At 59.8% G+C, this 126189-nt stretch overlaps 2 protein-coding genes and 2 long non-coding RNA genes across 11 annotated transcripts; 3 read left to right on the top strand and 1 right to left on the bottom strand.

The window, feature by feature from the left end:
* The first annotated feature begins 6667 nt into the window (after positions 1-6667).
* AATK (apoptosis associated tyrosine kinase) lies at positions 6668-46392 on the top strand. Of its 4 annotated transcripts, none has more exons than XM_043462880.1 (14): positions 6668-6874; positions 29743-29876; positions 32847-32994; positions 35456-35535; positions 36147-36265; positions 36462-36549; positions 37527-37660; positions 38939-39023; positions 39098-39219; positions 40566-40715; positions 41176-43843; positions 43935-44082; positions 44301-44486; positions 45309-46392. In XM_043462880.1, exons 1-14 carry the CDS (start codon positions 6820-6822, stop codon positions 45347-45349), a joined length of 4158 nt encoding a protein of 1385 aa, XP_043318815.1. In that variant the 5' UTR covers positions 6668-6819; the 3' UTR covers positions 45350-46392. The 4 variants fall into 4 exon arrangements, with proteins under 4 accessions (XP_043318815.1, XP_043318828.1, XP_043318837.1 ...); XM_043462893.1 differs by lacking the exon at positions 6668-6874 and adding an exon at positions 12278-12486; XM_043462902.1 differs by lacking the exon at positions 6668-6874 and having other exon boundaries at positions 29761-29850.
* A 703-nt stretch (positions 46393-47095) lies between these two features.
* Positions 47096-110858, bottom strand: BAIAP2 (BAR/IMD domain containing adaptor protein 2). 5 transcript variants are annotated; one of them, XM_043462933.1, is made up of 15 exons: positions 110690-110858; positions 96216-96291; positions 94648-94734; positions 73103-73164; positions 72547-72618; positions 71834-71971; positions 62986-63138; positions 60073-60297; positions 59734-59935; positions 58881-59082; positions 58307-58375; positions 57798-57960; positions 55966-56000; positions 53445-53492; positions 47734-47870 (listed from the first exon to the last, which is right to left on the bottom strand). In XM_043462933.1, the coding sequence occupies exons 1-14, from the start codon at positions 110741-110743 to the stop codon at positions 53465-53467; spliced, it is 1566 nt and encodes a 521-aa protein (XP_043318868.1). In that variant the 5' UTR covers positions 110744-110858; the 3' UTR covers positions 47734-47870; positions 53445-53464. The 5 variants fall into 5 exon arrangements, with proteins under 5 accessions (XP_043318850.1, XP_043318880.1, XP_043318868.1 ...); XM_043462915.1 differs by lacking the exon at positions 53445-53492 and having other exon boundaries at positions 47096-47870; XM_043462945.1 differs by lacking the exons at positions 53445-53492; positions 110690-110858 and adding an exon at positions 100957-101371 and having other exon boundaries at positions 47096-47870.
* A 217-nt stretch (positions 110859-111075) lies between these two features.
* Positions 111076-115501, top strand: LOC122438272. The gene is made up of 2 exons (XR_006268508.1): positions 111076-111501; positions 112143-115501. It is a non-coding gene; the product is annotated as an uncharacterized LOC122438272 (long non-coding RNA).
* A 399-nt stretch (positions 115502-115900) lies between these two features.
* On the top strand, positions 115901-120987 carry LOC122438278. Its single transcript, XR_006268509.1, has 3 exons — positions 115901-116877; positions 119421-119527; positions 119627-120987. It is a non-coding gene; the product is annotated as an uncharacterized LOC122438278 (long non-coding RNA).
* Positions 120988-126189: the final 5202 nt, after the last annotated feature.

Genomic DNA, 126189 nt, shown 5'->3' with positions numbered 1-126189 from the left:
GCAACACAGATGAGCCTCGACAGCCCCACACTGAATGAAAAAAGCCAGTCACAAAAGGTCACTTAGTCTGTGATGCCAGTTGTACAAAATGTCCAGGAGAGGTAAATCCATACAGACAGAGGGCAGACTGATGGTTGTGGCGGGGGTGGGGGCCTTGCTGGGAAATGGGGAGTCACTGTCTAATGGGTACGGGGTTTATTTTGGAATAGTGAAAATGTTCTGGAACTAGAGAGGGGTGGTGGCAGTATCATGAATGCACAAAACGCCATGGAATTGTTCACGTTAAAATGGCTTCTCTTATACTGTCGGAGCACTCCCTCCAGGGCATCTTCTGGAAGCCCCTGTCCGTGCCCACCCCTGCCCAGGCCACAAGATGAGGGGTGGGGAGTGGGTGGGCGGGCTCCTGGAAAGCACCCAGTCGGAGCTGACAGATGGCCAGTCGCCCAGGCAGCCCCTCCCGTTTCATTTCTGTCGGGCCGCACCCCCCGCCCCCTCCTGAAGCCCTGGCCCTAGCTTACTGGCCTCACTCTGGGCTGAGCTGGGTCTGAGGGGGCACAGGGTCCCGTTCACAGCTCTGGGGACACCGCTGTCCCCTGTGCCCAGGCTCGGCAGGAACTGCCCCTTTGGGAGGCTCTGGTCACTCAGGCCTTTGTGGGGCTGGCACTGCCCACCCGCCATCACCGGGCCTGCCTGGAACAACTTGGCAGGAGGGGGATGGCCTGCTCTGGGCCCCTCCTCCTGAACCTGGAAACCCCTGTGGAAACCTGCAGAGCGGTCCTGCCCCGTGACGTGTTAGACACATAGAGGAATTAGCTCTTCTCTTCCAGGGAGCCGTTTTTATGTGAGCACAAAGCTCTTTCAAGGCACAGCCTCCTCAGGGCCTGGTGTCTCCCCACTGGCTGGCTGGGAACACCAGGCAGCATCTCCCCCTTCCGGGGGGCGGGGCAGGGTACCCTTGGCAGCTGCACTTGCCTTCTGAGGGCTCTTTGGCACATGCTGGAACCCCTCTTACCCCCACTTCGCAGAGCACAGCTGCGGTAGGCGGGCTTGTGGGAGAGAGGTTCTCCCGAGGCTGGGGCCGATCTCTGGGCAAGTGTGGGTGGGGGCCGGCCTCTACCCTTGGCAGCTGCACCCCTTCCCGTGTACACAGAGGTGGGGATGGGGACCTGGGATTACCACAAGGACATCTGCTCCCCGCCCCCACCCCAGGCAGGAGTCACATCCCTGTGCAGCAGGAAGGGGTGGCCCAAGGGAGCCGCCTAGTGGGGTGAAGTCCTGGCAGGTAGGGGTGCCCCTGGGGCCCCGTCCTTCAGTGCCCAGCATGTGGATTTGGGGGCTGAATGTGAAGCAGCCTTTCATGCAGAGATGCTGGTGCGGGTTATTGTCATAGGAAGGACTCAAGAGGTGCTGGTCGTCCCCACAGCCGTGCCCCCATGTCCCTTACCACAAAAGGTATGTCCGTGTCCTAACCCCAGGACCTTGAATGGGAACTTGTTTGGAAACAGGGTCTTTGCCAACATGACCCTTAAGACGAGGTCACACTAGGTGAGGAGGGGCCGTGATCCAGTGACTGGGTCCTTATAAGAAGAGAGACACAGACGAGAGGGGAGGGCCAGGTGGCGATGGAGGGACAGAGGCAGAGGTTGCGACGATGTGGCCCCGGGTCAAGAGGAACCTGCAGCCACAAGGAGCTAGAAGAGGCAGGAAGGGCCCGTCCCTGGATCTTTGGAGGGAGCCCAGTCCTGCTTACACCTCGGTTTTAGACTTCTGGCTTCCAGACTGAGAGAGTATCCATTTTGGTTGTTTGAAGCCCCACCCCAGCAGCCCCTTCTTTCCCAGGGACCCTCTCATGCTCCCCTGCTTCTGGCCTGTCTCCCACCGCTGTTGGCCCCCACCCCAGCCCACTCTCTACTCTGATCCCCTTCCCAAGCCTCAGGTGAGGACCTGAGTAGGATGTAGGCCTGGGGCCCAGAGGGACACAAAGGCAGCTGCGTCCCCCAGGCTGGCAGGTGCCCAACAGGGCTGTGGTTTTTTTTTTTTTTTTTTTCCTTTTTTATGGCTATGCTGGGTCTTTGTTGCTACACGGGCTTTTCTCTAGTTGTGGCGAGTGGGGGCTACTCTCTAGCTGCAGTGCACAGGCTTCTCACGGCAGTGGTTTCTCTTGTTGCAGAGCATGGGCTCTAGGTGCAAGGGCTGCAGTAGCTGTGGCTCCCGGGCTCTGGAGCACAGGCTCAGTAGTTTTGTGGTATGCACAGGCTTAGTTGGTCTGCAGCATGTGGGATCTTCCTGGATCAGGGATCGAACCCGTGTCTCCTGCATTGGCAGGCGGATTCTTTACCACTGAGCCACCAGGGAAGCCTGGATTTTATTTTTTAAGATCTATTTATTTTATTCTTTGGCTGTGGTGGGTCTTTGTTGCTGCACGCTGGTTTTTGCTAGTTGCCACGAGTGGGGGCTGCTCTTCATTGCATCACGCAGGGCTCTCATTGTGGCGGCTTCTCTTGTTGCAGAGCAATGGGCTTTAAGCATTCGGGCTTCAGTAGTTGCAGCCCGTGGGCTCTAGAGCGTAGGCTCAGTAATCGTGGCGTATACAGGCTTATTGCTCGGCAGCATGTGGGATCCTCTCAGACCAGGGAGCAAAATGGTGTCCCCTGCATTGCAGGGCAGATTCTTAACTACTGGGCTGCCAGGGAAGCCCCCGGCCTGTGGATTTAAGGGGTGCCAGGCCAACAGGTGAGCAGTCCTGAGCTTCCCTGGCCTCAGGCTCCAGATGGCTCAGTAGTTTCTACTCCTGCCTTGATTCAAATGTGGGATATGTTGCTCATCATGGATTTTTCTCAATAATTTTGATTATCTAAGATATTGCATAATACGCAGTATGTGGGATCTTCCTGGACCAGGGATGGAACCCATGTCTCCTGTCTCCAAGATACTGCAAAGATAACAGTTACCTCGATGGCCAAGTTTAACAGCTTTATTGAGATATAATTCACATGCTGTGAAGTTGACCATTTTAGAGCCTACATATCAGTGTTTTTTAATCCCAGGTTGTGCAACCATCACCTCTATAAAATCCAAGAACATTTCCAACACCCCCAAAGAGGCTCTATACTCCCATTTTCCCCTCCTCTGGCCCTCTGACAAGCATCAGTCTTCTTTCTATCTCCATAGATTTGAATAGGCTAGGTCTTTCCTATAAGTGGAATCCTATGGTATTTGCCCTTCTGCTGTTTTCTCTGAGCACTGTTTCTGAGGTTTACCCATGCTGTAGTGCATGTCAGTGCTCCATTCCTTTATTTTAAGTTTTTATTTATTTATTTATTTTTGGCCGGGCTGCGTCTTTGTTGCTGTGTGGGCTTTTTCTTTCGTTGCAGTGAGCGGGGGCTACCCTCTAGTTGAAGTGTGCAGGCTTCTCACTGTGGTGGCTTCTGCTGTTGCAGAACTCAGGCTCCAGGTGCATGGGCTTCAGCAGTGGCGGCTCCCAGGCTCTGGATCGCAGGTTCAGCAGCTGTGTTGCACGGGCTTAGCTGCACCGCAGTATGTGGGATCTCTCCGGATCAGGGATGGAACCCACGTCTTCTGCATTGTCAGGTGGATTTTTCTTTTTACCACTGGGCTACCAGGGAAGCCCCCACTTCACTCCTTTTCACTGATTGCAATCCTCCCCTGTATGGACCCACCAGGCTTTGTGTATCCATCTGTTGCTGGACTTGTTAAAAGTTTTCGGTGCCTCCCTCACTCACCTGATGCCCTAGTCTGGCGCCTGTGCAGTTCCTGACACGGGAGGCCTCTCCCTCTGTCCCAGGGCCTCTTGGACCTTCTCTGGGTCCAGACCCCCTGAGGAGCAGGCAGCTCTTTCTAGGGAAGGTGCCCCCCGCAACTATACCCGGCTTGTCCTTGACCCCATGTTGTCTTCCTTGAGGCTCCTGCCCAAGGCCTTGGTCTCCACGGGCCCGGATGCCCCGTGTCCATGAGAGAGAAGTGGGGAAGTGGCAGCCCCACTAGCCTGGCCTTGAGGGTGGAGGCGCCTGAGGCAGTGGTCACTCGGTGTGGGGCGCCTGGCCCTCACCACTGTCGGGCCTGGCCCTTGCCTGGGTGGCAGAGGGGTCTGGGGCCCCTCGCTTCCCTAGGGGGGCGGCCACATCTTCAGAGATCTCTCTCAAGGGAGTCCTGAGGCAGGCTGGCCACTGGGCACCCTGTGAGCCCTCACCCCTGCGCCCCCTGCCCCCAGCACTGGACGAGCCAGGCTCTCAGTGTGGGGGCTTTGCCCCTGGGGCTCGAGTTTCTACCTCCTCTGTCTTTTCTCAGAGACGTGTGTGTGTGTGTGTGTGTGTGTGTGTGTGTGAGAGTGCGCGCATGCGTACGCTTGTGCTGGGGACAGGCCCTCAGGTCCTGAGGCTGAGGGCAGAGCTCCATGCACCGAGCCTCTCACCTCTGCCCTGCCCAGTGCCCAGCACCCCGTCCTGTCCATTAGAACTTGTCATGCCAACGGAGGGTCAGGCTCATGGCTGGCCTGGAGACCTTGGACTCAGGGGACCCAGGAAGAGCACAGATAAACCTTCCCCCCTAAATTCCAGCCCCAGCTTTCTGGCCCCCTCACTGGTTGCCAGTGAGTGCTGGTGGCCAGCCACACACCAGAGTCACTGGTCAGAGGACTGGATTAATGGTAGGGGGATTTAGGGCACCCCTGGTTCAACAGTCACCAGGTCGTGGAAACAGCAGGCAGGGCTCCTGGTTCGGGCAGGGGAAGGTGTCCCTCGGGTCAGATGGAGTGACAGTGCTGGACCTGCAGCCCTGGTGGACTTGTCCTGCCCTACCTGGACCCCGGAGGACATCTGCAACCCTAATGCCCCTGGGGTCTGGCCTTCTGTGTGCCCGTGTGTGCACACACGTGTGTGTTCACAGGTCAGCCTGTCACAGAGGTCTGCACAGAGGGTCTTCTGACCCTGGTCACTGAGGGTGGCCGTGAGAGTCTGAATAGGGTCAACTTAGGGCCACTGGGCATTTCCCCAGCTTGTCCCCAGAGAGTCCCCGGCGGCATTGAGGTCCAGGTGTCTGGGGTGCCCTCCTGGTGGGCAGAGGCAAGGCCCGTGCTATGCCAGTGGGCAGTGTTGGGCTTTCCTCCCGGGTGGGGAGGGGAGACCCCCACTGGAGATCCAGCCCCCTCAACACTGCACACTCCCGGATCACAGCCCTCAGCCGTCCCTGCCCCTCCCACTGGCCACCCCCCAGAAGGAGCTCCTTCTGCCTCAGCTGCGGCCTGTGGGGCAAAGCTGCTTAGAGCAGTGGCCCCACCATCAGGGCCAGTAAGAAGGTTCTGGATGCCTCACGCTCCTCCGCAGGCCTGAGGGTCCTGGGACCACCCATGGCAGGGGACCCCACAAGTCTGAGAGGAAAGGAGATCCCTTCCTTTGCCCATGCGGGAACTGTCTACACAAGCCCCCTTAGGGTAAGAAGAATGTGTCCTGGCACCCTCTCCTGAGGGCTGGCCCTCACCATCCTTTCTGTCCCTGCCCAACCCTGTGCCATTGATCCTTGCTCTCCCCAAAGCCTTCCGGGCCCCCACACCCCGCTGTCCTCCAGCTGGGTCAACCAAGCGGCTTTGCTCATCTGGCCAGAGAATGAATGGATGGATGTAGAGGGAGTGACCCAAGTTACATAAAACTCAAATCCCAGCTACACTGGAATTCTCTCCGCTCCCAGGGGCTGGGGAGGGGCCGATCCCCAGCCCCCTGGGCGCTCAGCCCGCCGGCCCTCCCGCAGCCGCCGCAGCCGCGCAAGATGGCGCGGCAGGGCGCGCGGCCGGCGGGGAGGGGACGGTTCCTCGGTGCCCGGCGCCGCCGCGCCCGCCCTAAACGCCCGGCGCTGTTCCCTCCCGGGCGGGGGCGGCCGCTCCTTCTCCACGGTTGTCGCAGAGTGGCACAGGCGCGGGCGGTTTGTGCAAAAATAGCACCCCCACCCCCCACCCCCCACCCCGGCGGCGCGGGCGCCGCCCAGAGGGCGCGGGGCAGGACCGGAGCTGCCTCGGAAACCGGCGTGTGCAGGCCGCGTGCCAGCCCCCGACCCTCGCGTGCCGGGGCCCGCGCCTCCCGGCCACCCCGCGCGCGCTTTCGTATTGCTCCTGCGTGCCACCGTGCCCACCCCTCCGCGCGCAGCCGTGCCCCCGCCTTCCCGCTCCTCCTCCCCACGCCTCTCTGCCCACCCCCGCGCCTCCAGGTGGCCCCCGCCCCCCGGCACCTTTCGCCTCCACGGACCCCTCCCCCATTATCCGTGCCCCCGAGCCTTTGGGTCTCCCATCCCGCGTCACTGAGCCCCCCTCGGGCTTCAGTATACCTATCCCCGCGTTTCTGTGCACCTTCCGCCTCCCAGCGCCCCCCAGCCTCCGTGCCCCCCATCCTCCGTGCCACCCCCGCGTCTCCGGATCTCCCATTCTGCATCTGTGTCCCCCCACCCGTGCCTTCATCCCCCCCATATTTCCATGCCCCCTCAGCCTTCGGGTCCCCCGGCGCGCGTCTCCTTGCCCCCCCCCCGCCCCAGCCTGGTAGGGAACCCCCCCGCCGACCCCGCGCGCGCGCTCCCGCCGGTGTTTTCGGACTGCACCGGCCGGGGGAGGCGCCTCGTCTGTCGCCGCCGCCCGCACCCGCACCCGCACCCCGCCGGCCCCGCGGCTGCGGCTGTGGGTGCTGAGCGGGCGCGGCGGCCAAGACGCGCTCGCACCTGCGGCGGCCGCTCGAGTGATGGCGCGGTGCGGGCCTCGGGCGTCCTGAGCTGATCGCAGCGCCAGTCGGGGGATGCCAAGCCGAGCTGCTGGCCCTGGCCATGTCGTCGTCCTTCTTCAACCCCAGCTTCGCCTTCAGCTCGCACTTCGACCCTGGTGAGTCCCCTGGCCGCGCCCCTTGCCAGCCCTCTGCCCGTTGCGGCTGCCCCTAACCTGCCTAACTGCGGACATTGATGCTTCCTGAGCCGCTGGTTTCCTATTTTGCATGGAAATTAACCCTTTCCTCTCTCTGAGCGGAGCTGCAGACGGAACTGCTTTCCCGCAGGACCCCCTGGAGGCCCGGAGGTGGGCAGGCCTAGGGGTTGGCACCTGCTTGAGGCCTCCAGCAGCCAGGGTGGGCAGTGGGGGCACTGCTCGTCCCTGTGGAAGCTTCGATCTCGGGTATCTGGGGCAGGAGGGCCCATGTTGGGCCAGGTGTCCAGGGGAGGAGGTAGCCAGGACTAAGGGCTCCAGGGAGGGGTGGGAGTGTTGCCCCCCGCCAGGCCCATGGACCCCCTTGCCGGGACTAGCGTGGCAGGCTCCTCCCCAGGCTGGGAGTGCGTTCTGGAGAGCCCTGCCAGGCCACCTAGCCGCCTGCATGGGGAGGTGGGAGCTGTAGCCGACCCACGGGACAGAGTCCATTGAGCACAGGCTCAGAAGAGATGGGCCTCAGTGGGTGCCCAGCCCTTCGTGACAGAGGGATGAGGCCGAGGTGGCGCTGTCAAAGCTGGCTGCAGGGGACATTGGGCCAGGCCTCTTTCCCCCCTTCCCCCAGGCTGGCGGCCCTGGCAGCCTGTTTACCCATGGTTGCCTGACCTCCTGGCAGCAGTGGGCCGCCGTGGTGGGCAGAGGGGCTGGGGGCAGCTGAAGCCTGTTTCCGTCGCCAGAAGGTGGTAGACTTTCTTCCCTCTGCCTTCATAGGCCCCGCCACCCGCCCCTCCTTGGCCCTAGTGGGAGATAAGCCCCTGCCCTGGAGCCGTGGCCTAAGGGCCCAGAGTCCCACCCACTTGTCACTGGGGCTCTGGCACAGGCTAATCCAGCCAAAACAAAGGCGGGTGAGCACGTGATGGGCTCTCCTGGGTCTCCCTCCCTGGAGTAGGGCCCAGTTCGTGCAGTGATGCACAGGGTCCCTGGGTCCGGCCCCATCTGAAGGCATTTGGTCCTGGGGGAGGGGAGCAGACAGCAGGTTTCTCTACTGGACTGAGGATGTGGGTGTCCCTGGCTCAGAAATGACTTCCCAAGGCAACTCCCAGATCTTGGAGAACATGGAGTCACAGTGGATGGCCCCGAACCTGGCAGTGACAGCCCTGGCTGGACTCTGAGGGTGGGGGTTGGAGGTGGGGGTGGAGGTGGCCCTGCTGAGCAGTCAGTCCCAGGCTCAGACAGCCTTTTGGGACAGGTATCCAGGTGGCTCCGGGCCAGTGTTCCAGGCAGCGTGGCTCCTGGGCAGCGAGGGTCCAACCTTGGAACTGTAGGCATGGTGGGGGTGTGTGTGCCAGGACTGACCTGGGGATGGAGGACACCCTCCCTGATGCCCTGCCTCTTGCACTCTTTGTAGGGCTCAGACCTCCCCTGTGTGGGTTCAGTACACTCTCCCCCACCAAACACACACTCGGGTGTATCCCAGCAAGAGACCCTTCCCCCATCTTAGAGAAACAACTAAGCTTGCTCCTCTTGCAAATGTTTCTGTTAACAGCTGTGATCAGTGTAATTATAATGTGTCAGTTTAAGGACTTAGCAGGGGAAAAAGTTGTCAGGAGGCAAGGGTCTGCTCTTTTCAGGTGGAATGAAGGGGAGAGCCCTGCCCCACTGTGGGAGGGGCCCCCCTGGATAGTAAAGGTGGGTTGCCTGCTGGGGTGCAGAACTCCTGGGCTCCATGCTGGCCCCCTTGTGGGCATTGGGAAGGAGGAGAGGTGGAGTCCTCTGCCCTCCCGCTAAATGCCTAGCATTCAGAGCCCAGCTCCCACCCGTTGGGGTGCCCCCTGCCCACCCTTGCCTTCTAGAGTCTCAGTTTTCTCATCTGTAAAAGGGGATAGCAGCGCCTACACCAGGCTCGGTTAGGGGTTAAGCACCCTATGAAAACCTGACCCTCAATGAACACTGGCTGCTCTTTTAGAGGGGCTGGTGTATGGAGACAAGGCCACAGTGGTATGTGGCTTTCCTCTGTCCCCAAAGTGGGGAGAGATGGTTTTTTTGAGGTTGACTCCTGTCTAAATGGGGACCCTGCTTGGGATCCACCAAACTCAGAGGGCAGGGGATAGTCGTGTTTGTGGCCGTCTCGGAGTTTGTTTCTGTGGTTGCTCAGCACTCTGGGGTGGACAGAGGGACCCGGCCTGGGCTGAGGGTCCTCAGACTGTCACCAGGCCAGGTTTGTTGCCTACTGCCAGTTCTGTGTCCATCATGGATTCTATGGTGGTTCTCCATAGAGGTGGTGACGACAGTGGCAGTTATATAGAGTGAAGGGGGCTGAGTTTGAGGCTCTGGCTCTAGGCGCGTGCTTGAGTGCAGTATGCATGCTGGGGGACCTTACTTGAACTCAGCTCCTGCCTGGGCCACCATCACCCAGCAGATATGGGCAGGGCAGGCCCCTTGAGGGGGCCAGGCCTGAGCATGTTCTCCTGGGGCCACAGCCTGGCACAGGCGGGCATCTGGAAGGGCTGCCTCTTCTGGGGTTCAGCTCTTCCCACGATGTGGGTGACTTTGGGGGATTTCTGGGCAGTCACAGACCTCTGACCTCAGTGCTGTGTGGCCTTGGGCCAGTCACTCAACCTCTCTGAGAGTCAGCTCCACACAGGTGAAACCTCACTCTGGGGAGACTGGGTGGGTGGGACATGGAAGCCAAGAACTGAGGTGTGAGGAGGGTGTCGCTGGGGAGCCAGGAACACCTGGGCGGAGCTAGTGGGGAAGGCTTGGCCTTGAGGGGGCGGGGCTTGCCTCTCCTGCGCTCTCTGAGGCAGAGGGCCATCCTTGTTTCTCACCTTCTCAAGCCTTGGGCGGACTGGGTGCAGCCCAGGCCCTCAGCAGGTGCCTGGCAGGCCTCAGTCAGAGCTCTGCAGCCCAGGGCCTGGAGCTGTCTCAAGATCCCTGGGGCAGGTAGTGGACCAACCCCTCCCTGATCCCATGGCCTTCTCTGTGCCTCTGGTTCTTAATCTGGAACGTTAATCTGGTTCATTAATCTGGAGGTGGGCATTACTGTGGTGCCCACCGAGTGCTGGGTGCAGGCCAGTCCCCAGACAGTGCCAGTCAAGGCTGACCTTGGGGCAGGGGTCACTGTGGACCATTTGAGGGGACTTGGAGTTTGAGGAAAGTCATGGAAGCCAAGGCAGCCCCCAGCCTCTTGGTCACGTCCTGCTGCCTGCCCACGTTCTCGCCCTGAGCCTGGCTCTGCCGGGAGCGCGCTCCACCGGCGTTAACGCATGTGCAGCGCCAGCTCAGGGCTGGGCAGGCTCGGGCCTTTGGATGAAGGCATTGCTGGGGGACAGGTCACAGGGAGGGCATTCCGGCCAGGTGTGGTTTGACCTGCATGGGGACGGGTGCACTCAGGGACTTGAGGGCTGAGAAGGACCCCAGGAATGAGTTCTTGCGGCGCTGGAGGTCCTGCTCCATGGCTGATGGACATGTGCTCATGGTAGTTCTCGAAATTGGTGGCCCACCGTTCACTGCCTGCTGCCCATGGGGCCTGGCTGAAGGCAGATGCTCCCAGGCTTGGCCTGGTGGCGGGAGGGCATCGAGAGCCAGTCCTCTGATGTGTGTCACTGCCCCTTCCCACGCCCGGGAAAGACTGGCTCCAGGGTGGAAGCTGCAGCTATTGAGCTGAGTCTAGGGGCGGGGCCAACTCAGGGCAGGAGGGAGGTCACAGTATCCCCAGGGCAATTTCTTTGTATTCTGGAACATTCTCCAGGAAGCCAGACTATGCCTTTCTCTCAGAGGGGCTGTTTCTCCCCCACGAATCCCTGTGCAGCTTTATACACGCAGGTGCTCAGGCTCACACACGTGAACACACACGAATGCTCACAGATGCCTTCACGTGTGTATAATGATGCACAGAGTCTAGGTGGGGCTGTGGTCCCCTGGGGGCGGGCAGTCAAGGGCATGGCTTGGTGGGGGGGGACCTGATCCACCCTCACCCTTGGCCCTCAGCCTTACATCAGAGATGGACTGAGCCACCGGGTCCTGGTGTCCTGAGGCTTGGGGGGCCTGGAGCCGTCCCTCCTGGTGGCTGAGCCTGAAGGACTGCCCTGCTGTCACCCGGCCGTCTTTGTCCAGGGTGGGCCGAGCCTTGGCCCCTCCACCTGCTGTCAGTGTCCTTGAGCATGTCCGCTGGTTCTCTATCCTCCTAATGCCCTTCCCTAGGTGAGGGCGCCTGGGTGGAATGCGTGTGTATGTGCCAAGTCGCTTCAGTTGTGTTCGACTCTGCGACTCTGGACCCTGCCAGGCTCCTCTGTCCATGGGATTCTCCAGGCAAGAATACTGGAGTGGGTTGCCATGCCCTCTTCCAGGAGATCTTCGTGACCCAGGGACTCGAACCCATATCTCTTATGTCTCATGCACTGGCAGGCAGGTTCTTTACTGCTAGTGCCACCTGGGAAGCCCCTGGGTGGAATAGTATTCCCCCAAATTCATGCCCACCTGGAGTCTCAGGATGGGACTTTGTTTGTAAATAGGGCATTTGGTGCTGTCGTAAGTTCAGATGAAGCCATCCTGGCTTGTGCTCAGTTGTGTCCCACGCTTTGTGACCCTATGGACTGTAGCCCACCAGACTCCCCTGTCCATGGGATTCTCCAGGCAAGAATACTTGAGGGGGTTGCCATGCCCTCCTCCAGGGGATCTTGCCAACCCAGGTCTCCCGCATTGCAGGTGGATTCTTTACCGTCTGAGCCACCAGGGAAGACCCTCATTCTGGCTTAGGGAAACCTATATCTATGGCTGGGGTCCTTCCAAGAGAGCTGGGGGAGACTCAGGAGAGACGAGGACATCCTGTGCCCTGTGATGACGGAGGCAAAATGGGCTGATGCAGCCACGAGCCAAGGAAGGCCTGAAGCTGGGAGAGGTGGGAAGGGTCATGCCCTGGAGCCTCCAGAAGGAGCGTGGCCCTCACGTGGGATGTCCAGCCTCTGAGCATCAGACAGTCCTGTACGCTGAGGCCCCAGTCCATGGCACATTTTGACAGCAGCCCCAGGGCACTCCTGCAGGGCAGCTCTGAGCCGCACGGGGCCAGGGCCCGGGCCGAGCCATGCCAGCCTCCGTCTCCTCTGTGTAAACTGGGCCAGCCCTGCCCACCTGGAGGCGCCTTTGGAGGCAAGCGAGGGAACACGTGTGTAGGCGCCTCTGAACATGCGCGTTCACTGGACCGCGGTGATGGGAGGGCGGCCTCGGCCTGGACCAGCGCGCCCTCCTCTGGGCACCTCGGGGCCTCGCTCTCCAGCCTCTGGTTGCCTCTCACAGAGGAACCAGCCCCAGCAGGACAGGCGGCCGTGGCCTCCCCGCCCCCGGCAGAGGAAGCCGGCAGAGGAAATGAGGGCAGCGGACGCCGGGCCGGAGCCAGCTCCCAGGCGGCCTGTCTGGCGCGTTGCGGTAGACAGTGTCCACGCCAGGTCCCTGCCTTCCTCCACCAGGGTCAGGCTGGGGGGCCGGGGCCAGATGCCCCGGGCTCGGGGAAGGTCTACGAAGAGCGACTCTGGGGTTAGACCAGCAGTCGGAGCCACACGGGAGCGGCCACCCAGAGCTGGGTATGTGGGGGTTTCTGGAGGCCTGTGGGCTCCCTCACAGCCAGCCCAGGGCTGGAGGGCAGTGAGCAGACGGGGGCTTGTATTCGAGAGACCCCCCAGTCCCTGCTCCAGCTCTGCCAGAGGAAGCGGTGGGACAGGGATGGACAGGGCCAGGGCAGGGGGCGGTGCTGGGCAGCCTGGGGGGCACTTGTTGCGGGGTGTGTAAGGAGAGGTGGCAGGGTGCTGGCCAGCATCTGAAGGCTGGGGCAGAGTCACCTCTCAGGGTGGGATGTGGCCGGGCCTGGCCTTGCTCACTCCTGGTGAGGGTGCACTGGTGCCTTCTCGTCCTGCTGGGAGGGGGTTGGGCACGTGGGCCTGCTGGCCATGGGTGGCCAGGGATACAGCCTGCCTGTTCCTGGGAGCCAGGGCAGGGGCAGGGGACCTGAGCCCCAGACCTGGGCTCTGCGGAGGTCACAGCATGCTGAGGCTGGCGTGGGAGATGGGCAGCAGGATGATGTTTCGGATGCAGTCAGGCACCATGGGGGGTCTTTGTATGGATGGGGGTCATTGTGGAGAGGGTCCCGCAGGACTCATGTTCTGCTCCTGCCGTTGTAAAACTCTGAGTGATTTCACACTGGGCCCTCAGATTCTGACGGGTTTGGTTTCCCAGGTGGTGGCGCTAGTGGTAAAGAACTCACCTGCCAATGCAGCAGACATAAAGATGTGTGTTCGATCCCTGGGTCGGGAAGATGCCCTGGAGGAGGGCATGGCAACCCATTCCAGTATTTTTACCTGGAGAATCCCATGGACAGAGGAGCCTGGCAGACTAAAGTCCATGGGGTCACAGAGAGTCGGACATGACTGGTCGACTTAGCACGCATGCACGCTGCAGATTGTGCAGCTGGTCCTCCTACTTGGGGCCAACCTGTCCAGTCTTAGGCTTCAGTTGGGAGGGCCCTGGGCAGGCAGTCACTCATAGGGGGCCGTGGTACCTGTGTCACAGGCTGGTTCCCTTCGGTGGGGAGCTGCTGTGATCCCGGGCCGGTGGTTTGGCTCTGCTAGCTGTGAGGCCCATCCGGATGTCCCAGGACCTCCCTGGGAAGAAGAACTCCCACTTTGAGGGGATGCCACACACACAGGGTGTACATACGAATGAATTTCACTGGTCCTGCTGGTCCTCACCCCCAGGGTCGCTCCATACTGGCAGTGAAACAGCCCTGCCATCGACAGCCCAGCTCTCGGCCCAGCCATTGACGGACACAACCTTCTGCCCAGCTCTGGGCACCCTAGCGCCATCTCTCTGTCTGTCCAGACTTTATTGAGATATGATTCCTGTACCGTATGATTCATCCACTTCCAGTGTGCTTTTCACTGTACACATAGACATGTGTGGCCATGACCACGGTTCAGAACACTTCTGTCCCCCCGTCTGCTCCCCATCTCTGGGGGTCGCCCATCTGGATGTTTCCTACCTGTGGGCGTGCAGCTCAGGGCCGTCTGTCTGTCTCTCCACATGCGTCTGGTCCTATGGTGGGAATGAGGGGAGTGGGCCTGGGTCTGGGGGTAGCTTTCGTGGAAGCCGAAGGTGGGGTCACCCCACGCAGACCCCTGCCCAGCAGTCAGCCTCGCCGCCCTGTCCCCTGAGCTGTTCCAGGAGCACCGCGGGGCAGCCTGACTCACCTCTTCCCCCAGCCTGACTCACACTCGAGGAGACGCCTCGAGTGCCCTTCTGGGGGCTTGTTGGCCGTTTGGAGTCATCGTCTGGGATTGCCCGTGGGAGCCAGGCCTGCCCGGCTGTGGGTGGCATTTGTATGTTCTGGAGTCAAGCTCTTGGTCAGAGATGGGCGTTGGGGTGGCATTTCCACGTCTTCACCATCTTGCTGGTCTGGGGCCCTAGTAGCTGCAGGGTGTGTAGGCGCTGCTGGCATGAGTCTTTCCCAATCCCGTGCTCAGTAGCATCAGACTGATGGCTTGACAGGGGCTGTGGTGGGAGAATTTGCACCCCAGGAGCCCGCAAAGGCTCCACGTTGGAAGTCCCCTTTTGTCTCTTTTTTCCAGAAAGCCGGTTGTTAAGCATTACGAGAAAATCAGGGGTGTAGGCCAGTTTTTTTTTTTTTAATATTTATTTATTTGGCCGGGTCTTAGTTGCAGCGTGTGCAATCTTTCATTGTGGCATGCTAACTCTGAGTTGTGGCATGTGGGATCTGACGGGAGATCGAACCTGGGCCCCCTGCATTGGGAGCACAGAGTTTTAGCCACTGGACCACCAGGGAAGTCCCTAGGCTAGCTTGTTAATCCCAGGAAGCTGCCTGGAATCGTTTTGACTTGAGGCAGGCATCCCCAAGAGGCAGTTTCTGGCCCCTGGAGATGAATGACTCAGAGGGATGGTCCTGCTTCCTCTTGGGGCCACTCAGCCAGGAGGGAGTCCCTGGGTAGGGCCTGCTTGGGCGGGCAGGGCCAGGGCCTGAACAGTCCTGCTCACGGCTGAGGGCACACCTGGCCTGGGCCCTGCCCCTGCCCTCCTGCTTCCCCAGCTCGCCTCACACTACTTTCTGCCCCACAGTGGGGTCCAGGCAGAAACTTGGAGGCCAGGATGGCAGGAAGTTCTGGGCTTGGGCTGCCCACCCCTCCCTGAGCAGCTGGTGGTGGAGTGGGAGCCAGCGCATTAGATTCTGTTTTCTTTTTCCTTCTTGTGACGGGTGGTCCTGCAAGTCCTCTCTGAGACTCACTGTGGCTGCGGTGTGTTCCTGCGATGCCTCCTGGGTCTGATGATGCACCAGGTCTGAGCCTCGCTGCCTCCAGCCTCTTGCCCAGCTGCTCCCCAACGCTCCCCTGCCCAGGCTTGTGAGAGGGACTCCTTCATCTGACTCAGGACCCTCAAGGTGACCCCATGCCCCGCAGGTGTCAGGGTAGGGTCCCCAGGTGAGCAGGATGGGCAGGCATCCCAGGGGGTTGTCCTTAGGCCCCTGCAGGGTTGCGGAGGGACCAGTGGGGAAACAGTTTGTGCAGGGGGGACAGTGTTGGTGGCAGTGCCCCTGGGACAGAGAGACAGGGACGTAGGGGGCAGTATGTGGGTGGGAGTAGGTGAGCACATGTGTAAACGTGTGAGTGCATATGCGCCTACATATGCGTGAGTGTGAGGACATGGGGGCGTGTGTGTGAGTGTGTCCCCTCCCTGGTTCTCTGGGGAGGAGGCCCAGGCCCTTGGCTCTCCTCTGCCGCTGGTGGGTGAGACCCCTTGGGCTCTCTCTTAGGCTCTGGGTGATGTTGTAGCTCCTGACCCCGCTAGATGGCAGGAGCAGGGCTGATGCCTACCATACTGACTGTCCAGCCACCTAAGCTAAGGGTCTGTGGTCCAGGGCTGGGAAAAGAGCCCTCCTGTGTGGGCAGCTACCGTGACCCATGTGACCCGTGGCTGTCGCGGGGTGGTGCCTCCCAGCTGCTTGTTCGCATGTCCGTGGATTTTGCTGGGTCTGGATCCCTCAATTCAGGTTGATTCTTAAGCCAGCAGAGTGGCTACAGCCACTTAGCCGCCGGACATCTGACTTCCCTTCCCTGGAGGAAGCAGTGCTCCCCACCTTCCAGCCCTCCGTCAGTGCTTGGAGTGCAAGACCATCTGGATTACCTGCTCACCCACCCCTTCCCCTCTGTCCTTGCAGCAGAGGCGTCCACACCTGTCTCTGTACGTTAGGTCATCCAGACTAGGCGGTGACGGGTTCTGGAAGTTTCTGGGGTGGGGGCAGGGGGCACAGCCTCCCCACCCAGGTGCCCCTTGGGCCCCTCTCACCTGCTGGGGATGGAGTCGGGGCAGCTGTGGAGGTGGGGGGGCTGCACCCCTGCTCAGAGCTGTATCCTGAGATGGGGTGGGTGAGCCTGGAGGGGTGTCTGTCAGCTGGGACTGGGGGCTGTCCATGACTGCCCCCGATGCAGTGCCAGCTCTTGGGGTGTGGGCCTCCTGCAGACGCACCTTCATCTGGGGAGGCCCTGGGGGAGGCAGGGATGCTGGGGCCCAACGGCCAGTGCGTCTGAGCTGTCGGGTCTCTGAGTTCAGTCACCAGTGTCCTTTCGTTTCTCCACCTGCCCCCAGACATCTGGGGGAGGGAGGAGCAAGGACATAGATGGGCTGGGCCTGGGAACTGCCTCGGAGGCTCCACACAAGCGCAGTGACCTGCTTCCCTTCCTCTTCTGGGCAGAGGGCCGCCGCGTCCCCATCTGAGGATTCTGTTCCTCTAGGGAGGAACTTCCATGTCTGGGCCCTTGGCCAAACCTTTGCCAAGAAACTGCCCCATGGGCCCACTGGCGCTGGATCCGCCTTCCGGATGGCTTGTGGGGTATGGACGCCCCTCCTGCTGGCCCCTGTCCCGGGAAGCCCTAGACTCTTGTTACTTGCCTCAGCTGGGGTCGGGAGGTGGGGGTACCAGGGCCAGTTGATTGGCTCCTGGCGGTCTGGGCAGGCCGAGCTCCTCCCCTCCCTCTGTCTGCTTGCCGCAGCCTCGTAACTCAGAGACGCCTGCCTGGTTGCACAGCTCCTTCCTGTACAAGATCCTGTTTGCATCACCGGGCTTGGGGGGCAGGGGCACCGGTGTCAGCATGTCCTCAGATGCCCAGCCTGGGCCCCCAGGCCTGCTGGTGACGCTGAGTGTGAGCCCCCATCGGCTGCACCTGCCCCAGGTGGGGAGGCTGGGGCGCTGGAAATACCGGGGTGCGTGGCCGTCTCGCCAAAGCCAGACTTACTGTCTGGGCTTGGTGGAAGGAGCTCTGGGGGGAGCAGTGAGTCATCTAGGGGCACATTGGGGGTGCCCACTCTTGGGGGCCATCAGGGTTGGCACACCCCTGACTTGGTCTCTACAGGTGTCAGACTGCTAATTAACTTTTTTTTTTTAATTGAGGTGAAATTCACGTGACATTCATATGTGCGCATTCTAAGTTGCTTTGTCCATGTCCGACTCTTTGTGATGCTATGGACTGTAACCCACCAGGCTCCCCTGTCCATGGGATTCTCCAGGCAAGAATACTGGAATGGGTTGCCATTTCCTTCTCCAGGGAGTCTTTCTGACCCAAGGATCGAACCCGTGTCTCTTAAGTCTCCTACACTGGCAGGTGGGTTCGTAACTAGCGCCACCTGGGAAGCCCTAAATTCATATGATGTGAAATGAACCACTTTGTAGGGTACGGTTCAGTGTTAGTACATTCACGGGGCTGTGCAGCTTCCGGCTGTATTTCCAGAGCCTTCCACCACCCCCAAAAAGAAGCCCTGTGCCACTCTAGTGCCCCCAGCCCCTGTCCACTGGACTTGCTTGTTCTGGACGCGCGGTGCCATGGAGGAGCTGTAGAAATCACCCACGGCTCCTCCACCAGCCGTGCCGGGGCCTCTCTTTTCTCACATCCTCACCAACACTGGTTATTTTCCGCTTTAAAGATCATGGCCGTCCTAGTGGCTCAGATGGCTCACTTATTCTTCCAGCAGAGGCACTGGGCTAACTGGAAATGCTTCCTGAGTGTGTGTGTCTCAGGCTCCGGAGGATGTTGAGATAGCGCCAGGCCGAGGGTACAGCGAGGGTGAAGGAGCCGCAGGGGGATGGCCACCAAAGGGCAGCCGGGCAGGTAGAGGGCTCGGGGAGGACTTACGGGTGGTGCTTTTGGAAGATGGCTTCAGTCCTGGGTGAAGAATCGCCTGGAAGCCACAGAGCCCCGAGGAGTTTGGGCAGGGTTGGGCCGTGGGTTGGAACTCAGTGGCCTCAGCGGGGCTGGACTTGGGCAGTGGACAAGAGGGATCCAGAGGCAGCTGGGGTATCCCACTTGGGGAAGGGACGGGAGGGACCCGGGGAGCGGGTTTGCCTTGAGGTTGACGTGGATTCTATGCTGTGTTTGGTTTGAGATGCTCCAGGACACCCAAGGGAAGGGCCGGGGCCAGGTGGCCATTGGGGTCTGGGACCCCAGAGGAAACTGGGGACCAGGGTATGAGGTGGGGTTGGAGTTGGCCTTGATGGGGTCAGGGAAGGGGTGTAGGCCCAGCCTGGGCCCACCTGGGGAGGAGCAGGAGGGGGTCCAGCTAAGAGCAGTGAAGGGAGTGGCTGAGAAGGTAGAGGGTGTGGGGGCCATCCCAGGACCCAGAACACAGTCCAACCTGCTGTCCTCCTGCACTCTGGACTCGAGATGTGGCCACAAACAGAGACCTTTGAGTGAGTCCACTGACCTCAGGATGGCTGGAATCTCTGATCCTTTTCTTGGCTGATCAAGGGCACCTCCACCTTCCACCTCTGGGTCCCTGGGGAAACCTTGCTTGCCTCCAACCAGGGAGGCTCCCCCGAATGGGGGTTGAGTGTGGGAGTGGGGGGCAGAAAGGGACCTGTGGAGACCCAGGACCCTGGGACATCAGGACAAGGTCTGGGCTCTAGTCTGTGTATGGTGAGTCCGTGGGGGTCTTTAAAGGCGGGAGTGATGGGGATAGGTGTGGGTGATAATTAAACAAAATTATACACATCTGATTCTAGACGTAGTACATGCTTATTGTTGAAAATATGAAAACTGCAGACGAGAAGGTATTAACCACCCAGAATTCTATCACCCAAGACAACAATCACTGTTCACATTTTGAGTTATTTTCTTCCTTTTTTTTTTACATGGTTGTGATTGTTTATAAACAATTCTATGTCCTGCCTCTTGTTTCCAGCTTTACTGAAGTATAATAGAAACGGACTAAACTGCACATGTTTAAAGTGTGGGATTTGATGGATTTTGGTGCAGAGATATGTCAAAACTCATGAAATATATTTATTTGGGAGACCCCATGAAACCTTGACCCCATAGTCAAATAACAAGCATTTGCTTTGAGCCCAACTGTTTCCTTGTGTATCCTCCCCTTTAAAAAAAAATATATATATATTTATTTATTTAGGCTGCGTTGGGTCTTAGTTACGTCATGTGAGATCTTCTATTGCAGTTCCAGGGCTTAGTTGCTCCCCGGGCATGTGGGATCTTTGTTCCCTGACCAGGGATCAAACCCACCTCCCCTGCATTGCAAGGCAGATTCTTAACCCTGGACCACCAGGGAAGTTCCCTTCCTTTTTAAAAATTAGCACAAAGTCGTTATTTCCTTGTTTATTTAAAACATTTCCTTAAATTCACTCTCTATGGGTTCTTTTGCAGATGTACCATTGTGTTTTTATTGAATCCTTCTTTTATTGTGACTATTTAGGCTGTTTTTACTCTTATAAACACCACTGCAAGGAACATCTCTGTGAGACGTGATTCCTGCCTGCGTCATTAACGTGCTCCTTCCTTTGTTTTTATTCTGGATTTGTGTGCTATCTGGGCTGCTCTCTCATTTGAATTCCCAGACTGGGAATTACTTGGCCCGGGAGTTGGCAGGTCTCCCAGGGCCTTCTAGCATGTCTCCAAGTTGCTTTCTAAAGGCTGATCTGACTTATATCCACCAGGGCGTCTGGGTAGCTAGCTGATCCTGGTGTGCGGGCTTTGGCCAGACACCAACTTCTAAGAACTCCTGTGGTCGGGAAGCTGATATCCGGTGTGATTTTCTTTCTTTCATTGTGGATGAGGCTGCACGTTTTCTTGTGGACTAGACAAACTGTATTTCCTTGCTTGTGGCCGACTGTGTATAGTTTGCTTGTGTATGTTTTGAGGTCATAAAGTATTTTTATATTTTGTTGATTGTGTTCCCCCCCAAAGTAGTAACATCAGTCTTTGACAAATTTTCCGTCAACCATTCTTCCTGGTTTGTTGCTTGCCTTTAATTTGGAGCGCTATGGGCTTCCCTGCTAGGATAGAATCCGCCAGCAATGCAGGAGACCCTGGTTCAATTCCTGGGTTGGGAAGATCTGCTAGAGAAGGGATAGGCTACCTCCCCCCCACCCCAGTATTCTTGGGCTTCCCTTGCGGTTCAGCTGATAAAGAATCCACCTGCAATGCAGGAGACATGGGTTTGATCCCTGGGTTGGGAAGATCCCCTGCAGAAGGGAAAGGCTACCCACTGTATTCTGGCCTGGAGAATTCCATGGGCTGTATAGTCCATGGGATCGCAAGGAGTCAGACATGACTGAGCCACTTTCACTTATGGAACATACATTTTTATGTGGCCAAACCCATTGATCTTTCATGATGCCTTCCATTGCTTTTAGCTTAAAAGTCCCTCTCCATGAAGAAGGCTGATATTTACTTACTTTTTCTCAGATGCTATAATTTGACTCACTGATGTCGATCTAAAGTTATTCTGGAGTGTGGTCTGAGATGAGACAGCTAATTTCCCTGGCCCACTCTCAAGTCACGGGGCCAGGTGTTCTGTGCGGGTGAGGGTGGGAATCTCCCACCCAGGCCAGGCCTGGCTCTGGGCTGTGATTCTGTTCCTTACCTGTTGGCCCATCTCTGCTGCAGAACCATGTGATTTTAATGATTGTAGCTTTTAGGCATGTTAAAACCTAGAAAAGCAAGATCCCTCTCTCTGCACATTTTCTAGCTTCTCCCCCCATGTTTAGAGCTTCGTCTGTTACAAGGCCATGGATCTCGTTGATGTGTGCCTGGGAAGGGATGAGGGAGGTGGGGTGACCCAGGCCATGTGACAGTCCTCTCATGGACTCCACTCACCTGACTTTACCCCTACTCATTGGCAGTGCAAGTGACTTCTTTTTTTTTTTAAACTCCTATTTTTTAAAAAAATTTGTTTTTTAAAAGTTTGACTGTGCCACACAGCTTTGGAATCTTTGTTCCCTGGCCAAGGATTGGAACCCAGTTCCCCCCAGCAACAAACTGCCAAGTCCCCACCCCTGGACTGCCAGGGAATTCCCACAAGTTACTCCTTTTACCAGAAGCCTGGCCTGGCCCCTGATTCTGTCCGGAGCAGCACCCATATCTCACAGATGCTCTGTTCCCATCTTCCTGCCAGCCCCCCAGAACCCTCCCTGGAGACAGACTTAAGGCCAGGACCCGAGAACGCCAGCACTGAGGGTTGTTCACCAGAGGGGTACTGATGGCCATCTGCTCTGGGGAGCATCCCTCCTGTAGCATTTGCAGGGTCAGGCCCCCCAAAACAGAAGCCCCTTGATGAAGGGCCCTGAGACGTCCAGTGTGGGCCATGGGAGGATCTGCTTTCTGCTAGGTATCCCCCTAAGGGACTCCCAGTTTCTGGCCCTGCAGCCCCCACCCTAGGTTAAACCAGCCTCCGTCCTTCCTCCCCTTCCACGTGCATCCACTGAGGGCCAAGGGTGGGTGTGACTCGCGCCCAGTCCTGGACCCCAGACCCTACTCCTGCCCCTTACTTGCCTGCCCTCCCAGCAGGATTGGGCTGGTCCTGGAGAGGGCCTGTCGCATGGCAGGTGTTACTGTCATGTACTTGGGGGACAGGGCAGGGGCAGTATCCCAGAGGCAACACCTGCCAGGTTTTATGGGGGGCTGTGGGATGTCCAGGAGGCAAAGAGGGCCTGGGGACACAGGACCCTAGTCCTGGGGGGTCTCCGGGCCTACCTGTCTCCCCTGGGTTCCCTACCCCAGTTGTGGGCCCTTGAGTTGATCTGGAGGGCAGGAGCGGGGAATCCTCAAACGAATGTGTTGAACTTGAAAACAGCAGGAAAAGCAGAAAGGGAGATGGGGAGGGAAGGGAGAGGTGGAGGCCCGTTGGTGGACCCAGGGTCCCTGCTCTGGGAGATGTGCCTGGCTGCAGCTGCACTGGGGGACTGTCACCCTGAAACAGGCTGTAGTCAGACCCCTATGTGTGCCTGGCTGAGTGGTGGTGGGGCAGGGCCAGAGAGAAGGGTAGTTCTGGGGGGGAAGCTGGGTGGTGGGAGTGAGATCAGACCTAGGAGGCCTTGGTGGGGTCCTCCCTGAGAACCCGTTTGCTCATCATAAACTGGAAAGTGGCCCTTCCTGGCAGGGAAGGCATCCCTGGGAGACTGTTGGGACACCCAGTAAGCGTGAGTCCCTATTCCTAAATGTGGCCGTGCAATTTTACAGAACATGGTACTTCCTTGGAAATGGCTGGGCGGTGCCCGGTAGTGCTCAGACCCCCAGCTGCCGGCGAGGAGGGCAGGGTCCCATCTGAGCCGCAGAGACCGATGGAGGCCATGGGCCTGCTGGGTCTGCAGGGAGTTTGGTGTCTGGCCCTTTTGCAGTAGATGGAATTATTATTTTTAGAAAGGATAATGAAACAGGGTTCACGGCCATCAATCATCCAACCAGGAGGGCAAGGCTGAGGCAGGATCTCAGACCAAGGGGTGGCCAGGGACATGGGGCAGTTCAGGTCTGCTTGCTGCTCTGGCTCAGATGCTGGGTGTGTTTGTGGGTGTTGTGGGGGGCTGGTGGGTGTCAGAGGTGAGCTGGTGAGCATTTGCCAACCCCCCAGGGTGTGAATGCTCCCTGCCTACTATCCTAGGCAGGAAGATGGGACAGGCGCCTCGTGGCTCCACATGCACCACCTTTGTTGTGATTGTTAACGGGCATTTGTATTGCAGGATGACGGCTTTTACAACCTGTATTTCACGTGAGGGAGCTGGACTCTCACTCCCTTCCCACATGAATTTATCTGATTAAATAGAGCCTAAGCACAACAAAAAAGGAGTTGCTCTTGCTACTAGAAACATGGCCCCTGCTGGTGGGGAGGTGGGCTGGCAGCTGCACTCAGGGAGCCCTTCCCCGAGAGACCCCCGCCCCCTGTGAGGTTTCCTTCCAGAATCCCCGCCCAGCACCTGCCTCTTCCAGCCCTACAGGCTGCCGTGGCCCCTCCAGGGGTTTGGGCCCAGGGTTTGCCCTGTGCTCTCAGCCACCCACAAGCACTGCTTCTCCCTGTGATGTCACCGCCCTGTTCCCAGTCTCCTGGCCCCCTGCTCCCAGTTCCGCCCACAGAGTGGGCAGGGGTCCCGGCTAGGGGCCCTAGGCTCCTGTCTGTAGCTTCCTCACCCTGGCTTCTTTGTTTGGTGCAGACCGGCAGGCTGTGTGCCTGCCCAGTGACCTTAGCTGCAAGTGCCCTGGAGGGGAAAGGGACTGCTTCATGCGAGTGAGCCCTGCAGCGGTGGAAGGGTGCGTGCAGACACCCACGGTTGCTTGGCAGGAACCTAGTGCGTGGGGCTGACTCGCCACCCAGCCCCCTCCCGGTGAAGGGCTTCTCTGGCCACCTGTCCCTGCTTAAAGCAGCTCAGATTGAGGCCACCTGCCCCTGCCCAGGGTGGCTCAGATGAAGGAAGCTTGCAGAGCAGCTCTGGTGTCATGGGCCACTGGGGATTGAGGAGGAGGCTCCAGGGACTGAGTGGGGCATGTGGGGAGTGAGTGGACCCGGGAGACCCTGGAAGGCAGGGTCCAGGGTTCAGGAGGCAGGCATGAGCCAGAGCAGTGAGAGCCTCACCCGGGTCCATGGGGGCCACACCCCGTGAGTGTCCTGTCCCTGCCTTGGTGGCGCCAAGGCTTGGATACAGCCAGGAGGAGGTCTGCATAGCCCCAGGGCAGACCTGGACAGTGAAATGGACCCTAACAGAGAACTTTCCAGCACTCAGCCCTCCTGCTGTCCTGCCAGCCTTGCCATGTGTGTGCTGAGCGAGCCCTCCCCCATCCCAGCTGGACGGAGATTGGGGAAGTGGGGCCTGAAGGGACTCTGGGATCCGGGTGCCCGTGGGGGCTACGTTCCCTGCCTGGAGGTGGGCAGGTGCACGGTAGGGGGCTCACTGAATGGGGTATGACCAAGGCCTCAGGCTGCAGGGCCACCCCCGACCACTCCCAGGTGATCTCAGTGGTTTGAACTTCACCTGGGTCTGCAGGTTTGTTTTTTAATTTAATTTAAAAAATGTTTGGCCGCACTGGGTCTTCGTTGCTGTTTGCGGGCTTTCTCTAGTTGCGATGAGTGGAGGCTACGCTTCATTGCAGTGCCCGGGCTTCTTATTGCACTGGCTTCTCTTGTTTCAGAGCACGGGCTCTAGGCACGCGGACTTCAGTAGCTGCGACACGTGGACTCGAGTGTGGGCTCGGTAGTGCTGGCGCACGGGCTCATTTGCTCTGTGGCGTGAGGGATCAAATCCACATCCCCAGCACTGGCAGGCCGATTCTCAACCATTGGGTCCCCAGGAAGGTCCCATCTGCGGGTTATTTTTATAATCTTGGTGGGCCCTCTGGGCAGGAGTGTGCCCTCTGCTCAGCCAGCATTGTGCCTTTCAGCCCATCCTTCCACCCCTTGCCCAGGGCTGGACTGAAGAGGCAGAGGGCAGGGGGCACTCTACTGCACGCTCAGGGTGGGGTGGCTCCATTTCCAGACGAGGAAGCTGAGGCTCAGGGCCCCACAGCTGGTGAGGGGCAGCCCAGGGAAACCCTGTTGCGCCGACCGCTGTCCTGCCTGTCCCTCCCAGCCTGGTTCGGAGCTGCCCCAGCCCAGCCTAGGGAGGGTGAGCAAGCGGCCTCTTCGCACCACAACCCGGAGCCCCCTGATACTGGTACAAGGTCATGAGGGTGTGCAGGCATGCCAGGTGACCATCTGTGGTGGGGAGGACCATAGGGCCGGGTCCCACAGTGCCGAGTGCCCCAGAAGGTAAGGGAGGCTTCTTAGGGGGCTGGTTTTCCCCTGCCTAGCAGGCCCCCTGTCACCCCTGGCCCCGGCCGCCCCTTTCCTGGAGCTGCACTGGGTACCCCAGCCTGTGGCCCCTGACCTTGAGCTGCCTGGGAGCTGCTGCCCCCACCAGCGCCCTCTGAGGTGGTGCCTGTTCACACACGGCCACTGTGTCTGTGGGGCTGGACCACAGCTGTGGGCGCCAGGAGGCTCTGGCCTTCCCTTCTGCTTTGGGAGTAGGGTTTAGGGTCAGGGATGGGACCGCTGGTGACGGTGCTGCAGACGTGGGTCCTGTGATGGTGAACAGAAACACCCATAGAGGCCTGGGGAAACCCCGAATGGGGCCCAGGCACAGCCAGCCAGCGGGGCAGCATCTTAGGGAACTCCTGTCACAAGGGATGTTAGCTGCGGCCGTGTGCCAGGATGCTGGTGGGTCCCAGATACAGCAGCCCCAAGCTTGGACCCTTGAGTGGCATGCACCCTGCTATGTCAGCCAATCCCCCCCACCACCAAGCAGGGCTTTTGTTTCCCACATCCAGGGGTCTATCATGGCCACCTGGAGGGAGCCTGGCGCCTGACAGCCTTGCAGCCCCCAGCCCCAGTCCTGGAGCCCCTCATGGTCGCAGAAGGGAGCTGGCGGGGTGACGTGTGTGCTGGGCTTCACACCCACGTCCAGGGCCTGGCATTCCAATCCTTGCTCACCTGCCCCGCATCTTCAGGAAGGCTCTCCCCGCTGAACCCTTGGACATAAAACGGCCAGAGAGTGCCACCTGGTGGGCAGCAAGGACCCCACCAGTTGGTGCTTCCCTGCCAAGGGTCCCGTGTGCCCCTGGCCACGGCTCAGATGGGCTCTGCGGGAACCAGGACCAAGCCGGCCTGCCCTCCCGCTGCCCGTGGAGTCGTCCCCCAGGCCAAGGCAGGGCGGCAGGCATCTGGCCTTGGGGTCTGGTTGGAAGTGAGCCTTCTGTGCTGGGCTCGAGTGGGGTTAATAGTCATACTAGGGTGAGAGGCCACAGTAGGGCAAAGGGCTCAGGGTCTGGGAGCAAAGCTGTGGCTGGACACTCGCTGCTGCAGAGCTGGACAACCTGAGGTTTGTTTAAATGGGTTTTTACTTCTTGAAACAAACAACAAAGCCATTTGCCACCTTTGTCTTCCTGGGCCCCTGCGGTGTCGTGCTGGTGATGACATGATCATTCTGCTGTGTGAGGGGCCTGGCCGTGGGGGGATGGTCGCGGGGTCATGCTGGAAGTCTCCCTCAGGGGACGGAGCAAGGAAGAATGCGTGTGCAGGTGCACAAGCACAGACACACATCCATACCCACCCGTGCGCCGTAGGTGTGCCGGGTGCTCATGACCCCGGACACCGCCACCCGCAGCGGCACCTCGGGCCCTTCTTGCTCCCCGTCCTGTACTGGCTGCAGGGTGTTGCTCATTTGCTCCGCAGAACTGAATCCCCTCCTACAGCTGCTCTGCCCCCTCCCCATGGCCCCACTGCGCCAGCTTCAGACCTGACGGACTGCGGTGCCCTTTGTGGTCCTGGCCCCCTTCCCTTTCCACTGTCAGTCAGCACAGCTTTTGGTATTTCTAGTCCTGGGTGTCCCCCTGGCCTTTGACACAGTGTCCCTGGCAGTCACCCCTCTCGCTGAGGTTGTCACAAGAATGAAATGAGGTGCTGACCCCTCTTGCCCTCTGGGAAGAGGTGGAGCATAAGTAAGACCCCACACGGGTCTCCCTGGCTGTTAGTGGGTGCCCATCCTGAGGGTACCTGTGAGGCCTTCCCTGTAGGCGTCTTTAGCGGATGGTGGAGGGGCAGTGAGCTGGAGTCAGGAGTGGGCCCACCCAGGCCCTCAAGGACCATTTCTGTCGGCGTTTGGATGGGTCCATAATTTCTTCAAGCCTCAGTTTTCTTACCTCTAAAGTGGGCATGATGATACTTCCTGAGCAGACTTACTGAGGGGACTGGAAGAAAGGGTGTGTGTGTGTGTGTGCATATGTGTGCACACATAGTACACATGCTGTACTGTAGTGTGTTCATGCTGTAGTGAACAACAGACCTTCATCTGTTTCACGAGTTCATGGCCAGCAGGGCCTGGGCTGTAGGCACCTGCCTGTGGGCACAGAGAAGGGCTCTGGAAGCCAGAGCCGGAGGTGCTGAGGGCGTTGGCAGCTCTGTCATGGGGGTGGCCGGGGCGCAGGACTTGAGTGAGTGAAGCCTCCGTGTGGGCAGGGGTTGAGTGGCTCCCCCGTGTGGCCTTGGAGTCTGGGGGGTGACCCTGGAGGGGACAGGTCTGCCTGCTGCCCAGGGGCTGTTGGAACCCTCCTTCTCCCCCCAGGATCATCCCCTCACCACGGAGGGCAGGGCATGGGCTCCCTGGGGACCAAGAGCAGTCTCCTAGCTTCCACGGGCCTCATGACCTCATGTGCAAAGTGGCTCTGAGGGTCACACTCCTGTCACCTGCTGCAGTCTCGGGGGCAGGGTTTTGACTGTTCCAGCGTTGGTGGGGCTCCAGAAACTGGCTTGTTTTATAGATTTGAAAATTCCAGTCCACAGCCTCTCAGAGCCACTCCTGGCTCTGCCCGTCTGTTTGGTCTCCCCATCCCCGCAGGTCCACTTTCAGGGACGTGGGCATTGGGTGGTGGGGAGGCCCACCTGCCACCCTCCTTCTGCTGCTGAGTCTGGAATATCATGCTGAATAACCCCTACCCTCAGCCCAGTTCTGTGACCAGGGCCTGCAGAGGGATTGGGGGGACCCACAGGAGGGCTGCACCCCAGGACTAGCACCATCAAGGAGACTGAGGCTGGAGGCTAAGGCTGGCCACCTAAGGTTGCCGGGTGCCTGCTGCCTCCTTCCAGGCCCCGGGACCAGCCAGGCTAGGGAGGCGCAGGGGTGCGTGTGCTGGTGGAGGTGGCGGGAGGGGAGCCTGCTTAGTGCCCATGGGTCACCATGGCAACGGCACATCCTTGGGGGCTTTTGCGGTTTCCTGCGGCAGCCAGTGCTGCTTGGTACCCTGCAAGTACAGGCTATTTGGGTGGGAAAGCCCAGTCCGGGGATGGGGGGCCTTACACAGTGGGTGGGGGTTGTGTTTGCATGTGTGCCCATGCACGTATGCACGTAAGCATGCATGCACACCTGAAACCTGGCCTGTGGAGGCCCCTGTGAAGGTATCATGCTCACATGACTGGGGGACACAGCCCACATTCCGAGGTCTTTTCCAGGGGCAGGCTGAGCTGGTTTCCCTTGCCGTGGTGACCCTTCCTACCTGGTCCCCCCAGCCCTGCCTCTCTTCCCTGTGTGTGGATATCCAGAATGAGCTCGGAGGCTTGAGCAGGGGTCCAGGCCGCACTTGCCATTGTTCCAGCCTCTTGGGCTCACACTGCCTCCAGGAAGCCCTCCCAGATATCCCATTAGCTGGCAGCGCAGAAGGCCCAGGAACAGAGGCACATCAGTCAGAGGTCAGCTGTGACACCTCGGGCAGTCTCCTCACCCTCACTGAGCCTCTGTTTCTTCCTGTTCAGTGGAGACAGGCATGGCAGCCACCTCGGTACCCATTAGGACCCGGTGGGGTGCTGCTGAGACCTGCTGTGACCTGAGGGACCAGTGATGGCAGGTGTGCTGGGTGGGGTGATGTGGCCCTGAGGGATCAGCTATAACGAACTGAGAGGTTGGGGTGCTTAGTGGGCAGAGGAGCTGGGGGCAGGCAGGAAACCTCAGGGGCTGAATGGTACATGGGCAGACAGAGACACTCTTTGGGGAAGGGGCGTGTTGGAGTTGGAGTGGAGGGACAGGGGGGCAGCCCAGGGGTCGGGCTGCCAGCCCAGAGTTTAGGGGACACCTGGCTGGCCCCCCCACAACGTCCTGACCACGACGTCCTGTGGGCACCAGATGATCTGGGCTTCCCCAGAGCTCTGGTTCAGTGGGGGCGTGAGGGCAGCTTGGAACCCCCAGCTTGGGGGCCATGCTTGTGTGTTGGGGGATCATGTCGTGCTGTCCTGGGCACCGTAGTTTCCCCCGTCTGGTGAGGGTGGGCCATGAGGGACTCACATGGACCAGGTGTTGCAGAAGACGGGATTTCACTGCCCTCTGGACAACACTAGGGGGCCCTCGGTGGGCAGTCAGTAAGAAGGTGACTTGGAAACTTTAGGCTACATGGAAGAACTCTATTGTCTGTCATTCTTGGGGAAAGTGACGTCCCCGTCCTCGGAGATCAGACAGGTCTTGGGTCTCCGGGCCCGGAGCCTGGCATGTGGCCAGCAGCCAGGTCTTCAATCTCTCCCACTTAGTGGAGCCTGGGTCCCCCTCCTACATCCCCAAGGTCTCACGGCCTCTACCAGTGCCACCCCAGAGCTAAGGCAATGTGACAGCCCCGGGGGCCCGCTCCAGAGGGGCTGGTGTGGGAGGGGGTTCCTGCAGCCCTGAGAGCCTGAGCTCCCTGGGGGTTGTCCATGAACCCCCAGAAATGGGAGTTCTGCCAGCCCTGTGTCCCCTGGCGAGGCCAGTGTGGTGCCCAGGGGCCGGCCGCAGATGGCATGCTTGGGCTGCTGTGGCTGCCCCCAGGGTCCACCTGCCCTGGGCCTGGCGGCTGTGCTCCGAGTGCCAGGTCTTGGAGCAACAGTGAGGGTGCTGAGGCTCAGACCACAGCAAGTTGGGGGGAGTGCAGAGCCAGGGATGGGGTCCAGCTGGCCCCTGCGTGCACCTGGGACAGGGACGCAGCGCTGCTTGTCACCGCTCTCTCCCTCGGCAGACGGCGCCCCGCTCAGCGAGTTCTCCTGGTCGTCCTCCCTGTCCGTGGTGGCCGTGTCCTTCTCCGGGCTCTTCACCGTCATCGCCCTCATGCTGGCCTGCCTGTGCTGTAAGAAGGGCGGCATCGGGTTCAAGGTGAGGGCTGGGGGTGGGGGGCCGAGGACGGGATCCCCAGGGCCGGCCCTCTGGCATCCACTCGGCACTGGCCTGCCTTCCCTCCTGGGGCCGCCTGGGGATCATGGAGACCCAGGCCTGGGACCCCATAAGCCCCTCTTCTGGGGGTGGCTGACAGAGGTGTAGGGGCTGTCAGGGACCCCTCCCACTGCCTCCCCCAGTTTGAGTCCCCTCCATGGGGGCAGGGGCTCATTACCATCACCTCCCAGCTCAGGGCCAGGTCTCTGTGAGCTCTGCCTCCAGGGACAGTGAGGAGGGGCCTTGGTGGGGGGCAGGGGCTCTGTGCTCAGCAATTCCTTGAACCTCTGCTCATTCAAATCAGCAAAGGAAGACCAGAGTTGCCCAGACACACTTGCTGTCCTGCCAAGCAGCTCTCTGGCTGGGGTCACCTTACCCTGGGGTTTTCTGCCCCGTGAGGAAAGGACTGTGTACTGTGTAGGAATCATGGAGCAGGGACAGCAGGAGTCATCATTGCTGTTTCTGGAACATCGGCTGGACGCTGGACTGCTTTCCCTCAGGCCACCCTAGTGGGGCTAAGATCCTGGGCTGGGTCCCAGGGCCGAGGTGCCCCTCCTAAGGAGGATAGCCGAGGGGCATCCCCTGGGGTGCTGTTCCCCAATCCTACAAGTACCCTCAGCTGCCCCCATGTTCAGCTTCTGGTCCTCTGAGCATGCAGGACCAGGAGAAAAAGCTGGGAACTGTGGAGCACATCTAGGGCCCCTGCCCCCAGCCCCGTGGGCCGAGTTCTGCAGACTTTGCTGCCTGTGGTCATTCTCCCGCCCCCTCAGCTGCCCCACCCTGGGCTGGAGGTCAGATTCCTGGGCTGGCAAGGTCGGGGGGGAGGGCTGTCCTGTGGCCCGGCATAGCACCACCCCCCACCACCGTTCCCATTCTAAGTGACCACACTGCAGCCATGCCACCCTCCTTTTAGAAGACAGCGCCCTCCCCACATATGTCTCATCACTTGGGGGCCAGGAGAGCTGAGTCCTCCCAGTGCTTGCCTTTTTCCAAGGTGTCTCTGCCACACTTCATGGCCGGGTCATCCTCCCAGAGCCCTCTGAGGAGTGGGCCGGGGAAGCGCAGGGCCTGGGCAGCAAGGCCACGGCCCCAGGAACCTTGGGTCCACACCCAAGCCCCTGCACTGTCTCCCTGACCTGCAGGCACAGTGGGCTGGGCCAGGCGATGCTGGCATTTTCCTGGAGGATCCTGGCGCCAGGCGAGGCGGTGGCGGCGGGGAGGGCTGGGCTGGGGGCGGGGGCCCGGGTCGGGTTGTATAAGTCAGCCCCTCCTCAGGGTGCTGAGAGAACAAGGCCCCAAACAAGGGCCAGCGCAGCCCCCTCCTACCCGTGCCCTCCTCACCTCCTGGGGACATGGTGCCCAGAACATTCCAGCACCAGCGCGCCTCCGTGGGAGGGCCAGCCTGTGCAGCGGGCCCCTGCCTGGGCTCCCCCACCTGGAGCTGCACTGGGGGAAGGGGCTGGGCCACGATGCTCACACTGTCCTACCTGATCGCCCGCTGCGCTGGCTCCATCTGGCGGGCCTCCAGGTGGCAGCGTCAGGTAACCAGCTGGGGCTGCGGCCAGGCCCCTGGGGGTGGGGGTGGGCATCTGTGCCCTCTTCAGAGTCACGTCTGGGATTACAGGGCGAGGAGAGTGGTTCTGACGGCCCCAGAGTGGTCGCCTGGGGAGGGGGAATCCCTTGTAGACCCGCCCTGAGAGGCTCCATCGTCTCAGGGTGCAGTCCAGGACAGGCCCGAAGGGACACCCCAGAGGGCTCCTAGCCTCCTCCTTGCAGCTGAGGAAATCGAGGCCCAGAGAAAGCAGGGTCCTTGGGTCTCAGCACTGGGGGAGGAACCCAGGCCTCCTGGGTCCCAGGCCGGCTGCCTGTCCACAGGGGCAGCCCCACTGCAGCTCCGTGGAAGTCCTGTGACCCTCGGCTTCTGTTTCCCACCTGGCGGTGGTCAGTCCGGGTCAGACAGGCCTGTGGTGCTGGAACTGGGGTTCCGCTTATGGCCTGGGGCTCCTGGGGAACTTGGCCATGGCTCAGGAATGTGAGGGGGGCTTCCTCAGACAGAGGCAGGTGGGAGGTTGTAAAGTTCAACATAGCAGCCAGTCCCAGGAGAGACCCAGCCTGGCGCCCAGGGCCAGGCTCTTAAGGAGCCTGGGGAGAGGATGGATGCTGGCCCGCCTGGGTCAGGTCCCAGGGCCCTGCAGGCAGGCAACCGTGGCAGGTGGCAGCGCCTGCCGGGGGGCGGAACTGGTTGGGGAGGTGGGCTGTCAGGAATGCTTCTTGTCCCGGAGGGGTGGGGGCACTTAGTTGCTTGTTCACTGGGGCAGGGTTGTGGGGTGTGATGGAGACCCCGTCCTGGATCTCCAGCCGTGACCCTGAAGCGACTGACCATGGGTGCCCCGCCCAGGGCAAAGGCTGCAGGGAAGTGGGGTGCTGAGACGAGTGGGGGGCTGACCCTGGATGGGCTGGGGCAGCTGGCCTCCAGACGCACCCCACCCTACTCCCTGCCACCAAGGGGCCGGTGCTGCCCGCCTCGACCTGAGCCTGGTAGGCCTGGTGTGGACGGGCTGAGGCCGGGGGAGGCACGGCTGCCCTGGGGCTCATGGGCCCCTCCCTTGAGGCTCTGCCTGTCGGGGACAAACCCCCACCTACCTCCCAACCAACACAGAACAAACCCTGCCCTCCTGGGGCAGCTGGTGTCCCTGGGGGAGGGGGCGGCAGGGAGTGGGGTCTGTTCTCTGCTCCGAGGAGAGGAGGTGGGTGGAGGAGGCAGCTGGCAGGGGTGCTGGTGGGAGCTGGGCCCTGGGAAGAAAGGGGCCTTTCAGAGCTGGCCTGCACCCCTTGTTCCCTCCCCGCCCTGCCCCCGACCCTCCCCGTTCTGGGGAGCCCTGGAGCTCACCGCGTGTGCACTGCTTGGCCCAGGAGTTTGAGAATGCCGAGGGGGAAGAGTACGCAGCCGACTTCTCGGCACAGGGCTCCCCGGCCGCAGCGGCTCAGAACGGGCCTGACGTGTACGTCCTGCCGCTCACCGAGGTCTCCCTGCCCATGGCCAAGCAGCCCGGGCGCTCAGGTGAGTGACGCCCCGCCGCCCCGTGGGCCCAGGTGGGAGGTTCGGGGGAGGCACGGGCTTGGTGTGTATCCCCTTCTGCTGGGACCTGGGGCGCTGTGAGCAGGCTTGGGCCAGCTGGGGCTGCTGGGCGAAGGGGCAGGGGTTGCTCCGTCTGGTCCTGGGAGGGGCACTGGTGTGCTGGGAGGAGGGGCTTCTCTGTGGTCCCTAGGACGAGGGCTCTGGGGGCAGGGCCCACCCCTTGCGGGGAGGGGCTCTTCGGGGAGGAGCCTTTTGCTCAGGACCCTGGGAGGGGGCAGGAGAGGCCTGGGTGGGCGTGTGCAGGTGCAGGCGGGGCCTCTCTGTTGGCTTCCTTGCCGTTTCTCCCACTCGCCCCATCCCGTGGTCCCCCACCAGGATGGCCACCAACATGGCAGATGCAGGGCCCAAACCACAGAGGTTAAAGGTCCGTAGCCAAGCTGGGCTTTGCACCTGCCTTTGCCTGGAGGAGGAAATGGCAACCCACTCCAGTCCTCTTGCCTGGAAAATCCCATGGACCGAGGATCCTGGTAGGCCACAGTCCATGGGGTCGCAAAGAGTCAGACATGACTGAGCGACTTCACTTTACTTCACTTGCCTGATCCAGTGCTCTGAGAACTCCCAGTTGTGTCTGGAGGCTGGTGGGGTGTCTCCAGCCCCAGGAACCCTTTCCAAGAGCTTCACGGCCAGGCCTGGGCCTGCCCCCAGCTCCTCCAGGTGCACTGAGTGGGGTGTCAGGTGCGGGGGGGGGGCTCTGTTGGCACCAGGGCCTGTGATACTCGGCCTGTCCCACTGGCTTGTGTTCTGGGCCCTACTGGGTCGTGCCCACAGTGCTGCCCACCCTGGAGCCCAGCCTTCATCCTGGGCTGGGGGCTTCCAAGATACAGGGCTGGGCCCTGCCCCCAGGCCCCATGACTATCGCTCCCCACTCCCAACAGTGTCTCCTGGAGGAGAACTCACCAGGTAGGCAGGAATTTCAGGGCCCACAGGAGCACCCTATAAAATCTTGAAGGAGGGGTAGCTGCTATAGGAGGCCCTCCAACCTTCCTGGGTGACCATGGGAGTCTCCGCCTGTGCTGACACCGGGAGCCGGTATGGAGCAAGGGGTCCCCTCAGGGGACACTGCACCCCTGGCCGGAGCCTGACAACTGCCCCTGGCAGTATGTGTGCCTGGGACCCTGAGGAATCTTTGAGACCCAGCTTCTTCCATCCCTTAGGGGACTGTCTCTGGGGATGAGGGGGACAGAGACCCAGGGGAGGGCAGTGATCACATTTTCCATTTTACAGCTCTGCTCTGCTCTCTGTTGGGTACCCTGCTTCTGGGGAGGGAGAGAGATTTGGGTGAAGCTGGGAGAGCAGCCCCCCTGAAGGTTAAGGATTTAAAACCTGGGCAGCAAGGGCCACCCCTCTACACTGCAGGGGAAAATGGCCCAGCCAGGCCCAGTCTTCAGGCTCCCCAGCCTGGCTCCGTGGGCACTGCCCCTTGGGTGCAGGCCCCAAGACCCCTGGCCCAGCCTGCCTTGCCCCCTGCAGCTGCCAGGAGAGAGAGATTTTCCACTGGCTGGCACTTGGCATGCTCTCCTCCATCACTGCCCCAGGGTCCACTGTCAGGGCTGCTGAGCCTGCCTGGGGAGACCCCAGGCTGGAGATGGAGGGGCAGCAGGCTGGGGCCCAGGTGGAGGAGCCCTGGGACTCAGGGCCCAGTGGGACCCCTTGCCCCCAATTCTGCTCAGCATTGAGGTCAGCACTGCCTGGGGTCTGCAGTCCCCGGGAACAGCCCCTCACCCTCGGAGTCTACTGGCTGGCCAGCTCAGCCTGCCTCCTGGGCCCTCTGGGCAGCTAGCGTGGGAGCAGAATTCGGGGAATCCCTTGGGGCACAGGCGGCGTGTGGGTGGGCTCAGCAGCTCTGGCCCTTCCTCTGGGGCCTTCACTGACCCTTCTTCCCTGCTGACCTCACCCGGCCCAGCCCGCAGGAGAATGGGCCCAGTGTGTTCCGTACAGGGCTGTGCCAAGCAGCCCCCAACAAAAGAGCCTTTGGGGTGCCTGGCGCTGGAATGCCAGCCTGTGGCAGGGGTGAGGGGACGGGCCACTCCACTGCCCTCCTCCCCAAGGCCTCCGCCCCAGCCACACTGCCTGCCTGGCCTTGCCTATGCGCTGGTCCCGGCTCCAGGGCCCGCTGTCTGCAGTCTGGCTTGTCCCTGTAGCCAGGGGCACAGCCTTCCCAGACCCACTTAGAAACATGCCCAGGTGTAGCTTTCAGGTCCACAACTCCCCTGGGCAGCAGGCACCCTGCTCCTGATGGCAGCCCCCATCAGGAGGGGGCAGGGGGCTCTGGGCAGCTTCCCAGAACAGGCCAGGCAGGCAGCCCCTTTGGAGGAAAGGCGAGAGAAGGTGGGGTGGTGATGGAGGCCGAGCTGGCATCCCTGAGCCTCCTGCCCTATTACAGTACAGCTGCTCAAGTCCACAGACCTGGGCCGGCACAGCCTTCTGTACCTGGAGGAGATCGGCCACGGCTGGTTTGGGAAGGTGAGTTGCTGTCCCTGGGGTCAGTGGGGGCAGAGGCTGGCAGCATGGTCCCTTTTGCCTGGCAGGTGGAGCAGGCGGGCTGCCTCCCCAGTCCTGGGGTCTTCTCTTAAGGTGCACCCACTGAGACCTCCCTGGGGGCCTCCGGGTCTGGCACCCCTTCTCCGCAAATCCTGGTATCACGCTGGGAGGTACCTGTGACTGGGCAGGGACAGGGAGCAGCGTCTGGGTCCTGGCTTCGCCCTGAGCACCAGGCAGGGGGTGGGGGACGGTGGGTCCATCTTCCTCACGGCAGACCCCCAGAACTCTGAGAACAGCTAGGGACCTTGGGGGAGGCAGACACCAAAGACAGAGTGTTACAGCCAGGAGGGTTTGCCTAGGAGGGATCCAGAAACCATTTTGCAGATGAGTAAATTGAGGCCTAGAGGAGCCCATGGACAGAGGAGCCTCGAGGGCTACAGTCCATGGGGTTGCCGAGTCGGACATGACTGAGGCAACTTAGCGCACACTCAACTGGAGGCGCAGAATGAGCCAAGCTTTGGCAGGAGGAGCAAGGCTGGGGGCGGAGCCTGGGGAGGGTGGTGTCTGCCCACCTGGCGATGTCTGCCCCGCAGGTGTTCCTGGGGGAGGTGAACTCGGGCATCAGCAGCACCCAGGTGGTGGTGAAGGAGCTGAAGGCGAGCGCCAGCGTGCAAGAGCAGATGCAGTTCCTGGAGGAGGCACAGCCCTACAGGTGGGTGGCCCAGGGGACTGGCTCTGCTGGAGGGGCTGGGGTGGGGCACTGCCCGGGAGGCGGGGGTGCGGGCCCTGCAGACAAAGGCAAGCTCTGTGCTGTTCCGCTCTCCTCGGCCCTGCAGCGCCAGCCCCCCGCCCCCTCGCCCCCTCCCTGCCCTGAGTGCGAGTCAGGGGTGGCCTGTTGGCTCCCGCAGGGCCCTGCAGCACAGCAACCTTCTCCAGTGCCTGGCCCAGTGTGCTGAGGTGACGCCCTACCTGCTGGTGATGGAGTTCTGCCCGATGGTGAGTCGCCCGCTCCCCCTAGTCCCTGCCCTGCACTTCTGGAACATGGGACTGGCATCCTGCAGAGGGGCCTTGGCGGAGCCGGGGACCCCTCAGCCCCACCCTGCGGGCCTCAGATCCCCCCAAAGTGGGGTCCAGGTGGCCCTGCACCACTGCCTTCCAGAAGTGACCTGGGGGAGGAGGGAGGTGACCCCACCGCCATAGAGACAGCGGCTGTCCAGGCTGGGCATCCACAGTGCCCGGGGTGGGGGTGGGGGCAGCTGCGTCCCCATCTGCCTGTGCTGCTCAGAGTCACAGCGGTTTTCCCGAGGGTCACCCCGGCCTGCTTGGGGGGCTCAAAGCCCTCATGTCTGGTCCACAGCCTCGCTCATACTTTAGTCTCCAGCAGCGACTACCTGCTAATGGCCTTGCGGGGCCCCTCACAGACAGACAGATGGACAGATGCACACACATGTGCGCACACACACACATGCACAGCTGAGCCGCCTGCCCCCAGGGAGGTGCCCTTCCTCAGATGTGAGTCCCCCCCTGCTGTCTAGTTTCTGGACTCCCAGGGCTTCCCCAGAACTGTCGGGGGCCCCTGGAGCTGGGCGGTGTCAGCCGGTCAGGGAGTTCCCGTGGACCCTCTGGTCACTGGCTCTCGGCTCTGTCGAGGCTCGGCGTCACGGCCTGTGTGGCCTGTCTGCCGCCCACCATCCGAGGGGTGGCGAGCACCTGGCCCCAGGGGTCTGCAGGTGGGATGTGGCCCTGCTAGCCCTCAGGCCGGGGGTCAGCTTGGGGAAAGTGTCTGCTGCCCGTAGGATCATCCTGCTGATGGCTGGCCTCTGGGGGGCGGACACAGGGGCTTCACTGGGCAGCAGTAGCCCCGCAGAGTTAGCAGGATGCCTGGTCTCCCACGGGCCCTGCTGGGGAGGGAGGGCCTGGGGGGCGGGCAGCTGCTTCCCGCTGGCTGGTGATGGTGCTGCCCTTCTCGACAGGGGGATCTCAAGGGCTACCTGCGGAGCTGTCGGGTGGCCGAGTCCATGGCGCCCGACCCCCTGACCCTGCAGCGCATGGCCTGCGAGGTGGCCTGTGGCGTCCTGCACCTACATCGCAACAACTATGTGCACAGGTGAGGGCGGGGCCGGCCCGTGGGCTCTCAGCCTGCTCTGGGGGCTGCGGGAGGGGGGCCCTCAGTGAATTGGTTAGTCTTTGTTCAGCCTCTCGGGACCACCATGCAAAGGGATTTTATCAAATAAAAAGCACCAGGCAGAGGGGAGCTGGACACCTGCTTCTGCAGGAGGGTTAATCGAGGGGACACGCACTGTCTGGCTAGCCTGGGCAGGTACGTGGTAGGGCTGAGACCCGTCCTTTGTCCCCACCGTGGTCAGCGCTGCCCAGTGGCCCCATGCTGGCCCCCGCTCTCCTCTGTCTCCCTCAGGCCCGGGGGGAGGGGTGGCTCTGTCCTGTTTCCTGCCCTGGCCCCCAAAGTCGGAAAGATGGGCCAGGGTCTGGCCTAGGGGGCCGTGCCTGAAGAAGTGGCGATGGACGTGGCCCTGCCAGCCCTGGACAGCACACGGGCCGTCCTCCCCAACAATATCCTGGTGCTGAGTGATGACACACCAACTCCAGCATCAGTGATTTTGTTGAAGAGGGCAGCTGCCAGCCTCCTGACTGCCTGCCGAGCCCAGGCCAGCCCAGCCCAGCCCACCCCACCCCAAGCACTCATCTGTGGCCCCCAGCACAGCTGCACTTTGGCTGAGGTGTGCTGAGCCCACGTTTGCCCCGGTGTCTCGGGCTCCAGACTCCCATGGGGCCATCAGGCAGGCAGGGGAGAAGCCAGTAGCCAAGGCTGTCCTTGGGTGGGAGATAAAGGTGGGTGTGAGCGGTCCCGCTGGGCGGGCACTCCACAGCACCCCCTGCCTGGGCCCCTGTGTGGACAGGGCCAGGGCAGGACCCGTGGCTCTCCATTTCTCCACTGACGCTTGCCTCTAGGGAGCGGAGGGTGGCAGTGTAGTGGGCCGGAGCAGACTGCTGTGTCCCCGGGCTGGCGCGCCCCCAAGGGACAGGTCAGCAGACTGGTGTCTGAGGAGAAGCAGGGGAGTGGATCGGCTTCCAGTGAGGGAGGCCCCACCCAAGGAGAGCCCTTGGGTACCTTGCAGCCGGCCCTGGGCCTCATTTTCCTTGTCTGCATTCTAATGTGTGTTGCCCCGTCCACTCAGACCCTCGAAGTGTCCAGGCTGGGGCTCTGGGCAGGGGGAGGGTGGGTGGGCAGGCTCTTGGATGCCCCTTTTCCCTCACCCACCAAACTGAGCCGAGGACACCCTTGGCAACAAGCGGCCCAGTCCCCTTGCTGTCTCAGGCGCCCCAACCTGGCACTGCCGGCTGACCCCACCCTCCCACCCCCCAGTGACCTTGCTCTGAGGAACTGTCTGCTCACGGCTGACCTGACGGTCAAGATCGGTGACTACGGCCTGTCTCACGGCAAATACAGGGTGAGTGGGGGGTGCCGGACCAGGGCAGGGCTGCCCGCGCGGGCCCGGGATGACCCTGTCCCACGTGCCAACAGGAGGACTACTTCGTGACGGCTGACCAGCTGTGGGTGCCACTGCGCTGGATCGCGCCTGAGCTGGTGGACGAGGTGCACTGCAACCTGCTGGTGGTAGACCAGACCAAGGCCAGCAACGTGTGGTGAGTGTGAGCCTGGCGGTCCCCGTGAGGACGCCACAACGCTCTGCCTGTCTGCAACCGCAGCCCTCACGGCGGCCCCGCCCGGTGCCGAGTGAATGTCCCGTGAGGACCCGGGGCACTGAGGGGCTGAGTCCCACCTGCCCACCCGCAGGCTCCCTCGCATTGGAGGGGATGCAGACTGGCCACTCAAGGCAAGGCCACGTGTGGGAGGCTGTGCTTGTCTGTCCAGCCCTGTTGCCCTGTAGGAGGTGGCCCCAGGTGAGGTCGTGGGGGTTCTGGAGCCACGACCAAGGCTCATGGCAGTGGGGCGGGCAGAGCTCCAGGGCCTGTGGAGGAAGCCCTGCCCCCGTTCCCCTCCCAGGATCTACTGGGCCAATGCCTGGAGATGGTAGGGTCAGAGTAGCAAGTTGAGACATGGGGCATCGTGGTAGCACCTGTTCCCATGAGAGGGGTGGGTAGGGGCTGGGGGTCTCCTGTGACCACAGCCTGGAGGCACAGGCTGGGCAGGTGTTTGGACCCAGTACTGCAGCCTCTAGAGGCTTGGCCATGGTGGTCCCCCGTTCCTGGCCTTGACCCATCTCTGCTTCCCCTCCTGTGCCCTTCCAGCCTGAGGCCTGTCCGGCCTCCCTCTGCTCCTGATGAACCCTCAGGGCCTGGATCCAGGGTTCAGTCCTTCTTCCTCCAGGGGTCTCCCCTGAGCCATTAATTCTGCCACCAACACGGACACTCCATTTCCCGGCTCGACTCTCCACGTGGCTGACTCTCCCCTGCCTGCTCGCTCACCCACACTTACTGGTGTCCCCAGATGACTCTGGCCAAGGCCACTGTGACTTCTCTGTTGCCAAACCTGGTCTGTCCCTCGTGCCCCCAGCCTCCCAGGATGGCCTGGAGTCCCCAGGAGCTGGCGGAAGCCACCACCCACTGGAAGGATCCCAGTTGCCTTCTCCCAGCCCTCAGTGCGCTGACTGCCCGGCCAGTTCCCTTGGCCCACTCATGCTGGCTGGGGTGTCCCTAGGCCCCCCAACTCCCTTCCTCCAGCCTCCGCAGGAGTCTGGTGGGACTGGGAGCTTCTCCAGGGCAGCTCCTGCCCCTGGCAGTGTCTGAGTTTCAGCCCGGCACGGGAATGAATGAATGAACAAACGGACTTGGCTGGTGGGAGGCCAGTCTGGCTTTTATTTGTCCAGGCACCCTGGGCATGGGCTCGGACCTGCCCAGGTGGCACGTCCTGCCCATTTACTGAAGGAAGGCGCTGTCTTCTGGCCACGGGTGTGATGATGGGAGCTGCCCTTGGCACCCAAGGCTTCGAGGACACTTGGACAGCCCTCTGATAGCCGTCATCCTCACAGGTCCCTAGGCGTGACCATCTGGGAACTCTTCGAACTGGGAGCGCAGCCCTACCCCCACCACTCGGACCGGCAGGTGCTGGCCTATGCTGTCCGAGAACAGCAGCTCAAGCTGCCCAAGCCTCAGCTGCAGCTGACCCTCTCCGACCGCTGGTGAGGCCCCCAGGGCCAGGCAGGGGTGAGGTGGCCCTGGCGGGAAGGCCAAGGCAGAGAGGAGTGCTCTGGGTCCCTGGAGCCTAACCGGCTCTTCCTGACCACCTGGGTTTCCAGTTCACCCTGGCTGCCCCCTGGCTAACAGTGACCTCTGGACCACCTTCCGTGCCCTCGGTGGAATGTCTTCTTTACCCAAAACACAAATTTGCCTGCAGGCCTGGCAGGGATGAATGGGCTCAGGGAACCGTGCCCTGACCCATGCCATCGCCCACATCACTGAGCCCATTTTAGGAGACTCCCTTAACTACCCCCAGGGGCTCTTGAGTGTGAGCAGGAGGGGAACCCAGACTGGCTGGGGGCAGACTGGCTCACTCCTTGGGGGCTGCGGTCCTGGCTGGGCAGTACCACCTGTGTGTGGCGGGGAGGCAGGGGCTGAGCCCCAGGGCATCCCTTCCCGCAGGTACGAGGTGATGCAGTTCTGCTGGCTGCAGCCTGAGCAGCGGCCGACGGCCGAGGAAGTGCACCTGCTACTGTCCTACCTGTGCGCCAAGGGCGCCACCGAGGCGGAGGAGGAATTCGAGCGGCGCTGGCGCTCACTGCGGCCCGGTGGGGGCAGCGCGGGTGCCGGGCTAGGGGTGGCAGGCCTGGCCCTGGGGGGCACGGGTGAGCTGCTCGCCACCTCCTCCTTCCCGCTGCTGGAGCAGTTCGCTGGCGACGGCTTCCACGCGGAGGGCGACGACGTGCTGACAGTGACTGAGACCAGCCACGGCCTCAACTTCGAGTACAAGTGGGAAGCGGGCCGCGGCGCCGAGGCCTTCCCGCCACCAGAGGGCGCCCTGAGCCCGGGCCGAGAAGCGCGCCTGCAGGAGCTGTGTGTCCCGGATGGCGCGCCCCCGGGCGTGGTGCCGGTGCTCAGCGCTCACAGCCCCTCGGTGGGCAGTGAGTACTTCATCCGCCTGGAAGACCCCGCGCCTGCCGCGGACCATGACCCCGACTGCACTGGCTGTGCCCCCAGCACGCTTGCCGCTGCCCTGCGCCCCGATGGTAGTGACCACGATGAAGACTCCGACGGGAGCACGGCCGCCTCGCTGGTCATGGAGCCGCTGCTCGGCCACGCGCCGCCCGCGGATGGCCCCTGGGGCCACTGCGACTACTACCCATGCAAGAGCCACGCCCGTGACCTTTCCTGCGCCTCCCGCTCACCCTCACCAGAGACACCGATGCTGGCGGAGCCTGGAGCCGAGGATATCGACTGGGGCGTGGGGGCCTTCTGTCCCCCATTCTTTGAGGACCCACTGGGCATATCCCCCTCGCGGAGCTCTGGGGACCGACTATCCCCAGGTGGGGAGGAGCTGGGGGAGGCTGAGGCGTCCAGAGCTGCCCAGTACAGACACTGGAGCTCCAACGTGTCTGCCAACAACAACAGCGGCAGTCGAGAGCCGGAATCCTGGCTCCCAGGCCTCTCAGGCTACACGGACTGCTGCCCTGGTGTGAAGCAGACCTTGTGGGCCGTCCCTGAGCTGGGCCATCCTCTGACCCCAGAGGTTCCCAGAGAGTCTCTTCTTGGGCCGAAGGGGGCCTCCTTGGGTCAGGAGCTGGGCCACTGCCTTGGCCTCCCCCATCTGTATCCTGCTGAGGGCCTGACACCTGCCCCCTGCCTGATCACCTCCCCCTGGACAGAGGCAGCCATAAGCGGGGGTGACAGCCCCCAGGCAGAGCCCAGGCTTGCAGAGGAGGCCGAGGGGACTGCTGGACTCCAACTGCCCCTTCCCTCCATCCCATCCCCATCCCAAGAGGGAGCCCCACTTCCTGCCGAGGAGGCCAGCACCCCGCCCACCCTGCCTGCCTCACCTACGCCCACTGGCAGCCAGGCACCTGCCACTGAGCCAGCCCAGACCCTTGACAGCGACAGCGGTAGCAGCTCCCCTGAGCTGGAGGCTCCAGGGAGTGAAGATGAGGACACGACCGAGGCCACTTCTGGTGTCTTCACTGACTTGTCCAGTGATGGCCCACAGGCTGAGAAACTAGACGTGACACCAGCTTTCCGCTCCCTGCAGAAGCAGGTGGGGACCCCTGACTCCTTGGACTCCCTGGACATCCCGTCCTCGGCCAGTGATGGTGGCTGTGAGGTCTTCAGCCCATCAGCTGTCAGCACCCCTGGCGGGCAGCTCCGAGCCCTGGACAGTGGCTATGACACAGAGAACTACGAGTCCCCAGAGTTCATACTCAAGGAGGCGCATGAGCCCTGTGAGCCCGAGGCCTTTGGGGAGCTGGCCTCAGAGGGTGAGAGCCCGGGGCCCGAGACTCGGCTCTCTGCCTCCCTAGGTGGCCTCAGCGAGAAGAATCCCTACCGCGACTCTGCCTACTTCTCAGACCTGGACACGGAGCCAGAGCCCCCCGTGGGCCCCAAGGAGAAGCATGGAGGTGTCCCAGTCCCCAGGCCGGAGCCTGATCTGGAGAGCCCGAAGAGCCCCAGGCTGCAGTCTGCACAGCCCTCCCCTGAGCTGGGGGTCCCCGGGGAGGCACAGGGCGCTGGCCCCAGGGAGGTGCCACCACTGCCACTCTCACTGTCACTGCCTGAGGACTCTTCCCCAGAGCCAAGCGCCTGCCCCACAGGCCCCAGGCAGGAGCCTCCCTGGCCCCAAGACCCAGTCCAGGTGTCGCCCATGCCCAACCCCGTGAGTTCTAAGATTTTCTTGCTGACTCCAGTCCGGCCAAGCTCAGAAAGCCACCGCCCAGAGCTCCAGGAGACCCTGGGACTGCTGTCAGGGTCGAACCTGCAGGAACAGACGGGGGGCCCAGGTGCCTCCAGAACCCCGCTCTGCCTGACCCTGCCCGGACTCCCCGCGGCCCCGGAGGGGCGGCCGGAGGAGGAAGAGGAGGACAGCGAGGACAGCGATGAGTCGGACGAAGAGCTCCGCTGCTACAGCATCCAGGAGCCAAGCGAGGAGAGCGAGGAGGAGGTGCCGCCCGTGCCAGTGGTGGTGGCGGAGAGCCAGAGCGCGCGCAACCTGCGCAGCCTGCTTAAGATGCCGAGCCTGCTGTCCGAGGCCTTCTGCGAGGACCTGGAGCGCAAGAAGAAAGCTGTGTCCTTCTTCGACGACGTCACTGTCTACCTCTTTGACCAGGTGGGCAGCCGCCCTGGGCTTGGCGTGGGGAGAGGGGGTCTGCGGTGGGACTGGAAGCCTTGGGCGACAAGTGCCACTTTGATTCCCCCAGGAAAGCCCCACCCGAGAGCTCGGGGAGCCCTTCCCTGGTGCCAAGGAGTCACCCCCCACGTTCCCACCGGGCAGCCCAGGCTCCCCCAGTGCCTCCTGCCGGACACGGCGGGCTGACCCCTCCCCCGAAGGCCCTGCGACTGAACAGGGTGAGCTAGGGGCGGGGCGAGGCAGAGGGGCGGGCCCTGGTGGAGGCGGGGCGAGGCAGAGGGGCGGGCCCTGGTGGAGGCGTGGCGAGGCGGAGGGGCGGGCCCTGGTGGAGGCGGGGCGAAGCGGAGGGGCGGGCACTGGTGGAGGCGGGGCGTGACATTACACTCTGGGCGGGGTCTCCCCATCCCATCCACAACTGACTACAGGTTTCTCGCAGACGGAGAGTTCGAGTGGAATGATGGTCTCATGCTGACGCCGGCCCAGGAGCCGGCCTCGCGCATCCCCGCCGAGACTCCCAAGTCCGTCGCACCCAGCCCCTTCTCGCGCTTCACCGTCTCACCAGCGCCTGCGTCCCGCTTCTCCATCACGCATGTCTCCGACTCGGACTCCGGGTCCGTGGGAGGTAAGGCACCCGTTGGGCACCGAGGCCCTGTGCTCATTATTTCTTGTTTTCTGGACAAGCTCAGTTTTCAGATGGGGGAACGGAGGCTCGGAGAGGTCAAGTCACGTCCGGCCTGTTTGTTGTGGCCACCTTGGCGTGTGTCCTCTCTTCCCTGGGGAGATGTAGTGCCCCAGACGGAGCTGACTGGGCCCTCCTAGGACTAGGCTAGGTGCCTGCCCCCTCCCAGCACATCTCAGATCTGATGGCCCTTGCCCAGGGGAGGTGGTGGTGGTGGTGGTGGTTCAGGCCCTACTTAGGGGCCTTAGCTCACCCCTCCTTCCAAGCTCCTGTCAGCCTCAGACCAAGTGGGCTCATCCCTGCCCAGTTGCCCTCACCTCCCACCCCCATTCTGCTGGGCTTCCCAGAAAGCTCAGCTCCACTAGGATGCCCCTAGTTGTCTTGTCCCCCAGGCAGACCCAGCCCTTCCCCCAGCTGCCCTTGACCGGTGGCTGCAGCTACTAGGGAAGGACCTGCCCGCCTGTCACACAGTATGTCCTTAATGGATGTCTGAACAAGCCCAGCTCACCAGGAGGCGGGTGTGTGACCCTGGCCAGCCCAGTATTGTTTGGGTCTGTTAGGAGAATTTCAGAGGGCTGATGCTGAGTTTTGTTGGGCCAGGTGCTTGGTGATGCAGTAGGAAGGCTAAATTAGCTCCCACCTAGACAAGCAGGCTGGCAGGCCTGTTGCAGCCTCAGCTGTTCAGTGGCCCCTAAGCCAGGGATCGAGGCCAGGTGGGAGTCCCTGAATCCCCAGTGTTCCCTCAAACACGCATGTGTTTGCCAGGTCCTGCAGCAGGTGCTGGGGGCAGCTGTAAAGAGGCTTGAGCCCCAGGCGGCCCCTGCCCCCCTTGGAGCCTCTGCTGGTCCTGTCCCTGGCAGCAGCAAGGATGGACTGAGTGGTGGGGACTTTGATCCTGGCCGTGGTCAGCAGCAGCAGCTTCCAGCGCTTTGGTGCCCCCCCTTGCCGCACCCTGCAGGAGCAGGGTGGGATGAGGCCCCTCTCTGGCCCTGGACGGCGGCGCATCTGTGCACGGCAGCCTGTGCTGCCCTGGGGGCAAGATCTGTCCTGGACACTTGGGTTTGCTGCTAGCCCCTAGGGATGCCCTACAACCCCCCCCCCCACCCCCCGCAGCTGCCCCCTCCGCCCTGGCCCCTGCTGTCAGACTGCTTGGCCCTGCCCATGGTTCCTATGGTGCACTGCAGGCCGCTGTGTCCCCACTGCAGGCGAGAGGGCAGGCACAGGCCCGCTGGGACGGCCTCTGCCTGCTTCACCCCTTCTGCCGGTTCAGGGTTTGCTCAGTGCAAGAAGAGGTCACCTGGCTCACGTGTCCCTGCTCCAAGTCGGTGGCTGTTTCCCCTCCACTGAATCAGCTAGACCGTAAGCTCTCCCTTCCTACAGGGCCTGGGCCGGCTCCTGTCGGTCCCACTGGAGCCCTGCGAAGGGGCCGAGCTGGGCAGCCCGAAAGATGGGGGGCTTTCAGGTCGCAGTCTTGCCGCTGCAGCCCCGTCTGGAGGTGCCCATGGCTCCCCTCTGCAAGGTAGTGCCCAGCCCTGCCCAGCTGCCAAAGCAATGTGGGTGCACCCCATGGTCAGCATCAGGGGGTTGCCGCTGCAGGAGTGGGGGCAGTGGGAAGGGGTGGGGCAGCACACGGAGTATTTTTGTAACTGCTGTTGTCAGAGCGAACTGAAATGGGACGCTTTTAAGTTATTGTTGCCAAAGAGACGTAAAGTTTATTGTTGCTTTTGGGGTGTGGGCGGGGACTTGTTTTGGGGTTTTTGTTTATTAGTTTGAGGCTTAGGATGCTGGTACAATGATCTTGTTCCTTTTTTGTCTGTTTTTTAAGAGAAATCAAAGCTAAGGAAAAAGCCTTCATGCTAAGCGTGTGGTTCTTTTGGAGTCTGCAGATGAAGCCCTGGGCAGAACGAGGCCTGGGCGGGGTGGGGGTGGGGGTTGGGGGGGGGGTCCCTCTAGTCCCTTGTGACCACTGGGTGGGTGCAGGAGGCAGGCCACCCTCTTCACTCTGGTGTCCTGGGCACACCTTGGTGAGGGAGACAGTGACCTTGGGCCCCCAGTGTGCCTGGGTGGGGGTGTCTTCCCAGAGCAGGGCAGAGGGACTGATGCCTGCAGCCCTCACATCCAGCCTGGTAAGCTGGCCCTGCCTAGGTAAGGCTGAGCAGGGGGACCCCTCTGGGCAGCTCTTCCCCCTTTCCCTCAGCACAGGGTGGCGGGAGGAGGGGGTTAGGAGCAAGGAGCAAGGTGGGGTGTGAGGAGTTGGGGCACCTGTGCACCCCCACCTCGACCATCTGTCTTAGGACCTCGTGTCGCTCCACCTGGCCCGCCTCCAGCTTCCGCCAGGTGAGAGACCTCCGGAGCCCCCCCACCCCATCCCGGCTTTGTGTTCTGGGGTGGGGGCAGGCTGAAGGTGGTGCAGGGCTCCTGAGCACCTCCTTGGAGGGTCTGGGAGGTGAGCGAGCACTGCTTGGGACATCGCCTGAGGTAAGGACTGCTATCAGCAATGTGGTTAGCTTGGCTGTATTTCAGCCTCAAATGTCAAATACCACGGACCCAGAAAAGTTTCTAAAATCTTGTATTTCAGCTGAAATAGGGAAGCAGCCAGGGCATCAAGGGGGGAAGCCCACCCAGACGTCCTGGGCCAGGACCGCCTCAATGGCACACAGCTCGGGGACCCAGGACACAGCATTGACCCCCTCCTTGGGGCCAGGGAGGAGAGGCAGGCCCCTGCAGCCATTTCTGGGTAGGAGTTCGGGTATGGGCAGGGAGAAGCCCCCCAAACTGCCAGTGGGCACAGGGAGACTCAGCAGAGCCCCAGGCAAGAGTCTGCCAGGAGGTTATGTGTTCTTAATAAATCCGTCTTCTGAGAAAAGGGACAGACCCGCCGCTCCCCGCGCCCGTGTCCTGCCTGCAGGCACGCACAGGTGAGTGGCCTCGTGACTGACCGGACAGGGGCTCCCCTTCAGCGACAAGCCGACGGGATGGCCTTCCATGCACCCTGGAGGCTCCCCGGCCTACACAACAGACATGCCTGGCCCGAAAAGTTGGCCCCAGGGCCAGCCCCCCTCATTCTCCTCAAGCACGGCCCAGGTGCCACCTCCTGACCCTGTGGCAAGAGCCGGGGTCCAGCCCAGACAAGACTGAGGTGGGGGCAGAAGGGTTTGGAAGGAGGGAATTCTCTAACAGGGAACAAGCCTATTGTAACAAAACAGGTTACAGGGCAGGGCAGGGGTCCCCTCAGGCGGTGGGCGCAGACGCGGCGGTCAGCTGAGGAGTGGGGCAGACCTGTCGTTGGTCACTGTCGGCTTTAGCTGGACGCTGGCGAAGGGGTTCCTGGGGAGAGGAGAGAAGAGCTGTTTCAGTGGTTTTCAGGAGAGGCGCTGAGTGCTGCCCCATGGCTGTGGACAGCACCCAACCCCACCCCCGGTCAGCCTCCCAGCTCAGAGCTGGGGGTGGTGGAGGCCAGTGGCAAGAGCCAGGAACTGGCCCCGCCTGCAAGGCCAGCTGAGCCCCAGTGCACCACCCTCTGCTCCCAAAACCTGTCCTGCCTCGAACCGCAGACCCTTCCAGGGCAGGGTGGGTCGGCGTAGGGAGCCCTCTGCTCCCTCCACATGTGCCCCAGTCCTTTCTTTGTGGCCTGAGGCAGCCCCCCATGAGCTGCATCTGAGCTCAGTGTGCAGAACCCCCTGCAAGGCCCAGTGTCCCCACCGCCACCTGCCTGAGCAGCACCTGAGCCCGTCTGCAAGGACATGGCCATCGACACACAGACAGCTCAGCAGAGCGCACAAGCCAGGCCCATGCAGCCCGGGGGCCCGGAGTGGCCGGCCCCACACCCACACGACAGACAGAAGGCGCAGGCACAGTCGTGGCGAAGGGGCTGGCAGGGGTGGACGCCCACAGCCCCTGCAGAGGGGCCGACGGTCTCCTCAGAGAGGAGCCGTGTCCACCCCTGGGTGCTGAGATGGCGGCGGACGGACAGACAGATGTGCCAGACAAGGGGCTGAGACAGAACGAGGGGAGCACACGGTGGGGCCGGCATCTGGCCTCAAGCTCACAGAGGCCGCTCCTCCTCGCATTCCCAGTGGGCTCAGAGGACCCCCCGGGGCGGGACGACACAGGACAGCAGGCAGTGCCGGGGTGACAGCACAGATGGCACGGAGGACACAGAGGGCTCAGCACGAACGGAGCCGTTACCTGGGGCGGCAGTGGCCTCCGGCGTGGCCGGGCGTCCGTGGGAGCTGGGCAGGCACTCCATCTAGGTGCCCAGGAAGGGAGCACGAGGAGGGGCACCCTCGTGTTCGCCTGAGGACCTGGCACTTTCTGAAACACTGAGGCACGTTGGACTCAGCTGTTTAAGGGACAACTAGGGAGAAGAGGCCGACACAGCACAGCGTGGCTTCCGCGTCTCCAAGACGCTGCCCGACAGTTGGCAGCACCCACGTCGGTCTCGGTTCCACCCCTGCCTTGGCCCATCTGCACCCAGCTGGTGGGGCCGTGGGCTCCCTCCCTCAGGGCCTCGCTGGTCTCCTTGGTTCTGGTCTGTGCAGATAGGCTTCGGGCAGGGACTGCCTGGCAGTTCTGCTGTGACCAGGGTCATGGCCCCTGGGACAGGGTGCAAGGCAGCCATGGGGGCTGCTGCCCTGATGGGACTCTGGTCCTGGAAGAGGACTCTATGTCCTTGGCTGTCCCCAGCCAGGGTCAGGGCAGGCGGTCCCGGGGAGCCTAGAAGTGGGGCAGGTTTGTCCATCCAGAGCTGGGGACCCAGCAGAAGTGGGGACCCAGAGAAGGGAGGATGGCACATGTGCTGATCAGAGTGGGGGGCAGAAGGGTGCACTGGCCAAGTGTGTCCCGACACACCTACAGTCTCATCAGAAAGGGTCGGTGACCAGCCTTATATAAGTCAACGAAGTTAGAATGCACCCTCACACACTATACAAAAACAAAACTCAAAATGGTTTAAAGACTTAAATATAAGACATGACACCATAAAACTCCGAGAAGAAAACATAGGCAAAATATTCTGATATAAACCATACCAATGTTTTCTTAGTCTCCCAAGGCAACAGAAGCAATAGCAAAAACAAATCAATGGGACCTAATCAAACTTACCAACTTTTGCACAAAGGAAACCGTAAACAGACAACCTACGGGCTGGGAGAAAACATCTGCAAATGATGTGACTGACAAGGGCTTAACTTCCAAAATATACGAGCAGCTCATGTACCTCAACAACAAAAAAACAACCCAATCAATAAAATGGACAGAAGACCTAAGTAGATGTTTGTCCAAAGAAGACACACAGATGGCCAAGAGACATGAGCAAAGATGCTCAACATCACTAATTATTAGAGAAATGCAAATCAAAACTACACTGAGGTACCAACCTCACTAAGAAGTCTACAAGTAAGAAATGGTAGAGTGAAATTGGTACGGACACTATGGGAAACAGTATGGAGGCTCCTCAAAAAACTAAACTAGAGTTGCCATGTGATCTAGTAATCCCACTCCTGAGCATATATCCCAAGGAAACTGGAATTCAAAAAGATACACGGACCCCCTATGTTCATAGCAGTACTATTCACAATAGCCAAGACACAGAAAAACCCAAATGTCCACTGACAGATGAATGAATTAAAAATGATTATATATACAATGGAATATTACTCAGTCATAAAAAAGAATGGAATAATGCTATTTTGCAGCAACATGAATAGACCTAGAAATTATACTAAGTAAATCAGAAAGACATGTCATATGATACCACTTGTAAGTAGAATTAAAAAAATGATACAAATGAATTTACCTACAAAAGAGAAATAGACTCACAGAGAACAGAGGTGTGGTTGCCAAGGGGGAGGAGGGATGGATCCAGAGTTTGGGATTAAGTTGAAAATTATTATTTACAGAATGGATAAACAAGGTCCTACAGTAGCGCAGGCAATTAAGTATCCTATGGTAAACTATCAAAAAAGAATATAAAAAAGAATATATATGTATAAATTAATCACTTTGCTATATGACAGAAATTAACACAGCACTATAAATCAACTACACTTCAATTTAAAAAAATGATTGGTGGCAAACCCACATTGTCACCTGCACCAGGAAGATCTTCCCCAAGAGGCTGCCTGGCTCTGAGCCACACTGTCTTTATCTCCTTGCCCGAAACAGCGTGACCGTGGAAGCGTGTGCCGTGTACAGCCTGCAGGGAAAACAGTGTGACCGTGGAAGCATGTGCCGTGTACAGCCTGCAGGGAAAACAGTGTGACCGTGGAAGCGTGTGCCGTGTACAGCCTGCAGGGAAAAGTGTGACCGTGGAAGCGTGTGCCGTGTACAGCCTGCAGGGAAAACAGCGTGACCGTGGAAGCGTGTGCCGTGTACAGCCTGCAGGGAAAACAGTGTGACCGTGGAAGCGTGTGCCGTGTACACCCTGCAAGGTTAGAGGAAGCAGGTGGCTGCTGCAATTGCTCCAGGCCTCTGGAGCAACTCTCTCCTGCAAGCCCTGGCCAGAGACCCCGGGGTGGGACACCCCTACCCTTCAGCACCAGAGGAAAGGGCAAGGCCCCCATGGGTGCCCACTACCTTCTGGAACATTCTGTGAAAGAACAAGCTTATAAGCCATTCCAAGAACACATTAGTGACCCAGGGTGGGTGGCTGGGGTCAATGGTGGGATGACAGAACAGGACAAGATTTGGACTGGGGCCACTGTTGATCTTCCTGTCCTGCAAATGTCTGTCACGGCCAGGGGCGGATGCTGGGGCCAGTCAACAGCAGACCACCCAGACATGGAACAAGCGCCTCTTAACCCAAACGGGAGATGTCGGAGTGTGTGAGGGTCAGAGCTGTCAGGATGCCAGGGCTCTTCCCCCAAGGAGGGCCACGAGGCACTCTGGCAGAGGAACAGGGGCTGGGTTCTGTCCCCCTCCTGAGCAGGGACATGGGGACAGCGGCAGCTTTTACATGGAATCCATTTGCATTCTTGGATGGGGGCAGGCCTGAAGTCCTGGGTGTGGTGAAGGCAGGAGTGAGCCAGCTCCCTGCCCCTTGTCCCCACTGCCCAGTCCTCTGCAGACCGCCTGGCCTGACAGGGTGGGACCCTTGCAGCCGAGCAGCGTTCGGGTTCAGCCTCCCGAAGACGTTGGTCACTGAGGATTTGGGGGAATCGCCTTGGGCTATCTTCTGAATCCACTTCTTGAATGAGAAAGGGGGTGGTTCTGAGAACACCCAGGCAGCATGAAGTGCAGCTTGTACCCTGGAGCGACTCCGGAGCAGGAGGCATGGAGGGCAGTTACAGCGTGTATTCCAACTTGGCCCAGACGTTTTCCTCTTACCACGTGTCTTCCATAGCTTCAGAACGTCGGCCCTTCTGGACTTGATTTGGTCTCTTCCCCAGAGCTGTGAGCTTGGGCAAAGCTGAACAAGGTCCCGCAGCCAACCAGCAGTGCCTTGTGACACCCCTGCCCTGGGAGAACCACCAGGACAGGCAGGCCCCGCGGCCGCTGTGCTGTGTGCTCCCCAGTCCACCGTGCCCCCGGGGCTCTGCTCCAGGCAGAGGCCACACCAGCCTCCCTGGGCCTTCACCCCCTTTCAGTACCTCCAGGGGAACAGATCTGCTGGGCCCTGATAACTCAGAGGGACCACAGGGGCAGCAGAGTGGGGGCTGCTCGGCTGGGGGCAGGAGATGCAGGTGTCTCAGAGCATCTCGTCACGGGAGGGACAGAGGCAGGGGAGAAGGAGGGCCCAGGATGCTCGCGCTAAGCCGGCGTCCAAGTAATTTTCCCCCACACCGTGATCTGAGGAGCACTCGTCTCCAGTTATCCAGGAATCACACTGCAGCTCAGGAGAAGGGTAGCAACATAAATAAACAAACACCAAACAACAGATAAACTACTTGTGGTTCAGTAGTTAGGACTCTGCACTCCCACAGCCAGGGGCCTGGGTTTGATCTCTGGATGGGGAACCAAGATCTCACAAGCCACGCAGTGTGGCCAAAACCAAACCCAAAACCAAACCCAACAAAGGCAGCAAAGAAGAGGGAGGGTCCAGGCCCTGCTAGAGTGGCCCGGCTACCCAAAGGGAGGTCAGCGTCACGGTGACAAGCAAGGGGGTGAAGGGACTGCCGTCTTTGTAAAGGGCCATGTGCCAGCTTCACGCGGCAATCTTCCCAGGGAGCGGGGTTGGGGTGGGATGGGGGGAGCAGCACGGCCCTGACCCAGGCACAGGCGCCCAGAGCGGTGGGCTCTCCCCACCTGGCTGCCGGTGCTTGCTTTCCAGGGGCACCATCACCAAGTGGGACCATCACCAAAGGACCATCACCAAGTGGGAGTTAGAGGTGGCCACTGGGGCGGAAGCTGGAAAGCCTGACGTAGCCCCTCGGCCACGTTAGGGCAGAGGGGAGGTGTGCGTGGGCACGACGGGCAGCAGAGCCACCAACTGCTGGGCAGAGGTGTGAGCCTGCTCCCCCGCGCGTTCCTGTGGCTCTCTCCACAGCCATGGCACTGTCCCCAGACCCATCCTGGTCCCTAGCCCTCGAGGGGCTTTAATACTCACCAGCCCAGGAGCCAGCCAGGCCAGGTTCAGATCCACGCCCAGAGACTGGTCTGAAGGGCACTCAGCCCAAGGAGCCCAAAGCCAGCCTGGCAGCTGATCACCAGGCTCCACCCCGATTGTGGCCAAAGCACCCAGCAGAGGCACAGGGAACCCAGACAGAGGGCCAGGCCAGACCCGCCAGCTTCCAGAGAGAGGAAACCCGAGAGCCCAAGGACAGGTCCAAGGGAAGCGAAGGCTGGAGCCGAGAGCGGAGGCAGGCTCAGCAGACCCCAGACCCTGCTCTGGCCCGGGTCAGAGGGTCTCCGGAGCTGCTGGGAACACAGGCTGACCAGCACAAGGAAACCAGGGCAACTTACTAACTCTAGTCAGGGGCCGCTCAAAATCTGGCCACTTCCACATCGGCACTGCAAGGAAACACAAGGCTTGGTTGGTGCAGGTAGAGGGGTGGGAGCACTGAGGACCCCGAGGGGACGCAAGCTGGACGGAGGATGGGGGCTCCTGGCAGTTAGGCACGTTGCCTGGAGCCAGACCCACTGAACGCAGGGCAGAGCTGGTTGTCCAGCCCTGGGAGAGCATCCCAGGATCAAGCCCACGTGACTCTCACTGGGGCAGGGGCCTCCCCAGCTGCGCCCAGGGAGAGCCATGTGGGCCAATGCTATCTGCACCTCATTCTGTCGGCGAGGTGGCCAGGCAGGCACACAGCCCAGAAGCACGCAGCAGGGCTGGAAGGAGGCGCCACACTCAACTGGATGCAATAAATAAAACTTTTATTCAAACAACTGCAGTACAGGGCACAATTCAGATTAAAAAAAAAAAGGGAAAGGAAACAGGAAAAATATTTTCAGCACTTTACATCTTCATACAAGTTTTGCGGTTTTGTGTCTACATTCATCCATTGAGCATGGAATCCCCTGGATTTGAGATCTTTTAGCAAAATTAGAACACCAACATAGAAGGTTCTTTTTTTTTTTTTTTTTTAACAAAGGTCCGTGTTCTGGCTTTGTTTTCTCCTTAAATTATAAAACAGGGTCTGTCTGCGTCTTGAGCTGCTTCTCTCATACACGCTACCAGGCACGTCCTAGTCCACAGGAGGGGGCGGGAGGGTTTGGCTAAATCACATCAGAAAAAGGTCCACAGCTTCACGGGGGCTCCTGCGGTGGGAAGGGCGGAGCGGCTGTGCCCTCGCTCACTTCCCAGATTCAAGGCGTGAAGGGCAACACCAGGAGCCACTGGGTCCAGCGTGTCTGCTTCTGAAGCCACCGAGACACACGAGAGCGTTTAGGGAGGACGGGACGGGCGCAGGGGGGCGCCCGGAGCCACCCTCACTCTGTCACGGGCGGGTCAGAGAAACGATTTCCAGAACACGTGGGGGCGGGGGTGGTCTCTGGAGGTCTTTGGAATGTCCGAGTGCGGCCGGGCCCCCTCTCCGCCAGTGCCCTGTGCGGTCACGGCCATGGTGCCCGAGGCTGGCACCGCGCTCTGGTCTGCACATTGTTCAGCGGCGTCAGGGACCAGGGAGCCATCAGGGGCCCGGCGGGCGGGCGGGCGGGGCCGGGGCCTCCCTCACAGGAGCGGCCAGCTTCCTCAGGAGGCCCCCCCGGCTTGGCCCCAGCCCCTCTCTGGGTGCAGCCTGGAGGGGCGCCCCCAAGGTCCAGAGCCTCTCGGAGCCCCCAGCACCCCCCTCTCCCGACACAGGTGCCAGTGTGCGCTGGGGGGTCGGATGCGAGATAACAGTACGTACACCGGAGTCCATGCATATCTGTTTTTGTTGTTCAGGAAAAAAAAAAGTCCTTTTCCTGTTTTTCATCTTTTTGTTGTTTTTTTTTTTTTGAATTTTTCTTTTTCTTCAAACTTTAGACCTGGCTCATGGTGAGCCTTCAAAGAGGGACAGCGCATCGTGAGTACGGCGGTGGAAGGGGGGCTGCGGCGAGGACGCCCTGCCCGCGCTGCCTGGCGGCAGGCCCCGCCTGGCGGGACACACGGGGAGCGGGGGGCGGGTGTGTAAACACGGGGAGCGGGTATGGGGCAGCACCATGGACCCTGGGGGATCACAGAGTCTGGGGTCACCAACCGAAAGGCGGGGAGTGGGCAAGTGGGAAAGAAAAACAACCGAGGAAGAAACCAACGAGAGCGGAGGAGGAAACCGATGGAGACAGACAGACGGGGGCGGGGGCGGCGGGGCTCTTCGAGCGGCTGCCCGGTCAGCGTCCTCACACTGTGGACACCAGCGTGCCGCTGCCGCTGCGAACAAAGCAGAGGACAGCTGCCGGGCCACACGCGTCCCCGCGGCCGGCCAGCTGGCCCTCAGGAAGCAGGGGCGGGAACCCCCAGAGCCTGGGCCAGGGCGGAGCCCCCGTCAGGGGCACAGGGGGCAGACGAGCCCCCCGCCTGGCCGCCAGGAAAGAGCTGGGCCACAGAGCAACCAGCCAAGGGGTCGCGTGGCGGCGGCGGGCAGCCCGGAGGCCTCCCCAGGAGAGAATGAGAGGCCCGAGAGCGGCTGCAGTGGGTCCCTGGCTCCAGCCTGGGCACAGGGCCAGGCCTGGCTCCCACCCACCCACAAGGGGAGCGTGAAGGCAGCTCCGGGAGGGGCCGCTTCCCCCAACAGGTGATATCCAGGGACCCCCAGCTGCTGCCAGGGGTCAGGGCATCCTGCACTGAGGGCCATGCCCTACAGAGCGGACTGGGGAGGGCGCAGCGGGGTGAGGGTCAGAGACCAGGCGCCCCAGGCCCCGCTCACTGTCTCGGAGTGGAGACACTGTGGTCTCCAGCCCAGCCCCAACCAAGCAGGCCTGGGAGAGGGACCACCCGACTCCAGCTTCCGGTGGGACGGCTCCCCACCGCCCACAGCTCCCGAAGACGAGTCTGAAAATCTCTTACCTGCTCACGGCCCGTGCCCCATAATCATCCAGACCCTGGTGAGGAAGACAGAAGCAGGTCAGGTTGGGGAGCCAGGGGCTGAGGCAGGGTCTGCAGGACGGGGGCCCCTCCTGACCCCAGGGTGTGTGATGCTGCCTGCGGCTGAGAACATGAAGGGCCCCTCCCACCCCCAGCAGGGCCCTCCCTGATTCACAGGGATGTCTCCTCATCTGGCCAGTGGCCGACAGAGAGCTCACACAAGACAGGTCACCTGATGACCCCCTTCTGCACATGTTCCCTGTGGCCCTTCAGCTGTGCGGGTCATGTGATTAAAAACCTGGCACGTAAGGGTTTCCTGGGGAACCCAGAGCCTGAAACCGTGGAGGGTGGATAGTGGAGGGTGGGGTCTGGGTGGGGAAGCTGGGCTGGCAGAGGCTGATGCAGGGAAGGCAGCCTGCCTCACGCAAGCCTGTGCTGGACCCTGGGCCAAGCATTCCCCTGAGCCCCAACATGCCCACTGTATAGCTGCCTGGCCCCAAAGAAGCTGCTGCCCCAAAGCCACTGAGGGGTACTGGGGACACCCTCCTCAGCTCTCTCAGCCTCAAAACCAAGTCCAAAGACTGGGCTGCAAGAGCGGCAAGCAGTGGTCAGACCCCTCCAGGCCTGGCCAGCTGTGCCATGGGGCCTGTTAGGGCTGGAGAGGGACTGGGGTGTCTTGCAGGCCGGCCCCATGACCCCTGAGGTGCCATGCCTCCCCAAGGCTGGATCAGTCTTGCCCTCCCTGCCATTCGCCCTGACCCAGCCTCACCATCTCCAAAATGTTCCATCCAAAGGCCCAGCCACACCACCCGGCCTTGCCCCACCCACCACCTAAGTCATCTTAAATCACGTCTTCCCTGGGCCTAATCATCAATTCTCTGAAGACACCCTGGACACCTCATATAGCACGCACCAGTTAAGCCCTCCTGATGGCAGGGAGGGGTGGGCGAGGCCACTCAGGACACAGATACAGACATCTGGACAGGGCGAGTCGGCCACCACGTACCCAGAGCCCTTTCCTGCCCTGCCCCCTTCTGACATCACACTGTCAACACGGGAGCCCCCTGGGAGCGCCCCCACTCCCCACTGTTGGGTCAACTCTCTGGCTGCCCAAATTCTAGAGAAACAGGAGTGCTCTTTGATTCCTCTCCCCCCACCTGGGTCCCCCGGCCCCGAGATGGAGCGAGGCCCCCACCTGGAGGCCAGCATGGAACAAAGTTGCTGGCCCCTGTCCATCATGCCACCACAGCAAACGTCCTGGAAGTCCTGGAAGTCTGGGCCCTCTCCCACCCACGAGCTTCCCAGGCAGAGCTGTGGGCACCATCTACACTCACATCCCAGTCCCACCTTGACCTGAAGACCACCCTGCACGGGAGGACCCGCCAGGTACCCAAGCCTTGATCTTCTCCCTCTGGCTCCCTGGTTCCAGGTAGGCTGACCACACATGCTGGCCCTGCCTCCTAAGAGCCCAGACACATGCTAACTAGAAGGTTCTGGTCACGTCTCAGGCAGAGACAAGGCAGCCACCCATCTGCACTCAGACCCATGACTGCAGGAGCCTCCTGGGTCTCAGGGAAGGGGCTCCTCCTCCCAAGAGATGGCATCCAGAGTGATCCCCAGGCTGAGAGGAGGGCGGGCAGAGGGGCCTCTGTGCTTCTCTGGAGCCCTGAGACTAGAGAGGATGCTGGGCTGTGACCCCTGAGGCCACCGCAGCAGTGTGGAGGCCAAGTCCAAACCCCCCAGAGCACCAGGCCTTCTGGTGGAGGCACCCTGAACCCACCCACCTTCAGCCTCTGCCGTGGCCCTGCACTCACCTGGGAGAAGGCGGGCACGGCCACGCTGTAGGGCCTCTGCTTGAAGGTGCCGGCCGTCTGGGTGGGGAAGGCCCGGGAGGACGTCCCATAGTCGGGGGGCGGGAGGGCCAGGTCCTCCTTGTCCAGGAGGTTACCCGTGCTGCTGCTCTTGCCCTGCTGCAGGCTGTGGGGGTGGGCAGGGCGGTCAGCCAGGCCCACCTGGGCCCCCTGAGTCCCTTGGCCCCACAAGGAGGGTGGAACAGAAGGCGGCAGTGATGCTGCCTGGGTGGGCCTGGGCCTCCCCTGGCCCCCACCCCACCCCCTGTTAAGAGCAGAGTGTGAGGCCTGCTGGGGGGGTGATGGTGTGGAAGCCAAGTTCACGCTTGCTGACATCTCAGGTGAGCCCCCCCTTCCCACACAGCTCAGACACCTCCACCCCTCACAGCACCTCCACACCCCTGGACCCAAGGGTCTCAAACATGCAGCCCCTGCCCCGAGCTACAAGCCACCTGCCCTGTCAGCATGCTCACCTCATGTGCAACCTGTCCCCGCCATCATTGTCCAGGACTCGGGTGTAGGAGAAGGGAAACCAGCCCCTCCTGGAAGAAGAGGCCCCGTCAGAGCACGTCCTCTGGCCCCAGGTCCCACCTGCTCCCCAGCCCAGCTGCACGCCTCTGAGGAGGGAGTGTGTGCACACACTCCAGGAAGACCAGGAGACCCCACTTGGGCATCCATCCAGCTCTGACCCACCCTGCCCTGGAGGGGAGTGAGGCTGTGAGTGAGCAAAGGTGCCAGGACTGAGCAGGGCTCTAACTTCTTCAACAAGCATGATGGGATTCCTGGCTCAGCTCCACATGGCTGCAAAGCCATGGCACCAACAGGAGACGCTGCCTGAGCCGCCACGGGGCCACGGGGAAGGTGCCATGCGCACACATGAGGTGCCAGGCCGAGTCAAGGGACATGGAAGCAAGGGCTGGTGGGGGCCTGCGGCCACGTCTGTCCCTCCTAACGGACCCATGGGACCTGGATAATCGGTCTGAAGGAGGACCCAGAGCCAGGACGCAGAGACCCGGGTCAGGAGGCTGACGCCCCCGCCAGACTCACATCTTGGTCTTCTCGCTCTCTCCATAGTGCCAGCCGTCTCGGGCCTCGGGCACCAGCAGGGTGATGAGGTCGCCCTCCTTGAAGCTCAGCAGGGTGCTGTTGTCTCCGGCCGCGTGGGAGAAAATGGCCTTCACCCGCATGCGGCCGTTGCGCTCCAGGCCGGCGGCCATGGAACTCGAGCGCGGCAGGGTCTTGTTCTCGGCTGCCGGGAACAACAGGGCAGGTGTGAGGGGGATCTCCATCCCGAGTAGGGAAGGGTGCGGTCATCCTCCCATCAGCTCGGCTGTCTGACTGTGAGACACTTGGAGCCCCCAGGTGGGCCTGGAGGTGGACGGTCCACCCTGATGGATGACTGCCAGGCCTCCAGGGCTGTCTGGCTCAGACTCCGGAAGGAGCTGGGAGTGGGGATGCATGTGGATGCGGCCTCTGACCTGCTGCTCCTTAGCTGGGGCAGTTCTCTGGGCCTGAGGCCTCAGCTTTCCCATCTGCTAATGCGGAGACCTCACAGGCCAAGGCCCACTGGTGGGGCTGCAGGATGGGGGGGTGCCGGCCTTGGCAGACGGGCTGGAGGCGGGGCCAGGAATGGTCCCACGGTCAGCAAGGTGCTCTGTGTCCCTCACGGGCTCTTGTCACCGGCTGAGCTGCTGGCGTCCCTGCACCGCCCTGCCCTACCACACTCACTGAGCAGAGAAGCCCAGTCAAGCTCAAGGATCCAGGACGGAAATCTCAAAGCGGTCCCCAGGGTGCTGCACACACACGTGCCCGTGAGCCTCCGGGCTCCCCCCAGCCTCCCCTCAGGGATGTCATGACTGCTACGGGTTGGGTGGACCCAGGGCCCCAGTGGAGTGCTTACTGGTGGCGTAGCTGTTCTTGGGCGCCACGCTCTTGCGCACAGGAAGCGTGTTGGAGTAGGAGTCGCTCAACTTGCTCTGAGACTGAGGGGGAGACGTGGACTTGGGCTGGGCGGCCTTGCGGTCAGCCCACGGGTTGTAGTCCTCGCTGTCTGGGCCCGAGACGCCGTTCATGACGGGTGCGCTCTCCTGGGCAGACAGCCGCTGTCGAGAAGGGGTGGCGTGGGTGTGGTGTGGCAGGAGGGCCTGGGCCCGGCAAGGCCCCGTTAGGGCGCCCACCACTGGCAGCAAGGGGAACCACCCTCCCCACACCCACAGAACTTTCCGCAGCAAGGACTTACCCCCACAAACGGGGCCAGCTCGGGGGGCACCGGCAGGGGCTTGGCCCCCGGAATGGGGTCTGAGATGACCAGGTTGGACTTGGAGGCCGACAGGCCACTGGGGAGGATGGAGCCGTTACTGTTGCCCATCTGCTGCATCAGCTGCACGGCACGGTCGGGGATCTTGTTGGGGTCGGCGCAGGCCTGCTGCCACAGCGGCAGCTTCTGTGCCAGCAGCTCCTTGCCCTGGAGTGGAAGCAGCCGAACAGGGCAGGCGTGAGGGCCAGCCTCAGGCTCCCGCAGCCAGGGGGCCTCCCCGCAGGGCCGGGAGAGGCCAGAGCCTCTGGCCCACCTCACAGACATCGCCCCTCAGCTCCCAGCTGGCACCAGGTGGCTCCTGAAGAGACACACCCGCCCCCAGGTGGGCACACTTGGCTGGGGCTGCTCTTTGCCAGGTGGGGTGCCTCCACCAGGTGAGACACCTCTAAGACCTGGGAAAGGGGCCGGATATGGTACAGCGAGCCCCCCAGCTGAGAGACCCCTCAGAATGAGGTCAAACCAAGGCCTGACCCAAGAGGAACCTCCCCAGGGGCCTGAGGGAATTGAAAGAACAGGGGCTCACGTGTTCAGCCACGGAACAGGAATAGGCTCTTTGTGGGCCAACCATGAGGTACTAGGAAGAGTGCTGTTCAGGCAGACTTGAGGGCCAGGAAACCTCACAGGGACTGAGAGGGGACTGTGGGGAAGGAACAGAGCTGCCCACGGCCCAACTGCAGTCTGGCCCCCCACCCGGGGCCCTCGAGCCCAGCTGTCCCTCCAGTGTTCCAGGGTCTGCCCAGGACACAGGGGACCAGAGAGCCAAGGGCCTGACAAAGCATGAGGAAGCCACAGGCCTGAGCAGGGTCCCAGGATGCGGGTGTGGCCAAAAGCAAGACACTAGCCTGAGATCCCCTGCAGCCCATTCAGGGGTCCCGAATCCACAGCATGGACACATTTAGGGCCCTGGAAACGGCTGTGCCTCCCCTGTCCTGGCCCTCTGGCCAAAGTGGGCTACCCTACCTGCAACACGTGATACAACTGTGTTTCCATGCAGATCCCAGACCCACCCCGGGTGGAGCTGAGGGCAGTCAAGGTCTCCAGGACCTCGGACGGGTCTGTCAAGCCCTCACTGTCTCTCCTCACTTATCTTCCCACTTCTTTTGGCCTCTGTCTGGGGCAGGGAGGTGGCGCCCACATAAGAGAACGGGAAGATGCTGGACAAACAGCCCTTCGGCAGGCCAGGGTCTCCCCACCACCTTCTGGTTTAGACCAGGGGCCAGCAGACACTGCATGAGGGCTGGCTGCTCATCTGCATGGAACGTTTAACTGGAAAACAGCCAGGTCAGTTGGTTTACATATCAGCGGCCACGTTCCCGGTGCAATGGCCAAAACTGAAGACAGTTACAATCCAGCCCATGGCTGAAAGGAATAGTTCATGGGTCTGGGCTGGTGCTGAGAAACTGGGTCAGCAGGGACCCGCACCAACAGGGACAACTCAGGGCTCCCACCCAGATGACGGCCCTGTCATTGTCAGGCCTGAACCCAGGCACCAGGGAAATGCTGGCTGCCTGTTGGTAGGAAGAGCAGGTGGGATCCTGCCTTCACGCCCTGGTGCCCCAGACCCAGGGCCTGTGCCTTTCTCAAACCTCCTGGGGGGCTGGGGTCCAGTTTCTTGGGAAGTCATCTCGCATAAACATGATCTGCACCCCCACAGGAGACAGAGATGGTGGCATCCTGGAAAAGGATGGCTTTCCTGCCTTCCTTCCAGCACAGATGGGTCCGCGCTCTCCCTGAGCAGCCACAGGGCCCAGCAGCCGCCAGAGGGCGCACACGCCTGCCGCACGGCTGCTGGAGCCGCGTGGGCGCTGCGGCGGCCCTGCCGGAGCACTGCGGCTCTAGCAAGCGCCTCCCTGCTGCCAGCCAGCCCTCCAGGCACAGGACCTGAACGCAAAGTCTCACGCGGCAGGGTGGCCCCACCCCGACCCTGCAAAGGACACAAGGCCCGTCACTGTCCTTGCGCTGCACCTGTGGCAGCAGCAGGCCCAGGCAGGCAGAAGCCTCTCCATGGAGGCTGAGGGCATCTGTCCCCTGGGCAGCCCCAGCCTGGGGACCAGAAGCTGAGTCGGATCAAACACATGTGAAGTGCTGCCCCCAGAACCCCTTTATGGAAAAAGGACACAAATGACTGGTTGACTTGGGTTGCCAAACCACACCTAAACTCTCAGAACATTCTGGAATGTTCCAGCTGACAGCTCTGACCCCACTCCAGTTCCTACCTGTGAACTACAGGGAACACAAACCCCACTGAAACTGTTTTTGCAGTGGAGATGTGTCCTCTGGGTCTTGGTGGCCTCAGGGGGCTACGCCAGCCTCTATAGGGGTTGGCACTGCAGTGCTTCCCAAAGAGCTCGCTCCCTGGAGGAGCGATATGAACAGTGAAAGTTGAAGTGTTAGTTGTTCAGTCATGTCTCACTCTTTGCGACCCCGTGGACTGTAACTTGCCAGGCTCCTCTGTCCATGAAATTCTCTAGGCAAGAACACTGGAGTGGGTTGTCATTCCCTTCTCCAAGGGATTATCCTGACCCAGGGGTTAAACCCTGGTCTCCTGCATTGCAGGCAAATTCTTAACTGTCAGAGTCACCAGGAAAGCTTGAGTTACTGGTGTAATTGCTCTCAAAAAAAGCACCTGGCAATTTCTACTGGGAGTTGTAAAACATCTGCAACCTTGACCTGGTAACTGTCCTTCCAGAACTCTCCCCCGAGAAGATCGAAAATGCACGGGACGCTCAGCACAGTGTTCCCTCATCATAGCTCAAGGTGGGGCACGCCCCCGTGTTCCTCAGGGAGGCAGTGTGTGCCAGTGAGGGCCCAGCCCCGCGCAGAGCAGGCACCCACCTTGGAGTGGTAGGCGGCGGAGTTCTTGGCCACGGCGCACTGCTTCTCCACCAGGAAGCAGAACCTCCTCCTCTCCTCGGTGAGGGCGGTCTTGTAACCGTCGGACACGTAGCTCTCCAGCTCACCCTGCTTGTTGCCGATGGCGTCGATGTACTGGGGGTGGGTGGGAGAGGCACATGAGCCCGCAACAGGACAACATCCCATCACTTCCCATTCTGAGCAGCCCCACAGGCTGTGGAGGGGGAGCACACCTCCCCACCAGCCCACTGGGGCGGGCGCTTGGTTGTGTGACTCACTTTGGCCATGAGGCTACCCTGCTGAGCCACTGCCCCCTGGCGCCCTGGCAGCTGCACGTGTGGGGACCACGTGGCAGACTGCCCGGTGAGGCTGGTGTGGCACCTCCCTCAGACCCCGACACCAACCATAAAAGCCATCCTGACAGTCAGAAGACCAGGACAGCTCAGCTGGCACTGTGTGCTCGAGAATGACTAGTTCACACGCGGATCCCTCGGGGGTGGGCAGAGCACACAGTTCGATGCTAGGGCACGCCAGAATACGCTCTGGTTCTGCAGGATGGAAAGTTCCAGTAACAGTCCCAGCAAGACCGGGGGCAGCTGTCCCAGGGAGGCCTGCGGGCCCTCCGCCTGTGTGCGGCCCCGCCTCTGGGACGCAGGAGACCCTTCCAGCCCCCTCCCTGTCTCCCCTCTCTCCTCCACGCCCACTCCGCGCTCCACAAGGGGCACAGACTCCTCTGTCCTGAACTGGGATCCCTTTCCACGGCCCCGGCTGGCCAGGGGACCAGCCTTCACAGAATCAAGCCCCATCCTCCAGCAGGGGCAGACCCGGGCCACAAGGGGGCGGCCTCCCCCACCTGACTCACCACCTCCCCCTGCAGCTCTGACTCAGCGTGGGTGGGCGGTGCGGAGCTGGGTGGGTGCAGTGCAGGCTGTTCCTGGCCCCTCCCTGCCCCCCACCTCGTAGCGGCACTCAGCTGGAGGGCAAACGCCTGCTGGGCATGGGTGGTCCCCAGAGCTGTCCCCAGCACAAGGCTCTGCCAGCGTGAGCCTGCCTGCCCAGCACTCTCACCAGCACAGGGACTCTGCTCCCCTGCACCTGTAGACCACCATGCCTTCAACACTGAACCCCACTCTCCTTGCCCTGAGAGCAGCTTAAATGGGCCTCCACATGGCCAGCTCACCCCCCCACCCTGGAGGAGTCCGCCCTGGTCCTCCGGAGCAGCCGCAGGGCTGGCCAGGCCACGAGGTGTGCCTGGAGACAAAGTCCGAGCAGGAGGGGACAGGCCCTCAGGGCAGCCCTGCTGGCTGCTTCCACCCCCCACCCCCGCCCCCGAGCCCCACGTCATGAAACACGTGCGTACCCAGACCTCCAGCCTCTGCCCCTCCAGCCTGCAGAGTGGCTCCTCCAGGAAGCAGGGGAGTCTGCAGATGCGGGGTGCCACGGTGGGCAAGGCCATGCTGTGTGGAAGGACCCCTCAGGTGCCACCCACCAAGGGGCTGGCTCACACCCCGAAGCCCCCATGTGGACAAGAGGCCTGAGGGTGGGAACACCCACTGGACACAAGGGCCTGGAAGGGGCAAGGCTCGCTCAGAGACAGAGACGCTGATGCAGGCCCCTGCTGCCTGCGCCCCATCACCTAAGCAGCACCCGGCACTAGACTGAAACCCCCAGAGGGCCCCCCCCCACTCTGCTCCGTGGCTGTCCTACCCACTCCGGGGGACAGTGGAACACTGGTATGGCCTTGCAGGCTTCAACCAGCCCTGAACAAAAATGCCTCCCTCAGCCTGTTCTTGAGTACACGGGCGCACCTGGGCTTGGCTGTGATCCCGAGAGCCCCCTAAGGGGCTTCTAGAATCTCTGCAAAGCTCTAGAAGAAGTAGTTTGGGGTTTAACCCCAGTAAAAGCCCCAGCCAGCTGGTCCCTGGAGTCACCACCTCCCGCCCTCCTGGGGGCCGCTCCAGAGCCAGGCAGGCCTGGGAGGCAGGGTGGGTGTGGGGTGACTGGGTAAGAGAGGCTGAGACCCTGAGAAGTCAGCACAGAGCCTCGAGAAGGAAGGCCCAGAGGCACCCACTGTCACCTAAAGAGACCCTGGGGGCAGGGGAAGGCACCTCCGTGAGCGGTTACCCCAGGACAGCGGTGTAAACCGGGACGCAGGCCCCCCGGGTCCACCTGCCCTGAGCCTGCTGCCGAGGACGGCTCCTCCTCGTGCTGCCCGGCGGCCCCGTCTGTCCTGCAGCCGGTTTCTGGGTTTTCAGGCTGCGGTAACGTCTTTCACCTCAATGTTCCCGCTCCCTGGAGGGGAGAGAAACTGGCTCTGGGCGAGCTGGCGCGGGGCGCTGGCCTCATTAGCTGCGTGGCAGCCTCCCGTGCAGGGGGAGGAAGCGGCGGTTTATTTTTAAGATTTCCATTTACTCAAATGAGCCCCCAGAACAGCTAGAAGCAGCTCAGGTCTCAGGCAGGGACCTGGGGGCTCCCGGAGTCACGCAGTGTCTTTCCAGGACCACACCTGCCCAGGACGGGGCAGGAGAGAAGTCGCCTTGGCTGGGGTGCCCGGCCCAGGAGAGCTGCCCCTTCCTCCTCACCCCGCATCCGGCCAGGACCCAGGCTGCCACTTCTGTCGCGGAATAACTGCTGGCCCTCCTGACCTCCTTCCCCAGCGCTGCCTCCTTGCAGAGACAGGCCACCACTTTGAAGGGCAGACCCTAGAAATCCAGGCCAAGTGAGGAGCTTTGCTTCTGAAGGGGTGGGAGAGGAGGACGCCCCAGGTCACACTGGCCGCTGTGGGCAGGGGACATTCCCAAACATGCAGGAGTGCCTGCACTCTCTGGGACCGAACGAGCCTCACCCGACAGCCCTGAGGAGTTCCAAACAGGCCACAGAAAATGGTCTGAGCCTGTCCCCACCGCAGGCGGGCACCGTGGCCAGGCTCCCAGCGTCCTGCCTCCCCACCCCCTACCCCTGCTCCTGGCTTAGCGGGTGCTATGGTGACGGCACTATAGAAACACCCAGCTGAAAGCATTTAAGACCCACGGAACGCTCCCACTTAGTCACCCTGGGCTGAACAGCCCTGTAATCCGAGAAGACAAAAGTGATCAGGACACACGTCTCCTCTGCAGAGCAGGCCGGTGACTCAGAGCGGGGGAGGGGCGCTCTAGAAAACACCCGGGGCTCTGGTCTCCCTCACCCGATAGGCCACCCAGCTTTCCCACGTTTCTCCAAATTTCTCAGAACTGGCATGCGATCCCTAACCGCTGCAGCTGGGGAGTGACAGTGGGATCCGTGGCCCTCAGCTGTCACTGTCCGTAACCATCACTCCAAGGAGACAAGGCGGGAACCCAGGCAGCCGTGATGGACAGGAAGGAACAGCCGGAATGGGATGCCTCCAGCTGCATCTAGTCACTGGGTACGTTCTGGGGGCAGCCAGTGGCTTCCCTGGAGCCCGCTGACCAGGCCTGTGTCCCTCTCCGGTCTGATGCACCCTGCACCCAGGCCAAGAACAGGACGGCCAGCCTTCGGTTCAGCGGATTGTTAAGAATCTCTAAGCACAAAAGCTCCGAGCAGGGCTGGGGACCAGGGCTGAGCCGAGGGCAAGTGCACCCTCCTTCCCGTAGGCCAGCAGGCGGAAAAGCCAGCAGTCAGCAGTACAGGGCATATGCTGTGGGCACATTCTCAGGCAGAGAGCACAGTGCCCCTGGCAAGAGACACGGATCTGGGGGCCCGGGCTGCCCATTTTCCCGAGAAGGGGCCCATAACCATCACTAGATTGGCAAAGGGTTCCGTGACCAAACAGATCCCACTGTCCACGCCCTGTCTGGTGCACTTACCCACTGGAGTCCAGGAAGAATATGCTGGGAGGGGCGTGCCCACAGCATCCCCGCGCCCAGACCCCAGGAGAGAATGTGGGGCCACTTCTGTCCACACCAGTGGGCTGGACACGCTGACAAAGGCCTTGAGGCCCAAGGGGACAGGTCTTAGTAATCTGCAAGCACCCTGAGCCAAGGCCTTCGGTGGCTGCTGGGGAGCCCAGGGGCTTTGGGGATCCACGCCACCTGGGCCTGGGGTCTGCTGGGCTGCCCTGGGACCTGGAGGAGGACGGAGCCTGGGCTCCCGTGCCCACCTGCTGGGTGGCCAAGTCTCTGGTGCCTTCAGGTCTCAGGTTCCTCAGGGGCTGAGCCAGAACGTCACCACCCGAAACGGCAGCCCCTCCTCACGTGACCCCAGAGGTTGTGCAGGTATGGAATTCACACCCAATTTCAAAGACTCAGCAGGAAAAGAGACAAACACAACACACCTCACTAGTATCTGCTGTAATGATTACGTGTCTAAATAACACTCTAGACGTGTTCTGCCCAGTAAAACGCTTTTCCCGTATCACATTTATTAAGTGTCTGCCTCTCAGTGCAGAAGGACAGGTGCCATGTGCCTGGTACTGCCCCCCAAAGTCCTCCCAGCTCTGAAAGCAGAAGACGCTCCAGATTTCTCATGGTGTTATCCAGCTAGGCAGCCCACTGGGGGGCTTGATCTGAGGGATTGGGAGTAGGTACCGGGTGGTGGGGGGGGCAAAGTCCCCCAGAGGAATGAGCAGCTGATGCCATCTCTGGACACAGAAGCCCTAAGAGGATACTTGGCTTTTCAGTTGCTTTTACCCAGAGGACCTCTGCTTATACTCCAAGGAAAGAAGACGTCCCACTGCTGGGATGTCTTGTCCATAGATGCCTTTTGCATTGAAGAGCTCTTTAAAATGAGAACAGCAGACACACAAGGGGCTTAAACCACTGCCGTCAAACCTCACGTGTTATTGGGACCAGCCTCTGCCATTATCTTTTTTGAAGATCTAAATTATGGTTATTTTGTTTTTGCTTTGTTAATTACACATCCCTTTAAATAGAACGAATCTCTCCCCTTTCTCAGACCGCAATCTGGATGTGCCTCCTGGAACAAGGGAGCCCGGGGAGTGGGAGCCGACTGCCGGAACCGCCTGCTTCAGTCAACACAGGCCCCGGCGACAGCCCACACCCCGCAGCCAGAACACCCGAGGCCCCGCTCCCGGCATCTCAGAGAGGGAGGGCAGAGGACGGCTCAGGACGCAAGCGGGGCTCCCAGCAGCTCTGGGTCCCCCGGCAACCCCAACCTCAGGTGGGTGGGTGGGCTGGGGTGGCTGGGCCATCGGCCCTCCTGACAGCAGGAGCCTGCCAGGGTCAGCAGCTCCAAGGACCAGGCTGCCAAGGACCTGGTGCTCGGCTGGCAGGGATGGTCGAGGGCCCTGGTCCGCTGCACTCAGGAAGCCGGTTTGGCCCATATTGGGGGTGACCCTGCCCCACATCTATGCCCACCCATTTGCCTCCAGCCTTCTCTTCCTGGGCTCTCACCGCTCCTTGCGGTCTTAGCGGCCCCTCCCTCAGAGCCTGCACACGGGCAGGAAGGACATGCTGTGTCCCCATGACCCCTGCTGGTCACACATCACACACCAATGTGAATCCCAAAGGCACGCTGACTGCTGGGTTTTCTAACAGTCATGATGCCCCTCGGAGGACAAGAACTCCTACCTAATCAGAGCTGGGCTGGGGGTGGGGGCCGAGGGAAACAGAAATGGAAGAAATCCTTGGCCAGTCCTGCAGGATCTCTAAGAGGGACGCGCACCCAGAGCCTGGCCAGCTCACCTTCCCAAAGTGCTTCACCTGGGACGGCTCGTGGCACAGCCACACCCCAGCCCAGACCCTTCTGTCAGAAGCCCCCAAGACCGCCGACCAGCCGGGGGGCCAGCTGCCCATCAGAATCACCTTGAAGCTTGGAGAACCTGACGGTCAGGCTACAACACAGCTATGCACCCATGCCTGGGGAGGAGTACCCCGGGCCAGAGACAGGACGCCAGACGAGACCTGTGACCACACTGTCAGACACACGGTGCGTCCTCCACCGACCGCCCCCTGTGGCGCTCCGTCAGCGCCTGTGAGCACCACGGTGACCAGAGGTGTGGAGCGGGACCGAGCCACATGGTCAGCACGTGGTGTGCTCACTACTTCTAGAAAGAAGCTTGTGTCCTAGTTTGCGCCCCAATTGCCTCTAAGTGCCTATTTCCTGACCTAAAATCAGTTCTCTTCATGGAAATCCCAAAACACAGTCTCAATTACCAGCAGTTCCTGAAGCTGGCCGGCTCTGACCCAGCCCCCCTCATGGGGAACCCGTCACAGACTGACTGGCGGTCAGTCTCCCCCCGCGCCACCCTGGAGCGTGACCCGCGGGCACAGCCCCACCTCAGCGCCCAGTGCAGACGGGCCACGCGGCAGCAGAGGCGCCGTGGGGAGGTGTGTGGCTGCTCTGCGGGTCGACCTGTGCCTGGCAGGTGCCAGAAGCCTCTCTACCCTCCCTGCTGAGTGTCCTGTCCACACTGAGCTCTAGTCAGAAGCGGAACACGTGGGCCAGGGGCTCCAGAAGGCTCACAGGTGACCCCAGGGATTGACACAGGCAAGTCCACCGGTCTTGGGAGCATGAGCCACCCGCCTGTGGGAGCCCTGGGCCGCACCAGAGCCGCAGGGGCTCCATCAGCCTGGGGGTCCCATCTCCCTGCCAAGGGCTGTCAGCTCAGGTCAGCCCAGGCTGTGGCTCGGGGATGCCCAGGTGGGGCCCCTGTGCCAGCATGGGGCCTGGGACCACCCCTATCTGCACACACTGCCCATGGGGCCACACACGGCCCAGACCCCGGTGAAGGTCTGCAGGGTGCAAGAGACTCTGGGGACACAAAGAGGCTCCGAGGGAGCAGGGGGTCGCTGGTGCCTGGGGTTCTTCCCCACCTCCCCAGGGATCCTCAGTCCGGAATCCACCCCGCCTCGGTGATGGTGCACAAAGACACCTGCTTGCAGCAAGCAGGTCTAGCGGCTGGGTCTACTGCGGTCCAGGTGAGGCCGGGCTCTCCAGGGCAGGGCCGTGAACTACCGTCTGGATGGACGGAGCTGCCGCCACGGCTGGTCTGCTACTGCGCGGCCTGAGAGGGAGCCTTGGAGATGGAGGGGCATTCTAAGAAACAAGACGGGGAGAGCAGAGTCCTGCTCTCCCCCCGTAAAAGAATCTTTAACAAGCCGTTTCCTGTGACTCGCAGGACCTTGGCTAAGGTGAAGGGCCGGGCAAACTCAGCACACCTGCCCTGCCAGCCAGGCACTTCCTCTGGGGGAAACAGTGGGGAGAGGAGGGCTGTCACACCAGAAGGTTCCAGGGCCCTCCCAGCCCCCAGCAGCCACACCTCAAAGCAGACATCAGACCCTGGCTCCTGGGTCAGGTCTGCAAAGATTTCAAGAATCAAAAGAAGAGCCTCAGGTGCTCAGGGGCCCTCAGATGCCCGGGTGGGCTGGGCATCCCCACAAGGCCACCAGACAGACCAGAACCATCCATAGGACAGGCAGCCGCATGCCTTCCACCGGCTCAGAGCACACCAAGCGCCCGCCCCCTGCCGCACAACACGGGGTGAGGGACTCTGAGGACCCCCAGCCTGGCCTCTCAGGTTCAGTGTCACCGGGGAACAAGAAACACCTGTCGGACTGCCGCTCTGCTTCCCGCCCTTAGAGGACAACTGGAACAATGTCACGTACTGCCTGTCACCACGCGAGCAGCCTGAGCTGGATGCCAGGAGGGACAGGGCGGAACACAGCCCTACCCAGCCCCTGACTGGAATAACTGAGGCTATTAACACTGAAATAGCACCCTCAGGAGGCTAAGGGGCAGGTAGAGAAGCGGGGTGGAGGTGGGCTTGGGAAAGTGAAAGACGCTACTGAGAGGCGGGAGCTGGGTTATTACTGCAACTCGGTGAGAAACTCCTGAGGAAGGGGCTGCAGAAGCCCACTCCCCTGCAGGCATGGCTGCTTCCCGCATGGCGGGTTGCGATACTTAGCTGGCACCCCCTGCCCATCCTCCCCACTGGGAGCCCCAGGCGCAGAGGGCGCAGAGGCCGGACCACTCCAGGGGAGCAGGGCGCCTGCCTGTCCCCGCCTTACTCAAGTGGCCAGGACCAGCCTCGTGGCCCTGGAGGGCTCCAGAGGCGCTTGAGGGCAGTGGTGTTGGCACCAGGGGGCATGCCATGCAGGGAGGCCCCGATGGTGTAGGTGGTGCCCCCAGACTTGCTGCCCTGATGGCCAGCAGGAAGAGCAGGGCTTTAGGAGCAGAGGGGTGCACCCCAGAGGTCACCCCATGCCTGTGCCCAGGGGAAGCTTCCACTGCTGACCAGGTCAGGGGGGTGGCTGTCCTCTTTCTCCTCCTCAGATGCATGACCTTGGAGAGCAGCGCCTGGGCCCAATCTATGTCAATTGGCGGCGGGGTTCTGGTGAGACAGGTGTATTGGGGCCATGCCTGTCACAGGCCGCGTTGTCCTGATTCCTTGCCCCCACCCCAGCACACAATGCCTGCAACCGGGGCTGCCCCTCCCGTGTCCTGCAACGCCATCTGCCTCATAACGCAGGGCCCCCGAGATGCTGAACCGGCCAGTGTCTGCCTGCTGGAGGCTCTGGGCCCACGCTGGGCATAGGCATTTGTGACTCAATCGGAGTAGCAGTCTGAGGTCTCTCTCTGAGGTGGGAAGGTTCCCTGTGGGTTCTGCTCCTTTGGCAGAGAGCCATGGCACCCACGGAGGCTGCAGGACGGGGCTGCCGTCCTGCCAGCTCTGGGATGTAGGGCACCCTCACCGGAAATCCCCCAGGAGAGTGGAGCCTGGGTCTGATCCATCAGGAGGGCCTGCCCTTCACTGCTCTCTGAAAGGACCAAGAGTCCTGACACCGTAGCAGGGGCCTGAGCCCTCCACATGTCCCAGCAGGCAGAGCGCCTGGCACACGCGGCCGAGTCCCACCTGCAGCTCCTTGTCCGAGTATTTCTGGGGGTTTTTGCTCCCTTGGCTCTTTTTGCGGAGTTTCTTCAGCTCAGCTTGGCACTTGTCCAGTGCATCACCTTTGCTCCTCTGCTCCGTCTGGTATTTCTTCAGTGCAGCCTGAGAAATGAATGCCAAAACAATGTAGGCAATGAGCCAGTGTACTCCTCCCACTCTCCACAGGGCCACAGTGGCCCGAGCCCAGGGATGGCAGCACTTGTGAAGCTGCAAACCTGAGGCCTCAGCTCTGCGCACCCTGGAGATAAAGATCAGGGCTGGGACCACCAGCTGGGCCTCCTCTCCCACCCCAGGGCTGGAAGGGTGTGAATTCATGTAATGAATACTTGGCAGTCTGGCCCCTCGCCCTTCTGGTCGACCTGGGGGAGGGGACAGGACGAGGAAACTCGTGACAGCAGGTCAGAAGAGTTCGTGCAGGTTCCACACGATGGCCGCTGCACATCATTGTTGTTACTAAGAGCAGCTGAGAGGCATGGGCAGAGGATCAGGGCGCATGGGGCATCCGATGCAGGAGTCCACCCATGGGTAGTCTCAAGGGGGCACGAATGTCAGAGGAGCTGCAGGAAACCACAGGATGCAGAGCTCACGGGAAGCTGAAAACCCCTTGGACCAAGGGAAGTGTTCACACAGAGCCTGAGCAGGGCAGGTGGACCAGCAGGTACGGGTGGGCTACTTACACTCAGGTACCTGGAGTCCAGCTCCACCTTCTGCTCCAGCTGCGTGAGCAGCTCATTGTGAAAAGACTTCAGCTGGGTGTGGAGAGAAAACAAAGGTCAGCGCGGACGTACAGCCTGAGGGAGGAGCCGAATGGGAGAGGGGGCCGGCCACCAAGACAAGGGTGCCCAGGACGCTGGGTACCCCCATGGAAGAGAGGAGCTTGTCTGACCCGTGAGCCAATGACCCTGGTGGAACCAGGCGGCCCCAGGAGAGAGTGCTGAACTGGAGCCTGGCCTTCGTGGCCAGCTGAGTGTAAGACCCCATCTGGCCTGTGCCCTGCTCTCCCAGGTCCTTCTGTATACCCCTATGCCCCACGATGGTCACCTCCTTCACATGTGACTTCTGTCTCGGGCGCTAGGTATGCCCCAGACCTGAGCGTGACCACAGGGCGGCACATGGCTCCCTAGGGGATGCACAGAGAAGCACATGCTCGCCTCCTCCTCTCCCCTCCGACAGCACCTGCCCACCTGCAGCTGCCCCTCCCTCCCCCGGCCTCCCTGGGAGGCTGCGACTCACCATTTCTTCCAGCTGATTCTGAATCTGCCTGTGGACTTCGGCCATCTGGAAGAGAACATCCCCTGGAAGGCAGATCGCCGGAGAGAAAAGCAGAAGGGAAGTGAGAGCCTCAGAATCACTACCCCATCACCCTTCCACAGCTGGGGAGCACGCACCGGTGGGCCAGGCACTGGGGTTGCCGTGGTCTGGGAACTGGCAGGCAGGCAGGGGTGTGCTGGGGGAAGGGGGAGGGGTGCCTCTCCAGGTGATGCCACCCAGAGGAGATGGCAAATTCTAGAACAACAAGGATGCACAATTGCTTGGTGTCTCTGGGGGCTTGGGGGTGTCTGCATTGGAGCTGAGGTTCATGGCAGAGGTCGGATGAGAGGCCCTACTTTTGCAGGTTTCAACCCTGCATGCGATCCCACAAGCACCGGCATCTCCTCTCACAGGCACCAACTACCACTGGCCCACCCACCTTGGGTCCAGGCAGAGGCAGTAGCCTCGATGAGCAGCCCTTGTGTCCTAGGACATGGTGTGGAAGGGGGGGTGACTGTGGAGGGAAGGACCCCATGGCTCAAGACACGCTATGGTCAGCAGAGCCCCAACACCCAGCACCCCAAATCAACACTATGGTATAGAAGCTCCAGGCTGGGGCACACACAGCAACTGCCTCCAATGATCCTCAGGGCCACCGCCCACACCCACCAAGTCAGCACAAAGGACCTCCCTGGACAAATGGCTCACTTCCTCCTCCGCAGAGAGTGGGTCTGGAACGGGCAGTGTGGGCTGAATTCATTTCATTGGCAAGTATTTGCTAAACAGGCGCTGACCACACACTGTGGCCACATGGAGGAAGGCACATCCCTGCCCTCGGGACCTGCTGACTAACTGTCCCGGAGGTGCTGCTTACACCAGGATGTCCCTCCCCTCATGGCCAGGCCACTCAGATTCACATGATCCAGAGAATTCTTTGGGTGGGCAGCCATGAGGAGAACCCCTGGTCTCCACAAGGCTTCCTAGAAAGCAGAACAGTTCCTGTGGCTCCTGCCCTAAAGGGATGATGCTGTCTGCCCTCCAAGGTCACATGGATGGCATGCAGGTGATCCCTGGGGTCATGTTCCCTCCGAGAAGCATGGTAGGATCTGGGGGAGGCCAGCTCCTCCTGGTCATCGGGCCATTCCACCAGCTGCTCTCAGCCCTGATGACCACAGGGCACAGTGACCACTGGCCGCATGTGGTCAGATCTCCACCAATCCTTGGGGCAGGCTGCCCAAGGTCAGTGGGCTGTTAGGTGGCGGCGGTGCCCACCTCCACCCTGCAGGCCCTGGAGCCCTGCCTCCCAGGGTCTCTCCCTGTTGTTGGAACAAGGGCAACCTCTCCAGCCATCGGGTGCCCTGCCTCCTGTCTGAGTTCTGAGTTCTCCCTCTCAGGGTGCTGCTGGACTGAGTTCCCAAAAGACTGGTTTTGCCTCAGACACACGGATGTCTGTTGAGGGAGGAGGAAGAGACAAGAGCGCCTCTGAAGGAGCCCCAGGGTCATCTGGCAGCTGGCAGGAGCCGTCATGTGCTAGGGAACAGGCAAAGCCAACCGCACATCCCCATCAAGAGACATTGGCGGGGGTGGTTTTCCTGGTGGTCTAGTGGTTAGGACTCGGTGATCTTACTGCTGAGGGCACAGATTCAATCCCTAATCTGGGAACGAAGATCCTGCAAGCCGTGAGGTGCAGTCAAAAAGGGAGACACAAGCGTGTTGGCAGGTCCCCTTGGTCATGAGGTCGGATCACACATGGCTGGGGCTTACCAGACCCTGGGCTAAATGTCCAGCCTGCTGCTTGTGCCGGTGGAGGGAAGACCCCCTCCTAGGCAGCACGTGAGGAAACACAGACCCCAGGCTGGCACCAAAGGCAGCAGGCTGTGCACGGCTGCTGTGGAGAGAGGAAGAAGCCCAGGCCCAGCCTGAGGCTGCGAAGGGTGCTCGCGGGCAGGGCCCGCGCCACAGAGCATGAGCGTGAGCAAGCACGTGGGTGTGAACGCAGTGTCTGTGTGGGTGTGAGTGGGGGAAGGCGTGTGCATGCGGGTACACAGGGTGTGTGTGTCTGTGAGCGTGTGTGGGAGTGAGTGCCTGCGTGAATGCAGAGAGAGTGGGTGTGAGCGTGTGTGGCCATGTTGAGCGTGGGTGTGGAGTGGGCACACTTGTGGCTGTGTGCGTGAGCCTCCGTCTCCCTTCTCTCTCCCAGCAGCACCCCAGCGCGATGTTCCTGTAGATACGCAGCTCCAGGAAGCTAAGGGACCGGACAGACCAGGGCAGGGCCACACAGGATCTGCCTCCAGGACCACGCTCACCCACGAGTGGGGAATGAGAGGATGGGGCGGGGAGGTGCCAGAACGGGGGCAGACCTCGGAGCTCCTGGGACATAACCCCCAACCCAAGATGATAAATGTTACTGAGCCACCAGGACGCCAGCACTGGGACCAGGGCACAGGCGACACCCGTTTGGGATCAAGAGTCCCTGGAAGTCACTTCCCTCAGGGTCCAAAGAGCAGCCTGACTTTGTGCCTGATAGTGCTGTCTGGCGCAGGGTGCCTGGGGGCAAGAAGGTGCCGCCTCCACTGTGGCCACCCGTGGTCAGCATGGTTGATGGTCAACCACACGCCCAGGGCTGAGCTGAGGTCGACCTGCCCCAGCAGGATATGGCTCGAGTCTCAATCGTCCTCTCCGGGCCCTGATCCACTTCTCCACTGGCCAAAGACAACAGGGGACGGAAGGTTCCTGGTCCCCATCCTTGGCTGAAAAAGGAACCACAGAGACAAATACAAGTGGGCAGCCCAGAGGACAAGGCCAGGCTGCTGCCACCCTGACCCACCTGGCACAGACCTGCAGCTCTCGAGCGGGGTGAGGCCCCCCCAGATCTGATCTGCTCCGTGGGGATGCTGAACTGTGTTAAGAATGGTGTGCATCGAAGTCCGGACCCACAGGTCACCCTCGGGCCCCAAGGGCTCTCTCAAGTGACACAAAGTCCATAAATAAGACACAGCAAGTGGCGCTGCTGGACATACTTGAGGCCCCAGAATCATAAATTAACATCCGACTCAAAATGAAAACACGTATTTCCTTAAAAGGCCGTACACAACCAATTCAAGAATGTTTGAAAAACGGCAAAAACAACAACAAACAGCAAATCCTTTAAAAAAAGGAATTTTTGTTGCCAAGAAGAGTATGTGGAGATTCTGGCCCCTACACCCCAGGCTCCATCAATATACTGGGACACACCCCATTGCCTCTGCTCGCCAGAGATCCCCCTGTCCCTGGGGTACATGTGGGGAACGGGCAAATGGCTCTGAGCTGCAAGCCAGTGGTTGCACAAGCTGGTCCATACGGGGAACTTACACAGTGCGTTTTACAAGCCGCTGCAGTAAGTCCCGTGAACATGTCTGCAAGGTGGTGGTGTGTGTGTGCAGGCCACTGGGCGGTGGACCCAGAGCACCGTGGGGGCACTGGGCCGGCTGCAGGGGATGGTCACTCCGTCCGGGGATGAGGCTGTGCCCCGAACTCGGCTCCCAGAAAAGCAGGGAGCCTCAGGCATCAGCGTGGACACTCACCGGTCCTTTTTTACCCAAGTGCCTTCTGGGTCCTTGGAGCCAGGCGGCCAGCCAGAGCCACATCCTGTCCCTGGGTTCCGTGCACCTCCCTGCTTCTCCGAGCTCAAAGGACAGCACGAGGGGGCACACTTTTGCAGGCCCACCCCGCCCAGGGAGGAGGAGGCTGCGGGCTTTGAGCCAGGCCTGTTTGGGAATCCAGGTCCGGGTCGACAGTGCAGGTGGGCCCTGAACTCAAAAAACCAGGTTTAAGATAGCAGCGCAAACCTGGCCTCACCAGAGCAAACAGCGGCGAGCAGGGTAACCAGCTCAAGCGCTACCCCCTGGTGGGACTGCCAGGGTCCCGGGACGTGTGAACATGGGGGGTGGTAGGCAGGTGGCCAGGCCCCCGGGTGCTGCAGTGGGGGCAGTGGCAGACCACCCTGGCACTGAGGAGGGTTCGAGAGTGGCCCGTCGGGAGCAGAGACAGGAGAAGGGCACACATGGGTGCCACGGGGCTTCACCCAGGACAGAACCACGTCAGAAACCCAGACAGGCACCTGAGAACCGGATGACGCCCTCCTCAGCCCCGCCACCCAGTGTTTACCCTTCGAGGAGGCCGCCAGGTCAGGGGTGAGTCACCTCCGGCTGCACACCCTTCAGCACTGGAGTTTAAAAATTCCTGGTATTCCCGGTAACCTCATTAAACACCCGCCTCCCGGGTTTGGGTTAAGAGTGGAATCCGGCACACACGGCAGCTCCCTGCCCCCAGGGGAAGGCGGGGGCTGGGGCAGTACACACACACACACACACACGCCAGCACACGAGCTGTGCTTCCTCACAGACACAGGCGATGTGCCGGTCACCACCTTTCCCTCCATCACAGTCAGGCTGGTGCAACTAGGACAGGGCAAGATCAGGACAGTCGCCACCCCTCTGCTCTGTACACCTGGGGCTGGGGAGCCCGAGCGTCCTGCAGATGGTGTGTGGACTCCTGAAAAGAGGCAGGGCGGTGGCCTTGGGAGCCAGGCAGGGCCCTTGGCTCCCAAGGTGGTGGCCTTGTCCTGGGTGACAGACGCAGAAAGAACTGGTCTACCCTCCTAGTAGGGACCTGGCCCCCAACAGGGGCACAACACTGGAGCCAGGGTGGCTGGACAGGGAGGGCTGGAGAGCCCAGGCCTGTGGGGCCCGCAACCGGCCACTCTGTCCTCAAGGGCAGTCACAAGGTTGAGCAACCGCCGCTCCTAATTCCAGAAGGTTCTCATCACTCCAGAAACCTGTCCCCATCAGCAGTCACTCCCCTTTCCCTCCAGCCTCGGGCAACCACTCATCTAGTATCTATATGGATCTCCCTGTTCAGGGTGTTTCCTATCAACGGGATCCCATGACACAGACCTTTGTGTCTAGCTTCTTCGCCGAGCGTTGTGGTTTTTGAGGCTCACCGGTGGCCGTGTGTCAGGGCTTCATTCCCGCCCCAGTCGGATGACATTCCAGGGAAGGGGCCACACTTTACCTAGTCATCCACTGATGTCTGCCGGTGGACATTTGGGTGCTTCCACTTTCGGGCTGTTACAAACACTGCTGCTGTGACAATCAGCTCTCTCTTTAGGAAGCAGTTTTATAACAACCCTAAATTCTGTTTGTAAACAATCTTCGCAACATGATTTTTGAGGTTTTTCCCATCTTCTTAGAGAAAGAAAGTCCACCAGCCAGCAGATCCTGGCAGGGGGAGGAGAGTTGAGTAAAGAGGGGGCCTCTGGCCAGCACCGTGACCACGTCAGGGGCTGGAGCCTCGGTGCTGCCAGGCCCTCCCAGGTTCCTCCAGAGCCAGCGCCCCTCCCAGGCACCCACTGCCATCTCTGCAGGGCCTGCTCCCTGCTCCAGGCTCGTCCAAATCTCCTGGGAAGACGACGCTGCAGATACTAATAGGAATTGATTCCACAATGAGGAGCCTGCCTCTCCAGCAAGTCGGGGTGACTCAGCATCCCTCTTGCTTCAGAGCTTAGCCAGGAGGGCGGGGGGCCGTCCCCAGGGGAGACTCTGCCCCCACTGGCCCCCCAGTAGGAGCTGGCTTCTACCAAATGCAGGGATGGTGAGCCAGGGAGAGCGCCTGGCTGTCACTCTGCTTCGGTTTTACCACTGATGCAAAGACATTCCCAACAGATTCTTAAGAACGGTGCACAGCCCCTGGCAAGAACCTCAGTACAAGCACAAGGTGGAAGGGCCCGGCATCAGCCAGGGTGAGTGCTGGCCAGCCCCTGGGGCCTAAAGGCACCCACCAAGGAGAGGAGAAGGCAGAAACTAGAGACCCCGCCAGCACAGAGGCAGTGTGGGGATGTGCTGGAAGGTGAGGGCACGGCTGAGGAAAAGGGGGCCCTGGCGTGGGAAGGCCCCACGCCTGGGAGGATGGCAGCGGGGCAGACCCTGAGCGGAGCAGTGTGAGCAGGACCAAGGCCCACAGGAGGCCAGGTCTGGACATCCAAACGACGGGGCCCCACTGTGATACGCGAGGAGCAGCAAGAGTCAGAAGCGAGATGTCTTCACTCACATTACACATGTTCGGGGATGTAGGACCCACCGCTGACATCTCAGATCTCAGAAACATTCAAGTGTTTCCCCAAACTGGGATCTTTGGGAAGAGATGAAAGAGTCCAGGAGACTAGAGAAAGTTATATGTACCAGATTTTTCAAAGGCACAGACTCTAGAAACTGTAGGCTGGTGTCTTGATGTGGGAGTTGTTACTGTGACGAAGGTGACCTGCTCGCAGCCTGGGGCACTCGCTCACCTTCATCTTACCCCTCTGACGGCTGTTTCGTGAGCACGTGCTCCATGCAGGTGCCGCTGAAGGTGAGAGGGTTAACCAGAGGCCCTGCCTCCGTGGTCGCCATACTCTTTCTCGGGAGAGGCAGACAAACCATGGGCCGGTGAGGAATGGGGTGGGGTGAAAGGCAAGTGGGCCAGGCAGGTCAGGAAGGAGAGCCGCCTGCGGGCCAGGAGGACAAAGGAGGCCTGTGGCCCTGGATGACCCAGAGATGGCAGGGCGGAGTTTGGTGGGGAGGCTCATCTCACTGATTCTTAAGCCCAAGCTCAGCCCAGGTGCAGCCCTGCCTCCCACCTGAGCTCCACAAGACACCAGGCTGTCCCCCAGGGCACTGAATGCTGACTCTTAGGGGACCTGAATGGAGGCCGGTTCTACAGCCACACCCAGAGGTTCCATCCACGGCCCTGCGATCAACGGGACCGTCAATCTGTCCTCATCAGCGCTGAGAAGACAGAACACACTTCTCCCAGCCCCACCCTCCAAACCCCCCAAAAGCTGCAAAAATAGCAAAGCAGGTACCCACTCGCCCTCCACCAGGCTCCCCAGCTCTCTTCCCAACACACGTACATTATGTACCACGCACACTCTTTTTGGCTGAACCATCCAAGACAGTAGTGAGCACTGTGGTGTGGCCAGCACGTCAGCTTCTACAGCTGGAGATCATGACTTGTGTGCACCGGCCCGCGGCCATCCTGACCCAGGGAGGGTGGCCACCGACACAGACCCTCCTCCATCAGCGCCCACATCGTGGGGCCTGGTGCCCTGACATGCCACCGCCTGAGAGCTACTCCCCAGGCTGGGACCTCACACCCAGCTCTTCAGGTCTTTCTCTCAATAAATCAGTGCTCTGTTTATCTAAACGCTGCTCCGTGAGCATCTGGAACAAGTCAGTCATAAACAGGCTAAATCACGGGTTACGAGGAATTAACCTCCAGCGGCACCAGAATTCTTATCTCTCCTCCGGGAGTCGGGAGTTTTCAGCCTCTTAAATCCAGAAGAGTCCTCTCCACTTGCATCTCTGACAACGCTGACATTTTTAAAGACAGTCTGCTTTTCTTTTTTTTGCAAAAAAAAAAAAAAAATACATGTTCTTATAATCTGCAAATGACAAGAAGCTGAGGGGGAGTGTGGATCTGGGAGACTGGGAACAAGCCAGGATGGTGGGAGGGGTGGCCCTTGTCCCCAGGGTCTGGCTGTTCACAGGCCGGCATCTTACCAGCTCCACTCCCCCTTCTGTGAGCCGAGGGGGCCAGACTCCACTTGAGGCCCCCTCCCAGGCCACAACACTAGGCTCCTTATCCCAAAGGAGTGAAGACAGGATTTCAGGAAGGATTTGAGTTCTCACCCACTTAAGCTTAAAAAAGAACATGTTTTTTTGCCAAAGCAACACAGGCCTGAGGAAACCAGTTTCGCACTGGCTCCCATGGAGACGGCCAGTGGCCTGAGCTGACCCCCAGCAAAGGTTGGCGACAGCATGGGATGAAGGAGCAGTCCTCACCTGGCTGCCAGACCCCAAGGCTGGGCACACTGCATGGGGGGCCAGTCCCCTCTCCACAACACTGTGACCGTCACAGGGGAGCAATGCTTCCAGTATCAGTGTCCAGGGGGCAACCAGAGAAAATTCTAAAACCTGATTTACATGAGCAGGAGAAGGAGGCTGGGGCCCCATGGTGGGGGAGGTCATAGAGGGCACTTCCCATCTCTGGAAGACACAGGCGGGCTGAGCCCTGGCTGGGGGGTAGGGAGGGAGTCCAATAACCACTATGGACGGGCCTCCCCAGGGACCCAGTGCCACACAGCAGAACCATCCCCCAGAGCACAGACCAGCCTCCACCCCGCTGTGTGTCCACCAGCTGGGGGATGTCCATCACAGGGCGACCAGGGGCTGACAGGCTCCAACAGTCTGGGCATCCCACGAAAAGGGCTCCAGGACTGGGCTGACCTGTCTCATTGGTTACGTGTACACATTTGTACCCCATCCCAGGATGAAATCAGTGAGACCACAGGTCTCTTGATTAGGAGGCTGGACTGGCAAAGCTCACGGCCCAGTCCCTGCCCCAGAGAAAGAGCCGGGCAAGTGTCTGCCCCCATCAGTAACAGCGACCCTGACAGCCAAGAAGCTGGGTGCCATCCATCTAGACTCAGAGGTCCCACCACACCCTCCTTCTTGAAGTGGGAGGATGGCAGGTGCAGTGGTTCAGGAACTGGGCAGCAAGACAGGACATCCTTCTGTGGAGCCCAGCCCTGGCAGGCAGGAGGGTACCACCCACCTGTGGTGCCCTTTCTCTTCAGCCTAGGCCCTTCTTCCCTGGTGACCATGTCCGGCCTGGGCAGGGGTCCCGGCTGTGTGCTCTCTTCCTCACCACCCCACCCCACACCCGTGTCCTTCCCACCGAAAGAGGGCTGTGCCCATCTCTGACCCTGGTCATGAGACGGGCCTTGCACAGGGCCCTGTGGACAAGAGCACAGGGTGGGGGGGGGGTTCCTGGGAAGGCACAGTGTTGGGGTTCAGGGGAACTAATGCAACAAGAAAGTGGGTATCTTCAGCAGCAATATGAATGTGGGGGACACTGATGAGGACCCGGCTCCCCAGCTGCCTGGACCTGGGCAATATCCAGTGATCCCAGACCACACTGGGCACTCCCAGCGCACGAGGCTTCTAGGACGGATCTGAACACATGGGAAAGACAGGAATGTCCAGTGCGCAGAGTCCCTGCCCGTGTGGGTCCCTATGGGCTCCCTGGGTGGCCGCAGCCCGGAAGGCCAGTCCTGTAACCTGCTGCTCCCCGCCCCCAGCAGACGTCAAGCTGTGCCAACCCAGGACACGAGCACCCCAGCCAGAGGCGAGACTGAGACTGCAGGGCCGTGACTGAAACCACGGGCCTAACGTGTGTGCGCTCCGGTGCAGTGGGCGGGGTTGCTGGCGTTCCCTACCTCCTCCCAGGCAGAGCCCTAGGCCGGAGTAGTCCTCAGCAGCCCCAGATGGTGCTCAGGGCACAGAGAAGGCCTCCGACCCTCCTTGGAGACCAGAACTCCAGCCCTGTCCTCCCAGAGCTGGATTTCAACCCGGCGAGCAGGACGCACCATCAGGTGTACCTCTGGGCCACGGGCGGCGACCGAGGGGCCAAAACACTCATTTCTTGAGGATCTGTCATTCCAGGAGGAGCCGGAGCTTGCGGCCCCTGCCGGTGGCCAAGGGGCTCTGAGCCAAGGGGTCAGCTGCTCAAACTTGGCTGGGAGCACCCACTGCCTACTGAAGCCTTCTAAAGCAAATTTCCATAATGCTCAATTATTCTAGTGGCTTCCAGAGCGGAAAGGCGCCTCTGAGAGCTAATTAGCATACGCCTGAACAAGGCACGAATATAGAGCTCTCGTTCCAGGAAGACAGACAGCCAAGGGGCTGCGGGGATGTCGCGCCGGCTGTGGGAGCCACCAGGATGGGACGCGGAGCTTAGACAACACCGGGGGACCCCTCTGGGATCAGCCACCAACCTCCCATCCTCCCTGCTGGCCTCAAAGCCGCCAGCTCCTCCCTGGGAGAAGCAGCGTTCTTCTCCTGCCTACAAAATGGCAAAACATGGCAGGTGGCCAGAGGGGTAACCAGGACAAAAATCAATGGCTGTTACCATGGTGATGACAGCGGACAGTGACCCTCCCTGACTGCCGCTCTGAAGCGGAGCAAGACCAGATGGCTCCTTGAGGTCAGTGCTGTGTTCACAGCTGGACACCAGGGCACCAGGGTGTCGTGGAACAAGGTGCTGACCACACGTGGCCCAACCCTCCGGGCTGGCCTCCGCCCTACCTGCACTGGGTCAGTCTTGGACTGACATCGGCCACTCTGGTAGTCTGCTCATATCTCAGAAGCTCAGGCCTGCCCCACACCTCCTGGAACCAGATATATATTTGGACGCATCCCCGGCCAATTCACATGCTCTCAGGCATCCACGGTCACACTCAGGGTTCTCAGGCTGGCCACTCAGGCCAGCTGGGGGTGCAGCGTCAAGGAATTGGATGATGGGAGGCTGTGGAGCACACGGGTTGAGCCTGGGCGACAGGGAGGCAGGAACTTCAGGTCAACCTGGCGTCCTCTCCCCTTGGTCCATGCAGACCCTGGTTGCACCAGGTCAACAAAGGATCAACAAAGGACCCCTCCCTCTTCACTCTCACCTGCAGGGTGGGGGTGGGGGACTGCAGACTGAGCACACACTGCCGGCAGTACCTCAATTCAGGGGGAGACATGGTGCGGTCACAGGACTGGGGGCCCCCAGCGCCCTCCAGACACGCAGGCCCTCGAGTCAGACTGGCCAGGCCGGGAGAGACTTCGTGCGCGTGCTGCTGCACCTCGGTGGGCCTCCGGCTGCAGACCCTGGACAGGCCACACGTCCCCCCTCGGCAGGAACAAGGCCCAGGCCCGGTCCTCACAGACCCTGTTAGCCCCTCATCACCACCAGCATGAACGCGGCCGAGGGCCCTCTTCCCCTCCTCCCCAGCAGGACCCCCAGGAACCAGGTCAGAGGGCCCGGGGTCCCCCGCCTGTTTTCAGAAGACCCAGCCATGCACTGCTGTACCCTGCGGATGTTGCCACCCCAGAGGGGGCCCTCGGACACCAAGGAAGCATGAAAACATGCTGAGCCATCTCTCCTGCTCAGCCAAAGCCACCGAGAACAGGCAGATCCAATTAAGATGTTTATTAATCCCTCCCGACACAGGCTTGAGCCGGCCCCATAAAGCTCTCACCAGGGCGGGCAAAGCGGATACACTGGAGCCCCCAGCCCTTCACACCCGGTATGTGAGTCCAGGAGGCCCTCAGACTGCAGCCCCCCATCCCTGCTCAGCCCCTCTGATCTGTCTAGCATCTACACAAAGTCGAGCACAGAGGCAGAGACACCACAAAAGTCCTGTCTGGTGTCAAGAGGCCTGAAGGAGGCCAAGAGAGCAGAGACCCTGATCCTGGGGCTCCGGGGACTGTGTGCCGGCCACTCCCCCTGGGGGTCAGGGAGAGCGCCTCCGTGTGCAGTGGTGTTCCAGCTGCAGAAGGGAGGTGAAGGCAGGATGCAGGAAAGACGCTCACTCCAGGCTGGCCTGGGGACGCTGTCCTGCACAGGGGCCTGTGGCCAGCATGGGACCACAGAGTGGGGTGACACGGTCCCGAGTGGGGACCCTCAGGGATGTGAAATGAACACGGCTCCCACTGCAGGCTCTAATAAGTCCTCCAAGCAGCGTCTTGTCAGGAGGGTCCAGCAGTCACAGTCATGTCCTGTTGTTAGGGTCTGACAGAAGGTGGATGTGATAGACTGTCACCCACCTGCAGAGGAGGCTGGGACACACTCAGGCTCCCCGGCCACGTGTGACCAGCTCTGCCTGACGTGGAAGGGACCATGATATAGCCCGACAGCCTCCCGGAAGGCACAGAAGTCAACCTGGCAGGCAGCCCCCCCATCTGTGGATGGCCTGTGGTGCCATCTCAGAACCATCTCTGTGAATGGAATCATCCGGCAATAGTCGTGAAGGTCCTTCGGGCCATATGGCCCCTGCATTGCAGTGACCTGCGTGCAGGGACTGGCCACCTCACGCCTCTAAGCATGAGGCAGTCGTGGGAAAGTTGGCGGCATTAGCAGGAACCAAAAGAGGTAGCCGGGTCCCCACGGAGCAAGTCTCCAAAGGTGGCATGGGATGGCCCGCCTCTGTTCTTCACTTGGGCAGCCGGGCATGGACAGCAGCCAAACGCCCAGGGGAGTGTTCAGGCCACACCTTAATCCAGTGACTCACGGCCAAACCTGGCCCAGTTTCAGGTTCAGGGGAGCCACCTCCAACCCCGAGGCCCCGCCCAGCAGGGAGCTCCTGCCCTCTCCTGGGCACCGGGACAGATCTGGGTACTTAGGGCAACTGCAAGCATGAACACGCCTGGGTTCACAAACAAGCGGGTTCTTCAAAGGCAGAGAAAACAACAGAGGCCTCAGGAGATGGTGAGGGCCAAACAAAACAGCTGCTCGGTCACTGGCCCTCAGCTGCACAGACGGACAAGATGGCCAGGGTGAAGCTCTGAGCACAGGCCCCGGACAGTGGCTTTGGAGGGATGCGCCCGCTGTGAAACTCGGCCATACACCGAGGCAACAGAGGGCTCCGGGCAGGCTGGGCCCTTTGCTGCAGATGACGGCCTCATGTCAGCGCTGCCAGCCAGGAAAGCCTAGAGTGCTCCTGGGGGTGTCACTTCAGCCTCTTGCACAGCCACAGGAGCTAGCTGACCCCCATCGTGCATGAACGATTCCAGCACAGAGCACCTGAGTTACCTGCCCACGTGGGCACCCTGTGCCCGCAGCCCAGGTGCACGGGGACCCTGGCCTCCACCTCCCACTCCTGCCCATGCTGGGCTCAGCTCTACTCTGCACAGTTGCTTTGGGGAGCGGAGCCAGGGGCCTGGCTGCAGACGGCTGCCCAGTGGGCAGGACGTGTTTAGGTGTGCCAGCTCCCTGGGGGCTGCTGCACATGGTGGCACGGCTGTCAGGGGGATGGGACGGCAGCCTCGCCTGCACAAAGAACCAGATCAAGAGCCACGGTGGCATCCCTAGGAGCCAACACTGGGGAAGAAACCAGCAAGCAGGACAGACGCTGATTCTGCACAAGTGGACGTGAGGGTGGAAGAGAAGGCCTGGAAGCCAGCCTGTTCACTGCCTGGACTGGGGGACATGTGCTTTCAGCAGGGCCTGGGGACAGCTCACACGGAGGCTGGGTGGAGAAGTGAGGAGGAGCCACTGCGCTCACCCCAGGGCATGGGTGAGACGCCATACCTGGCCTCTGCCAGCAGGGGACGGGCACTGGGGGGGTCCCCACCTGCTCTCTGACATGATTGAGGGACCCTGTTACTTAAAGCTTAAGGCAGTGGGAGAGCCTGGAGGGCACACGGCAGTGCTGACAGCACCTAGGGTGGGATGGCTCCTGCACTGGCCCCCTTCAGGGCAAAAGGAGTTGACCTGGAGACCTGACCTCCCAGACCAGGCCCGGAGCCCACACCAGAGCACAGACCCACGCTCTGCCTCGGGCTCCCCACCACACTGGCATCTCAGGCTGCCCGTGTCAGGGGGGCGGGGAGAGGGGGGCACACCCACCCTGCTGTGACCAGCAAGGGGACACCTGCCCCCTCTACCCTGCGGCCTCCAGGCAGATGGGGAAGCAGGAGGATGAACATTTTCACTTCCAGATCTCAGCAACCCCCTAATTCGTGGTCTATGAGCTTGGAGCGTGAGCCTTCACGGAGCGCCGTGATTGGGGTCACCCTCTTGGCTCCCTGGCCTGGGGAAGGTGCAGGTCTGCACACGCTGGGGACTGGCCTAGAGCCTTGGACCCAGATAGCACATGCCCCCGGCCCTGAGCTGCCGGTGAGCCCCACGAGCACAGAAAGCCGTGAGGAGAGGGAGCAGATGGGGCCTTGGACCCAAGTACACAGACCAGCAACATCATCCCCCGCTGCGGGAGGCCCCGGGCATGCCCGGACAGAACGGGGAGGGTGGCGGTCCAGGGACACGCCAACAGCAAGTGGGGGTGGCTGCCAGCCGGGGACAAGAGGGAGGTGAGGTGATGGGAAAGGCGGCCATCCCAGCACCCCGGCTAAGCCGCCTGCCTATCAAAGCCGATCCAAAGCCAGGCAGAGTGAGGATGAGAGGTCGTCTCTGCTGTGAGGTCTGCAACTGCAGCCTCAGGCCACTTTCCCAGCCGCCGGACCAAAGGCCAAGCGGCCACTCGCTCTCCACGGGAAAGGGGAACAAAGGGACAGCTGCTGCTGCTCAGCTGCCGCACGGCGACTGGGCTCTGACCTCTGACCTCCACGGGCCTCAGCCTTGCTCAGCGCAGGAGACCACACAGCAGAAGCCTCTGCCCCGGCGACGAGAGGTCCAGCCCTGGGGAGTACACGGTTGGCTGCCATGGCGGTGTTGAGGGCTCTGTGCTGCTCAAGATCCTCACTCTACGCAGGAAGGACAGGGCCCAGGGCTCGCAGGGAGATGAGGGGGTTCGGTCCACTCAGGGTCGGCATGGCTGAATCCCACACCATCCTAGCAGGCTGCCAGCCCTGGGAGCAAAGCCTGAGCCCTACAGCTCCTGCCCTTCGTGGGAAAGAAAAGGCAGGAAGAACCGGAAGAACGGGGCAGGGATTGGCAGAGAAAGGAGGGTGACTGGGGAGTGGCCAGGGTGTCTGCCACTGCTTGGCTGGCGATCCCTGACCCCACAGCCGCCAGGGGCCACACCCAGAGGGATCCCGGCGGGAAGCGGGCTGTGAGAAGGCAGACGAAGCCCCATCAAGATGACGTCTCTGGTCAGGAGCCTGGCGCCCAGCCTGGGACGCTGCCAGTGTGAACAGAGCTTCCTCCAGGGCGCTGCCACACCTCGGCTGGAGCGCCGCTTCCCCGGAGGCTTCCCCTTGAGGGCTCTGGCTCGTCCCTGGGAAAGCAGAGATCCCACACCTCTTCCCTCCCACCCAGGGGAGGAAGGTCTGCTGAGAAGAAAGTGGTCAGAAATTGAGCTTTTCCCCAGGGTTGCAGACAGGAAGGGCGGAGGAAAACGAACTCAGCATGAAACAAAACAGACTGAAAACGGGACTGGTGGGGACAGGGGTCCCCTCGCAAAGTTCAGCTCGTCAGGAAAACACAACTGCACGTAACTCGCAGTTTATGCAGTTAGTAACACAGCTAGAAAACACGTAAAGCAAAAACCGTACAGAGAAACCAAGGAGCCCACCATCCTAGAGAGTAAGACGGACACCTCTTTTACTTACTAATTAGGAACTGGAAGTACTGAAGATCTGAACACAGTTAGGAACCTTGCACCCAGAATCAGAGACTAGTTGGGGGATATAAGTTCTCTTCAAACGTTACAGACATCTATAAGCATGAGCCACATGCCAGACCAAACAGCCTGTCGATGAATGTCCACGATTCAGGATCATTTGGTCATCAGCACAGGCCCCCCTCCCTGGGGTCCTGATCAGCACTGGGGGAGAGGGAGCTCATACAGACGCCCAGGGCTGCAGGCAGAGCCAATGGGCCCAAAGAGCTGCAAAGAGAACATTTCCTAAGCGACAGTTTCACAAGGATAGTGGCCAAAATGCACCAGCGTACCCCATCCCTGCCACATTACCGCCACAAGCAAAGGGTCCTAAATCTGAAAATCTCTACCATTTCTACCAGAGTCTTCAAGCAGGGAGCAGAAGTAAGCAGCACAGAAGGACCCAGAGTCCTTGGCTTTCTCAGCAGGTCACTGCAGGGCAGCCCCAGTATAAGCATCCCCCTGGGCTGGATTGTCCCCCCCTGGTACACGGGTGCCCAGCATACCCCGAGCTATAACCAGGTGCAAACTGTCATCCTGCTGTGTCCAAGATGCTGGTCCTGGGTTGGTCTTCCCCTCCCATCCAGGAGCCAGGTGGCCCAGAGCTGCTGCCTGGGCACCTGGGAGTGGGGTAGCCTGCAGGGTCGGACTCGCCCACACAGAGGAGGGCACGGGAGCAGAAGGCGGTGGTGCCCAGCCTCACTCAGATGGGAGCACTGTGGAGCATCATGCGGGTCATGTGGGAGGACGGCGAGGCCAGGAAGGAGAGACCCAGGACATGGCTGTTGTGGAACCGCGTGAAGGTCACCCGCGGTGGGCCTGGTCAGCATCACGGTCCCAAGGACCAGCTCGCTCAGAGTGGCAGCCCCTCCCCATCCCCCGCCCTGGGGAATAACCTGGGCACTGGACAAGAGGACTGAGAAACACACTGTGTTCGTTATATGTTCATGAAATACTCTACAGCCGTGAAAGTACAGCGCCTGCTGCTGCAGGCCGGTGGATCCCAGCGCAGATATGACGAGCAGGCCGCACAAACCCGGCTTCCCAAGGGCGAAGCCCCACTCCCACCCTCAGTCTTGCTCCCTTCCTTGGCTCCAGACTTCCCCACTTCTCCCAGGGTGCCTCCTTCTCATCCACCCTGCACTTGTGGACGTACCCTTGCTCCTGTCCTCCACCCTTCCCGGTGCCCTTGCTGTCCTCAGGTAGGAGCTACAGCTTAACCCCGGCCCTCGTTAACCTTCCCATGGTTCCAGAGGCCGCACGCCTCCTTCACCCTTGGGATGCTCCGTTCTCCAGGCCCCCTGGGGCTCTCTCCCTCAACATACACACTGGAGTGATATCTGGAAATTTCACAGAACCTACCCAAGGATAAGGACCCCAAAAGCTTCCAGAAGGGGGAAAACAGAAAACTCACATTAAAAAAAAAAATGAGCCACCAAGACACTGAAGACAGCAACACCGGGAGTCAGAGGAAAGGAAGTGATGCCTTCCAACTCTGAGGGGTGTGAACTTCCACCTGGAATTCTAAGCCATTAGCGTGAGACAGAGAAACATCCACAGACAGACATGAGTTCAGAAATATGTTTCCCCTTTTCCTGCTGAGGAACCACTAAAAGGAAGGATGGTCGCCCTAACTGAGGAAGTAAGACAGGACCCAGGACGCAGAAAACGCAGTCCCAGGCTGGAGAAGGGTGGTCCATGCATGCACAGCCCAGCCACTGGCCCTGGGGGTGTGGGGGGCGCCAGGAGGCAGGTTCCAAGAGGGGGAGAAGCAGCCAGGTTAACGGGACCACTGCCAGCTGGGAGGAACCCCAGAGTGCAGTCTCGGGTTTGGGACTGAGTTCATGATTGTAAACTGACAACTATGCAAATGAAGGCAGGTAGTTATTAACTCTAGGAAAAACAAAGCTGTCAAAATAGTAATGAAAACCTATGGACCGTAGTTCAGGAAAAAAAAATATCACTCAACTGGACTTCATTAAAACTAAACATTTCTGTTCTAAAACTACTGTGACAAAAATGAAAGGCCAACGAGTCTGGGAGAAAATATTTGCAAAGTGTATCTGACAGAGCTGCTGCTGCTGCTAAGTTGTCTCAGTCGTGTCCGACTCTGTGCAACCCCATAGACGGCAGCCCACCAGGTTCCGCCGAGTACTTCTACCTAAAACACTCAATCAGAAGACAAAACCCCAACCAAAACAAGGACACAAAGACCTGAAGAGACATTTCACCGAAGAAGATAAACAGCAAACAGCACTTGAAAAGATGCCCGAAGTCATTAGTTCATAGATATGGAAATGCCCCAAACTGGAAACAACCCAGATGTCTGTCAACAGAAGAACGTATAAACAACAGGGCACGTCCACACAGCGGAAACTACTCGTCATGAAGGCAGGATGGTCTGGAGGTGTGTGTAACACTGGGATGACTTTCAAAACAATCATGAGATAAAAGAGGCCAAACTCAAGAGAGCACAGCACACACTACACAGGTCAATTTATAGAAACTCCAGCAAATGCACGCCACGTCTCAGGGCAGAACGCACGACAGTGGTTGTCTGGAATGGGGCGGGCATGGAGCGAGAGAGGCAGGAGGTTTTCTCCGGGGCTGATCACTACCTGGGCAGGTGTGTGCTACCTGGGCAGGTGTGCACTCATGTCTGTCTCATCAGGCTTCCATTTCAGACCTGCTGTCTGCTGTGCTGTGGGCAGACTGTTCTGAGCTGAGGGTTCCCGCCAGCACCGTACAAAGGCTATATTGGGCACTGATTAAAGCAAAAGTCGTCATTGTTCTCTTGGGTGGGGAGAGAGGAGTAATATAAAAACGCTAAATCCAAATCCTCTAGAAAAAGATTCATTAAATAATGTCCAAAATTAAACAGAAGAAACAGCACAAACTTGCCTGTTTACGCGTATGGAAGCAAACACAGGCAGACAATATGTAGGGCTGAGAAGTGGGCCTCAGGCATGTGGGGGGCAGGGGGACTTATTTTTAAACCCGCGTGTGTGCTGCTTTAATAAAAATTCAACCCCGACCGTGTGACTCAGCAGTTCCCCTTCCAGGGATATATGAAGTGTCCACACACATTTGTGCTGACTGCTGACACCAACAGCATTGAAACTGGTCAAAATGTGGAAACAGCCCTGATGTTCATCAGCTGGGGATTGGAATACTACTCCCTTGTGTAGACAAGGGAGTATTATTCAGCCATAAAAAGAACAGAGCTGACACACGCTACAACACGGATGCACTTCGAAGACACCCTCTTCAACTGAAAGAAGCTGGAAGCAAACGGGTCACCAAGGGTCAGTGCTTGCTTTCTTCTGTGTGAAACATCCAGGCAAAGCCGTGGACACAGACACCAGGTCAGCGGCTGCCAGGGGCTGGGGGAGGGGGAGTGACTGCTAACGAGGATGGCTTGCATTTCTGGGATGAAGAAGTTTGGGAATGAGACAGCTGTGATGGCTGCACAACTTCCTGAATATACTAGAAAACACAGAGTTGTACACTTTCAGTGGTAACCGTATGGCATGTGAATTATGTCCTGATAAAGCTGTTACCTAACGAAAAAACTGAGCAATGATGTGAGAAGAAAGGCACGCTGGTCTCTGCCTCCCCCCCACCCCCCAACTTCCTGATATGGAGCTCCTAATCCCGTTATCTCCTGGTGATAGCAACGTCCTTTGTTCCAAAGAGGCAACTCTGCCTGGGCTCCTGGATGGGGGCTGGTCACCAGGAAGACCCAGCCACAGCCAGCATCAGAAGTAGAGGCCCCACCCCATCCTCTAGGACAGGGGCTGGAGGCTGAGCTAACAACTGCTCATGCCTGGAAACTCCTTAAACACGGGGTTCAGATAGCTTCCAGGGTGGTGGACACACCCACATACTGGGAGGGTAGGGCACCCCAACTCCACAGGGACAGAAGCTTCTGTGCTCGGCACCCTCCCAGACCTCGCCCTGGGCACCTGCTCCTCTGGCCGCTCAGCTGGGTCCTTCATGACATCCTTAAGACAGTAAGCCTGCCCCTGAGTTCTGTGAGCTGTTCCAGCACACAGCCAGACCCGAGGAGGGAGTGGTGGGAAGCCCGTTTGTAGCCAAATCGGACAGAAGTGTGGGGAACCGGGGACCCTCGATTTGTGCCGGCCTCTAGGGTGGGGGGGGGGGCAGTCTTTCAGGACGAGGGTCCGCACTGACACCAGGGAGATGGTGTCAGAAGTGAGCTGAGCTGTGGGACTCCCGGCTGGGGTCCTCAGACACTGGAGGGCTCGCTGGTGCTGGAAAACCCACATCTGGTGTCAGAACTGTCGTGAGTGGAGTAAACAGGGTCTCCCCTTGGCTGGCGCCTTCCTGGACATACACAGTGGGAATTCCCATTTGGTGACAGACCCCATGGACCACAAACCCCTAGAGAGATTTCAAGAACCCACAAGTAAACCAGAAGTTCCCAGATTCAGGCTGGAGCCCAGACAGCAAATAGACTGGTGGGAGGAGGGACGTCCCTCCTGCAACGCCCAGTGTGGCCCCCGCCCCCTCCATGAGCAGACTTCATGGCAGGAGCCTGCCATCCGCTCACCAGGCCTGCTGTAACAACCCCCAAGGACTTCGGCGAGGGGAAATTCGAGAATCTCACGCGGATTTGCACATGTCCACCCTCACTCTGGGGCGTCTCCTCCCGGCCACCACAATCAACCATGATAAGAAAGTGCCCCTCTCACAGACAGGAGTTGTGTACACACACACAGGCTCATACTCAACACCCAAACTTCCTCTGAGGAGCCATTGCTGGGAGGCCCAGGAGCACCAGGCGGGGCCCACAAGTGGCCTCTGAGCTCAGAGCCAGCTGGTTTACAGCCATGACTGGTCACCAAGGAGTTCAGGCCTCCATCCACCCAAACATCCAACATGTCACCAGCCAGGCCAAGCCTGCAGGCCTGACGTCCAGGGCAAGTTGGCTCGGCGTCCCCAAGAGGCCACGAGAGTCCCTCTAGAGCTACAGAGGACTTCCCCGCTGGCTCAGTCAGTAAAGAATCCACCTGCAATGCAGAGACCCAGTTTGATCCCTGGGTCAGGAAGATCCTCTGGAGAAGAAAATGGCTACCCACTCCAGTATTCTTGCCTGGAGAATCCCAGGGACAGAAGAACCTGGCAGGCTACAGTTCACAGGGTCTCGAGAGTCGAACACGACTTATCAACTAAACCACCACCACCTAGAGCTGGAGAGCTGGAGAGCTGGAGAGCAGCCAGCTCTTTAAACACTGAAGGCCCACATCCAGGTGAGCAGCCAGCCCCCATGAGGAGTCTGGCCCTGGCCACTCACTCTGCCTGCCCTCGTCTCCACGGTCGCCAGCCCCTGCTCCCAGCCCAGGAAGGTCCCGGAGTTGCTTTGGTTTTTACACTGGCCTCAGGAAAACCCAGATGCTGCTGCTGCTCTGCCAGGGTGGCAGTCAACACACACAGCAGGGCTGCCAGGGACGGCGCTGACTCAGGGCTGGGACGGTGGGGCCAGCTGGGCCACCGTGTCCTCAGACAAGGGAGTGGCAGAGGGTACCACAAAGTCCTGTGGTGGACTGGCCCAGCTTCCAAGGCAGGATGGTGTGAAAAGTCTGAAGGTGGACTGCTGGCGAGAGTGGGCGGGCTCTGCTGAAGACCATGTGGTGGGCAAGACGCAGGCACCTCTGGGAGCCAGAATGAATGGGCACACAGAGAAACCAAACGCCCTCCAACCTGCCAAGAACCCGGGGTTGCTCTGAGGAGCCCACGGCTCTTTACATTCCACATCGTGTGCCTCGATTATAAAAGAAACATGAGCTCCTGTTGGAAAGGTGTCAAACACAGAAAAAGTGGAAAGAAAAGAATCACACCCAGAAACTCCACTTGTTAAGCTTCCGGGGTCTCCATCATGAGATAAGCATGCTCCCGGGGTATTTTTACAAAATCTGGTCACACCATGCCAAGGTTGTGTACCTTTTCTCACTAATTTTTACACCAGAAACGTTTCCCCACACCATCAAAGGCCATCACCTGAGTCCACCTTTTCACATGGCTCCTCTATGCCAGCCAATTCAAGTTTTGCCACAAACACCTATAAATGTGGATCTGCCTGTCTACTCATCCCCAAACCACGCTTCTAAGGGGACCTGGAGCCACCTGGTGCACCCTATGCACCCCACAGCCCTCACTAGCTCCGAGGGCAACTACTGTCTATTAGTTTAGGAAGTCCTTTTTTACTGGACAGGGAAAACACGACCCCAAATGAAAGAAGGACAGACACAGGGTGGGGTCCCTGATCTGCCTGGGGACACCCGACTTCAGGGACCTCCGGGGTCTCTGCCACATTTCAGGGTCTTACCGAGTTCTTTGGAGCCCTGGCTCTCGCTGGCCAGCTCGCCCATCTTCACCAGGGCATCAAAATAGCCTTTGGCAGCATACGTCACACCTAAGAGGGGAGAGGAAGGGGTGGTTACTTCCCTCATGAGGAAATTACCACCTGCAGCACCTACTCGGCCACCCTGCCCGCCTGCCACGCAGCTGCCTCCCCTGCGCCCAGCAGGCTCCAGCCAGGGCAGGACCTCTGCCCGTCTCTTGTTGATGTTCTCTTGTCCCAAAGCTGAGAGCACCTTCTCTAAGGACTCAGTGTGCTGTTCACGTCCAGAGTTAATCCAGTCAAATTACAGGGTGCAACCCTGACCACAAGGCCCGGTGTCCCTGACGAGACGAGCACCAACCTCCGGGTGGAGACCTGCGAAGTTACTTCGACAGGAAGACCACCCCCAGCCAGCCTGGGCTGAGGGCTCTGACAATGTCCTGTGTCTCAGGGTTGAGCCGTGCAAGTGGGAGTGAGTCACACACTCAAATCAGGCTAAAGGCAGCAGGCTGGGGGTGGGGGGTGGGGCCTCACACACCACCTCCCACGGCGACTTCTGCTCAAACCGGAGGCGGACCTGACTTTGCGGGGGATTTCGACGGCAAGCTCCAAGCCAGCTGACTTCCTGGGACCAAGCCCGGGGGCTGCTGCCCAGGACAGAGCTTCCTTCAGGAACTCAAAAGACCCTTCAAAAACCTTGGGAGTGTCTACAAACCCCTTCATCGGAGGAGCCCCCTCCACACCACCCTTCAGGCTGGAAGGAGAACGAGGGCACCTCCAGAGTGGGGCCATGGGGAGCATCCACCATAATTACAATTTCTAATCAGTTTTCTCCAGAATCCAGTTAGGGGCTTATAACTGGGCACTCAATCAAATTTTATTTAGGTAGTTTTCAATTAAGTGCACGCAGTCGGGAGCTCGTGCGGGCTCCGTGCCCCAGGGGCTGGAGTGCCCGCTGCTTGAGCAGGGTGGGCTCCTTGGAAGAGACAACAGGAAAGCCTAGAGAGTCCCGGCCTGGCCTTGGGGAGGCCAAGGGCCGTTGAGGGGCTCTGTCCCTTGGGGAGGTCCAGGAAAACAGGGAGGGGAGGACGCCTTCAGACCTCCTCCCACTCCGGTCCACACAGAACTCATGGTGGGGTGATGATGAGAGGCCTGGAAGGAGGCGTGTGCCTCACATCCAAGCAACTAGGGCATGTGAGCAGGAGCCCAGGTGGGCCGTGATGGGTTCCCCCAAGGCCGACGACCTGCGCAGCGGAGAATGAAGTGACGTCACTCCAAGAGAAAGCCCACAGGGGTGAGACATGTCCTTGGATGTTTCTTTCAGGAAATGAACCACTATCGGCCTGAAACGTGCTGGCTGACCCACCCACTTCCAGAGTTGGCCGTGTCCACGGTGTGCACAGAACATCACGGGCCTCCGTGGTGCGGCACCTACGGCCTACACCCTTGCTCAGCCATGTCGGGCTTCTGGAAACATCTTTGTCCGTCCCTCATCAGGGCCTGTGAAGCTGTCCACCTGCTCAGACATCCTCACTCCCACCCGCAGGCCTCACCTGCCAGCGCCTTCTCGTAGTTCTTGCCCATGGCGATGAAGTTCCGCAGGCTGGGGTTGAACTGTTCCATGATGGTCTGGAAGAGAGCAGAGAACAGCATTAGGGGCAAGACACCTGGCCGCTTGGAGGCCTGAATGGTGAGGGGAAAATCACGCAGGCATCATACGTGGGTCGAGCCCACGAAGCCACAGCCGGGCTTCGGGTCCAAATTGCAGCTCGGTCCCTGCTGAATGTCCTCTGACAAGTGACGTTCCAGAGCCTCGGTACCAACACCTGTACAGTGGGGGAAAGGCCAGAACCTGCTCCATCAGGGCCTGGCAGATCAAACAAGTGAGCATGTGCAGGACGCGTGGGGCCATGCCCGGCATATAGCTGGCACTCAGACACGCTGCGCTGAGGAGCCATTACCCCATCTGGCAGGGCTGAGTCAGTGAGGAAGGCCCCCAGCAGGCCACACACAAAAGGCTCATCGCCGCCTGGAGCCCCCTCCCACCACGATCTTCACTCAACACATCAATTACCAAACATCAGCTCTGATTAGAGCAACGCGCAGCCTGATTGCAAACACCGCACGATGAATAAGCCAGCAGCTCTGGATCCGCGCACCCGATGGACTCAAGTCTTGGTGCCAATAGCACCAGTTCTTAGATTGAAGAAATCAGATTTTCACTGCGAAGGCCAAATAAATGTTTTAATTACGAGGCATAAAAACAGGCGCACACAAACAACAGCCAAATGTGAGCTCCACTGGGTAATGTGCCCTGACGGTCGGGTGCCAGCCCCAGCCAGCGAGAACACCGCAAGGGACTTTTAAGAAAACCCTGTCTCAGCCACATCCCACATCTCCGGGTCAGTTATCGTGATGTGCGTCTGATCTTTCCTGAGGGTAAGAGACAAACGCCGCCAAGGAGGGGAAGTCGCCTGGCCCTGTGGGCAGACCATGGAGGCCCAGGTGCTTCTGCATGAACATGGGCAGCGCCAGCCCCTGCCCACCTGGCACACAGGCAATCCCAGCCCTGCTCTCCTCCATGTTCCTGGCCCTCAGTCAGCAGGACCAACACAGATTCCAAGGAGGGCTGTGGGATCACACCCAACATGTGCCCCAATTCACAGGGCAGGTGCACCTTCCTTTCTGGACAAGGCAAAGGGATGGGCACCTGCCATGTGCTGCAGCAGGGCTGAGGCACACGGGGGACACAGCAGTGACCCAAAGGACCAAGTCCTGGGAGGGGAGACAGGCCCACGTCACACACTGGGCAGGATCCCACACCCAAAGAACAGGAGGGAAGGACACGGCTCAGCCCAGAGGGGACACCGGGGAGAGAAGCATGTTGTTGAGAGAGGAGGGCTTCAGGCAGGTGCGTGTAAAGGCCCCGAGGCCAGGGCCTGCTGGTGTCAGGCACAGGATGGCAGGAGCCAGGGAAAGGGTGGTGGGAGGGAAGAACAGGCAGAAGTGGTACAGTAATGGCCAACCCCCCAGCCTCACAGCCCATGGTGGGGACGCCTCTTTCTCTGAATAGGATGGGAAGCCAAGGGTCCATCCGAAACATTTCAAAAGGAAATGTACCCCTTGACTGCTCCAAGGAGACCAGATCGTAGCCAAGACTACTCAGATGCAGGCCACCCCTCAGAGCTGCTCAGAAACCTAAGAGGTGAAGGTTCAGTGGAAAGTTGGCCCCATCACAATGAGGGACGGAGCTCAGTGGTCTGGAGACCACTCTGGTGGAGAACCTGAGTCTAGATTCATCCAACCCAAGAAGAGCCTTAGAGTCAGAGCAGGGTGTCAGGTAACAGGCAGTGGATGAGGGACTGGCGTCCAGGAAGGCTGCAGAGGGGCCCCAGGTTAGACTGTCTGTTGAGGGTGCACGCACAGGCTGGCTGAGCCCTCCACCTCGCTGCTCAACACCACCCGAACCTGCGTTGGGGCAGAGAAACGCTGGCGGGTGCATGTGTTTGTTTGTCCAAAGGAAATGGACCTGAAGCAGAGTATAGACCTAGTGAGGGTAGCTTCTGACCCCGATTCTGTGTTCCAGACGTGCACACAAGTGAGTGTGTATATGTGTGTGTGTATGCGTGCAGTTTCAGTGTAAGATGTGTGTCTCACTGCAGTGATAGGCATGGAGCCGAGACAGAGCCCTGGGGTTGGGGACCTGTGAGAGCCGACCTGGGGTGCAGAGCTCTAGGACCACCCCCAGGGCAGAAGAAGAGGCTCCGCAGCTCCCACCCGGAGCCCCAAACATCCTGAGTGACAGCAAAAAACAGCCTGCGGCCGCCCAGGCCAACAGAGGGGGTCACCGCAGCAGCCCGCCCACACCCGCCCAGTGACACATGGGGACAGCCGCCAGGTTTCGCTTCCTTAGTGCAGCAGCTGAGCTCATGCACGAGGAATGTGGGTGCGAGGGGGCAGGGCAGGAGGGGCGCTGGGGTGCCGGCCAGGCCACCTGGGCTGGGCACTGCCTGCTCACACAGGTGCTGCTGACTCGCCTGCCTGAGGCAGGGGCAGTGACCTAAACGCTGTGGGGCTGGGGAAGCAGGAGGCCCTCCCGCCCTGGCCGGAGAGCTGTCCTTCCAGCTCCTCACAGACACCGCCCTCGTGGGAGAGCGGGCTCCCAGCTGCCTCCAGGTCACTGAGTGCTCAGAACTGCGACCACCAGACACAGGCCAGGTCCAAGACCACCTTGTCCAGAGGGACCCTGGAGGCCTGAGAAGGGCTCAGCCCCTCTGGTGGGGCTCCTCCCTGTGGGAGGCGGCCCTCTCAGAGCCCGAGCCCAAGGTTGTCCCAGGGCTCAGGCAGACGCTCTTGGACCCAGGAGGCCATGCTGTCCCCAGGCCTGTGACAGGCCCAAACCTACCCTCAGAGACCTGCAGTGGGACCCTGGCACCCCCACTGCAAGTGAGCGCTCCCCTAACTAGGGGCCTGTGCAGCCCCACCACACATTGCAGGGCCCCGGAGGGGCAAGTCAGAGGCCAACAGAGGCCCGGTGAGCCGGCCAGGAAGGCCCCGGGGCTCTGCTACCTGTTACTTTTTCAGAAGTGAGGGAATGATGGCGTCGTTCTGTGGGACTTCACTGGAAGGATGGAGGGAGTTGAGATTCAAACCCACAGCACGTGCCGGGGCTGGAGATGGGAGCTCGCTTCCTTGCTGATGCCAAAGGGCGTGTGCAACCGAAGTCCAGGCCAGGAGGGCGGCCTCCTCGTACACACCTCTCTGTAGCATGAGGCCAACCTCACGCCTGTTGTGGAACTCAGGGGCGCTCAGGAGAGGCCCTGCATCAAGATCACTTCCCTGCAGCCAGGACAGAGACCCAACGACATGGCAATGACCAGCGCCTTCTGCAAACTCATGCCTGTGCTGCGCAAGTGAGACCAAACCCCTTCAAGTGTGGCGCTGTGGCACACGGCGACCGGGCCTGCCCCCTCGCAGGGGTCCTGGGCTGAGTGCCACATTCAGAACCAGCATCTTATTTTACTTACTCCCTGGCTGGCTCAGGATCTATAAGGTGCCAGCAGGGAGCGGGGCTGCCACGAGGGCTCCCTGCCACCCCCACTGCACACACGCTCCAGAAGGGTCAGGAAGAGAAGGGATCCCTGCTAGAGACACTTGCGAGCTTGGCGCAGTTCCTGGTGGCCCTCTTGCCGAGATGTCACACAGCCCATGTCCCTGCCACCTTGCGGTCCCAGGAATCCAGGCCTTAAGGCAAATCTCCAAGGCAGGGTCAGCCCCGCCCCCACCTGGGGCCCCCCAGCCCTGCATTTCTACGGGCGTCAGTGGGAGGGGCCAGGCCCGGCTGCATGGGCAGCGTTGGCAGGTCCCCAGGAGCCTTCCTGCCCGGCTGGCTCCTGGGCATCCCAGCGCCTGCGCAGTGACGCCGTTTTGACTGACTTGGGTCACAGGTCTGCCCGGCCAGTGAGGACAAAGGGCAGCAGGACAGCCCCATCTCCACCTTGGGGTCACGAGGAGTGAGGGAGCTCTGCCAAGGGACTGTGCTCCGGCTGTGCCCGCGCCCAGGGTCCCCCACTCGCCATCTTGGGGATCCTGTTTATCCCTCAGCTCTGCCTCCTGGTGACAAACCCTTCCAAAACTCTCCTGGCAGGACCGCCACAAAGAGCAAAGCTTCTCTGCTCAGGGAAGTGATGTGCCTCCTGTTTCCCCTCCAGTTCTCGTGCAGTCTAGGAAGACGGGCCCCGGGGGTCCCGTGTGTGCACGCGTGGGTGTGTGCATGTGTGCTGCGGTCAAGCCAGGCTGCGCCCTCCCTACACACTCAACCTTTGGAAGGAAAAACTCAGGCAATGAGACCACACTGGACTCCACCAGTGGCCTGGGTCGGGGGGGCGGCCTTACACCCTCATCACCCCGAGTCCCCACTGGACTGGTGATGGGTGCTGCTGTCCACTTTACGGATGGACAAGAGGAGGTTCAGGGAGGCTAGGAGCCAGTCTTCTGGGTCCTGGTAGAGCCAGTCCCAGCTTCAATGCAGGTTGGCCACACAACCCAGCTTGTCCCACTCTCCATACGGGCCTTAGTGTTCTCCAGACGGGCCACCAAGGCAGGCAGGATAGAACCAGGTGCCACCCGGCAACTCGGCCTGCCCTGGGCTCCCTTAGGAGCCACGTTCTAGCAACATAATGGCAAAGGCTGATGCCAGGACACCTGGTGCCTGCCTCATCCACTCTCCCCAGACACACGGCCTCAGCCTCCAAGGGGCCTGACTACTCCCGAGCACCGGCCCACACATCCTACCTCTGTCACAGGCAGAACAGGCACCAGCTTTGGGGCCAACAACCCACACCCGGTTGGGTGTCACCATCCACGCTCTGCTGGGGAAAGCTGGTGGCATTCCTCAAAGGAGGCTGTCCTCGCCTGAGGCTGCTGCCCCCCTCCAGAGCACCAACTGGGTGAGGCTCTGGGCAGAGGGCCCGGCTCACACTGAAGGAGGGGTGGGGTGAGAGGGGCATGAGGGATCACCCTCCTGAGACAGAGAGTCTGGCCTCTTGGGGCAGCGCTGCGTGACTCCCGCCTCTGCTCCCCTACGATCACTGGGACCTCTGTCCTGGGGACCTTCCTCAAAGGAAGGAAGCCAGCTGGGGAAGTTCCGAGAGCGCGGGGAAGGTTTCCTGGAGGAGGCGGGTCTTGAGCTGGAGCTCTCTTGGCTTCAGCCAGAGAGAAGACGACAATGGGTTTGCACTTGAGAAACAGCGGACGCGGCGGCTTCCACTTCCACATGAAACGGCCTGAGGGGAGGACGGGAGAGCCAAAGCTGGCGGTGGCTGCAGGAAAGGCTGCAAAGGAACAAGAACACACCAAACAGTGCTCCACAGCGCCTGGTTTCACTGCAACGGCGCCAGGCTCCCCTCCCCCCACGTCCAAGAGACGCCCCACGGAGAAGAGCCCCCACCCGACATGTGCATTCTCAGCCCAACAACCTCCAGGGGGGCATGGGCCAGGGTCCCACCAGGGCAGGGAGCGGCCAAGCTCGCCACAGCCTCCTGAGGAGGGCGCCCGCGAGAGGACCCGGCCTCAGGAACCAAGGTACCAGGGCTGCTCAGCAGCAAAATGGAGGTTCTCAGCCTCCATCAGCTTTTGGGGAAGTCACCAGCATTAGAACAAAGTGACAACTTGTGTCTTGGACACGGAGCCCAGAGTGACACCGGGGAACACAGCCCGTTACCCCTGTGGGCCCTGCGCCTCAGGCTAGGCGACACCAGGAGAAAGGCCAACTCGGGCCAACTCTCCTGTTCCGAGTCCAAGGGTGGGGGAACGGAATGGACCGTGCAAGGTGAGGAAGGAGCCGCCAAGCTCTCAGGGCCCCCCAACCCCCCTGCTCCCTGCAGGGACCAAGCATCATCACTGACTCCTAGGGCTGAGGATACCCAACTCTCACCCCAGCTCTCTCTCGGGACCTGGAACCTCAGATGCCTCCAGCCTGACCCCTCCTGGAACAGGTCCCGGGGGCAGGAAGCCCTAAGTGGGCTCAGGCTGGGGAAGGGGTCCAGTGAGCACTGACTGGGGACCGTCCCACTGGGAGAGCCGCCCCCACAGGAACTGGACAAATCCATTAGACCAGGAGTCGCAGAGCAGGGTCCAAACACAGGCCCCGCCAGCCCAGCCACTTCCTTCCTATCCAGAGGCACCTCTGGCCAGTCCTGACTTGGGTGGGGCACGGCCCAGTAGGCCCCAGACATCTTCCAGTGTCCAGGCCCAGCCATACCTGCCCCAACTGCTCGGCCAGGCCCCAGGGCACATGCCTTCCAACTCTTTCTGTGCCGGGTCAGTGCTAAGCTGGAGTCCAGGCTCCCCGAGTCACTTTCACGGCAAAGCCAGCGTGCTCCTGGGAAAGTCCTCACAGCGTTAAGAACTAAGAGCTGCCATCTGACTGAGTAACACGGAAAACCTTCAGGGACTGGAAACACACAGGTTCCTGTGATTCAGACAGTAGCACCCAGGACAACCCCCAGGTACCAGCCTGCTGCACCTTTGGGTGGGGGGCCCACAACTGCCTGGTGTCAGGGACTGAATTCCTCCCCTAAAGATTCATGTGTTAGGCCCAACCACAGCATCTCATTGTAAAGACGCCCTCCAAAAACAATCACCAGGGACAATGCAGGTAAAAACGAGGTCATGGGGATGGACCCCAAGTGCACAGAACTGCTCCTTCTAAGAAAAGATCAGGACACAGACACACAGAGGGATGACCATGTGAGGACACAGGCAGAAGTCAGCCTCCACGGGCCCAGGAGGAACCACCCTGCTCACACACCTGGATCCCGGCCTCCAGGCTTCAGATGAGACACACCTGTCTGTTGTTCAGGCACACATGGTGCTTTGTTTGGCAGCCCGAGCAGACCCAATGGCTGGACCAATCCCCGCTTGCCCTGTGAAGACCCAGCCATCAGTTCTCTTATCGTTTGTTTACTGCTTGACTGGTTAGAACATTCCAGGGCTGCTGACCTGTCCTTGTCCCTGGGAAGGCTCTGATCTGAGTTTCACAGGGCTGGGCTCCTTGCTGGATGAGGAACCTCAACGAGCAAGCAAGGACACAGCCCCGGACGCTCTGGAGCTGTGCTCCCCTTGCTTCCTGCCTTCCTCCGCTGGGTGGAATGAGCCAGCCCAGGAGGCTGTCGTGCTGGCGGGAACACAGGCTCCTCGGCGCCCGGGAAATCAGACAGCAACAACAGAGGCCTCGCCTGGGCCTCCCTGCCCTCACCACGGACTACCTGCTCCTCCAAGAACTTTCCATCCTGAAAGCCTAATGCTCCCTGTGGCCAGGAAGGGTTCTCTGCTCCAGCTAATTGTGAAAGAGAAAATGGTGGCACCTGAAGCCCGCAGGACTCCCAAGTGGAAAAACAAAACAGGTTTGAAGCCACAGGGCAGGCCTGGCTCCAGCTCCAGCTCAGTTGAGCACCCGGGCTGGGCTGGGACACACCGCTTCACATCTCGGAGGCTCCTCCACACGCTGGGACGCCCAGGGCCCCTCGTGAAGCAGCGTAGAGATAAACAAGGTCACACACACCACTCCCAGCATGGTACCTGGACAGAGTGGCCCACTGAAGGCTTTTCACAATCATTCAGGATTACCAGCCAACCTCAAAACCCCAGGTGGCCAGAGCACCTCCGCCAGCACAGAGCCAGAATGAGAGCATGTGAGACCGTCCGGGCCCGGCAGCCAGTCTCACGGTCCCCTGCCTGGTGGGACCTGTGCAAGAAGCCTGCAACCAGGCCACCTGCCTGGACTGAACTGCGGCCCCGGCTGCCTCCCAGCTGTGACCAGCAAGGTCCTGGATCCTCAAGAGCAGGGCTGGCCATGGCCTGAGCGCCATCAGTCCCCTGGAGTGCAAACGACATGACTTCCGTGGGAGGGGCAGGAAGGAAGAAATGGAGGTGTGGACAACAGATCGCTTCTGCCAGGCTGTCCGCTAGGTCAGAGGGGGCTCCACTGGCCCCAGAGTGGGCTCAGAGGAGTAGTGGGTGTAGAGAGACCCCTGGTTCCCTCCACCTGGGCCACATCAGCGACACTTCGGCCTTCACTACACCCCCTTCTTTGAACAGCCCCGCTGGAAACAGCAAAGGCCACTCTGGCTCAGCAGGTCAGCTCTGCCCACGCTTGGCTCCTGGAGACACAAATGCCCTGCTGGATGGAAGTCTAGCTCCCAGGTGTAGGGGCATGCCCTCTCTCCTACCAAGCTCCCACCCTCATTCTGATGTCAAGATGTCGACTTCTTTCACAGCACAGACACCTGTGAAATCCTAGCAAGTTTCACAACCCGTTACGTGTGTGTCATCACCCGCATAGGCCTGCCTGATGGCTGTCCCTAGCTTGGCTGAGCGGAGACGTGACGTCCACACACCACTTAGCGACTAAGAAGGAACAGAGATCCTGGCTATTGTGGGGGAAACTTCTCCGATCAAGGAACAAAATGTCAGCAAACAAAGTGGCAGAACAAGGGTCTGAGAGCTTGGAAGGAACTCCCCCACCCCGCCATGACCAACACCTGGATGGCCAGAGGTGGGGCTCAGGGGATGCTCTGACATGAACAACTGTGAGCTGAACCAAAGCTCCTTAGAGTCAGACTCTGAATCCAAAGAGGTTTTAGGAAAATCTTGCCAATTTATTTCATGTGCATTTGACATACAACTTTTAAAACATCTGTCCAAATAATTCTAAAAGAACTGTTTTCATAACTAGAAAACCAATTTCCCAAGCAAGAAAAAGACACTCTGTTCCAACTGGTGGCCCCGACTCCTCCTTGTGGTCCAACCACTCCCAGGGCCTCACAACTCAGGGTACTCGCCATAGAGGACACACGGCCCTCTCACACACACCCTGAGGGTTTGCAGGAGGCCCTTTGACTGCTCACCTCACAGCCCAGGGCGTCAGGGCATCAGGACAGGCTCTACCAGGTCCCGGTCAAGCTCTGGAGCCGCAAGGGAAGCCTGGAGGGATCCACGACCATCCTGGTCACTGTGCACGCCCCATCAGCGAGGCTGCACATGACCAGAGCCAGGGGGAGAAAAGGCAGGAGCCCCCTGGACATCCCACAGGCGTGGAGGACGAGACGAGACTTCCAAGGCAGAGAATGGCTCCTGCGATGAAACTTGGGAGGAGAGGCCAGAGGCAGCTGGAGGTGCCAACCTGAGACCCCACTGCCCTGGGCAGACAGAAAGGGGTCCTGTTGAAACCCACTGGACACTGAGTCGCAGGTGCAGATCCCCTGCCTGCCCCCAAGGTGTGCAAGGTCACCTCCGAGAGACAGGATGCCCTGGCTCTCAGCATGCCCTGGCTTCACACCACCAGCTGTCCCCTTGGGTCCTCAGGACACAGCAGCACCAGGTGCTTCTGGCTAATACCCTGGCCTACCTTTAGGCCCTGAGAAGGGACACAAGCTTGCCACCGCCTCCAGAACCTCCAGGGGTCCTGGGCTACTGCCTGTGGAGCAAAGAGCTGAGAGACCAGACCCACGACCAAGACGGTCACAGCGATGCACACACGGGGGCCCCAGAACCAGAAACGAGTCTCAGCCACTACCAAGCACTGACACACACATGCCAGCCATACTTCCGGGGGGGGGGCCCACAGTCAGGAGCCACGTGGGTCCTAAGTCACCACACCTGGCTGCTCGATAGCATGTCAGGTGGGGACAGAAGGATTTTCCCTAGTAAGAGAAGCCTGCTGCTGGAGCCCCTGGGTGCAGACCCTCGGGCACCCCACCCCTCTGGTTGGGGCCCCTTGTGTTATTTCACAGCTGTGCAGTGCCATCAGGACCAGGATGAATCAGGGCGGGGGCGGGGGGAGGACAGGGGAGGCAGGTGCGGGCACGGTCCATGCCTGCCTGTAATTACCAAGGCCGCAGGCTGCAGACAGTAGCGGAGCACTGACACCCCACTGGGCACCTGGTGCAGGGTGTCCAGTGGGCAAAGGCCTGCACCATAATGAGGACAGCCTCCCCACCCCGAGGCCTCAAGAGAAACTACCTGGGTACACTGGCCACACAGGATGGGCCCCGGCGTGGTGCACATAAGGCCTGAGAAAAGAATGCAGGCAGGCATCCAGTCGGTGGCCCAGGACACCCCCACCAGATCGTTGCTCAGGCATGGCTGCCCTTGGAGAGCAACACCCGTCCCAGAAGCCATGCAAGAACATGGGGGGACCAGCAAGTGACAAGGGCAGCCCCATCTGCCAACCCTCCATCCTATGCAGGGCTCCCCTGAGCAAGACCTACATCTGCAAACCAGGGGTGGGGAGTGCCAGGTGGGCCTGGGGCTCCCTGCCGGCCTGCCTCCCTGCTGAGGAGGGGACGGGGTCCTCTGCTCAGTGGCCAGTTCTCCCCTGAAAGGCCCCCAAACCTGGGCAGCCCAGCCTGCACCACCTGTGCCGGGGAGGGAGGGAGGGAGGCAGAAGGACCTCTCGGCCCTCAGTGAGCTTCAAGAATCTAAAACAAGGCAACAACAAGCATGCACGTGGCTTCCACGGCAGCCCCCACTGATGCCCCGAGAGCCCTGGGCTAGCACCCGGATCCTCAAGTGCACATGGTCTGTCCCATGAGCCAAGGAGCCTCCCCAACAAAAGACACATTCTCCAGGCGAGACCAGTGGGGATGGCAGAGCAGGCAAAGCACTCCTGGCCTGTGAGGAACTCTGCAGTGCCACCACGCCCCGGGCCCCGCCCTTTACAGCCATTAGCAAACACCAGCAAGGTCCAGCAGCAAGGGTCCTGTGTCGAGGGGCCCACAACCTCAGGACCGTGACCTGGGCACAAACAGCTGCTGAAGCCTGTGGCCCAGAATCAGTGCAACAGAGAAAACATCCTTCGCTGCTTGGGCTACTCCATGGGAGACAGAGATGCGCTGTTGCTGCTGCCACGCGGGTAGTGGGGAGTGGGCTGCACACTCCATGAAGGACGACTCAGAGTCTACTCGGACAGCAAGCCCCACATCTTATTGGAAGATGCTACCCCAACAAGGCACCCCTGAGGTGCTCCTACAGCAAAACGAAGTCCCACATGCATGCACACACATGTGCACATATACTCACTTGGACACAGAGTACTTGTGAATACACAAACACATACATGCATGGGCCTGAACTCACACCTGCCTGCACAGACAACATATGCACGCATGTTCCTGCGCACATAAGCACACACACAGTCTCAGGTCTGCTGCCAGCAGGCGTTTCTGTTGCTAAGAAAGTGCCTGTCAGAGCATCCACTTCACCACCCTCAACCGCGAGCCTGTGGAGTCCTGTCCATGCTGGGTGCCAGGCTCTTGATGGTGGTCAAGAGTTCCGTGTGACTGCCGAGCAGTGGAAGGGGTTATGGGGGAGGCAGCAGAGAACTTGGGGCCTCCTGCTTCCCCCTGCTCCTCTAAACACCTGGAGGAGGGTGACGGGCAAGGCCTGGCCAGCAGTGGGCTCTCGCCTACACAGGTGGGCTCCCTTCTGCCAGCACTGATGCCCATTGCCTTGCACCAGCAGTGGGAAACCTGATGACTCCGGTTGCAGGAACCCACTGGCCACAGCTGTCTTCACAGGACAGATGCAATAAGCTTTCTCACAACGGCCGGAGAGTGAGGACCACCAGACAGCCTCTGGTGACACAAGCCTAAGGCCCATGACACCCTGAACAGCCATGCCTGAGGCCTTCCTAGGGACTTTCTCCTCGCCAAAGCCTGTGCCCATCTTCCCACATCCTCAGGATAGGATGTAGGCCTGTGGGGTTCTTCCTCTACAAGGTGCCAGAGCCAGCCCCCTCCAAGGTCACCAGGTTGCCTGGAGCCAGGGCTTCTCATGAGACATAGGACCATGAAAAAACCACCAACCTGAGAGTCACTCCCTGGAGCTGAAGACTAAGATCAGTTGCTAAAGAAAGCCCTCTTGTTGCAGCACGTGGGGACATTTGGAGGCCTCTCCCAAGAGAGATGCAATTTGGGCTTAATTCTCAGAGGCAGATCCCCACCCTGCAATTCTGTCCCTCATCCCAGGCAATCACCTAGGGCTGCCTATAGTGGCATCACGAGGGGCCCAGCCCAGGCTCTACCCCAGGAAGCCCTCAGAGGGCTTCAGTCCCTGTCCCTTGGCCCAAGGTCCAAGGGTAAACTCTCAGTGAATGTCATTTCCTGCCCCTTCATCTTCCATGAAATTCCCCGAGGACACAGCGCCCACGGGAAGTGGGCCATGTGGCGAGAGATTAAATCCTGAGATTTGGATTCTTCCAGGGAGGAGAAGCAAAACTGGACATTTTATTCTCGCGTCTGTAATCAGCAAGGCCAAGGCTGTGTGTCCCCACTGTTCCCTTCTTTGCCAAGGCAAACACCACTCAGAACTGCAGCTGATACGACAGGGGCCAAAGCAAACAGCTGAGCTGTAGCTCGGGGTGACGCCGAGCAGGGCCACATCCCTGCCACTCTCCCACAAGTCACCAACCCAGGCACAGAGGCAGCAGTGTCCCCAGACAGGGTGGAGGACCAGCCAGACTGGCTGGGGTCTCCACACAGCAGCTTTGGCTGTGTCCTGAGCGTGCCTCGATTTGGCTGGATTCTGCCCAGCCGGTGTGCCAAACTTACCCAACCTGTCCCGGCTCTGCTGTGGAACCCGAGCTCCCCAGTGACGAGCCACAAATCGTAAGAGAGCCGCATCACAGCCGCAGAGTGGCCGGGGAACACCACCCACAAGCCCACCTGTCCACTGGCCCCGCGGCCTCAACCCGCCAGGAGAGTGAGAGACACCCAGCACTGTGTACGCCCACTTCCTGATGTGTCTAACCTGCAAGTCCGTGGTCTCGGCCACACCTTCCCCTGGGAGCTCAGTCATCAGCTGACCGGTGAGCACAGAACGCAGACTAGCTTGCTGAACGTGTGCCCCAAACCCCCAAACACTCAGATCCTAACAGTTTTCTGCTGACAGATTTCACTCCAGGCCTGCAAACCCGTCTGTGCTTCCTCCAGAAGCTGCTCCGCTGGAACAGCATGCCTGACTGCTCCCTTCTAAGAGTTTTATTAAGACCGACCATGGGGTTCCCCAGAGCAAAGCCACGCCATGCACTCCCTCTTAATTCTGGCCATTAAAGTTCCTGTTTCATGCTTTCGGAGCAGAAGCAGGGAAAAGAGGGGAAAAAACACCAACACTGGTACTTCTTTTCCACCCCCTGCAATAATGAGCAAATCGAAATGAAACTAATGACTAATAATTTAATAAATCTCCCTCCCCTGACAACCATTTATAGAGCAACACGACCAAAAAGCGTATGCCACTGACTCTCCGTGATACAAACATAAAAACCCCAGAGGCTGTTCCTTTTACGTGCTGCTTCCTCGTCAGTCTCCACTCCTGTTTACCAGCAGCTCCAACATGGCTTCAGAACTGACTTAGTCCACCCTGACCCGGCCTCCAGATTCTTCCAGGTGACCTAGCTGCAACTTTAAAAACCTTTATTAGCAGCTGGGATTGACTGCGGCCGCGCTGGACTCCAGCTGAAAGCTAAGGGCCCATCAGAGGCCTCCCTCCGCGCGCAAAGAGGGCTTGGCAGGCCGCTGGCTAAGGAGGCACAGCGTAGTTGTTTAACACAATTAGAAACTGTTGCTCTGCCAGCGCGCTGCAATCCCACTCCGCCGCCATGAACCAGCCGCCGCCGCCTAAACACCAACTCCTAAACCCCTCGGCCCTCCGCGTAACCCGCAGACACAGTTTTGAAACAGAGCCCGGCTTTGTACGAGGCCCGCGTGGACCGCCCAGGGCACGACTCTCCCGTGAGGAAATGCTGCCGGGAACAGCCCTAAGCCTCCGGAGCCTGGCTCTGTGCTGGTGGGGGTGGGGGTCCAAACCGAGAAAATGGATGCGAAGAAACGTAAACTCGGGTATCTGACAACGTGCACACCGGCGCAAAACCGGCCCCGGGCGGGGGCGGCGAGGGTCCGGCGGGTTGCCGGCGCTCCGACACACGCCCGCGTTCTGCACCGGGGGCTGAGAACCGACTCCTCACACATCAGAAGCAGAGGCGAGCGCGCCAGCCTCCCACACAATTAGTCTTCTCCCTCCGCGGTTACATAAGATGACGGATTATCTGTCTACCCATCGAACCTGCCAGCGCGCGACCTCCCACCCGGCCACATCCACCGAGAAGGAGTTGTGGAAAGGTAAAGCCTGTTGAGAAAAAGTGCCCCAGGCTTGCGTAACCGTGCCCGGCGGGGCCACCACGGGGCGCAGGGCGACGGGCAGCCGCGGCCCCGGACCCCCGCAGACCTCGGACTCCGCACTCCGCGTCCGCGCCGCTACTCAACTCAGATCCGAAGGCTCCGGCCCCCGCGCACGCGGAAGACGCACTGAAGGGCGCGCGGGGGAAGCGAGAGGCTGTCGGGGCAAGCGGCCCCGAGCCAATCTCTGCCGGGCTGGCGCTGGGTCCCCGCGGCAGCGCCGGTAAGACCACCGAGGGCCCAGGGACCGCTCCAGGAGAGCGCGAGGGCGCGTGTGGCGCGTAGCTCACCTTGTAGACATTTTCCGTGAGCCGGTGCATCTCCTCCGAGCGAGACAGTGACATGGTGCTGGTCCGACTGCACCACTGACCAAAGCAGGGGCGCAAGTAGCGGCGACTGCGGACGCGACGAGCAAACCTAACAAACTGCGCACGGAGCGGGACCAGGAGCGCGGCACCCCGCCGGCGGCCTCCTTTATAGTCGACCAGGCCCCGCCCCCTAGAGGCCCCGCCTCCCGCGCGCCCGCCCCCGCCGCACCCGGATCGCCACCCCCGGCCTCCCGCCCCCGCCCAGCCGCTGCTGCTAGGCAACCCACAGGCCCCGCCCCCGCGCCGCCTTTCCCATTGGTGAATCCCGGAGACTGGGGGAAGGGGGCGGGGACAAGGGCGGGGTTTGTGGGCCGGCAGCAGGGAGAGATTGGCCCGTGGCGCCGTCGATCGCGGGGGAGGAGGCGGAGGCGCGGCGCGGGCTGGGGCCCTGGGAACAGCCTGGGGGGCCCGGGCAACAGCAGTGCTGGGGGCGGGGAGGCGGAGGCGGGGTGGCGCAGGAAGAAGGGAGCAGAAACGGGGTGGGGGCGGGACGCCGGCCGCGAACGCGCGTGGGGGAGGCACTCCGCAAAGTGGCGAGTCAGGGTGGCCGGGTCCTGGACGCCGCTCCCCCGAAAGCGGTCGGGATCAGGCGTCCGCACTGGGCAAGGGAGGTCCCTGAACGCTTGGCCACTTCCTAGGGAAGGGAGCGGGGGCAAAGGTAAGGACTTCGCGAAGGAGGGTGAGAGGCTGGCGTGCTGTCCCAAGGGTCCAGCCTCTACCGGGCACTTTCGGAGGTAAGTCCAGTGGGTGGCTGCGACCCTTGGGCCGGCTCTTCCGGGGAGGGAGGACCCTAGGGAAGACCCTAGAGAGGGGTGGACCCTGGGGGAAGACCCTGGGAGGGGTGCATCCTGAGGAGGGGGCCCTTGGGGCTGGGATTCTAGGGAGGGGAGAGCCCTGGGTTGCAGAGAAGGACTCTGCGGAGAGGGGTTTTGGGGGTGTGGATTCTGGAAGGGGTGGAGGAACGATGGGGAGAGGATCCTGTGGTGAGGATTGAGGCGCGCTCAGAGAAAGAGGACCCTCGTGATGGTGGCAGAAGATCTTCCTTGAGGGGTAGTTTCCTTGGGGAAAGGAGACTCAGGGAAGGGGAGGGGCAGGGAAGGGGGGGTGGGGGTGGGGGGGTGGGGAGGGGGAAAACCTTGGGGAGGGTGAACCTTCCTGGATGGAAGAGATGGGATCAGAGATGCCTGATTTTTGAAAGCAATTCCTGGGAGGTTCTGCTGAGGAGTTGACCAAGTTGGCACGGAGGGTTCCCGGTACAATTCCTTTGGAGAAATATTTACATAAATTAGATTAACATAGAGAAATTATTTGCTTTACCTTGTAAAACACCAGATCTAAGTGTTTCTCTTTAATTAAACCTGACACTCTCCACCAGCACCACCAGCATCCCATCCCTGGACAGTCATCCCTTCAAGAGCAGGAGCCCAGGAGACAGAACCCCCAAGATGGCTGGAGGACTCCAGAAGACAGCAGGGGCTGAGACAGGTTTTTTCCATGGGGTCATTAACCAGAATGAACTATGCTCTGCTTCACATAGATTCAAAGAAAATGGAAGGGATATTCAGGAAGCATTTGCCTTCCCTCCTAACCTCAGAGTCTTCGTTCACAGAGATTCTTCTTGGTTTAATTTCCTTTCAACACCAGCCCCCAGTTCCTTCCTTTTTATTACTTGCAGTGTTTTAAGGTATATTTCAGTGTAGTATGTAATTTCTGGGATTCTTTTGGTTGCAAGTAACAGAAGCCGGCTCAAACTGGCTCCAACAACGAGGGCGTTGTTGACTCACGTGTCAGAAGTCAGGCCTGTCTTCCTCCCCCAGCTCCCTTTCCTCCAGGCCAGCTAGAGGCAGCTTCCATCCTTCCCACCCCCAGGACTGACGTCCATTGACCTGTATGAGGTCACAGGCCAATGAGGAGCCAGGTGGGTATAGAGCAAGAGCTGTTGCTCATCCAAAGGGAGCAGAGTGACCAGGACAAGGAGAATGGTGAGTGGAGGCTGGCCAGTGAAAACAGGGTCTCATTGCTCTGGGAGGGGAACTAGCCTGGGGAGAATTCTCCGGGGCCGTCTGCTCCCATCGGTCTTGAGACGGTAGAGGAAGGAGAGGGGCTTTCCAGAAAAGCTTCCGTGGCCCTGAGCCCCACCCCACCCCACCCCACCCCCTAGAAGATCCTAGTCTTGAGCGCCCTCTTTCTGCCCAACTGGACGCTCACGTTTGGTAGCAGCTGAGGCAGGAGGGCTAATCGCCTCACTTGGGGCCTGCACTTTCCAGCTGATATCTGGGCAGAAGGTGAACAGCTGGGAGGGAAGCCATCATTCAGGAGAGCGTTCACTGAGCACCTGGGGCAAGTGAAAATAAGCACATCCCGCCAAATGGCACTGAGAACGTGGGACCAATGGCAGATGCAGGGCACGTCTGGAAAGGGGCTTACACCTGGGCCTAGAGAATGGCAGTGAGAAAGTCTGCCCCTTGCTGGGCAGCTCCCCCCTCCCATCCTCCAACCACCAGTCTACTGGGGTGCCCGGCGCTGCATGCTGACACCTTCAGCTGCGAGGAGGTCTGAGCTGCAGGCCAGGAGCCCACCAGTGACCCCTGAGGCCTTTCTTACTTAGGTAGGAGCTCTTTCAGACGGCAGCAGTGTCTGAGTGGGGCTGAGCAGTACCCAGGGCTAGGGGTGGGCTGGGTGCTGAGGTGGTCCCAGTGACACTCCTGGGAGTCAGAGGGGCCCGCTTAGGGTCAGGACCACCTCTCTTCAAGACCAGCAAGCCATTGCCATGATGGAGAGGCTCTGCTCATCCCACCAGCCCTGCAAGGACTAGCAGCAGGGCCAGCACCCCAAGCCCCCTGCCCTTACCCAAACCAGGGCATTGTTCTCCGTGCACTATTTGGGGGGTGGGCAGTGGCTTTCTATAGATGAGCAGCTCATTACGAGACACTGAGAAAGCAGATGGGCTAGAATCTGTCCACTGCTGGTTTCCCTGTCACTTCTGACTGCCTGTCCTCACCTCTATGGGCCAAGAGATCAGAGAAGTGTGTAGCCATGGCGACCCACAGCACCCCACCTCTGAGCCTGAGGTCCCCCCATCCCTGGCACCAGTGATGGGGCCTCGCGCACAGGGTGCCGAGCCAGGGTCAGCGGCAAGAATCTGACCACGTGGTGCTGCCAACACTGACCCCGGGTCAGCTGACCCTAGCACGGTTGGACCAGGAGAAAAAGGCTGGAAGCAGGGAGAATCAAAGTGCATCTCTTCATCAGCTTATTTTTAGTCGCGTTATGTAAGTGGCTTCATCTCAACGTCACGTAGGGGGGGGGTCTCAGATTTAATTACAGGATGACAGCCTCTGCTTTTCAAGCAAGCTGTTCTCCTGGCAAGGCAGGCACAAGGATTTGTGAATTTTTGCTAAACAGAAGGAGCCCTTTCTGAGGTGACCGCAAAACTTTAAGGGTTTTCACCACCATCTCTCTCTCTCTGACCAGCCCAACTGGGTTTCTGCGGAGCTTGGCCTAAGGGGGTGGCAGTGTGTCTCAGATCACAGGGAAATTTCGTGCCTGTCAAGGGAGCTGTTTCTCCACCACCCCCTCCTGGCAGCCTCCCCGTCTCTCTAAGAGAAGGATCCACCCAATCAGAACTCCTCTTCCTTTTCTCCTTCCTGGATTAGAGCACTTGTGATCGGCAACCAGAAAGTTCCAGAGCAGGAGAGAGAGGAGGCACGGACACTGTCGCGTCTTCCCCATCCTCTCTGGCCATCACTGCCTCCTCCCTCCACGCCAGGTGCTGTGGGTGACTGGCTGGGGCAGGGCTACCGGGCCGAACTGTCCAAACTGTGTCCAGAGGACTGTTTTCTTGGTCCTCAGCCCACATTCTTCACACTGTCAGCATTGTCAGCAAGAAGGCGTGGGGGTGCCTGGAGCCGGAAGCTCCAGAGGTGGGGGGGGGGGAGGCCTGTGTCCTGCCAGCAGGAAGTTCACCTCAGCGGCCTCCAGCACACTGGGGCCTTGTATGGCTGAGGCAGGGCCACGTCGCCTGCCACGGGGTGAAGCCTAGCGTCTACCTGGGGCTGCCGCTAAGGGTGTGGGCACAGAGTTGGGAAGCCAGTAGCCAGGGCTGGGCCAGCAGCCTCGTGATGGCCTTGGGATCCTGGGCAGTAGGTTCCGGATGGGCAGGCTACCTGCACAGGGTGTTGGAAGAGCCGAGGTATAGATGGCAGAAGAAGCCTGGCATCAAGAACCATGCCTGGCACGTGGCAAGTGGCCAGTGTGTCTTAGATATCATCATCATCAGTGGTCAGACAGGACCTTCCAGAGAGCACCTAAGTGCCCATGGGTGCTGCCCCCTCTAGTGGGTGCTCCAGGAGATACCCAGCCTCGGTGTGGGCTGCGAGGCAACTTCCAGGAAACACGGGTGCTGGGGAGACACTGATGAGCACACCCAGCCAGGCGAGCCAGGCCGAGCCACGGGACCGGACGCAGCTTTGACGTGCTGAGAAAGGTGGTACTCCTCCCCAGACCTGTCATCCCAGGCTTTTCATGAGAAACATCACCAGTCTCAGCAGAGGGACAGTCTGCAGACCCCTGTCCAGCACGTTGCTCAAACCAGGGAAGTCTGAGACCCTCGGGGCCAAGAGGAGCCCAGGAAGACGTGATGACCAAGTCACCTGGGATCTGGGTTGGGTGCTGGAGCAGTAAGACACTAGGTGAAAGCTAAGAAAACCTTAATAAAGTCCAGACTCTAGTGAACAACAGTGAGTCCACGGTGGTCTGTTAGCTGTAGCAAATGCATTACAGCGACAAGGGATGTTAACAACAAGGCGGGGCAGGGGGGGATCTCTTAGGTGTGGGCTATCTTTGCAGTAACTGTGTAAATCTAAACAGTCCTAACATGTAAAGCAGAGAAGGCAATGGCAACCCACTCTAGTACTCTTGCCTGGAAAATCCCATGGATGGAAGAGCCCGGTAGGCTATAGTCCATGGGGTCGTGAAGAGTCAGACACGACTGAGTGACTTCACTTTCACTTTTCACTTTCATGTATTGGAGAAGGAAATGGCAACCCACTCCAGTGTTCTTGCCTGGAGGATCCCAGGGACGGCGGAGCCTGGTGGGCTGCCGTCTATGGGTCACACAGAGTTGGACATGACTGAAGAGACTTAGCAGCAGCAGCAGCATGTAAAGTCTACTCACGGGGGGCACCAATGGCCTTGGCACAAGCCTCCATTTGGCCTGCGGGTCTGAAGGAGGGGCCTGCACCTCAGCCCGGAGTCCCGTATCTGTGGGTTCAGTGGGCAAAGCAGTGGCCCTGTCCCCACAGAGTGCCCCGGGTCCACTCTGCCACCTGCCGCACGGGGCCTTGCAAGAGGCTGGCCTGGGGTGGGGCGGGGGGCGGGGCGTGGGCCTGGCTGATAGCCAATCTCCTGCCTCCTCCCTCCTCCCCAGTCTTTTACTGAGATTTGCTCTTCCCTCAAAACCCGCTCCCCCTCGACCCGAACGTGGCTCAGAGGCTTTCGTCTCTCGGACCAAAATGTTGGCTGCAGACAGCACAGGCTTCACTCTGCCTCCGGGGATGGGTGACATTGCCCTTTCTGCCCTCGGAGGGACCTCTGAGCCGGGCCTTGCCTGGGAGGAGGAGACGCCTGGCTCACAAAGGCCTTCTCCCCTCTCCGAGGAGGTGGTAGAGTGTTTCAGGCGCGGGTGGCCTCCCATGTCCTTCCTAGTTCAGCTTTAACCCTCTTATCGAGGCAGGGTAAAAAGTTCCCAGAGCTTCCTTACTGGCCAGGCCGGGAGGGGCCCTCAAGGGCTTCCACTGAGGGGCCCGGGGAGGTGCTGCCCTGTCGCAGCGCTGGGTGGGGAGAGGTTCCCCAGCAACGGGCCCTCTTACATAATCTAGCGCATCGGTGTGACTCCAGGTGCCCGTGGGAGGCAGCGTGGGGGTGAGCGCAGGGGCGAGGACGAGTCTCAGAGTTTCACTCGGTGTTTCTCCCCCTCTTATTACATTTCAGCGTCATCCTGCGTCTGCCAGCTCGGTCACCCACTTGCTCGTTAGAATATATTAACTGACAACGCAGATTTAAATAACTCGGGCAGAGCCCCCAGACCCGGGCCTCCCGCACCGGCCCAGGTGAGGCAGGAGGGCGGGGTGGAGGCAGGATGCCGGGGTGAGCGGCTTGCTTGGGCCTCATGTCCAGAGCTGGATGGGGCGGACTGGGAAGGGCAGCCCAAGCTCAGGGGCAGGGCCGGGTGGGGAGGGAGGAGCTGAAGGCAGGCAGCAGGGGACCCCGCCCCCAATCTCAGGCATACTCGCCATCTTCTCTGCAAACCCAGCTGTGACAGAATTCTCTGAGCAGGGGGACTGGAAGCTAAGGAAGCCAGCGATGGCCCTCACGCAAGCCCCCTTGGTCAAAAGAACAGTGGTTTAGGTGAGGAGGCCAGAGGTGAGCGACTTGAAGGGCTGAGTGCCCAGCCAGGACGCCCCAGGCACATTGGCTCTTGGTGGTCACTCAACTTCATGGGAAAGATGAGACAAGAGGCCGGCTTCACCCTCAATATCATTATTTCATTCCCCTCTGAAACGTAGCCTTTGTTTTCTTATCATTCCCCCTCTTAAATGACTTAAACTGCCTTGAAAGTGATCTCAAAGGTAAGTTCGGAGTGGAGAGAAGAAAGTCTGTTGTCTGGAACGTGAACCTAGAGGACACTCTGAAAACAAGGCTGGACATGTCCTCGTGGGTTCTTCCCGGAGGGAGGGCGGCCCCAGGCCTGCGGTGCCGGCTCCCGGCGCTGCCAGTGAAGCCCAGACGCCGCCTCGCGTGCGCAGATGGCTTCCCTGCCCAGGCGGCTGCTTCTAATTTCAGCTGCTGGAGGCTCCGCGCTCTCTCTCTCTTTTTTTAAATCCCATGTTTATTTAAAGCCAGATTTTAAAATGTTGTCTTCAGCCCTGAAACCTGACTTTTTCTTCTTGCTGCGGATCCTAAAGCCCCACTTAGGGTCCCACAGCTCCCAAAGGGGGAGCTTTGCGGCTGACTTGAGTGGGTCTGTGGGTCAGCCGGTCAGTGAGACAGAGCCCCCCCCTGCCCTTGCTGTCCAGCACTGTGGCATTTGGACAATTGGCGGATGTTTTCCTATCAGAGCAGTCTCGTGTGGTGCCGACACAGCCAGAACATGGGGCGCCTCTCCGCCCCCTGGACGTCCTGGGTTCCCAAACATGTGAGAAGTGGTGTGCGATCTCAGGAGGGGAGCACGACCCCCATGATGCCAGGTGTTCCCAGGAGATGGGAGTCTGGAACCACCCACCTCGTCTTCCCGTCTAGGCCCTATGGCAGAGGGACCTGTGTGGTCCAGGTGTGTCCCCTGGAGGTGGGAAGGGACCAGATGGGCGATTCCTGCCTGTGGAGGGGTGTGGCGGGCAGCAGCTGCCGGTCAGTAGTTTGTGGGCTCCTCTCCCATCTCTGCTCTCCCTGGCACCCAGGTCTCCCCATTTCTCTTGTACCTGGGAACCAAGGACATCGAGGGGGGCTCTCCCTGCTCTGACTATGTAGACACCACACCAGACGGCTCAGATAGGAAAGCACCAGTCCACTGTCTGCAGGTCGGTTTGCACAGTGTGGGACAGCTGATGCAGAACAATGGGAGGCTCTGTCCCACGGGCAAGGTGACCCACCGACCCACCCGAGTGGTGGTAGGCACTTGGGAAATGGGAGGTCCCATCCCTTTTAGTGTAACCACTTCATCTGCTTCTGTGGCTCACTCCAGAATGTCCTAGAGGAACTGTAATGAAACTGGACAGTGAGAGGCCAAAATCAGTCAGGGGGCCAGCCTGAGCTCTGGCGCCCTGCGGGGTAGGGGAGGGGGCAGGTGCTGGCTGGATACCTGTGGGGACTGAGTTTACTGGTCTGATCACAAGCTCCTACAGCAAGAAGTAGGAAGGCTGAGAGCAGAGAGGCTGGGGTCTTTGGAGAACTGTGATGGCCCGAGGCCAGTCTGCAGTGAAAGCCACAGGTGCCCAGGTGGCTGGGAGGCTGGGGTGGTCCAGTGAAGACTGGTCTGAGTTGATGCTGGCTGTAGGGCCACGGTGGAGCACCCGTTTCTGTCCGGAACCAGGGAGTTGTCTGGATGGCAGTCAAAGCTGCTGCCCGGGCTGTCACAGCCTCAGGAAGCGTGGAGTTTTGGAATTTCTTCACTGATAGGTCTGGTCAGAAAGTAATAGGATTCTGAGAAAAATTATTTTAGTGTCAAGCTTGAGACTATCGCTTGCCCTGTCAGGCTCTTTTTCTTTTTTTCTCAAAAATCAGAAGAAACATATCTTTGTAGAGGTTCATGGAAAACTTCAGCTGTTGCCTAGCTGTCCAAACAAAAAGAAGATTCCATCCATGGGGGGAAAACAATTTAAATGAATCCAGGTGAACCTTAACCCCCAGTCCAACCAGACATTGGCTCCACGTGACCTTTGCAGTGTCGCTCTGTTGCTGGCAGAAACAGGGTCCCTGCGGAGATCTGGCAGCTCAGTCCCTGGAACCTGCTGTTAATTCTCACCCGGATTTTGAGGTTTTCTCTGCAGCCGCAGGAGCCGAGTCCTTTGTGCAGCCTCAGGCCTTGGTTTTCAGAGCCCCTGGGCTTGGAGATGGTAGATTTGGTTGTAATTTTCCCTCATTCCTTGGCTTATAGATTTCCCACCAGGAAAACTCCAGAGACCTTGATTCCACCTCAGATGAAGTCAAAGCCGAGGCTCCCCCCCGGGCACAGGCTCCCTGCTGGAAAGCTGTGGGCTTGTGGTGCGTTGGAAAACCGAGGTGGTGCTTTGCAAGCCGTTTCAGGCAGATGGGTCTCATGCGATGTCAGCTGCAGCAGCACGGCCCTGTGGTGTTTTGCAGGACAGACTCTGGCTTTCAGTCTCCCAGGCTGGTGTCTGGAGCTCAGCCTCCCCTGAGTTAGGCAGAGAGGACCGAGGACGCGGCCACGCTCGTGGGAGACGTGACCCCAGTATCTTGGCTCCTGGTCCGCGGAGGACATGAGGTGCTGGCGGGGCTGGTGGGCAGGGACACCACATCGGGGAGCCTCCGCTGCCACCTGGTGGACAGACGCATGGCGGGCGACGAGACCCATGGCAGGCGCCGAGAGTGGTGGCCCAGCTAGCCAGGTGGATGGGCTGCCGGGGGCGGAGGGGTGGTGACAAGGGTGGGGCCGCCCAGGTTGGGGCGGCAGGCTCCTGCTTGCCCCTGAGTCTGGGTAGTCAGCAGGCGGCTCTCGGCACCGGCTCCATGGGACCCGAACTCACTGAGATGCATTCTCAGGAGGAGAAGAGTGCCAGCCTGCCAGGACCCAGCAGCGAAGAAAAGACGGTGCCTGGGAGAGGCCGCCTGGAACCTGCAGAGGGAACGTGGGGACTGCAGACTGCCTGGCCACTTTCACTCTGTGAGAACACTGCTTACTGTGATGTTTATTTTCAAAGGGCCCTATGACATCCTTTTTGAGAAAACGGAGATAAAATTTACAGAGCATAAAATCAGCCATTTTAAAGTATACAATCCTGTCCACTTTAGTGGTGTTGAGTGCTGTCACACTAACAGCACCCACTAACTCTAGTCCTGAAGCACTTTGATCACCCGGAGGGGGACCCCGTGCGCATTAACCATCAGGTCCCGCTGCTCCCTCCCCCGGCCCCGCCCTGTCTCTGTGGTCACCTCACATCAGTGGAATCATGCGACGTGTGACCTTTGGTGCCTGGCATCCTTCACTCAGTGTCTGAGGAGCATCCATGTTGTCACGCGGCCCGTGCTTCACTCCTCACGGCTCAGGAACATTCCGACGTGGGGAGGACATTTTGTACACCCAGTCATTGGTGGGCGATAGAAGGTTGTTACCACCTCTGGGTGGCCATGGGGAGTGCGGCCATGAACAGTCATGGACAAGTTTTGGTGTGAACACCTGTTTTAAGTTTACTTTAGGAGTGGAGTTGCTGGGTCACAAGGTAGTTTTATGTTCGGTTTTCTGAGGAACCACCAAGCTGTTTTCCTAGTGGCTGCGTCATTTTGCGCTCTCATCAGCAGTGCACAAGGATTCCACTTCCTCCACATCCTCACCAACCATTGTTATTTTCTATATATTTTTTAATTCTAGCCCCATCTTATTGGGTACAATGTGGTACTCATTGTGGTTTTGATTTGAATTTCCCCAATCCCTAAGTGACTGTCTTTTCATGTGAGTGACATCATTTTTATTTTGTACTTATTTATTTTTTTATATTCTTTTTAAAAATTTTGTATATTCTTGTTAAAAAAACACTTTATTGGAGTTAGTGGCTTTACAATGTTGTATTACTTTCTTTGTTATTGTTGTTTAGTTGCTCAGTTATGTCCGACTCTTCTGTAACCTCCATGGACTGCAGCCTGACAGGCTCCTCTGTCCATGGGATTTCCCAGATAAGAATCCTGGAGTGGGTAGCCATTTGCTTGTCCAGGGGCGCTTTCCAACCCAGGGATGGGACCCGTGTCTCCTGCATTGCAGGCGGATTCTTTACCACTGAGCCACCTGGTAAGCTTCTGTACAGCAAAGTGAATCAGTTGTATGTACACACATACCCACTCTTTTTAGATTTCCTTCCCATTGAGGTCACCACAGATCGCTGAATAGAGTTCCCTGTGATAAACAGGAGGTTCTCGTAAGTTATCTAGATTGGATAAAGTAGTAAAGTAGTATATATATTGGCATCCTTTTTAAAAGGAACCAGGCTTCTGAAGAATTTCAGCAGCTTTACCTCAGAACTCCGTCAGGGGAGTGAGCCTGGGAGGGGCTCCCTGGTCCCCCTAGTCAGCTGTGTCTTCCAACCGGGCCGAGTTCCAGAAGCTGCAAGGCTCACAAAACTACTTCTATGAGTTGAGTAATTCCTGCGTGCCTTTAAGATGAAACGCGTGGTGTGAAGAGCGTAGAGTATGGGCTGAGGGCTCCTGAGTAGACCTGTATCAGAGAGGTCTGTGAGAAGGCCCTACGGCCCCCACCCTTGGCTATGTGGAGTGAGTGGAAGTCCTGGCCGGCTGCCTGCAGACACCTTGGGTGGGAGCCCAGACCGTCCACGATCCTGGCAGGACTGTGATGCCAGGTGGTGGCCCAGAGCCAGGGAGTCAGGCTCAGCAACCTGCCAAGGCCTCTGACCACCAGCCCACAGGACGGGAGGGGCGGGACTGGGCATTCATCAGCCTCATCACGCTGGGGCATGGGCTGGGAGGGGCTTTCCCAAGGCCACGCAGCTGGGCAGGAGGAGCCAGAGCTGCCCCACCTGGGGCACAGGCAGCTACACCTGCAGGTCCTGGTGGGCAAGAGCCTCAGCAACTTCAGCAGAAATGGGCTTTGCTGAAAGGAGATCAGGTAGATTACTGGTTGAAACCCTGGAGAGCCATGTGAGCCAGGCCTGGCCTGAGGACCACCTGCCCATCAAACAGGCCCAGCTGGCCCAGCGACCCTGACCCTGGGCTGCTGCTATTACTGCCCTCTGCTCGCCACACCCCCATACCAGGCACCACGGCTCTCCCTGTCTCTCCAGGCCCCTCCCATCCTCTGGCGGCCCCAAAGCCCCCATACTGAGGGGCCCCCAGCCTGGGAAGGGGATCTGACACCTGCTGTGCCAACAACTGACTCCTGAAACCCTCCCTCCTCTGCCTTCTGGCCCTGCACCCTACAGAGCTCCCAAGATCACACTTGAGGACATGCATATCAGACTCAGGCAAGTGTTTTTAATTCTGGAGACCCCTAGAGGTCCTGACCACCCTCAATAAGCCCCAGTCTTCCTTGAGTTGTTCATCAAAGGGAGCCTGAGCCTGAAGGTTTCCTGTGAAGGGCTGGCAGTATCGACAGGCCTAAGAATCAAATTAATTTCTCAAGGGACTTCCCTGGTGGTCCAGTGGTTAAGAATCCATCGTGCAATGCCAGGGACTCGGGTTCGATCCCTGGCTGGGGAACTAAGATCCCACATGCCGAGGAGAAACAAAGTCCAAGGCACAACTATTGAGTGTGCCACAGCTAGTGAGTCTGCGTGCTGCAAAGAGGATCCTGAGTGGCGCAACTAGGATCCAACGCAGCCAAAGACATAAGTATTAAAAAATTAATTTCTCAAAACAAGCACAAGGAACAGTCGCAGACTGAGGCACCTGAGGGTCCCAGAACGGCAGGAACCGATCGGGACTGTTATTCACTCCACGTGCTGCACCAGATACCTCTCCATAGCTCACGCGGTCAATTTGATTCCGACCCTCATTTGCTGGTGAGGGAACTGTGGCCCCGGGAAGGAATTTCCCTGGAGAGGGGGCTGACTGAGACACCAGGCGGGGAGTCAAGAGGTTGCCTGCTGCTCCCCTGGGGCCCCAGAGGGAGCCTGGCACAGGGCCCCTGCCTGCAGGCCCACCCCTCAATCATCCCGGCTCCTGGTGCAACTCAGTTTTTCACTTTAAACCCAGACAGCTCCCCAGTTCGTATCTCGTGCCCAGAACTCTCTCCTGGGCTCCAGCTCTGATCACCTACCTGGTATCCCCTGCTCCAGGCCTCCTTTGTGGACCCAGTCCAGGTCCCGTCCCACCATGGCTTCTCAGCCTTGGGTGACAGTCTCTTGCTTTACTGCCCCCGACCCATCCCCAAGACCCTCAGCTTTGTGCTCCTAATTCTCCAATCCAGTTCTCCACACCCACCACCCACCCCTCCACCCTAGACCCTGGCACTGGTTCCCCCCCTGATCCCCGCATTCCTCTAGTCTATACGAACTGGTCCCTACACTGCAGCCCTGAGAGGCTGACCCCGTCCCTGTGGTGTTGCGGTGCCAGCCCACAGCATCCTCATCCCTGGGGACGAGGATGAGACCCTCGAGCAGCCCCTGAACTCCCACCTCATGGCCCCCTCCCCCAGGGCCGTGAGGATGACTTTGGTCACCTGTGTGGTCCTTAGCCCTTGGCCTCCTCACACTCGGCTGCTCACCGGCTCCCCCAGAAAGCAGGCACACAGGAGAGGGGGCAGGGACGGGGGCCTATGACCTGGGTAGGAAGGCTCAGTCCCCATGGGCACCCTTCGCAGGTGGTTACCATTAACTAACTTGGTACACTTCTGGTGCCAAGCACAGCTTCACTTATTAGCTGAAACATTGAGATGCAGCCTAAATTGTCCAGGATGAAGTGTGAACTGCTCACATCTGCCTAGACAGGGAAGTGTGGAGTTTGCAGACTCTTAAACGTTGGTTTACATAGACTCCGATTCTCCATCTTTTAATCTACTTTCTCCATCGTTTCCTCTATTTAGAAAAATGTCCTGTGTCCAGATCTATCAGAGTTCTTGTCTGCTAAACCAGTGCTCAGAGAACCTGTGGACTTGCTGCCACTGACGGGTTTTTTTCCTCTTGGCTTTCCGTCACCTGGTCCTTTGAATTAGTGCTGGTGTCATGTGCTAAAGAAGATGGGAGGGACTTCCCTGGTGGTCCGGTGGTTAAGACTCTATCTTGCAATGCAGGGGACATGGCTTTGATCCCTGGTTGGAGAACTAAGATCCCACATGCCGCGGAGCAACTAAGCCCATGCGCCGGCACGCCACTACTGAGCCCGAGCACCACAACTAGAGTCGGTGCCTCCCAATGGAAGATCCGGCATGATGCAATGAAGACCCCGCGTGCTGCAAACTAAGACCCAATGTGGCCAGATATTAATAAACAAATATTTAAAGACAGTGGGAGCAACGGATCGGGGGTCATCTGACTACAGCCCAGTGGCCAGATATCTGTGAAGTTTCATTGCCATGTCCAGGCCATGTCCATTTGTTTACACAGCATCGACATGGAGACAGGAGAGTTCACTAAGTCAGAGATCATACCTCCTGAGACATTTACTATCTGGCCCTTTAAGGAAAAGTCTGGCAACCCCTCCTCTAGACAGTGTTGTGCTCCAGCACAACAAAAGGACAGGAGACAACCTCCCAGAGGTTCCCACACTAGCTCTTTAATTAGCATCCTCACACATTCCTGAATCTGTCAGTCTTAAAGGAAAGATCAGCCCTCAAGTCTCCATTCTTTTCATGATTAGACACCCCTTAAATCTTAAATTCTGTCACTAAACCCAGCATGAGGCAACGCTTGGCAAGCAGCGTGTGCAGATGGTCAGCTATCGTTCCGTGGTCCTGCCCCTCTGTGGAATCTTAAACCTGCTTGTTTCCATTGCTTCTGCAGTTCTCTGACATGTTTAAAAAGATGATTTATATATTTGTCTAGCTTCTCTAGTTCTTAGTGGGAGCACTGATCTACCACACACTACTTCTTCCTGCTTGGGAAGTCTGTTTCCCGTGTTTAAATGTCAACTTCCAGCTGTTTGTTGCTAGTAAATGGAAATACGTATTGAATTTTGCACACTGATGTGGTATTCTGTGACCCTGCTAGATATACTGATTAGTTCTAGTGGATTTCTTACAGATTCCTTTGGGATTCTGCATTTTATTTCTTTTCCTTTTTTATTACATTGACTAGGACTTCCAATGTGATGTTGAACAGAAGTGGTTAAATTAGTTATCTTTGCCTTGTTCTCAGTCATATGGGGGAAAGCATGCAGTCTTTTACCATGAAGTGTGACGTTAGCAACAGAGTTCTTGTAAATGACTTTTATAAAGTTTAAGAAGTTCCCTTTTATTCCTAGTTTGCTAAGAGTTTTTAAAATTCTTTTCTTGCATCTACTGAGATATCATAAGCTTTTTCTTCTCTAGTCTACTGATATGCTGAAATATACTGATTAATATTTAAAGGTCGAGCTAAACTTTTATTTCTAAGATAAAACCCCATGTGATTTATCCTGTAAAAAAAAAAAAACCAGGCTATTCTAAGTCAAAGGCTTCTCTTTACATACTGCTTGGTTCGATTTGCTAATATTTTATTGAGGATTTTGTATGTATGTTCATAAGGGATGGGCGATTCCCTGGAGGAAGGCATGGCAACCCACTCCGGTATTCTTGCCTGGAGAATCCCCATGGACAGAGGAGCCTGGCAGGCTATAGTCCATGGGGTTGCAAAGAGTCTGTCGGACATGACTGACCAATAAGTACAGTTTAGTTTTTTTTAATAAGGTATATGGCTATTAATTTTATCTATGTATTCTTGAGTAAGTTTGGTAATTTGTGTCTTTCAACGAATTTTCCCATTTCAACTAAACTGTTGGATTGATGGGCACAAAACTGTAGTAATTCCTTAATATTCTTTTTTTTTTGGCCATGCTATGTGGCTTGTGGAGTCTTAGCTCCTCAACCAGGGATGGAACCCAGGCCCTCAGCAGGAAAAGTGTGGAGTTCTGACCGCTGAACCACCAGGAGATTCTTGCCTTAAAAATATCCTCTTAATGTTTATAGGATTTGTAGTGATGTTCCCTCTTTCATTCCTGATGTTGTAATTTGTATCTTCTCTTTTTTCCCTCATCAGTCTAGCTCA

Source organism: Cervus canadensis, chromosome 1 (genome assembly GCF_019320065.1).
Source record: "Cervus canadensis isolate Bull #8, Minnesota chromosome 1, ASM1932006v1, whole genome shotgun sequence".
NCBI classification, from domain to species: Eukaryota; Metazoa; Chordata; class Mammalia; order Artiodactyla; family Cervidae; genus Cervus; species Cervus canadensis.
This window is presented reverse-complemented; position numbering and strand designations above follow the sequence as displayed.

Coding starts and splice junctions, on each gene's coding strand:
- AATK (XM_043462880.1), top strand. CDS start 6,820: ATGTCGTCGTCCTTCTTCAACCCCAGCTTCGCCTTCAGCTCGCACTTC. Junction 29,877..32,846: donor AGGGCGGCATCGGGTTCAAG/GTGAGGGCTGGG, acceptor TGCTTGGCCCAG/GAGTTTGAGAATGCCGAGGG. Junction 39,220..40,565: donor ACCAAGGCCAGCAACGTGTG/GTGAGTGTGAGC, acceptor TCATCCTCACAG/GTCCCTAGGCGTGACCATCT.
- BAIAP2 (XM_043462915.1), bottom strand. CDS start 110,743: ATGTCACTGTCTCGCTCGGAGGAGATGCACCGGCTCACGGAAAATGTC. Junction 63,139..71,833: donor ACTCGGACAAGGAGCTGCAG/GTGGGACTCGGC, acceptor ACCCACCCCCAG/TACATCGACGCCATCGGCAA. Junction 60,298..62,985: donor CCGCCGCCTACCACTCCAAG/GTGGGTGCCTGC, acceptor CTTCCACTCCAG/GGCAAGGAGCTGCTGGCACA.